At 45.0% G+C, this 121,896-nt stretch overlaps 2 protein-coding genes across 3 annotated transcripts; one reads left to right on the top strand and one right to left on the bottom strand.

Moving 5' to 3' along the window:
- Positions 1–16,322: 16,322 nt before the first annotated feature.
- Positions 16,323–35,037, top strand: LOC142208662 (uncharacterized). 2 transcript variants are annotated; one of them, XM_075277293.1, is made up of 7 exons: positions 16,323–16,402; positions 23,151–23,201; positions 24,427–24,629; positions 25,842–25,945; positions 28,344–31,031; positions 31,793–32,001; positions 33,221–35,037. In XM_075277293.1, the coding sequence occupies exons 3-7, from the start codon at positions 24,452–24,454 to the stop codon at positions 33,288–33,290; spliced, it is 3,249 nt and encodes a 1,082-aa protein (XP_075133394.1). In that variant the 5' UTR covers positions 16,323–16,402; positions 23,151–23,201; positions 24,427–24,451; the 3' UTR covers positions 33,291–35,037. The 2 variants fall into 2 exon arrangements, with proteins under 2 accessions (XP_075133394.1, XP_075133395.1); XM_075277294.1 differs by lacking the exon at positions 16,323–16,402 and adding an exon at positions 19,975–20,109.
- A 902-nt stretch (positions 35,038–35,939) lies between these two features.
- VAT1 (vesicle amine transport 1) lies at positions 35,940–72,869 on the bottom strand. Its single transcript, XM_075277279.1, has 6 exons — positions 72,349–72,869; positions 51,013–51,220; positions 49,094–49,264; positions 48,172–48,261; positions 46,792–47,033; positions 35,940–42,331 (listed from the first exon to the last, which is right to left on the bottom strand). The coding sequence occupies exons 1-6, from the start codon at positions 72,781–72,783 to the stop codon at positions 42,230–42,232; spliced, it is 1,248 nt and encodes a 415-aa protein (XP_075133380.1). The 5' UTR covers positions 72,784–72,869; the 3' UTR covers positions 35,940–42,229.
- Between the last annotated feature and the right edge of the window lie 49,027 nt (positions 72,870–121,896).

Genomic DNA, 121,896 nt, shown 5'->3' with positions numbered 1-121,896 from the left:
TATAGGTTAGAAGGTCAATGTGCATTGCTCACTTACATTAGAAGCAATGTTTATAAGTTGTCTTAAGTCTGACTTTGGTGAGCTAAAAATGTACCGTTATATTAAAGTTACCCGATCGAATGTATTATTAGTGGATGAATTAATGTCTGACGAATGTTAACATCAGATGTCAGTGTGTTTGCAACAAATCGGATCTCTGTAGCCACATAATTTAATTGTTACAGGAAGTGGAACATTAGGTGAAAATCTCTAGGATGCCACCTGGTGGGGCAAGAGGGAACAGGGAAAGGAGAGATGACTTGTTAGGGTATGGGTAAAAAATATGCAAATCTATTCTCCAGGATGTAATTAGGAGAACAGTGCCTCTGTATGCTGCCCTCTAGGGACAGCCCCCTTAACATCATGCATGAGCCTACTGACATGATGCGGAGTTTATTGCCAAATTAGTATTTCTGTTCCAAAAGGAACAGGGTATGTTCACACTGGTTACAATATCATCTGCAGTCATTTAGTGTCTGAAGTCTGCAATCTACCCTAAGGGGGAAATAAGGTTCTGCATGTGTAATACTAGGTGAACCATGTACATGTAGGTAGTGCAGAAGTGTTCAGCTTTAAGAGGTTTTTGTTGTTGTTTTTTCAAAAAAATCAATGGCCTATTCTCATGGTAAGTCTTGAAGAAGTGTTCTGTGACTCCAGAGGCCTCCACAGTGTGCCCCATGAAGACACCATGCTGCAGTTCATCCGGTGAGTGTTGAGGTCTTTTTATTTTGCCATGGTAATAAAGCCATCGATGACACATTAAGGCCTGACGCACACGAACGTATCGTGTTTGTATTTCAGTATCTATATTACTGCTCTGCATCCTCGCCTGACCACGGGTCTGCTGAACGTAGAGCCTTATAGATCAGTATGATGCTCGAAGCTCAGGTCAGTAGTCCAGCAGTTGAGTTGGGATGCAGGGCCATAACATAGACTAAAATATAACACTAATCTTCATGTACCCTGTAGGGGTAGAGGGTGCATCCCATAAATATGGCAGGGCCAGTGGCTCTACCCATGCTACTACCACTCACTGGTAACTTTCCTCTACTATGTGTATCTGAGTCAGCCTTTAATAGTGGATGGTAATAACAGAGGTGGCCATTGAGGGATTTGCCTGACTACAGTCTCCTAATATGTGGTCTACTGGTGTTGTCCTCATACATACACTGTATTGAAGGCTGTCAATGACAAGGTGCAAATGTAATGAGGAATTTAGGAATGTGTTGTCCACTAAAAACTTTACCTTAATGACCATGAACATGTACGGGACGTGGCTTTGGGCTCTAAATGAACGCTACTGCAAATGTACAATTCGGCTTCAAGATATCCGCTCCATATAAGAGTTGATTGGGTGTGTGACTGTCAGAGACAGCCCCGATGTTGTAGAGAACACACCTAAGGGTCACGTGTCAGGTGAATCCACCAGTCCTGAGAATAATGACACTCTTTTTAAATAAGGACCCTTTGTTAAATACATGACGTATTTTTAGCTGACATATTTATAGATACAGGGAGGAATTTATTAAGAATGGCAATTCTTACACCAGTCTTAATTGATTCCTTGACAGTCACAAGACTGGCCAGAATAACAGTAATTGAGGTGTCTTTGCAGGTCATGAACTCACACCAGCTTTCTGTCACCCTGCCCTGGTTTGCCTAAATTCCCCTCCTGCTCTGCTCACTGTCTGCATATCGAGCAGGGCACAGGAGCTGAGCTACACCAAATTGCACCAAAAATGCACCAAGTAGAGGAAAATCTTTGCCCATTTTCCAGGTGCATTTTAATAAATATCGACCTATTTATGTCAAGAATGAGAGGCACTTTGCAGGGATGACTTTACTCTGAGCGAAATGTGAGAAGGCAACGAGCAGAGTGCTGGAATCTCACTATATCTCCCCAATTTATTAACTTATGTGTGGTTCAGTGCGGGTCTTGAGTAGGCCTCAGCTCCAGGTGTGGGTCCTAGGCTCATTACTGAGCCAGAAAAGGGAGTGAGAGGAGACATCTGGGTCTGTCCTGTTACTCTGAGTCCGATGAGACTGTGTCATGCTTGTTGGTTTGTTCGTGTGGCTGTTAGTAAGCCAAACGTATAGTTAGTTTATTATTACTGTTTACTTAGTTGCTCAGACGAGCAGGATTTTGTTTCTTGTTGTTTTGCCTGAAGTTAAGGCTGTATCTTATTTTGCTCATTTTTTTTTTGTCTGAAGTCAAGGTTTATTTATTTTCCTGTTTTTTTTTCTAAATAAACCTGTTTCCTGCATATTTTGTGTTCCTGCCTCTGACTGGTTGAGTCTGCACCACTGCTTCTACCGAGCTAACTTCCCCACAGAGAACGCAGGTCATGCAGATCTTTAATAAATATATTGTCTCCAATATTCTTTTGTAAAAATTGACTTTTTCCACAGTATATGTATTGATAATCGCAATGTGTTATGTTATGAAACAGTCACAAATTTTACAAAGATTTTGGGATGTCACTTTACAGCAGAGGCAGTAAGTATTAGGGTCGCCTCAAGATCTTTTCCTTGTGACTTATATTTTATGCTTCATCTTTGGACCTCTGTCAAGTGCTTTACTGGGAAATTCCTTATAGGGGTCACCATGTCTTGATATGGATAAACTTAGGATAGCTTGTCAATATCAGATCAGAGGGTCCAACATCTGGCACCTCCACTGATCAGCTGTTTTCAATATACAGAGCCCAAAGCAGATAGCTCCATACACTGTGACATGACTGTGCTGCACTATTCCATTATGCCCAGGGTATCACTATCCAGCCTAGAACAACCCTTTACAGCCAATCACTTTTTATGCAATATTAATAACTTCTCAGATTCTGTACGGAGCAATGACTGGTCTACCAGTACCTGCTGCAGTCTGCAGCTGGTATTCACTATTCAGTACGCTATATGGAACACTGTCAATAAAAAGAGGTCATCGATGTGACTTCCCAGAAAATCCCTTAACTTTTTTTTTTTTTCATTGACTGGAGCTTTGACTACAGTCTCTTAGTACCTGCTGTAGTCTACTGGTCGTGTCCTGATACATACACTGCATTGAACAGAGTCAATGACAATACACAGAAGAAATTAGAGATATCTGATATAGGAATGTTTTGTACACCAAAAAGTTTTCTTCTATTTACATCAACAAAACCAATCCAGTTCCATTATGTTGCCGGATTTAAAGAGGACCTTTCATCAGATTGGGCACAGGCAGTTCTATATACTGCTGGAAAGCTGACAGTGCGCTGAATTCAGCAATCTGTGCCCCGGGTAAAGCACTATCGTTCCCGGTACCGTAGCGCTTTACAGTCAGAAGGGCGTTTCTGACACTAAGCCAGGAACGTCCTTCTGCCCAGCAGCGCCTATCGCACTGTACTGTGGAGCAGGGAGGAACGCCCCCTCCCTCTGCTCACACAGCTTGTCCATAGACGAGTATTATCAGGAGCGAGAGGGGGGAGTTCCTCCCCGCTCACACAGTACAGCGCTATAAGCGCTGCTGGGCAGAAGGGCGTCCCTGGCTAAGTGTCAGAAACGCCCTTCTGACTGTAAAGCGCTACGGTACCGGGACCGATAGCGCTTTACCCGGGGCACAGATCGGGAAAGCCGTCAGTGCGCTGAATTCAGCGCACTGACAGCTTTCCAGCAGTATATGGAACTGCTTGTGCCCAATCTGATGAAAGGTCCTCTTTAAGAGTTTGTATAATACATTGATGGCTTATCCTTATGCTCGGCTCACATCTACGTTGGGTGTATGTCTGTGTATTTACTGAAGTGAACCTAGCAATGGTGGTGCTGTGGTGGTGTCCCAAGGGTCATACACCCACCAATAATGCACTGATGGCCCCTTCTTTGGATAGATCATCGCTGTGTTTACCCAAAAAGTCTTCCAATAACTGGTGCAGTCTACTGGTGGTGTCCTGATACACTGTACACTGTATTGAAGGCTGCAAATGGCAATGTACAGAAATAATGAGATATAACTGATATATAACATTATGTCATAAGGATACAGCAGGTGCCAGATTACATAATACACATATAGAAGGTATTTTTTTTATTTCAATTTTATTAACCTCTTATATATTCTTATGACTGGAGATCTCTTAGTACTTGTTGCAGTATACTGGTGGTGTCCTGATACATACACTGTACTGAACACTGTCAAGGAAAATGTACAGAAGTAATGAGAGATAACTGATATAGGAATGTTTTATTTACAAAAAAATTACATATTTTATGATAATATTGACCTAGGAATACAGCAGGTGCTGGGGGTTTCCGTTTGGAGGGGGTCCCTATTTTCATTAAAAAGCAGTTACCTAAGAAAACCACACGGACCCCATAGACTATAATGGGGTCCATGTGGTTTCCGCACAAATCATGTAGAGAGAAAAGTGCTGCTTGCAGGGTCCCCAATCGGACACCCCGAATGCAGATGTGACTAGGGCCTAACATAATACAAATATAGCAGGTGCCAGCTTACATACTACATATAGCAGGCACCTGACATCAGGTTATCAGCTTGTGTAACCTCCATTTTGGATTCCAGGGCTATGTGGGATCATGCCTGCAGCCATTTAGATTCCTTTTTGCTGAGAAACCTCACATCCTCCCTTAATGAGATGCGACTCCTCTCTAGTTTCTTATCCAATAGCCATGTGCCAGAACTATTTTACATCTCTGCCACCATTCATGTTATGCTAATTGTACTAGTCCATCCTGTTCTTTGTCTATACACTGCATTTACACTACCTTTATCATACCTCCCAACTTCTGAACAACAGAAAGAGGTACAAGATGTGCAGTGCGCATAGCGTGCCGCAGCAAATTTAGCCCTGCCCACTTTATGTTGACTCCGCCCATTCTCTTTCATTTTTCATGTCCCCCTACACCAGCGGTCCTCAAACTATGGCCCGCCGAGGACATTTATCCGGCTCGCCGCATGTGGCCCGCGCTGTCGCCTGGATCGCTCACTAACAGGGAATCCGATTCCCCGTTAGTGAGCGGATCGCCGCTTTCAGTTGTATGTGCAATTGCACATACAACTGAAAGCTGTCAGGGGCCACCCGACCGCGGCCTACACTAACTACAGAGAGTGACCTCTGCCCCCGACGCAGGCGCAATGACGTCATCGCTCCTGCAGTCTGAAGGAGGAGGACGCACCACGGCGGCTCTTCATGGGTAAGTATGACAGTGTGGGTGTGATTGTACAGATGAGCATATAATACAGGGGGGGAGAGTACTGATGAGGGGGGAGGGTACTCCCTCCACTGTATTATATGCTCATCAGTACCCCCCCCCCACACTGTATTATATGCTCATCAGCATATAATATAGTAGGGGGAGGGTACTAATGAGCATATAATACAGTGGGGGGAGGGTACTGATGAGCATATAATATAGTGGGGGGAGGGTACTGATGAGCATATAATATAGTGGGGGGAGGGTACTGATGAGCATATAATACAGTGGGGGTTACTGATGAGCATATAATACAGTGGGGGGAGGGTACTAATGAGCATATAATACAGTGGGGGGAAGGTACTGATGAGCATATAATATAGGGGGGGGGGTACTGATGAGCATATACTACAGGGGGGGAGGGTACTGATGAGCATATAATACAGTCCTATGAAAAAGTTTGGGCACCCCTATTAATCTTAATCATTTTTAGTTCTAAATATTTTGGTATTTGCAACAGCCATTTCAGTTTGATATATCTAATAACTGATGGACACAGTAATATTTCAGGATTGAAATGAGGTTTATTGTACTAACAGAAAATGTGCAATATGCATTAAACCAAAATTTGACCGGTGCAAAAGTATGGGCATCTCAACAGAAAAGTGACATTAATATTTAGTAGCTCCTCCTTTTGCCTCTAGTCGCTTCCTGTAGCTTTTAATCAGTTCCTGGATCCTGGATAAAGGTATTTTGGACAAACAATTCAAGTTCAGTTAAGTTAGATGGTCGCCGAGCATGGACAGCCCGCTTCAAATCATCCCACAGATGTTCAATGATATTCAGGTCTGGGGACTGGGATGGCCATTCCAGAACATTGTAATTGTTCCTCTGCATGAATGCCTGAGGATTTGGAGCGGTGTTTTGGATCATTGTCTTGCTGAAATATCCATCCCCGGCGTAACTTCAACTTCGTCACTGATTCTTGAACATTATTCTCAAGAATCTGCTGATACTGAGTGGAATCCATGCGACCCTCAACTTTAACAAGATTCCCGGTGCCGGCATTGGCCACACAGCCCCAAAGCATGATGGAACCTCCACCAAATTTTACAGTGGGTAGCATGTGTTTTTCTTGGAATGCTGTTTCTTTTTGGACGCCATGCATAACGCCTTTTTTTTTATAACCAAACAACTCAATCTTTGTTTCCAAAATGAAGTTGGCTTCTCCAAATGTGCTTTTTCATACCTCAGGCAACTCTATTTGTGGCGTACGTGCAGAAACGGCTTCTTTCTCATCACTCTACCATACAGCTTCTCCTTGTGCAAAGTGTGCTGTATTGCTGACCGATGCACAGTGACACCATCTGCAGCAAGATGATGCTGCAGCTCTTTGGAGGTGGTCTGTGGATTGTCCTTGACTGTTCTCACCATTCTTCTTCTCTGCCTTTCTGATATTTTTCTTGGCCTGCCACTTCTGGGCTTAACAAGAACTGTCCCTGTGGTCTTCCATTTCCTTACTATGTTCCTCACAGTGGAAACTGACAGGTTAAATCTCTGAGACAACGTTTTATATCCTTCCCCTGAACAACTATGTTGAACAATCTTTGTTTTCAGATCATTTGAGAGCGGGCTGTCCATGTTCGGCGACCATCAAACTTAACTGAACTTGAATTGTTTTGTAGAAAGAAATGGTCCAAAATACCTTCATCCAGGATCCAGGAACTGATTAAAAGCTACAGGAAGCGACTAGAGGCTGTTATCTTTGCAAAAGGAGGATGTACTAAATATTAATGTCACTTTTCTGTTGAGGTGCCCATATTTTTGCACCGGTCAAATTTTGGTTTAATGCATATTGCGCATTTTCTGTTAGTACAATAAACCTCATTTCAATCCTGAAATATTACTGTGTACATCAGTTATTAGATATATCAAACTGAAATGGCTGTTGCAAACACCAAAATATTTAGAACTAAAAATGATTAAGATTAATAGGGGTGCCCAAACTTTTTCATAGGACTGTATAGTGGGGGGGTACTGATGAGCATATAATACAGGGGGGGTACTGATGAACATATAATACAGTGGGGGGAGGGTACTGATGAGCATATAATACAGTGGGGGGAGGGTACTGATGAGCATATAATATAGTAGGGGTTACTGAGGAGTATATAATACAGTGTGGGGGGGGGTACTGAGGAGTATATAATACTGTGGGGTGGGGGGGTGTACTGAGGAGCATATAATACAGTGGGGGGAGGGTACTGATGAGCATATAATATAGTGGGGGGTACTGAGGAGTATATACTACAGTGGGGTGGGGGGGTTACTGAGGAGTATATAATACAGTGGGGGGTACTGAGGAGTATATAATACAGTGTGTGTGGGGGTACTGAGGAGTATTCAATACAGTGTGTGGGGGGGTACTGAGGAGCATATAATACTGTGGGGTGGGGGCATACTGAGGAGCAGGGGTGAACCTAGCCTTTTTGCCGCCTGAGGCGAAATATTTCGACCCTCCAGTGTTTTGAGGGACAGTGAACTGGCCCCGTGTTTGAAAAGTTTGAGGACCCCTGCCCTACACAGTATAATCCTCCTACAGTCACCCGTACATTATACAGTCCCCCTTCCAACTGCCCCACAGTATTAAAGGGGTTGGCCACTTTCAGACCGATATTGAGACACAAATGTTATTGTTTGTACAATAAAAAGATATACAATTTTCCAATATACCGTATTTTTCGGACTATAAGACGCACCTAGGTTTTAGAGGAGGAAAATAGGGAAAAAAAATTTTGAAGCAAAAACTGGTAAAATATTTAATATATGGGAGTTGTAGTTTTGCAACAGCTGCAAGGCCACATTGACAGGTGACCCTGCAGCTGTACGGGGATGTATAGGGCGTTTTTTTTGCGGGGCCAGCTGTACTTTTTAGTTATACCATTTTGGGGGATATCTATTGCTTAGATCACCTTGTATTGAAAAAAAAAAACAGGAGGTGATTTAGAACTTTTATTTATTTCATATTTTTAAAGCTTTTTTTTTTTTTTAACTATTTTATTCCCCCCCGGGGGCTTAAACCTGCGGTCACTTGATCGCAAGTCCCATAGACGGCAATACAACTGTATTGCCGTCTATGGGACATTCTGTCTATTAGTATTACGGCTGGTCATAGAGACCAGCCGCAATACTAATACAGCAGTGACAGGCCGGGGAGCCTCATTAGGCTCCCGGCTGTCACCCGAACAGGTCGGCTCCTGCGATATCGCCGCGCAGGAGCCGGCCTGCAACGTCACAGGTACGGGGCCGGTGGGGACCGGCCCCGGGGGAGAAGAGGCCACCGATACTGACCCGGCATCCGCTGTACTAGAGAGGCGGATGCCGGGGAGGGATAGACGCCGGGGCCTGAGACATCGCTACGATCCTCTGCCCTGCATGAAGCCAGCAGGGCAGAGGAGCGCAGCGATGTCGCAGGCCCCGGCACCTGTAATGGCGTCTATCACTTGCCGGCTTCCGCCTCTCTATTACAGCGGATGCCAGGCGCCACCTTCAGACTATAAGACGCACCCTTCTTTTCCCCAAAAATTTTGGGGAAAAAAAGTGCGTCTTATAGTCCGAAAAATACGGTACTTTCTGTATCAATTCCTCAGGGTTTTCTAGATCTCTGCTTGCTGTCATTCATTCTGTTACTTCTAGTGGATAAAACTCTGACCATGGTCATGTGATGTACGGTCCATGGTCATGTGATGTACAGTCCATGGTCATGTGATTTACGATCCATGGTCATGTGATGAGCACACAGGCGCACAGCTGATTACCAGGCAGATATCTGATTATTTTGCTATGATTATAATGAGCTGTGCACCTGTGTGCTCATCACATGACCATGGACCGTACATCACATGACCATGGTCAGAGTTTTATCCACTAGAAGTAACAGAATGAATGACAGCAAGCTGAAATCTAGAAAACCGCGAGGAATTGATACAGAAAGTATATTGGAAAATTGTACAACTTTATATTATATAAACCATAACATTGGTCTCTCAATATTGGTCTGAAAGTGGCCAACCCCTTTAGGTCCCTCTCCTGGTGCCCCAGTTTAAACATGAATCTGGATCAGCTGGAGGGGGACATTAGCAATGGGGGTAGTTGGAGGGGGCAATTAAAAAATGGCAGATGAAGTGGGACATTAAATGGTGGGCAACTAGAAGCAGACATTAAACCGTAGGGTGACATTAAACAGGGGGCAACTAGAGGCAGATAGGTCCCCCTCCAGCTCCTCCCACGTTTAATGCCCTTTCCAGTTGCCCCCCAGTTTAAGTGCCCCCTTTATCTGCTCCATTTCATGTCCCCCCTCCATCTCTGCCCCCAGTATAATGACAGACACACACAGACACTCTCTCTCGCTCCATCCTGCTTTATACAGATCTTCACAACACTCCACAATGTCTCCACACAGTGGTGTAATGTTCCGGCAGTCACAGGGCAGCCTCCATTCCACATGTCAGGACTGCAGACACCACTGGTAGTATGGCGCCACCGTGTGGTAGTAATGGCGCACTGCACGGCTTTCACTTTCGTTTCTGCAGAAAGTACTTTGTGCCGTACCCGTAACGTCTGCGTCTTTTCTCAGTCTTGGCTGCGTCTTCTAAGCGAGCAGAAGGCCGGGGACTCTGCACTGACCGGCCCGGAGGGTAAGCGGCTCTGCAGCCATATCGTAGCTATATCGGGACTCTGTCTCTCATTTCCTGCCAAACAAACTGCTTTGTAGCCACCATAATACGGAAATGAAACGCAAATACAAGGCCACTGCTCTGCCGGCTGCTGTGGGACTACAACTCCCAGCTGCTGGCCAGGGAACGCCGAGTGTTGTACAGGAGCTGCAGGGCCCCGTGCACATTCCATGTGGCAGCACGTGAGAAGACTTGTGTGTCCCGCCCTGCTGGGACTTGTAGTGCGGCTAGTACTGTACTACACTCAGTGTCACTCCCTCTTAAAGGGGTGTTTTATAATGGTCCCAATTGATTCTAGTCAGCAGGTTTTGTGGACCAGCACAGGTGGCTACTAGCCCTGCTCTTACCATCTAGCAAACCGAGCCCATATCATTCACACACCCGTATACTCTAGACCGGTCCCGGTTCTGTCTCTTTTGCGGCCTGGGTGGGCACCAATATCATCCTTGTGCTGTCACATGTAGCCCCCCCCCCCCCATGGTGATCTGATCAAGGGCTACCAGCGATTCCTTATTCCCATCTGTTATATTACAATGCAAAAGTAAAAGGCATCGCCAAGTTATCACCTATCTAGCGGCAAGATTGCTGGTCAACTCTGGGTACACCCACCAGTCATTAGAATTGGGGTCCCTCCTTCTCTAAGACCATGGCTATGAGTAGATTGCTGAGCGCCATACTCTCCTGTTTCTGTCAGCCCTAGAAAGATTGAATGGAGTGAACGGAAACATTTATAGGGGACTATCCCCAGGATTGTGGCCCCTAAACAGCAGCAGCACTTCCTTATGCTGTTGGGGTTCAGGGTCCCAAACTTGCTGACCCCAGTCCCGTTCACTACCACTTTGTTCACCAATTTACATAAATTTTAGATTGCTGGAGAAGAGTCAGTAGTCTGCTCCGGCCGCTCGTGGTTAAAGGAGGTGAATTTACATCCTGCCATACTGCTTAGGCTCAGTGAAGGAAACCAGTGCCTCAGGCATGCACACCAATAGAGGGCGCTCACTGAGAATGTGCAATCATGGAAGTCAGATTTGCATATTCTTCCCATGTTCCTTTGCACAGTGGAGCGCTCATGGCTTAATAAGACTCCACACACCTAATTGGTGGTCTCTCCCTATGGAGTGACAATATCCCCTCAACCCTGAAGTAAGGTAGACACTCAGTGTCTTCAACTGCACATTGTATGTGTATTGTGGGCTCGCCCCTGATACTTCCATGGCAATCTAAAACTTATGAGAACAGGCGAATGAGGTGACAGATGGAAGTGGGGTCACCAGGTTTGGGATCTTGAATCCCAGCAGCTTAAGGGTGAGCTGTTGGTTTTGGGGTCCCAAACCTGGTGACAGATTATCTTTAGCCACCAAGCTATTCATCTCCTGGTTGTGATCTTGTGGCTGAGGAAAGTAGGGAACCTGGAGCCCCACTGAAATAGCAGTTAGTGCTAGTTCACACAGAGTTTTTTGGCAGCGGATTTTGACACGGAATCTGCCTCAAATTCCGCCTGCCAAAATGTCTCCCGTTGACTTCAATAGGAGCTGCTCACTTCTTTTTTCCGCTAGCTAGTAGTAGAAAAATGAAGCGAGATGACCTATCTTTCTGCAGATTTCCGCGGCTGACTCAGCCATGTCGTCCGTGACACAAGACTCCCTCCCTCGGGCCTAATCCGGAGAGGAATGCCACAACGGGATGCCGGTGCACTGCATCGGCTTTCCTTCGTGGCTAGCTGCGTGGTATGTTCACACGCAGAATCCATTTTCCACCATGTGAACATACCCTTATTATGGACTAGGTATACCCGCGACTTCGTCCGCGGCCCCATCACCCCCTGCGTGCCCCACCTGCAGTGCCGCCCCGGCCTCCCCGCCTTTGCCTTGTGGGCGCAGTGGGCCCGTCCAACACCAGTGCACTCATGGACCCCCAGCTTGCGCCTCTTCGGCCCACTTCCCCTCCTCTCGCCCCTGGTCCCCCAACTTTGCTCCCTACCCGCTCCTCCATTCCCTCGCTCGCTCCCTCCGACCACGGGGCCCCTCCCCCCCCCTTCCCACACCACCCTGGGCCCCCTGCCTCCCCACTCTGTGCCCTGTTTGTACCCTCCCTAAACAACCCTCCCACCTGAACCTGCGACCCCGGGCTCACCGTGTGCCGAGGTTACCGGGGTGCAGAGGGTTGGCAGACCGTATTGCGCAGCTGCTGCAGCCATGCACAGAGCGTGGCACAGGTAGTTGCGGGAGTTCGTCACAGTTACGTCTACCCCTTCCGCATCCCCGGGGCCCTGGTGGACTCACCAGTCCACGAATTGCACCGGGCTCCAGCGATGCCGGCATGTGCAGTTCTCGGCTCCCGGCATGCAGGACACCAGGTTCTTCATGTCAGTGTGCGGCCGGATTGTAGTTCTACAGCTCCACCCCCGCAGTTGTCTGGTCCAATCGGAGCCCCGCGCCTGACATGGTGACGTCAGCTCAGGTCCTGCAGCCTACATGGCCGTGAATTCCGCGCTCGCGGTCGGCAAACCCAGAAATATATGGGGATTGTGAGGTGCCTATGTTCTTTTCTGGGTGGCATTCTAGGTATGTGCAAAACTTGATTTAAATCCGTTCGGGTGTTGCAACGTGATAGCGGAACAAACAGACAAACACACAAACATCCAAACACACAAACTTTCTCATTTATAATATTAGTAAAGATTCTGTGAGCAGGAAAACAAATATCAAACTAATGACTTTGTAGGGCGGCTTTTACACTTTTCAGAAAATACCTTTCTTACTCTAGGTTCACATCTGCGCCCCATCTCCTTTCTTCGTGTCCGCTTTGGGACCTGAAAAACGGAAATCCAATCCACTTAAAAAGTTGTTACTCATTGAAACCCGTGGATCCCATAGACTATAATCCGCCTGTAAAATGTGGAGGGGAAAATCCTGCTTGCTTCCACATTTTTTCAAGCAGAATGGGATAATGGAATCCCCAAACGGAATCTGGGTGCAGGTGTGAACCTAGCCCAATTCTGCATTGCAGCTCCACTTTTCTGAAAATCAGGATTTTATTCTTATGCAAATGAGCTGAAAAGGGCTTTAGGGGCTTTTCTTCCCCTGCTGGGGCTTCACTCTCTGCTCTAAATAATTGTCCCTACCTGCCACCCAGCTTTGCCCCCCCTCCCCCATTGCTTGAGTGACACCTACCACTTTGTGACACTTTATTTGAAGTTATGGTCAGCTAGCTAGAGGGGAAAGTGAAGCCCCAGCAGGAGAGGACACGTCCCTAAAGCCCTTTTCAGTTAAGTTGAATAAGAGTAAAATCCCAATTTTTCTGAAAATGGAGCCACAATGCAGAATAAGAGACATCTTTGGAAAGTGTAGAAACTGTTATTAGTCTGATATCAATATTCCTGCTGACAGACATTAGTGGTTACCTGGAGTTACCCGACTCTTGATACTATATACCTAAATGGATTGTTATCAATGGAGAACTTTGTTACACTGGACTGAGCATGGACCTATTCATTTGATATGGCGAATGGCCACTTGTAAAATTATTCAAACATTTGCAGGAGGAATAACAGAGGAACAACAAAGAGCCGTCACTAGATGTTCTCTAGAACTATTATTTCCTGGGGGAAATGTACCATCCATGCCAGGAATGATGGCGGCTCCTTACTACATATACAGTCCTATGAAAAAGTTTAGGCACCCCTATTAATCTTAATCATTTTTAGTTCTAAATATTTTGGTGTTTGCAGCAGCCATTTCAGTTTGATATATCTAATAACTGATCGACACAGTAATATTTCAGGAGTGAAATGAGGTTTATTGTACTAACAGAAAATGTGCAACATGCATTAAACCAAAATTTGACCGGTGCAAAAGTATGGGCACCCTTATCATTTTATTGATTTGAATACTCCTAACTACTTTTTACTGACTTACTGAAGCACAAAATTGTTTTTGTAACCTCACTGAGCTTTGAACTTCATAGCCAGATCTATCCAATCATGAGAAAAGGTATTTAAGGTGGCCAATTGCAAGTTGTTCTCCTATTTGAATCTCCTCTGAAGAGTGGCATCATGGGCTACTTAAAACAACTCTCAAATGATCTGAAAACAAAGATTGTTCAACATAGTTGTTCAGGGGAAGGATACAAAACGTTGTCTCAGAGATTTAACCTGTCAGTTTCCACTGTGAGGAACATAGTAAGGAAATGGAAGACCACAGGGACAGTTCCTGTTAAGCCCAGAAGTGGCAGGCCAAGAAAAATATCAGAAAGGCAGAGAAGGAGAATGGTGAGAACAGTCAAGGACAATCCACAGACCACCTCCAAAGAGCTGCAGCATCATCTTGCTGCAGATGGTGTCACTGTGCATCGGTCAACAATACAGCGCACTTTGCACAAGGAGAAGCTGTATTAGAGAGTGATGAGAAAGAAGCCGTTTCTGCAAGCACGCCACAAACAGAGTCGCCTGAGGTATGCAAAAGCACATTTGGACAAGCCAGCTTCATTTTGGAAGAAGGTTCTGTGGACTGATGAAAGATTGAGTTGTTTGGTCATACAAAAAGGCGTTATGCATGGCGTCCAAAAAAAACAGCATTCCAAGAAAAACACTTGCTACCCACTGTAAAATTTGGTGGAGGTTCCATCATGCTTTGGGGCTGTCTGGCCAATGCCGGCACCGGGAATCTTGTTAAAGTTGAGGGTCGCATGGATTCCACTCAGTATCAGCAGATTCTTGAGAATAATGTTCAAGAATCAGTGACGAAGTTGAAGTTACGCCGGGGATGGATATTTCAGCAAGACAATGATCCAAAACACCGCTCCAAATCAACTCAGGCATTCATGCAGAGGAACAATTACAATGTTCTGGAATGGCCATCCCAGTCCCCAGACCTGAATATCATTGAACATCTGTGGGATGATTTGAAGCGGGCTGTCCATGCTCGGCGACCATCAAACTTAACTGAACTTGAATTGTTTTGTAAAGAGGAATGGTCCAAAATCCCTTCATCCAGGATCCAGGAACTGATTAAGAGCTACAGGAAGCGACTAGAGGCTGTTATCTTTGCAAAAGGAGGATCTACTAAATATTAATGTCACTTTTCTGTTGAGGTGCCCATACTTTTGCACTGATCAAATTTTGGTTAAATGCATATTGCACATTTTCTGTTAGTACAATAAACCTCATTTCAATCCTGAAATATTACTGTGTCCATCAGTTATTAGATATATCAAACTGAAGTGGCTGCTGCAAATACCAAAATATTTAGAACTAAAAATGATTAAGATTAATAGGGGTGCCCAAACTTTTTCATAGGACTGTATGTATTAGGGCTTTATGGGGGCTCTGGCTATCACTAGGGGGGTGTAGTCAGGATATCTGAGGGCAGGACTTATATACACAATCCCAGTATATTTGTCACAGTACATGTACCTGATGGAGACAGATGGCAGGGCTTAGTGCTTCTATATACTGTATATTAGTAGTCCATTGTTCTTACTATGTATAGATGTCACCACAACATTGAGCGCTGCCCGTGCAGCTAATATAGTAGGCGGAAGAACCGTAACAGGAAACATCTGTTGTTTGTAGGCGCCGGGATTGTTTATATGCTCTGAACTTTGTGGCATAGGTCTCTAGCACTATGGTGCCACGGGTGCCAGTCACTAGTATACTATGAAAGATCGTGAAGATAAAATTCCAGCAATCCAACTCTTGATAAAATTTAACTTTTAATGTGAGACAAATGAAAACATAAAAAATGAGGTGGACAACATGTCCAAAACCTCACATGAGTGCATGTAATGTCCAGAGAAACTGACGCGTTTCGAACACGATGTGTTCTTAGTCGTAGCCCCGATTTTCATTTGCGGTGCTGCCCCATCGTTGCTCATGGCCGTGGATATATGAATGGCCCCACATAACATGTGATGGCTGTCACAAAATGAACGTCACACAACCAGTTTTCACGCTTGTGCAAATGGAGCCTTCATGTACAAGTTTATACCCAGTCCAGGGACTAGAAGAGATGGAGGATTGGGCAATGAATCCTCACTGCACCCAATGATCCAGACAGTAAAGAGTCATACTACTTCATTAGGATGAACCGAACAGACTCGTACACTGAGCCCTAGTGCGAACTGAGCTCGAATGACTTCTAAAATAATTCCAGGCAACTTCGCTTGGTACTTTCTGTCCCAAAACTGTATTCCTGTAGCCCGATATTTGAGGCAGGGCTTTGGAGTCGGAGTTGGGCCCAGTGGAGTTGTGGTCAGAAAAAAGTGACAGACCCCATTTTCAGAACAGAATGATTCCTTATTCTTAGTTATTAATATTGTATAACCAGATATATAGTTTGTTACATATTTACTTTCCTAGGAATTCAGTCACTCGATGCTTCATGAATTGGAGGATCTTTTCCGCTTCTGCCTGACAATGGACGTCAGCCATTTATAAGGTGGGTCATCAGTATGAAAAACATTCATATCCTGGACAACCCCTTTAAACAGTGGGACACAAGAATCCCATTTTGATTATGGGAAATCCCTTTAAATCCAGCTGATAGCATGAAGCGGAGGTCAGTGTCAGGATCCTAGAATTTATTGAACCAACTTGCCATGATGATTATTGGACAATTACCAAATATACATGTGACATAAAGGGGGGACGGAGGGTTTGTAGGGGTGAAGCAGTGAGAACTGAAGTCTTATTATTAGTGATGGGGAAGTGTTGGCAGTGATAAGTTACCATTTGGTGGAGTGGATACGTTACGGGGCCGGAGCCATGCTCTTTGTCTTCTCACATGCCTGTACTTGCCTCTTGTGTTTGCTCAGCAGTAAATGAATTGCTAGTTTTCCTTGATAATGAAAAGTAAACACCCCTAAGCTGGTAAACTATGGCAGTGGGCGCCAAGTGCTACCAGAAACCTTGTAAAGGCTTTTCCGGGTTCAGGGCATTGCTGACTTCTCTTCAGTATAGCTCACCAATATGTGTATCTGTCAGGACCCCTGCTGATCAGCTGATAAGGGTCCTCAGGCTAATGCAGCCCTGTGTCCTCTTCATTGTTTACATGTATGGGGTCCACATAGTAGCAAATTACAGCTTTGTCCCTTTCAGGGGTGCAGAGGTAGTAAATACTATTGGGCCCTGGAGCCTCAGGGGGGCTAAGTACTGCTCTACAGCATAGAAGACACCGGTATTGTAGATAGCACCGTTGTGTTGGGGCCCAGGAGCTTCAGGTTACACTCTAGGTCCATTTCAAGAATATGGGGGGGTCTCACTATGCCCCTGAAGTGTTTTGCTGTTAATGAACTTTGTTAGGGTAGGGTAAAGGTAGGTGCTAAATCCGAGTGGGTCAAAGGAGCTTTGATGACGTCATGACCATGTGATCAGACTCTTTTGTGGGCGGAGCTATTCTGGATACTACAAGACAGTGGTGTTACATAGACCATGTGCTGGGAACTGATGGAAGGTAAGGAGGGGAGAAGAGACTGCAAGAGGGGGGAACTAGGGGCGGATGTAGGGGGCAATAAAACTGAAGGCAGATAAAGGGGGACATTAAACTAGTGGTAGATAGAGGGGGGGGATTAAACTGTGGACAGATGAAGGGGACATTAAACTAGTTTTAGATGGAGGGAGGGGGGATTAAACTGGGGACAGATGGAGGAGACATTAAAATGGGAACAGATCTTGGTTTGAATATTACCAGCTTTCTGACTTCTGGTGCCACTACTCAGTACATGCCTCCTTTCTTCCCCGCCCTCGCCTCTGGAAAGTCTGCTGAGTGGGTTGGGGGTTTGAGTGTCCTTAGTCTCATCGTTCTTGTTTGGGGCGTGTGGGTATTGGTGAGTATGGGGTAAGCGAGTGATGGGAGGAGCTTAGTGGTCTTTTGGGTGGTGGGTGGGAGGTTTGATAGTCCATGCATCTCATCTTCCTCTTATTTGGTGACAGTATTGGGCAGCGATCTCCACAGTGGCCTCTTCTTCTCCCAGTAGGATGTAGAGTTTCATCTTCTCGTCTGCAGATGCGAAGTCTGGGATGTGGGCAGAGAGTCTTTGGTAGTAGACGGCCCTCACAGCTGAGTATTTGGTGCAGTGTAGCAGGAAGTGGGTCTCGTCTTCTAGGGCCCCTTGGTCGCAGTGTTGGCACAGTCTGTTCTCCTGTAGCTTGTACCTCTACCCCCACATTAAACCGTGGGGGGTAGCTGGAGGGGGACATGTCTGCTTCTAGTTGCCCCCAGTTTAATGCTCCCCTCCAACTACTCCCACCGTTTAATGTCCCCCTCCAGCTGCCCCATAGTTTAATGCCCACCTCTAGTTTACACCAGTTTAAAACTGGGGCATGAGGAGGCAGATTTAAGACTGGTGCAATTGGAGGCGTACATTATAATGTGCGGGCATCTGTTAGGATGACTGTAGGAGCATTATTCTGTGTGGAGGAACATGGTAAAATGGATGAGAATGGGCGGGTTCAACATAGAAGTGGGTGGAGCTAAATCTGCCACCGCACGCATTTTGTCCCTCTTTCTGACCTTTGTAAGTTGGGAGGTATGTATGTTTCCGCTGTGGCAGTGGCCCACCTGGCTGTTGTCCTGGTCTTCTGATGGACCAGAGCAACAGACAGCCTGATGCTAGTGTGAACCTAGTGAACCCGTCAGTCTCAGGCTGCTAGCTCACTGCATGTACGACTGCCCATAGGAATCTGGTCTCAGGGTGTGTTTCCAAGGGGCTGAAATGTTGCAGACTCTGCTACTGTTTCATGTATGCTGCTGCTGTGCAGATCTACAGTCGTATGAAAAAGTTTGGGCACCCCTATTAATCTTAATCATTTTTAGTTCTAAATATTTTGGTGTTTGCAGCAGCCATTTCAGTTTGATATATCTAATAACTGATGGACACAGTAATATTTCAGGAATGAAATGAGGTTTATTGTACTAACAGAAAATGCGCAATATGCATTAAACCAAAATTTGACCGGTGCAAAAGTATGGGCACCTCAACAGAAAAGTGACATTAATATTTAGTAGATCCTCCTTTTGCAAAGATAACAGCCTCTAGTCGCTTCCTGTAGCTTTTAATCAGTTCCTGGATCCTGGATGAAGGTATTTTGGACCAACAATTCAAGTTCAGTTAAGTTTGATGTCGCCGAGCATGGACAGCCCGCTTCAAATCATCCCACAGATGTTCAATGATATTCAGGTCTGGGGACTGGGATGGCCATTCCAGAACATTGTCATTGTTCCTCTGCATGAATGCCTGAGTCGATTTGGAGCAGTGTTTTGGATAATTGTCTTGCTGAAATATACATCCCCGGCGTAACTTCAACTTCGTCACTGATTCTTGAACATTATTCTCAGGAATCTGCGGATACTGAGTGGAATTCATGCAACCCTCAACTTTAACAAGATTCCCGGAGCCGGCATTGGCCACACAGCCCCAAAGCATGATGGAACCTCCACCAAATTTTACAGTGGGTAGCAAGTGTTTTTCTTGGAATGCTGTTTTTTTGGACTCCATGCATAAATCCTTTTTGTATGACCAAACAACTCAATCTTTGTTTCCTCAGTCCACAGGACCATCTTCCAAAATGAAGCTGGCTTGTCCAAATGTGCTTTTGCATACCTCAGGCAACTCTGTTTGTGGCGTGCTTGCAGAAACGGCTTCTTTCTCATCACTCTCCCATACAGCTTCTCCTTGTGCAAAGTGTGCTGTATTGTTGACCGATGCACAGTGACACCATTAGCAGCAAGATGATGCTGCAGCTCTTTGGAGGTGGTCTGTGGATTGTCCTTGGCTGTTCTCACCATTCTTCTTCTCTGCCTTTCTGATATTTTTCTTGGCCTGCCACTTCTGGGCTTAACAAGAACTGTCCCCGTGGTCTTCCATTTCCTTACTATGTTCCTCAGTGGAAACTGACAGGTTAAATCTCTGAGACAACTTTTTGTATCCTTCCCCTGAACAACTATGTTGAACAATCTTTGTTTTCAGATCATTTGAGAGCGGGCTGTCCATGCTCGGTGACCATCAAACTTAACTGAACTTGAATTGTTTTGTAAAGAGGAATGGTCCAAAATACTTTCATCCAGGATCCAGGAACTGATTAAAAGCTACAGGAAGCGACTAGAGGCTGTTATCTTTGCAAAAGGAGGATCTACTAAATATTAAGGTTACTTTTCTGTTGAGGTGCCCATACTTTTGCACCAGTCAAATTTTGGTTTAATGCATATTGCACATTTTCTGTTAGTACAATAAACCTCATTTCAATCCTGAAATATTACTGTGTCCATCAGTTATTAGATATATCAAACTGAAATGGCTGCTGCAAACACCAAAATATTTAGAACTAAAAATGATTAAGATTAATAGGGGTGCCCAAACTTTTTCATAGGACTGTATGTGTCTCTGTGCAGTCTGATCCTACATCTTCTTTTGGAGGACATAGACATCCACCATCTGTTGGGTTGCTTACCTTTCACAACATATTTGCTGCAATTTTACCACCACGTCTTTCCCCTTCTTGAATGAGGCATAAAAAGTGTCTAGTACACATAATAAATGTGTGAAGCATGTACACCACCTTTTTTTTGGCCTGAATTGGGCCATAATTCTGGCTCATATCACGTATTAAATCTACCCAGCAGAACTCTATGACCGTTGTGTGTAAGACTAGCCATAAACAGGAACATTTCTGTGATAGAAATGATTTTACTCATTAACACAAGATTGCTGGGCTTTCTGACCGAAATCAATATCTCCAGACACTGTAGTAACATCTGTGCTCCACGAGGTGGAGCTGTAGTCTTTGCTTTATCATTAGGCTTGGCAGTAGACAGGGCTCTGATATTTGGAATCATTGTGTGCAAAATCTTTGTCAGAGTCACATGAAGAGTAGTGCAGGCCGAGTGCAAAACTCCAGCCATCCTTCTACTCAGCAGGGCGGGTGCTCCACTAGTAAGAGGCTTGGCAACACTTGGCATGTTAGCAGCACCACACAACACACTCAATTCCATATTCATTATGGCCAAACTAATATTACACATTTATAGACCGGTGCTATGTGCTGGGATTTAGGAAGGAGTGCAATATGAATTTTTTTCTACTAAAATGTATATAACCTGGAGACATATACAAGGGACCACCACTGAGCAATGGAGGGCCCATCATCCACAATCCGACCCAGTTGCATTATATAGCTGTCACTGTATATGTATATTAGGAGGATTACATTGTTCTGTGTGGGACCATTAGATTAAAGTAAGTCAGTATAATGAGCGGTGTGGATATGGTCTGTAGTCTGCATGATGGGGGTCTACTGAAATCTTGCACTAATCTTGAAATGTGGGGTTGGCCTATGGATGACTACTGTTTCCTACCGTTGCCATAGGTGGACCCCTCTGCAGAATAAGACAACTTCTGCTCTAGTAGTGAGTAGTGTCAAAGCCTTGTACTCACATCAGTACATGTCAGGGCTTCTCTATATATGTCCTACATGTTCCTGCGGCTGTTTCTGAGTGAGAGGGAGCTGGTTATAGAGCAGATCTCTCCTCTAGTCACTGTGTGCAGTATATGGTTGCTAGTCTCCATACATACCAACACTCCCAAATTTGTCAGGACTGTCCTGAAGTTCCCGTTGTTTATTAGGTGGTATTGCCTGGATTACCACAGGGCACAGTATATCTCCAGTATACACATAGAATACACCAGGACAGTGTGGTCACAGTAATGGAGCATTATATTGTGTGGGAGGCACTAAACTGGGGGCAATAAGATGGGCATTATACTGTTTGGAGCAGTCCTGTGTAACCTTATGGAGGGCTGTAGGGGGTCTGACATATTACCAGACAACTTAGTGCCGCATGCCACACTATTTTGTAGAGAAATTTTTGACTCGTAATAGGGGTCTTGTTCTGTGATTTCCTTTTTGGCCCACTGTCACTTTTCTCATGGGTCCTATAATGCCTATAGAGCAGAATAGGAGCTATGGAAACAGCGTAGCACAGCTGATCCATTCTTCTGTATGGGAGTTATGGGAACAATATAAAGAAACACTGCTCAGCATTCTCGTAAATCCTGGGTATAGGGGTTGGGACAAACTCAATATTGATAGGATTTAGATTTCTCCTTTCCTCTAATTTTGTTAAAGAGGACCTTTCAGTTCTTCAGGGCACATGCGATGAAATACACCGCTGGAAAGCCGACAGTGCGCTACTGTGAAAGAGAGCGTTCCCTACATCCCCGCCATGACGCTGAGGAACGTGCTCTCCCCCCCCAGTACTCGTCTATGGATGAGTACTGTCTGAAGTAGGAGGGGGGTGTTCCTCACTGCTCAGCGTCATGGCTGGGTGGTAAGGAATGCCCCCTTTCACAGTACAGCGCAATAGACACCACTGCGAGGAGCGGCGTTCCTGACGGACTGTCTGAAACGCCCTTTTGACACCAAACAGCTACGGTAACAGCACGGATAGCTCTTCCACGGGGTCTCAGAACAGTAACTGAATTTAGCACACTGTCGGCATTCTAGCGGTGTATTTCACAGCATGTGCCCTGTGGATATGAAAGGTCCTCTTTAATTGACAAAAATAAACTATTAACCCTTCTATTTCTGAAAGCATTCTTACTGTGCAGCATTTTTTTTCCACCTGCCTTCAACTTTTGCAGGGTCCTGTATGACAGAATACAGACTACCGTGAACATCTCCAGTTTACTTTTCTGTTAGGGAATTGCTTTTTGGTAGAACTTTGGTAAGAGATATTGCTCTGATCCACATGGCGGATAAATAATCTGGCAGGTGACCAATTGTTAAGCGCCCCACTGGTCATGTGAGACGGGGGGAATCATGCATGAACACATATAGTACCGTGTAGCCGCAGTCATCCTTCCAACCTTGATATAGCCCATGAACTTGTTCCCTGCCATTCGCTTTTATCAGATCGTAAGCACTACACTGCCATGGAGATTCTGTGTTGTGTTTACCATCTCGCACATTTCTGGCACTTCATAAAGCGAGCACAGGAACTTAATATTGCTGATTCGTTTCTTTTCCAGCTCCCCAAATATTCTCCACCCACCCTTGTCCTCAGCCTGGCCTTTCTTGTTGCAACACTCGGGGAGACTATACACCCCCCTCCCCAATTCAGTGTGTTGTTGAAGTTTACATTTCTTTATGACATTAATACATTTGGTTATTTAACCCTTTTGTCTTTACAGGGGAAGGGGGCTGTTTTCATGCTGAGCTGGGCAGCAATAGATCTGTTGCAGGTAAGTGCACCCATTACATATGAACTAGATTTATGTAATTGATATCACTATGATTGGATTTAAAGGGAAATGTCACCTTGTGTGGCCCTTACCTTATAGATTCTTATTATCTTATCATTGCTGGATAAACATATCAGTATGACTCCCACCGTTCCCAAGCTATCATTGCTGTTATACTCTCTGCTGTCAGGTGGGAGGTGTCAGGGTCGGAGCGGACAGACAGGGACCACCTTCCTTACACCAGACAGTATAACTGGGCTAAAATGAACAGTAATAATTGCTCAGGAATGGTGGGGGCTAGAGAAAAAATTTACAACTGCGCCGGCAACCAGAGGTGTGACACCTATTGACGGATGCAAAGAGGTAAAGTTGGTGGAGGTGGTGAAAAGCTGCTCTTTAAAGGGGTTCTCCAGGGAGTCTTTTTCTTCAAAGGTTTTTAGATGCTGTATCTAGGGATTCCAGGCTGGTTCTGACCCCATGTCATGTGATTAGAGCCAGCACCTGGGTCCCTCCGCCTCCTATACGAAAGCCAGCCTCCATAGTGCAGGTGAAAAAAGGAGAGGAGGGAGAAGGTGGAGCAACCCAGGGATCAGGTGCTGCTTCCAATCTTGTGACCCGAGGTTGAAACCATCCTGGAACCCCTAGGCCGCATCTAAAAATTCCCAGAGGAAGTAAGTCATAAAAAGACTCCCTAGAGAACCCCTTTACCATACAATGTGTAACCAAACTGCAGCTCAGCTTCCTTAGTGTACAGAGCCATCTGTTTACGGCTCCATATATTGTAAAGTTTTGGACCCAAATAGCTGATGGGATAGGTCTAGAGATGAGCGAGTACTGGTCGGATCAACCGATCCGAACATCACGCTCGCATAGAAATGAATGGACATAGCCGGCACGCGGGGGGTTAAGCGGCCGGCCGCCATCAAAGCGGAAGTACCAGGTGCATCCATTAATTTCTATGGAGTGTCCGCCATAACTGCAGAGCGGTTCTCTTGGAAAGGAATAACAGAGGATCTCCTGGAATGACATAGAGTCTTGGATTGATATTTCTTGGGGAATCTATGGGGAAGGGGGGTCTGATGGAACAACTCTTTATGCTGTTGACTAGGCATTGGGAGTGATATACAATCCTGTCTTTCTACTCTGCAGCCCTTTCGTCCTGTACCAGAATTAGCGCCATTGTGTTTGTCTTTGTAGTCACTCCACTCTTCTGTATTTTTGTTAGCAACTTCCTGAAGATCCTGGGAGCGATGGAGAGGAAAAGGCTCAGAGTTGATGGAATTCCGACTGACATCCCAGCTGGACGTGCAAAGGATAAACTCACCATCCATTTCCTGAGGAGCCGAAATGGGGGAGGAGAGGTGGAAGACATTGACATTATCCAGGGAAATCCAACGTATGCCATTGTTACGTTTGAAGACGATGAAGGTAAAAGACAAAGCCAGGATGGACATCTATAGCAGGACCCTAAAGAGTGAAGTAGAAGGGTTAGAAGCACATGAAATGGTATAGGGGTCGCCTTATTTGTGTGGTTCTATAGAAGAGCTATACTGGGTCCGGCCAAGCTCATAATTGTAGTTGTGACAGACGTTTGGTGTGTGCCGCTACACATACTTATTAATATTTTATTCATGTATGATAGAAGTATGAGTGTTTATAGGGTCACATCCCCCACTGACAATGTCTTCATAACATTCTAGGATGAATAACAGAGAAATGGAATAGTGCAAAATGATATTAAAATATGCTTCAGGATTATGATATTATGGGGAGTCAGGAATGGAGACAGGTCCCCTTTAAAGGAACACTAAACCTAGAAATGAACGCTCAATGCAAACAAATAATATACTGCATATGTCCTCACTGTTATCAGTCTGCAGCACGTTCTGCACAATTCGTGTACATAACAGTTATGTAGAAATCCTTTGGCGAACACGGGTAAATACCCTGCTGATCAGCACCACTGTCCTACTGCAATAACAGCCCAGCAGGGAGGCTCCTGATCCAGAGTTTGCGTGCTCAAAAAGATCCCATTGATTTCAATGGGAGTTACAAGTGTATACAGCGCGTAATTTTGCACCCGTAATTTTGCAGCCAGGACAGTGATAAGGAGAGTGGTGTGGGGGTACAGAGATTTCTATATACAGAGTGTCTCCTAAGAAGAGATCCAGGATAAAAGCTTAGAAAGAACTGTCGGATTCAGGTAAAAGATGGCTTTATACATGATATTGCTGTACAGCTTGGAACTATAATCCTATCTGCCATAGTAGCTGAGATCATTTTAAGCCCCCTGTTTTTTTAGGGGTTAGGGAATTTCACTGATACACCAATGAATAGCCCATGTTCCATAATGTATACAGTCATTGTCTGCCTGAATCCAGCAGTTCCTTCTGAGCCTGGATATACTATTTCTTACTGAACCTGTCACCATAGACATACAATGTAATTTGCAGGGGCATGTTATAGCGCAGGAGGAGCGGAGCACATTGATGTATAATTTTTTGGGAAGACATTCAGCCTATCTGAGTAAAGTGCGCTTGGCTTAGAAAGACCTGAGAGTTTGTATATGTAGGGATTGTTATGTACGTGCAGATTCTAGTTAATACCTCCATTTGCATCGATCTCTTTCTGTTTCCGCAGTGGTGGAGAGTGTCCTGAGAATTAAGGATCATAGGTTGCAAGTCGGTGACACGATATATAAGCTGGTGGTTAGTGAGGTCACTGGCAAAGTGGAACTAGAAGAGGTACGGAAAATAATACAAATACCTGTATTTTATTACGTTTTTACTTGAATAAGCTGTAATACCAGTCATGACCATAGATAGGAGTGGTGTTATTAGGGGAGAAAAACAAACAAGCCTTCTTTCTGATCCTGGACAACACCTTTTATCAATCGGCTTTTCCCACTATGGTATGCAATGGCGTAATGTTAGGATATGTCATTATTTACTGATCAGTGTGGTCCAGATGTCAGAGGTCAGGAGACCCACTGGTCTGTAGGATATGCCATGGCCTCCATTACATCTCCTATAGCGTTTAACATCCCCCATTCTTTACATCTGTTTAGCAGATCCATTTAACGGATATAAAAAACAGATGCAAATGTAAATTGAAATCCGTTTCTGTCCATTTTTCTGCCACAAAAGTTTGGTAAACTAGGTTTTTTTAATCCTTAAAAAAATGGACAGAAACTGATCCGTTTTTTCACATTGATCTCTATGTAAACGGACGGCCATCGGTTTGCATCCATTAAATGGATGTAAAAAACGTGAACTGAATGAAGCCAACGTCAGCCATACTCATTCATCACCTACCTGTCCAAGACCGAAATGTTCAGCGCTGGCACAGTTACTAATCTGGATTGGCTATAGGTGACACCTGCATACAGTGTAAAGGGTTTTCCCAGAATCATCACTGGGGTCTCATTGCTTAGACCCCCACAAATCAGGAGAATGAGAGTCCCATGTCCCTTATGGGAATGGAGCAATGGCTGTGCTCCCTCTGGCTCCCATGGAGTATACTGCTAAGCTGTATTAGTCAATTAGATTATTAATGTAGCGGCATCATGAATCTAAGACTGCCGCTCCATTAGATGGGTGACATCAGACCCCTATTCTCATGGTCAGTGGGGTCACAGCAGTCACACACTTCTTACCTATCGTATAGATGGGAGATAAGTTATGATTCTGGGAAATCTCCTTTAATGTACGGACATTACTCATTACACCCTAGTATCTATATAGTGAGTGCTGTGCAGATTTTCTCACTAAACAGTTTATATCTAATCTCCTAAATAAACAGGATTTCCTAGAAAAATAGCATTGTGTCCTTTATGATATGGAAGATGTACACTTGTAGGAAACAGGATGCCCTCCTCATGTCATATTTGTTATTAAGGGACTGCAATTTGTACCACTTATCGGGTTTATACAGCTGCGCTGTCACCTCTGAGCCATGACGGTCAAGACAAATATGAAAGTGCTGGGAATCAGATTTACATGTTTAGCTTTCAGTAGTGTGCACAAGTATCCACTTGTTAGAGTAGCAGTTCGTGCTCCAGAGCTGCTGTTCCTACTGCACAAGACGTTAGTAACAGTGGAGTCATTTTGTGCTTGCGGGTATACAAAGACTCTTAAGGCTAAGGCCCGGTTCACATCTGTGTTCAGGTTTCCATTGGGGACCCCCCGAATGGAAACCTATATGCATAAAAAAGTGGTTATCTAAGGAAACCCCATAGACTTATAATGGGGTTCGTGTGGTTTCCCCACAAAACATGCGGAGAGAAAAGTGCTGCTTGCAGGACTTTACTCTCCACATTTATCGTGTGGAAACCATACGGACCCCATTATAAGATTATATAGATAACTGCTTTTTTATGCATATAGGTATTCAGGGGATTCCCAAGCATAGAGAATAGAGAAGAGCCTTTGTATACCTGCAAGTAAGTTCATAAAGACTGTGGACACTTGTATCAGTCCATAGGTGAATTAGTACACAGAGACTCTTGCATCCTGGTAAGCTATTGGCAGAAAACCTCTATAACATATATCTAAACAACAATAAACAGCTTAAAGGGGTATTCACATAACTCTTGTTCTGCAGCTTGCAGGCTCTGTGCTCTCTTCACTTCCTGGATTTCTCAGCACATTGGTGGGCAGGGTTTCATTTGCTCTGCTATCTGCTATGTTTGCAGTCAGTAATGAGGGATTGGTTGTAAATGCATTACCACAGTATAAAGCTGATGTGGAAACTGATGTAGCAGAGCTGGATTTGAGTCAGCTTGCATTACATACAGAGGTAACGGACTCCTTATCTCAGCCCTTATCAGCCAAATTCAATTAAACTGGCTGATAAGTGGAAAAGTTGAAGATAGACAGCACAGTAATCCCGGCGCTCTCACCTCCCCCCTCCCCTATCTGAGGAGCTCTGTTGCTTGTCAACCTCTCCCTCCCCCCCTGAGAGCAGGCAGCTACTTCACTTGGGACAGTGTCAACAATGAAGTGAATAAATTAAGATAGCGGCCAAACAAAGCAGTTTTGATAAAGCAATGCATTTAGGAAAAGTCTTAAATCCACATAAACTAGCATTATAGATAGGATGCTTTTCATGGGACAACCCCTTTAAGTTATTTTTCATTTTAAGGTATTTCAGAAGCTGGCGTTGACTGTGAACTACAAAAAACTCCCAGAAAGCTGTAGAAGTCTTCTAAAAAACTTAAGGCAGACTCATAAAGATGTGAAGTTTGACTATGATGAAAAGTCCATGACGTGTACTATAAGTGGACCGTATGAAAAGGTCCAAACCTTGGCACAGGAAATCTTAAGCAAATTAGAAATCGGAAAGACAAATGTAAAGCAAATCTCATCCGATACACGAAGGAAAACGAAGAGTGACCGCCTTAAAAATGTTTCAGACCCTCAGGACATCTCACAAGTCTCAGATCAAAGGGCCGTGCCTCTTTATGGAAGTGCCGTGGAAGCAAGATATAGTCAGCAGACTGAATCCTTAGAGCAGCTACAAGAACCTTTTGTATGGGATTCTGATATCTTCAAATACATACAAAAATTCCACACTTTGGAGTATCAGGAGATCCTGAGCAAATATCGTGTTCAAACAGTGGATGAAAGCGCAGATGGAATCACCACAATCTATCTTCAGATGGTCAACGGGGGTAAAAACCATGTGGCAGACTTGAGATGTGCACGATACAGGCTCATGAATCTTTATCAAGGTTTAGAGCTACTTCTTCGGAAAGAGCAGATAGATAAAAGATATGTATATGGAGATCAGAACCTTCATAGAGTATTGTTGAGAGACCTCCAAAAACTGCATCCTAAGCTTTTATGTCATGACGATGAGAGATACCTGTACCTTATTGGTAATGGGGTTGATGTGGCTCAGGGGAAACAATACATCAGTGATGTACAACTGAAGTATGACCGTCCATCAAGTTACCTAGACACACAATTTACTGCAAGCGGAGCAAGTACCATGTCTGAAGGAGCGTCACATTCCTTGTCCCCCACTTACAAGCATGAAAGCAAAGTTGGAAGCAGGATAGCTGCCTCATTCAACACTCCTACAACACATAGCTCATACTTGACAAAGACCCATATAGATGAAAAATACCTGGTCTCCGCAAATAGTCCTAGCAGACAGCTGCTAGATCTGGAACGAGATCCACCCAATGATAGGACATCTCTCAGGGCCTCCATCACAAGTGACCTTCACAAGAATGAAGATTTTGGTGATGAAAAATCGGAAAGCAAGATCATGCCGTCGTTGAAAAGACGAGATGTCCTCCCATCCCTAAAAACTGGCAGAGAGGATATAAGGCAAAGCAGAAGTAACTCCAAACCTACAGGCCCACTCAAGCCCGTCCGAATTACCAAAGCGTCAAGTGAGCTTCCCTACTCGAGCCTGGTAGATGTGGACTCTCCATCCATGGACTTTAAAGTACCAGAAGGTAAACTGAGAAGATCCAATAGTCTGTCCCGTGTATATTCTAAAGACAATGCCTCTTCTGAGCAGCAGAGCGATTCTCTAATATTGAAAGATGAAATTCTTGTGGCAGATTGGCTGTGGCATTATATTAAACAAAACCATAAATCGGACATTGATAATTGGTGTTCGGAGGTTGTGTTAATGGAGGAGAAGCAAAAGGGGAAAGTTGCCTTAAAGATGAAGGCAGCTAACAAGACAGCTTTAACTTTAACTAAGGAGAAGATTCAGCTGTTGTGTTGGAAAGAGGACATAAGTGTCGCCTGCTCTTGTCTTGACTACGCCACCCTTGGTGTTCAAGGGCCAGATGACAGTGCATTGGTTGGGTGGCGCGATCTGTTCCGTAAATACTCTGATAAACTTTCTGTTAAACTGGAGGCAGATAAACTGGTCCTTATATATCCCAAAGAAATTCAGACTCATGTTCTAGAAGAGTGCAGTCAACACATGGAACGTAAAACAAAGCCACTTAGGGATGTCCCGATGCCAGACAGTAGTCAGTCTTCTTTACACCTCAAGGACAAATTCGAGTTCTTAAGCAATGATAAGACTGAAGATTATACTTCGGAGTCAAAGCATAAGCAAAACTTAGAAGACAAAGTTTTCAGCAACCCACATCTTGAACCTTTATCGTTTCATTCAGGAGGAGAGGATAAGACCCAACAGAACAACTATGAAGCTGGAAAAGGTCTGATAGATGAGAAGTATCCGCTGGTTAGTGCAACAGATCCATTCCAAGGAATCACCCATGGGAATGAAGCTTTTTTTGACAATCCAGTGCCAGCATCCCCAGAAGAAAACTTTTCATATGCCAAAAAATATCAAGATTCCTTTGAAGACCCAAAGAATAACTTGACATCAGAGAAGCTTCAGACCGATTCCTACACCAGAAGGAAATTTTTAGAAAGTGTGAAAGCTTCTGATCATGGTTCTTATTCCAGTGAGTTATTAACACAAGGGATTGACTTTTCTCCACCAAGTGTCCAAGATCAGACTGGGTATGAAGACCAGGGCATCTCAAGAGAGGGCCCCGTATCTCAGAATCCGAGCACTTCATCTCAATTGCGGATCCCTGCAGTTGGCCAAGAGTCAGAGACAATGGATACTGTTTGTGCCCAGTGTAACAAAATGGGCAAAACAACTCAAACATCTTCTGGGCCGATTCTGTGTGTGAAATGTTATGTGGCATCTATCACCTCTGATATAGCAAAAGGCAAAGGTACTTTGAGGGCCTCCATGACCCATACAAACATGAGCCTCAGACTATCCGGGTATGAACGAGATACTACTTTGAAGATAATATATGAAGTTCCAGATGGAGTGCAAGGGGTAAGTGATAAAGTCCGATCCAGGTACACAAGTGCGGTATATCTCTCTATTATATGGCCATTTTAATAACTAAAGTGTAATGGTGCTCACCACCCTCCATATTGGTTTGGGATCAGCATGGATCGTTTGGTCATATCCATGTATAGCAAGGCAGGAGTGTTACTAATATGCAGGGATTAAATATTTATGGCCTATCCTAATGTGTAGGCCTTTGCTGTGGATCCTACGTCTTGGACCCTAAGCCGTCATATTGTTCATAAAGGGCTCTTAGTGAGCTGCAGTACCAGGCACCACCACACTTGTATGAATGGTGTTGTACATATATAAACAAAGTATCCCTTACTTATTGGAGGGGGACATGGGGATATACAGTTGATGAATCGGGCAAAAGTTTAAATGAGTTGGAGCAAATGTTTAAATAGAGAATTTAGGTTTTTTGGCAAAATTTCAACAATAAATCTGCTCCATTGAGTTTAGTTGTAGTCTATAACCATGGAGAACCGGGGCAGGCTAAGACTACCATGGTTCCTTGGCTGTATGAAGATTGTACATGGACAATCCTATTTACTTGTTATTGCTAATGAGATCTTTGGGTGGACATACCCTCCAGAAAGTCTGAATAGACGTCCAAAAAGGTTGTATTATAATTCCACGTTGGTGGAGAAATAGTCAAAGTGGACAGTACTTGGGGGGTAAGCAGTGAAGGGTACGAGCTAAACCATAGAATATTCTGACCACATTGTTTTGTTCTTGTCACCAAGGCCGGAGATCCTCAACCAGGATGCTTGTACAAAGGGGGCAAATTTGAAGCATACCTGCCGGATAACCGGGAGGGGAGGAAGCTGCTGGTCTTATTACAGAAAGCCCTAGATGAAGGCCTCATTTTTCACATCAAGACCTTTGATACAGGAGAAAAAGTCACATGGTACAAAATTCCTCATAAAACCTCACCAGATGGTGGGAAGCAAAAGTAAGTATCTTTCACGATATTGGTAGAACTTTTTCAGCCGCTATGTAGTCTATCAGCTAGCTATTGGCTGCCATAAATGGTGGACTGTGCTTTGTCAGCACCAAGATAAGCTTCGGCTACAATGTGACTTTGCCTGTGACCAATGACCAGAAGGTAACACTGTGACTTCTTAAGGCCAAGCCCCCACGTTAGGGAAACACAGCTTATTTTTGTTGCAGATTTTGTTGCGGTTTTTTGAGCCAAAGCCAGGAGTGGATTAAGCAGAAGGTAGAAGTATAAGGCCCCGTTCACACAGGGCAAGAGGGGGCGGATTTTGTAGTGGAATCCACGACATAATCCACCCCCTCACAATGGTGATCTATGTAGACCGCTAGCGGCATGTTGCCACTAGCGGAAAAAAGAAACGAGCTACCCTTTCTTCAGGCAGATTCCGCGGCTGAATCAGCCGTGGTGTCCACCTTGCGACAGCACCCTCCAGACTAGGCCCATTCATTTGGGCCTAATCTGGAGCAGAAAGCCGTGATGGGATGCCGTGCACTGCACTGGCATTCCGTCGCGGCAGCCACAACGCAATATGCACACGCGTAATTGCGTGTGAACTAGCCCTAAGAAGCTTGCTATATATTTCCCATTCCTTTGTAGCCATTCTTGGCTTTGGCTCAAAAAACCGCAACAAAATCTGCAACAAAAAAATGCTGCGTTTCCGCAACGTAGGGCCACAAAGAGTTTTCCTATCTCCCTCTCTCAGCAGTTTGCCTGCTGTCTGTTCTTTTCACTTCCTGTCCTGTAAAGGAGCAGTGAGTGATGTCATCTGCCCTGGTATCAGATACAGGCCTGATGCCTTGACAACAACATGTAATCTATAGAGATGAGCGAGTACTGTTGGGATCAGCCGATCCAAACAGCACGCTCCATATAAATGAATGGATGCACCTGGTACTTCTGCTTTGACGGCGGTCGGCCGCTTAACCCCTGCGTGCCGGCTACGTCCATTTATTTCTATGCGAGCGTGCTGTTCGGATCGGCTGATCCGAACAGTACTCGCTCATCTCTAGTAATCTATGGTAGGAATATCATCATATAGGCAAATGAAGTAGGATTGGTAGAGCAGTGAATTTAGGAAAACTATCACCTATATTGAGGACACTATTAGAGGGCTCTGGGAATCGGAGTTTCTACTTGCGTTTCTTGAATTGAAGCAGCTCATTTCTCTTCATAGGAATGGATACCCAGATCTGACCTATATGAAATCTGTGATTGCTATCCTTAAAGAAAACGGCATTGAATAAAAGACAGCCTTGACTTGTGGAGCGTGTAGAAGATTGCAGAGTGTTGCTTCACATGTACACCATTCTTTGGATATGATATAATTGGAGTAACTTAGAAGCCATCAGAAGATCTGGCTGCTGTTTTACTATGCAATATTTTACAAGTCAGAAGAAAACCAACCCTGCAGCAGCTTCACTAAGGGTTAATTGAGTGTATATATTGCATTAAATTATCACATTCCATAATCATGTTTTAAAGGGGTTTCCTATAATAAATGCAGAATAAGTGGGGGCACAAGTTTCTCTCCAGTGAAGTCAACATATTTCCTATGTACATTCATTCCAGCTGAACCTGGGACTTCCGAACTGGGTCCAAGCCCAAGTCACATGATCAGAACCAGCCCAACACCCAACTCACTCCACCTCCTACCTCTCCAGTTTTCACTATTATATACCTGTGCTATGGGGGCCAACAGTCTAAAATGAAGTCAGCCCCGGTAGCACGGGTAACTATCGGTGAAGACGGGAGAGGGCGTGGTTACAATCATGTGACCAGGGTCAGGACATGCCTGGAACCTTGAGCTTCAACAAATGCTCAGAGAAAGTCAGTTGAAGTCCCTAGACAGCCCCTTTAAGGGTTCTCTCACAGGCAGGTGGAATGTAATGCAGCACCTGTTCTTGCATAGATTACAGAAAAAGGTCAGACTTTTTTTTTTTTTTTTTTTTTAAATCAGAATCAATGGGTGTCAAATTTACATAATATTAATTTGCAACTCGCCAACTGACAGGTATGAGGTGAAGTAGGGGAAACCCTTGTACCTCTTTAATCATAATACAGATTGATACAGCATTGATGGTCACTTAGCATGGGCTATTAAAGGGGTCTAGCCATGGCCGGTGTGACCTGTCCCTCTCGAGAATGGGATCAGGTGACATTCCTATCAGCGCTTAGTTAGGCCTGGACCCCACATAGCATAAACTCCCCCGCGGTAAAAATGTAAACATTGTACAGTACCTGCAAAGTGGATGGGATTCTGGTTAATCCAATCCATATGTTGCAGAAAAATATCCACAGAAGAAATCCTGCAATTTCAAAGCCGCTCACTTTTTTTTGAAAATTGCATCCTGTCAGATCTACTCTATGTACAGATGTTTTCTGTATGGGTATAAAAAGCAGAAAGACCAGAGGAAAAACTCTGTGGACTTTGTGAAAATCACTGCGATGCATTTCGGCCGTGGTTTGTACTGCAGAACTTTTAGGCTGCGACTCGTTGCGTGGGGCCTTAAGCCGGTTACATACCAATCTTGTCACTATCCCTTTAATTTCAGTGGGGTGCTGTGCGTTAAACTAGTCTCATCTGGGAGAACGTGGCCAGAGCTTCCCCACAGGACCTGCTTCTGAGTTGCTGGTGGTTACCATCTTGTTCAATGAACTCAGACTCTTAATGGATTCCTATGGAACTCAGAACAAGGCTGTCATAGGAATGTATGGAGTCCGAGTTCCTGTTCACAGACAGAAATGCAGAAGCAGGCCATGTGGGCCAGGCCAGGACTATCTGCCAGATAAGGCAACAAGTTTAACCCTTACAGCACCCCAGTACCTATGTATAAACAGTAACAGGGGCAGTAACTTTTCTGTACATTTATTCCATCCTGCAATCTGTATTCACTGCATTGGTCACAGAGTTATACAGTAGTCAATGAACCTTACATCTGTATAACTAGGAAAATGGCTGTAAGTAATATTTTCCCGTGTTTCAATCATTAAATGTTAATCAGTGTGAACGAGTGCTAAAGAGATCGATTAAAAGATTTTATTTATTTTTAGATATTTGTAATGCCTGTGCTAACCAGCCATGGAGTTGGCTGCATTCTCCATTGACTTCTGACAAAGGTGTAAGGCTAGGATCACAAGGCTGCTTGTACCTGCACGATACTAAGATCACAAATGTCATGGTGGTTACACAGGTCTAGTTGGAGTAAATTTCTGCCAGATGACAAGTTTCTGTGCAGCCGTAGCCTAAATGTTATACTAGCAGTTTCTTACTGCCACAATGTAATAAATGAATTACAATGCCAGCAGCAGGTCAGGCCACTGTCTATTGGGCGCTGCAGTACTGGCATGTGCTCACTACACAAGTGAATTGCTTCCGGCCCCATGTGTACCCTACAAGTGTCAGAAGCAGCGACTGCCTATAAATGATGCATTACTAGACAATCCCTTTAAGTTACTGGGGTTTAGGGTTTCAAACCTGCCCGTCTGAGTCTTATCTGTCCCCTCGTTTTTTCAGTTTCCAGACTCTTGTGAAGTCTTGTCCAACACATTCTTACCATAAAAGGGGTGTGATCTAAATTGCAATTTTAAGTCATAACCAATTGGCCACCCCCGTCAGAGTGGGTCTATGAAGGAAGAGCATTGTAGCATCACATACACACAGGAATAATCAGGCCCAGGGACGTCTGGAGGATTTTTGTTATGCTTTTAATTAACATTGGAAACATGTAAGGCATACGGCAAAATTAGGCAGAAAAGCATTACACTTCATGTAAACAGCATTGGCACAAAACTCTCAGATTTTTGTTCAACTTGTACACTTATGAAGCAAAGGATCTGTAAAAAGACACCAGAAAACATGACAACTTGTCAGGGAAGGGAAGTAAAAGGGAGGCTTTTTGGATTCCCATTTATCCACTTAAAAAAAAAATAAAAAACCCATCAGAATATTAGACAGCATTATTTTGGAGAAGAGAAACTTTTGGCACCCAACTGTCCAGCTTACAGGAAGTGCAGCCTGGCTGTGACATCACTTCCTGCCTGAGACAAGCACTCAACCAATCACAGCCTGAGCCATCTGGTGTACACAGTAAATCAATAGATCAATTTCTGAATTAGCATTTTCCACTAAATTTCCCTGTTGAGTGGGCTGCAGAGTAAAGCATAAGAAGCCGTCTTACTTCAAGACGCGGTTGTAAGACTTTGCTATAACACCTCAGCTTGCAACCCTTTAGGCTGGGGCTGCAAGGTGACAGGACATGTATGAAAGTCAGTGCAACAAGGTTGGTGATGGATTGTTTCCCGACGTCACATTATGTCTAGGACTAAGTTGGCGCATAGTCCTAGCTGTATACAGTGGAGCAGATTTATCACGGCTGACCATAAGTGCTCAAGGCTCACGCTAGTGACATTTTACAGGTTGGGGACAGAAAATTGTAATGCAATTGACGGCTACACAGTGATCCAGTTAGAACGGGGCTGACCTGCAATATACCACCACGTTAGGGCAAGTGTGGCACTTTAGGACTACCATGCTTTCTAATCTTGACAACCACTTTAATAATCTCACCCAAGAGCAATGCCACACTATGTGGATTGCGTTATAGTTTATTTTAATTTTCCTTCCATACGCTGGGGAAATCGTACGTGGTACGTTCAATAAAGATGCCCTTGTTGCAAACAAGTGGCCAGAATAGGTTTCTGATAAATCTGCTCCAAAGAGACCAGAGGATTTACCTTATGGCATGGTTGCCCATGTGCTCAGCTACTATAGTCATAGCAGATCGTGTAGTTCATGGGTATTTGAAGTAGTTAAAAACCTAGGCCCATGGTTCAAGCAAGGCACCAGGACCACAAATAAGTGTGATCTACTTTAGAGAGGATTAAACCATATTCTGATATTGTCCTAGACCATGTGAAATATTGGCCAATACCAAAACTACACATTCACAGTACAAGCTCCCTCCTCGCACCCTTAAAAAGCATCAGTTTTAAGTTCTAAAACTGGTTGAGAAATACATATCTAGGATGATAGTAATACAGATTGCACAAGCAAGAAATCCATCTACCCTAGAGCTGAAATCGCAGCTCTGCTCGTTCTCCAGCTCCATCATTCAAGTAGAGCTTCTATAGTCAAAAGGGAGGGTTGGTGGGCATTCAGGGCAGTGCACATAAGTGCCAACTTTAGGGCAGCGAAACAGATGTCTTGCACATGTAACCTGCAAGACCATCACCCCAGGTACAGACATTTCCAACAGTTTGGACCCTAGGATCCTAGACCAGGCAGCAATAAGAGTCCAAGAAACTTGTAGGTCACAGTATAGACAGGTTATCACAACTACAAAGCAACAGCAATGAGGCCCAACACTGTAAGCTGGCCGATAACCCTGTATATGGGATGACTGACTATACAATCTATGCCAATATAGCTGATAGAATCATTTACAGAGCTAGAAATAAGCAGCCCGTTCCATGTTTTACCCAAAACCAGAATGGATCCTTAAAGCTAGGAGGAAAGCAAATTTTTGGCCAAGATTTGAAAGGTAACTCGGACCTTAGACACAGCCATGTAAAGAATGACTAGTCTACTGGAACAACAGGATCATGAAATCTCAAGAGATCAGCCACCGCCTAGCCTGGTTAGGTAAAGGGGCTGAAGGCTATACCTTTTTCATGGGTGATAAGTAACCACCTGTCTCCTATAGGTAACACCGCCACATATACCTTTAGTGTATGGAGACCTGTGCCTTCAGATAACACAAGGGTATTTACCACGAGAATGGATGATGCCACATTGTCCCTACAGCTTAGCACAACGCCATGTATGATAACTGTGTACCCACTATAGTGACAACCTGGGACAGAGCAAGACCTCCGCAGCACAGGACAAGTTACAGGGAGCATCCAAATCCAGTGGCCCCTTTACCATGCAGCACTCCAGCTCTGTATGAGCCCCTCTCGAGCTGAAGTTTTGCATGTGGGACTAGAGGATCATACACAGAGTTGGAAGAGCAGTTGAATGGGTTGTCCAGGGTGGTATAACAAAGCCTGGTCCCTGTCTCTCCATTGTCCAGTCCTGCGAGCTCCAGTACGTGGATGCTTGACAGACCAGTGACCCTTGTCCCCGGTTCTTTACCAGCAAACACTAAGGCCACGGATTTACAGGACTACTGAAAACCTTACAGCTTCTGGTGCTGCAGGCCATGGCACATGTGCAGGACCAGACAAAAGCACCAAGTATAGGAGTGTCCTTTACATCTGAAGTTGTGCCAAATTCTGGACAACCCTATAAAAAAAAAGTCAACTCCTGATGATTCAGAGATCTTAAATTAACCGTCGGCTCAAAAAGCTTTGTATGGATGATTAGCCAGCAGATTATCCCCAGTTTGGGATGATTTGAGTTTGGGATGTTTACTAGACTTTTATATTCTTAGATGAAGTCACCTGCTCAGTGTGACTGGATGTCTTAGTCTCCTACATGACCAGACAGGGGTGACATCTGCACTGCTAAAATACAAGATGTGCAATCTGAAAGTTAAGGGTCACATATTCTGGTTTATGCTGTGCGCTATGTGGAAGTCAGTCATGTAAAGGACCTTTATCTATACACTAGTTTGTATCTTGCCACCAAGGATTGTTCCAAGTGGTTTTCTACATGATCGAATGGCTGACAATTGATGGACTGAGTGCAGTGTTAGTGGTTTTCAAGGACTTCAGTTTAGGGCAGTGAACCATGTAAGCAGTAGTGTTTAAGGTGAGGTGCTGTTCTATAGGACTCCATCTATTCTTACTATATTCCATAGCAGTGGAGTAATCAGCAGGGCACATGCACTGCTTTACTAAAAACACGGGATTGTAGGATCTCTATTCTCATGATCAATGGGGGAATCTCCAACCCTTCCTTTCCCACAGGATAGTCAGAAATGTCTCTGCAATACATAGGTTGAGCTGCAGGTCATGTTGCTTTCCCTCCTATTCTGCGAGCATACTGTACATTCTCCTGATCTTTGTCCCTATGGTCTGCAGACTTCATGTACTTTGGGAGACTTGATTGCCACCCCTCAGAGCCCATGCACAGTGAAGTCAGAGCGTGGGTGGAAGCCAAGCCACCCCAAACTTCCTGCAATCTGAGAAGTGTTGACACCCCCAGTTAGAGAAATTGTATCAGCACGTGAACCCCAGGTACTGTAGGGGGAAGGGGGAGGGAGGAAAAAAAATAAAATAAAATTTGCTACCTTTTGCTTAAAATATTGACAGTGATTCTAGGAGCTTCTAGATAACACCTAAGCGTCATGTCATTGTTAGGGGGGCTAGAAAGGTTTGGATTTGACCTCTTTGGCAAGGTCAGTGCATGAAAGCACCAAGCTTATTTTAGCGTTTCACAATCTCACAAGTCTCCATTACACTCATCTAATGTACAAAACCCTCCATGTCTAGCCTAGAGACTAAGGCTCATACCTACAGAACATTCCCATCTATCAGGCTACACACCCAACTTTAGACATTTCCCACCTTCCTGCCAATGACTGCGGCAAAGCTACGTGTCCTAGCTACGTGGCTAGATGTAATAATCCAGCCATTGCTCTGGTGAAGATCACCGCATCTTTATACATATTTACACTATTAAGTCTACAGCAAATATCCACTTTACCCCTTGTGCTTTAGACTGTATTCCCCTAACCTTACAATACATTAATGGGACCATGTAGAGCTATAGTCGTGAGGTTTTGGGGTAATCTGGCAGTTTCTTGTGCCACCTACAATGTTTAGCTGTGGAATCTCATTCTACAAAGTCTTACCCCTTGCGGTCCCTGTAGTAACTGGTTCTTTGTCATTGACATACACCTAGTATTTTGGAAGGACTGCATTTAAGAGGAGACAACCGGGTAACAGTGCTTTAATCACGCTGAAAGTCAAAGACACAGGAACGGGTGCACTTTTGGTTATTGAACCACATCTATTCAAACGTTACAAACAAAACGTGAATATTTTTACGAATTCACTAGTGCTAGAGTTACCTTTATTGGCACCATACAGTGGTAGGTTGGCACATTGGTATGTTGGTAAAAACCTGGCAGTGGTCGAGCTAGAGACCTATTCTAGTAAAACCTTGGTGGTGGTGAATGTGCTCAAAAAAAACATAAGGCAACCAGTGAGTATCTGGGAAGATTTCCTTTTGTACAAGCAGTAGAAAGTACAAATCGCTTGCAAAGGCTTTGTGGGTTTGGCACGGAAGTGATAGATTTGAGGTCCAAGGTAACATGGCATAGGCCAGGTTTCAGGCTCACAAGGCATCCAATACAGTTATGCTTCTCCAGTATCTACCACTGACCTACTTAGAAGCCGCTCAGATTCTAGAGCCTTGTTATTTTTGGGTACTCCTCCTTTCCTTGCAGAATAGCTGTATATTAAGTGCTTTAGTATTTTTGCAGGAGCCCTTATGAACTGGTTTCCCAGTGCACAATGGCTGGGCACATGCATGCTAAAGTTATTTCAGGAGTGTTGGAAGTCTGAGGTAGCAGTTTCCTGCAAACTTTGAAAAAGCTGGTTTGAGGTCAGGCTCAAAGATTAAAAAAGGTTTTAGTCTTTGCAGCACTAATACGTCCCCCCCCCCCACAATAGACTATCAGATGAACCAAGCCACTGCTTGGTGGCCATAAATCTACTCAGCGTCCAGGTCCTCGCCAGCAAGCTGAAATTTTACTAGACATTCATGGTCTAGTCAATATTTCCCTTCATATAGTCTTCCTACATGGCAGGTTGACAGTGAAGGAAATGCCATCGGACCAGACTCCAGAACCTTAAGGTTTTACCATTGTACACCTTCCCCATTCTACACTTGTGTCTATGGGATCTTTACTTACATTAGAGCAGACCTCAGTACAGGAGTTAAAGCTAGCCATCATTAGATGGTCATGACTGAACATTGTGTTGACCAAGAGGACACGCTACCAAAGCCTAGTACAAGGAAGTTGCTACAGTTTGTGCTCATCTAGGAGATAAGGCTGGACCCAGCTTGTGCTCGACTGGACATATGTGAACTTTAGTCAACTAAAAGGGAGTCTAAGTTACTTTGTGCTCATTGAGTTAGTTACTGCTGGGTAATGGCTTGAAACGCAAGTGCAAACATCCTCGTATCTGTAGAGGTTGGCGAGCCAACAGTTATCAGGTGGTCCCAAGCACACCAATGGCTTAGACTTCTTTAGTACAACTTGCCTCAAGTCATCCCCATTGGAAATGTTGGACTGTGCTGGAGCAAACCGTATTGCACATGCGCCATCCTGGGTTACATGGTGCAGGAGCAACATAAGACAGCACTGGAGCCATCAGTCAAGAGCAAAGGTGTAGGTCATCCACCAGGCACAGTGACAACTGTTTCACAGCATTTCATCCCCTCTCCATGGTCACCATAGACCCGTTTGCAAGTTTTAACCCATGACCCAGCACGATAGCAGAAAGGAACCATCTCCCATTGAATGAGTTTTAGATACAGCTGTAACCAAGATCTAAAAACTGAAAGTCAAGTGGCTGCCTACAAGCCTTCACGAGACTGATTTACTTGTTGACCTATAGCAACTAGCTCAGAATTGGTTCCGTGAACACCGATATTCTTTCTTGTTGCAAAGAAACAAATAAAATAGTGGTAATGGCAGAACAAGAGGATTACATTTATTTATCAAATGAAACATAGCGACCACAGTCTGAACGAAGAGAAGCAAGTTACAATATGGAGTGACCTAAAGAAAAAAAGTGGACGGTGGAAACAAAATAGAAAAGTGAACCGCCCCCTCAGCAAGATCACTACCCAATACCTGGAATGTTATCTTGTAAAGACCTGAAGGGAACACACAAGACGTCTCCTTCAGAAAATCAGAACTGCAGCAGATTCAATCAGAACAGCAAGTCCCCGCAGCAAGGCTCAGGATTCCTGTTGCTAAATCTTTTGCAGTTGAAGATTTTGTCAAGAGATTTTTCAGGACGCATACTGCGGCATATTCTATGGGCATGAAGGTGTAACCCGTTCACTGCCAAATGCTGGAAAAGCATCTCATGGCAAGCGAGTGGTTATACGTCATCTTACAATAGGGCTCAGTCAGACACTCACCCCCCCCAAACACACATACATTAGTAGGACACAGTTTTCACAATCTGCAGGGTTCGGTGCTCCTTTCTGCAGCTCATCCCTTTAATTCTCTTCCTTCTTTGCCTCTTCCTTTGGCGCTTCAGGGACCAAGATTACTTTACCAACGTTTTTCTTTTCCTGCATCTGTCTCATGGCATCACCCACCTGTAAAAAAGAAAAAATATAAATCTTAATCCGTATAAACTATACAACTGATGCATTTAGCTGATACATTGAAGAATCAGAGCAAGCTGGAGATGTTCTTCCATTGTTTAAGACAGTTTTACGGCTTCATCGTGCTTGGTAGAAGTCACATTCTTTCACAACCACCAACCCGCAATAAATCACACTCCGGCTCTGCTGCCAAACTGTAGCAAGTACTAGAAGCCAAGATACAAATCCAATCCACTTGTAGGGATGACAGCAGAATGGAAACTTTATAGTGGGGATCTTGACGTGTTATTCCTCTGCAGGAGTTAGTCGGCTGTATTTACATACAAAGCTTGGAGAAGTTTTTGGATGTTTGGCTTGGTAGAACTACAGGAGGTCTCTGTACTGGGGCCTTGGTCTAACAGAAGCCACCTGTAGCTTCTAGCAGTTCTCCCTGAGCTAGTGGGTGGAGGTGACACTACAGGAAAGCTGGATGTCCAGCAGAATAGTGGAAACTATATAGAAGACTGCAGTGCTGAGTACTCTCTCCACATCAGACAATAGGTTTGCCACCTCCTGTATGTCTGCTTTTCAAGCATTTGGTCTGTTCTCCCCATGTCAGACTGAGCTCATGAAATATCAGATTGCATGCGAACATAGTCTGTCTTTAGAGACCAAGACGGATTAAGCAAAAGATTTCAGTGAATGTCAATTCAGGAGGGATAAGGTGGAGGAAGAAGAGAGACATTCTGCTTATCAACTTATTAGGCTAAGCATACTTATTGCAAAGTTTAATATTGCAGGCAAATATTTGTTTGTACTACAGATTTGTTAAAAAGCTAGTGAGCATTAAGAGTTGGGAACGTTGTGGACAATATTTTATTTTGTCTATGGAATGTTTCAGAGACTTCCCTTAGGTAGTCAAGCTGCCCATACTGATTACCAAATGGACAACTAAAAGGCCCATTGCTGGCCAATTGTTCAGCCATCAACTCACTTCTATGTAGGGTGTATGGCAATTTTTAGACATCGAATGTGGAGAATTTCTAGAACATCCCCTCCTGTCTTCTAGAACCTCTCACCTCATGCTTATGTATCCCACGTTAGGTAGAAAGGACCTATCAGGAATCCTAAAATAATCTGCATTTTACAAATTTAGGGGCAAGGCCCAGCAGGGTATGCCAATGTCTAACAAATTATTCAGCAGCAATATCTTAGACTCCCATTGTGATACATTGAAGGGACCCCCTGTTTGAGGAGATCATATCCAAGCTCCATTTAGGAGAGACAGGGCTAACTCAGTCAGGTTGGTGGGGGGCTGCTGTTTTTAATTTTCAAATTCTGACCCCTCCCCCCAGATATTTCTATTCAGACAACCCTTTATAGTCAGTCAATCTTGAAATCCTCTGCAGCAGAGATTTTAGGACCCGGCAATGTCTGGCTCGATAACGTACATTCAATAAGCCAGGTCCCAGTTTTATTAGCTTACGACTAATAAATCTGAGTCATTTGTAGAAGAAACCGGAATTGAACAAGTGACCTTTTAGGTTGCTAGGAAACCTATCACAAGACTAGATCAGTGCATGACATAAAGCAATAATGTCTACAAACAGCGGAGGATGCCCAAGTGTGACTGTCAGCAGCATCGGATGTGGAACTTGCTTCTCGTGCACACAGGAACTCCTTTGTAAGCAGATTTTTGGCTTTATTGCAGACTGCCATACCCCATCTGCTTTTTGTCATATCATTTGTCCACTTCTGGTTGAGAAGTTTCCAATATAAGACCTACTAATCTGGACATCCCAGTGTAGACCAAGAATGGACATGTGTGCGTCATGTTCTTACACACCATTAAGCATCCTTCGTGTAGGCGCGGCAGTCTATTCTCTGGTGTGAAGTGTTATAACTAGAGCTGAGCGAACACTGTTCGATCGAATATCAGGCCGTTCAAGGGATTTGATTACAATCTAATACCACGAGGCATACGCACTAAAAATTAGATTCCCCTCCCACCTTCCCTAGCGCTTTTGCACCAATAACTGCGCAGGGGAGGTGGGACAGGAACTACGACAGAGGCATGGGGCAAAAAAAAAAAAAAAAAAAAAAAAAAAAAGGTAATTGGCTGGCTAAATCAGGTGACCTCCTGACTATGAGCTATGACTGAGACATGTACTGGCAGGGTTAGCTAGTGATTACCTTTATTTAGGGGGGAATGTTACTCACCCAGCTCTTTGGGGCTCTATCTGGTCAGGATCCCTGTCAGCTTGTGATATGCCGGAGCTGACTTTTTCCCCATAGGAATGCATTGATTGGCTGAATGTTGTACTCTGTATGGTATTTGGCCAATCGACACTGGTTCTGCTGGAGGAGACGAGTCTAAGATCAGTCCACAGCAGTCTCCATTCTGGTCTGATCTTAGACGCCGCCTACTCAGACAAGCCTCCGGCAGAACCAGCGTAGATTGGCTGAATGCTGTACTTCTGTATGGCATTTGGCCAATCAACGCTGGTCAATTCATTCCTATGGGAAAAGTTAGCTCGTGCATATCACAAGCTGACAGGGATCCTGATGTAATACAGTGACTTGGGCATGTTAGATACCCCCAGGCATGCTTCCCCTGCTGTCCCAGTTGCATTCCAGGGTGTTGGCATCATTTCCTGGGGTGTCATGTGGACTTTGTGACTCTGAGTCAAAGAGTGGGATCCCCTGAAACAAACATTTTTTCCCCATAGACTATAATGGGGTTTGATATTCGTTCAAATAGTCGAATATTGAGGGGCTAATCGAAATGAATATTGAATATTTTATTGTTTGCTCATCTCTAGTGATAACCACAAGACATGGCAGACTGCAAGTCCCAGGTAAGGGATTAGTATATAGAAGTGTATATTTTTTGGCAGAGACCAGAGCCACAAGGCAACTACACCAGAAAACGTTAGCCATGACCCAGCAAAGCCAGTAATCTTACACCGCTTTATAGCCTTGTCTAGTGTCTTGATATCAGCGCTTTTCTAGAAGTGTCCAAGTAAAATTCCAATTCCAGCCGGGATTAAGTGAATTTGTAGAGACTTCAGTCATTCCATAAGTCTACTCTGAAAACCATCCAAGAGGTTAAAAATGTTTTCATACAAACTAATGGTTTGCTTGTGGGAGACTCTGAGTGGGACCAGCTACAAGTTCTCATAACATGAGGGAAGTGTCCCCATAGTAAAGACATCTGGATATTGGCTTTAGCATCTTAGAGCTGTTGCCAGATGTCAGGACAGAGGGAAGCAATAGAGATAACAGTCTCACAAATGGAAGTGCAGAAGCGCATGTGCTGAATTTTTTTTTCCTTTGAAGATTTCCAAAGGAAATGCAACACAATGAAGAGGGCACATTGACATGACACTGTATGCCCATGCGTGGTAACTAAAGTGCCAGGCTTGAGACCAAATAAATTCATCCTGTAGATCTGTCACTCATTATCCAGTCACCATTAAGGGGCACCAGATTGGCAGACACTGCCATCATATAGTGCCTCTGTCCAGTACCATAGTGAAGATCAGGATATCCAGGTACTACCTGCATAATACAGCGACTGACCATGCTACAATATCCTGCAGAAGTCCCCTCCATGGCAGATATTACAGCCCCCACAAGCCCAGGACCACTGGCAAGTCTTGGCTATAATACAAACCATTGTGGGTCAAGTAACGTTACATTCAGAAATGCAGGGTTTTTTTTTTTTTTTGTTTTTTTTTTAAAAGCCTATTAATCCATGTACAACTAAATGGCATAAGTGTAAAGTAGAAATTGGCACAAATTTAGGACTTAGAAACTGAAAATCCATCTTTCCTTATTTTGGTCACGGAATTCCCCTGAATATTTAGGGAAAGCAAGCCTAGGACCAAAATGCGCCTGCCGCGGCTTCCCACTTCAGAGTAGGCCCAAATGAATAGGCCTAGTCCTGAGGGTGCTGTCATGAGGCAGATGCCACGGCTGAGAATTCGCCTGAAGGGCAACTTTTCCGTGAGCGGGAACAAACCGCCCAGAATTATGCTAGTGGTCTACTATAGACCTATTGTGAGGGGGCGGATTTTGAGGTGGATTTGGCGTCAACATCCGCCCCCTCTTGCCCCATGTGAACGAGCCCTAAGGGGTACACATTTCACAGTGAATCCTATGACTAAACATGGAACTTCTAAGCATTGTTTATAAGCCCCCATTGTAGTATAGATGGAAATGGACACTTTAAGAAGCCAAGGAGTTTCAATAGCGGGAAGTGTGGCAGGGTGTTAAGGTAAACTTTTACTTTGTTCCCAGTTGCCAAAAAGTGAAATATGGCAGCACATACCACACCAGTTACACGGAAGCAGACTTGTGTTAGGGTCATTGGGGGTTCCTGAGGGAAACTTTTTAGCTGGATGTTTAGAGTATTGCCATGGCCGACATCCAGTCACTTTATAGAATATAATAGATTGAGTCAGACTTACCTGCTCAAAAGGATATACACTGTCGATTTTAGGCTTAATCTGTCCCTGCTTATAAAGCTCGAGCAGTGTAGCTACAACATCTGCCAGCAGCTCAGTTTCTTCATCCAGGCGGCCCAGCAGGTAGCCACAGACAGCCTTGTTTGCTCCAATGAGTTGCATGGCATTTATGCTGAACTGGTTCCACCAGGACTTGGCAAGAGCCATTATGTTCTTCTTCTGTCCAGTCAACAGGTTGGCAGCCCCTGAGAGAGACATTAGTTAGTACAGTTTATGGCTATGGCACCTCATTACACTATATACTGCCAACATGTGTTTAAGGTAGAAGTACTGTACTAGGATTGACTGAAGGTGAAGGTACTACCAGTCTGCTACCTAAACCGGCACAGAGTAGCCATTGTTTAGTACTACAGCACAGTGCTTAGAGAAACTGCATAGAAGTAGAAGCTTATAAGTAACAGCAGATCTACACCAGCTCTTATCTGTTAGGCTGCCTAATTCAGATTTATTTCAGAGGCACGCACCTCAATCTAAAGTGCAATGTTCCAAGTTTATTACAGCTGGCACAATCTTAAAAACTTCCTTTTCCCCTTGTGTTCTCTTGAGAGCTCTAATGGCAATTTTTGCAGTAGACCAAGTGTGCACCCCCCCCCCCCATTGGTCTCAAATAGTTCTATTCATGCAAGTGGGTAAGAAATAGACTGAGGTGGAAACAAGACCATCCTGTCCTGGTGGAAGAGCCTGGAACCATAATGATGCACCCCAATTCTACCTACATCACTGCCAGAGGAGGACATGTGGTTTATGGACTCAAAGGGCACATCTAGCTTGCTGAGAGACTAGCCTTGAATACCTAGTAGGTCTGCAGGACCACCCATCCATAGATGTTAATCTGTCTTAAAAGGAGTTAACATGCCACCGAGGTCTCCTCCAACACAACTCATGCGGAAATAGAATAAGTGAGAAGCCTGTATCCCATCCCCTCCAGCTCCTGAGCATCCAACCAAGTGTGTGAACAAAACCTCCCATTCTTCAAGGAGAAATGCCTGTGCAGAATTCCACAATAGATATTGTGTCGCATGTTCAACTATGTGGTGAGCGGGGAAGGGGAGGGAGAGGCTTACCATGGCCATAGCACTGCCTCAAGTTTTAACTTGTGACCCCCTTTATTACAATGAAGTTTAGCCTTGAGCAAGCGTACCACTGTCAGTGCGAGTCACGTACCACTTGTGTGAAAGATGAATAGAGCTGAACACATCATGTATAAGCGGAGAACACTTTACAGAATGAGTTTATAAATTGGCCTAGATTTACAGGATTGAGTACAAAACAAGTCAGCCATAGTTAGAGAGCTTTTGTACATTCAGTGGGGTAAAAACTCACCAAAAATAACCAGTTTACCCATGGGCTTCAATAAGTTGTATCCTTTACAGGTGTCCGATCCTCCCAGGGGGTCCAAGACAATATCTACACCTAGAATAAAAGGGAAAGTGTCTAAGCTGGCAGGGCAAGAGATGCAAGTTACTTTACACGGTGACATTGGCTTTCCAACCTTAAGCGCAAAGTCTGCTATTCTCAACCCCACTGTAAGGCTCAGTACACAAGAGTGGGTATTGTCAGAGAGCTAGGCAAGTTTATCACAGCCATTATATTTTAAAGGCCCCACTCAAGACCACAAGTGGGTAGAGGACCTGTCCCAAGTCTTGTGGCCCAGGCTGCAGATTAATATTCATGTACTAAGCACATTTACACTGTTGTGTTCATGTAGCCCAAGACCACCAGAGGTTGCTATCTGAATGTACACCCAGCATTTCAGTTTACCCTTGACAATAGTAACCCATTGACCACCATACATATTTTGGTTGTCTTAATCTGCATTGGGAGCCTCCAATTATAATTCTGGACAGCAGTGAGGCCTGCTGTAGTATTATATCCAATACAATATCAGTCCTCATAACAAACCTGACAGATCCAACTAGCTATAGAGATGTTAAGTGCTGAATCTCCTCACTGACCCAATGGCGCTTGAGATTTTAGCAGATCTGCTCCCAAGACCATCGAATATACCGCCAGCACTGGAGTGATCAGAGCATTAAGGACATTCCTGCTTTTTGGTCACACTGCTGCAAAGATACAGTTCCCAGTATTTGTATGTCCATCACTGTGGCAAATCAGATTCCAAATAGGCACTTTGGCCCCATCCAGCAAGAAAACTCATCAGGATCAAAACACCTGCTCCCATACTCCAGAAACCTCCGGCACCTCCTTATACCCAAACAATCCTGACATACTCCAAACCATTTACCTTTAGGGGAGATTTTCCGAACTTCGTCAACGTAGTCGCTTGTCCTATAGTCAATTGGGTGAGTAACTCCGCTTTCTTTAAGTGCCTCGTGCTTGGAAGCAGATGCAGTTCCAAAAATGGTGACGTCTTTCACGGTTTTACAGAGCTGAATGGCTGCAGTACCAACTCCACCTGTTGAGACAAGTGAACAACACCACATCCTCCATTGTTAAAGAGTTTTAGGACCAATTATATATCCACAGGGTATACAGAATGAAGGGGGCCAACTCCTTGCACCTCCACTGACCAGCTCATTAAAGGTGTTGCGGTGCTGAAGAACAGGAACAGCTCGGTACACTATATAGTGACTGAAGGATAGTCAATGGAGGAGAGATACAACTGTGTAGGGACCATAACTGGTGCTGTGTGTTCAGCAGTGCCACATCATCTAATCCAAGGTCTGAGGGGGTTCATGGACCCACACCCACTTGCTGTTTTGACCCATCCTTCGGATAGGCCATCAACATTGAAGAGGGGCTTCCACAACATTAAGGATTAAGGGTTGTCCGCGATATCAAGCCGTTATACATAACTGACATTTTACACTACAATCTGGTTAAATGTGTTATTAGCATTGAAAGTCCTTACAATACTTAGTATGCGCTAGTGCGATTTTCAACTTTATACCCACTAAATATAACAGCTATGAAATAGCACACGTCACCACAGAGCTCATCTTGTAAATCACATTGGTTATTGTTCCACATGAAGCCATTTTCTGTAACTTTGCAGTCAAAGAGGAGGTCAGTTCTCTAATAAAAGCTCTTGTTGTATTTCAGCACAAGAATTGGATTCATGTCATCTGTTCTATAAATTCCTGGAATTCACATATTCCCTGTCAGCGTTGGTGGAAAATACATACATTGTATGCGGGCAAACCCTCAACTGATACTTATCACATCGGGTCCTTCAGAAAACGAGCAGATCAAGGTCTGAACTGAAGAGGTTGAGAATTTTGGCTTTGTTTGTACAGGATGCCCAATGTGAATAGACATATGTACTAAAGGTGGAAGTCTGGGGAAATTTTGCGCTTTCAACTCCCTTTACGATCATCTGACGCAAGGGTGTCAGGCAATGCAGGAGGAATACCTCTCTGAACTAGGTCCAAGTTCCCATTGAGTATCTTCAGTCAATGTTGTGCGTCACTTTGTAAGGTGTGCAAACACTGCCCATGTTGTAGGAGACTGATCCATTACTCATGTCTATTAAAAGCCCATGTTCGGGGAGGATTTACCATAGACAGAATGCTGCAGTGTGAATGGTGCCATGGGATTTTTACCAGTTCCGAGTAGAAGACTGCCCTTTTAAGGTCTCGGACAAGTTTGTCTACTGGTAACATGAGCCAAATACCAAAAGGTTAACTTTGCAGCATTGCCCTGATTAAAACAAGGCGGTCGTTCCTTCACTTTTGTTTAGATGTCTTTGTAGTCAGATTTATTCTCTTTTCCTGTTCAATACTTGAACTTAAACAGGAAGCCCAATAACTGGACAGGAAGAGCGATCATTACAGACAGGAAAGGGAAAGGAAGCAAGTTAACTGCTTGCCATTAGAAAAAGCGGGAAGTGATGTCACTCTTAGGAATTCGGACTAGAAGCTACTATTATAGGATGTCAGGTCCATTTTGCCGCACGCTTTTGACAGTGTGAAACAAAGAGGCCAATGACAACCACACATGTCCCTGGTTGGCAATAGCCTCTGCAGGAAATGGTAGTAGTCTATATTTAAAAACCACTTTCCGCCCTTCTAGAAGTAAAAAAAAAAAAAAAAAAAAAAAAAAGTGTGAATGTCTTAAAGTATTAAGTTGGTAACCCAAGCACTCCGGACTAGTCCAGCATAGGACGAGTTTTAGGACAATCCTAATCCACATATGGAGACTTACCTGCTGCCATGTGAATGAGAATGCTTTGTTTTGGTCTAAGGTTCCCAAAATGGAATATAATCATATAGGCAGTGATGTAGTTTACCAGGAAGGCTGCCCCCTCTTCAAAGCTCATTCCTTCAGGCATGATAAAGGTGTGATTGGCTGGCACAGTCACCAGTTCTTGCCATAAGCCATATTTGCAGAAGACCATCACCTTATCTCCAACCTGCCAATAAAAAAAACAAAAAAAAACGAGCGTTATGAGATGCCTTCAAGGATGAAGAGGCACTGTACAAATATTGTAATAAGACATTCCTAAACCCTGAAAAATCAGTCCCAAGACAAAGTCATCAAATTAGTGGTCCATAGAGTGTATGGAGAGGAAGAAAGCCAAGTCTTGCTGCAGAAAGCTTTTCACCCTCCTGCTCCTTAAGAGTGAATAGGGCTATGTGGTACCTTCACATGACGAAGACTGCAATGCTACTATGCAATGTTGTATCCAATGATTGCCTATGGGTTCACATAGCAAACCACAGCCATGTGGCACAAGCAGCACATTACTGCCATACACTTCAATAAAAGTTATTGAAGTGTATGAAAAATTCAGCCTCAGGAATTTAAAAGCCAAATTTCGAGTGGCATTTTCTGCCTCAGTCACTAAGATACCACCTGATAACTCCCATTGAAGATTAGTGATGGAAACATCCACATCCGACTCCCACTGAAGTGAATGGAGGCAGATTTCAAGTGGAATTTGGAGCCGATTTTGATGTAGAAGCCTTAAATTCAGTACCAAATTCTCTGAACTGGACCTTAGGGAGGAGAAACTAGTTTTACTGTAGAGTTGAGTGAGACAGTAGCCCATCTTCACCCAATAGCTCAGTATTCGAGATGGAGCCGGCACCTCCAAAAATGCCAAATTCATAATGAACAGATCTCATGTAGAGGCACAACTAATCCTGACAGGTCATTGGAAAGGTTTGGTACACTAAAGGAGTGGGATACTCCCATAATATCTGATCACGTGCAGATAAGACTACAGTATTAAATTGGATATACTTATGGCAGAAGAATTCTTCCCACAGTCTAGATGGAACTTCAGACTACAGGCAAAAGTCTTGGAGTCTTAAGCAGTTTAGGATCAAACATGTGAACGGATTTTCACTTAACCTTTACACGTCAGTCTTCAGGGTCAGTAAGGGGATGCATGGATGCATAATGAAGTACCTTGGAAAGCGATAGAGCACAAAGTGAAATCACTTCTAGGCCGTAACAAAGATTTGGTCCTTTAGTGTCCTGAACGCAGGGACTGGCAGGTTTTTCCTTCATCGCTATCCGCTGCCTGTTGGATATTTCCAATAGGAAACAGCTGATATAATCCCAATCCAGTGTCCTCCACATTACATGGACACTGAATGTCAGGATGTGGTGCCATGACCTCCAGTGTCCAGACATAATATGCAGCGGCATTCTGAGAACAGGACACGGGTGAAAAGTATCAGTCATTACCTATGGAATAACCCAATAGGCATCAGCAGATGGGGCATTATACTGTTAGACCAGTCCTATCTAGAATATGGGAGGCTGTAGCTTAGGCCATCACAGAGAACAGAAGCCATCTGGACAAACTAGTGTAACTATGGAAAGTTGCTTGTGAGGTGCAGCCTGTAAACGGGGGAGTTAAAGTGTCAAAATTTCAGCATGTGCTGGTCCTCTGCACAAGTGTATTAAGCCACCAGTTAGCTGCAGATAGGTTGTTTTTTGGTGCATGTACACCACTTGAAGTTTGGTAACCCAAAAAGCGACAGGTGAAGTGTGGTTTAACGTTGTTTCGTTTTTACTACAGCTACTAACAGATGTGGTTTAACCACCACGATAGGTCCATGAACTTTAGACTTAGTATGATTGTTCTCAAACATAAGAGTTCCCATGTTCTAGCTTTGTATCATACACAGTAAGTACTGGCCTGAGACTGCAAGTACTATTATATGACAGATCTCAGATTATATGATGGTCTCAGACTGACAGATGAAGGCAGTACAGTGCTTGATGTTAGACTATAGTCTTTATACAGAGCTGTATTTAGGCTGTCACCTGGGGCAAAGGATCACTTCACTGCCCTTGCTCCATACCTAAATACACAAGTGGTTGTTGGTGCCCCCTGACAACCAGCAAGTGCCCTGGATGCCCCTATAGCTATACCTCCGTTACTGAAAGGCATCCAATAAAGCAAGCTCTACTTCTAGCACCACCTGTTGTAAGTTAACTCAGTACAAGTCAATGCGCCATTTAACTGATCATGCAATATAATAGAATACAAGCCATACAATGGTCTGTGACTGCAGTGTTTGCCCCCATGTGTAGAAGAGAGTCCTGTATGTGACAGTGCTATCCAGTTTCATCTTCCCTTTAAGCACACTGTACAGCAGACATGTGGCAATCCTTTACCATACCACATTCCATTTTTATTCATCACGGCAAGGATTAAACCTAAAATGCAGAAGTAGTGGCTCAGTATTTCACTGCACTGCAAAATTCACTTTGCATTGTTGCCAGTTTTTTTTTTTTTTTTTTTTTTATATCAAACCCACAAAATGCTGATGTAATAGCCTGTAAGATCCAGAGATCACATGAGGAGCAGTCATTGGTGGTGAGGAACGGGAGGGTGCAGTATATGTGGTAGACGTCCAGCAGTGATCTATACACTGGAAGCGTCACAAGGCTTAACGTTGTGGCATAGGAAGTCAGCGCAATGTCAGGAGTTCTAGCCCGGAAACTAAGATCGTGTGCAGGCACACTAAACGTAACCCAGCACCACATCTACATGAAATAAGAACAGCTGTAGTAGTGTTGTTCCCTCAGTACTCATGTAGTACTTTAATGGGTCTGTCCTTATGGTGTGTCAGAATCTCTGGTGAACCTTCATGTTATACAATACGTCACAATCCCTGTAGCCAAGATGCAAATACAGTTCACAGCTCTGCCCAAAAGCAGCTAAGGTACGAACCTGGAAGTAAATATGAAGACACCCTCTATAGGTAGACTGTCACTGATCTTAAGACTGATCTGTGGGACACCCCCTATCAAGTCATTTTATGACAAAACATCCTAAGGATGTAGATTATGTAACAAGGAGGCATGCAGCCATCTTACTAAACAGTGCTGCAGCCCCCAGCAAGCTTCCAAGGCCCCCCTGTTGTACAACTGCACTTGTCATTCCACCTTACACAGCAGCCTGCATAAACAGTCTACATATTAGACATTTTAGACCCATATGTACTTACCTAGAGGTCCAAACTGGTCTTAATACTAAATTCTTGGCTCCACAGTGGCCAAGGTTTAAGTAAGAGTATTCAGCATGTCATTGACATGACATTGTCAAAAGATAATTTACCCCATTGCCTCAAGGCTGCAGTATTTGGGGTTCTGCATATATTCCATGTTAAAGGGGTTGTCTCATAAAGATCCTATCTATACTGCTAGTTTATGTGGATATAAGACTTTCTAAATACATTGCTTTATCAAACTGCTTTGTTTGGCTGCTATCTTAATTTATTCACTTTATTGTTTACATGTGTTTCTATGACCAGGGGCCCCAGACCACAGGCTTCTCTGCTCAGTCCCTCAGTGGGAGGGGCTGAGTGCTGGGAGCAGCTCTGAGCTGTGCATGTCTGCCACAGACAAGCAATGGAGCTCCTCAGATAGGAGAGGGGGGAGGTGAGAGGTCTTATCTCCTGCTCTTTCACTTATCAGTTGTTTAATTGAATTTGGCTGATAGGGTACCTCTGTATGCATTACAAACTGACTCAAATCCAGCTCTGCTACATCAGATTTACTGTGATAATTCATTTACACTCTCTCATTACTGACTGCAAACATAGCAGATTGGTGGGTGGGGTTCCACTTGCTCTGAGTGAAGAGAGCACAGTCTGCAGGTTGGTGAACAAGCGTGATGGGAATACCCCTTTAAGGATAGTATGTTCCTCTAGATGCTCTCAATGCAAAATATGGCTATGGAGGATCATGACAAGCCCTGGCTAGGAGGCAGTGGTTCAGATGAAGCAGGCCAGAAAGCCTTGTCATAGTGATGGTCTGTGCAGGATTAGATAGAGCTGTGATGTTGACTAACCTACCTGTAATGTCACATTACGTACATAACCTCCCACTATACAATATGGACAGTATCTAAGCACTGGCAGGGACGGTATATCCATGTCATACTAAAGTGCTTAATGCAGGACACTTCTGAGACACTCAACTTTTGGAGCTAGATAGTTAGAGGGGAGGACATATGGCCAAAATACTCAACAGAAATAAATTGAGAGTGTGAGGTTTCCATTTGCAAGATTGTTATGAAGCCAAATCCTGATGTAACCTTCCACCTCCCATGTAAACAGAGCAAGGAAACTGTTTTACTCTAACCTCAGCCATAAATTCCAGTTTGGGTTACTAGCGGTCATGCTTGGGAAATAACAGAAACAAGTACCAGGCTTAGAGATAGACCTGCAGCTATTTACCAGCTCTCCGCTCTGTCCTATCTTTAGAAGAAACACTTTCCCTCGATCCTCATGCATCTTTTCCCAGAAATCGTGCCATTCCTTTGTGGCGTAACTACCGCCATAGCAGCAGAGGCAGCTGCCATAGGGCCCGGGACATTAGGGGCCCAGCGACAGCTACCTCTGCTCTCATCTCAGACAAACTGTTGTAACTGCGATAAGAGCGGAGAAAAGCTTGTAGGACCTGTAGCTAAAGGACCTTGTGTGATGTCAGCTGTCACATGACTAGGTGGGTGTGTCTTTATAGCCCATGCAGTCCTGCAAGAGACTGAGAAGGAGAGATGTGCTGCTAGGTACTGAGGGGGGGGATGTGAGATGCAGAATGGAGAGTGTGTGTCTGTATGTATGTGTGGTCTGGAGGAGACATGGCTTAAGCACCAAAATCCACCCCCCTCTTGCCCCATGTGAACAAGCCCTAAGATCTCTAGTGCCAGGAATACAAGCAGTTGTCCACATTTTTAGGACCTTGTAGAGGACCACACTATCACCTAGGTGGCTACAAAAGCATTAGACAAATGCACAGCCAGTCACAAGACTAACACGGGCTCCCGACGCCAAGAATGACTTTTAATTAATATTTGGCAATAAGACTAAAATCTCAGCCCAATCTGTAAACGAACAAGACTTCAGACAGCGAAGGGTTTGGATTTATTCCAGAGGATTGGTACAAGACAGAGCGGCAACCTTGAAACAAGTGAAACCTGTAAATCTGTCCCCAGCTTGAGCCAACAATTTAGGACGATTTCCAGGGCACATCTCCATGGAAAGTGTCAGAAGTGTGAAACTGAAGCTCCATGTGACTGGATAACAAGGCTAGAGAACCATTTTTTAACCAAGTGCCATATGCTGCAGGGGTGGCTTTTTAATTTAGGTATGTAAATTAGCTCAGAGACCCCTCTATAGACAAGACCATTTTGGGGGGGGGGGTGCCTCGCAGTCAGTACAGGGTTACCAAGTGGCTGGATAAGATGCCTTCTACGTGGCATACAAGGTACCATTTCTTTGAGGAGAGTTTATTAATACTGGAGATTCAGGCTCACATCCATGCATCTGGTTGCCAACCAGTAACTGGCATATATTTGTGGTAGAACTCACGCCAGTTTTCTGGTTAAAGTAAATCCAGCAGACCATGGCATCCTTCCCCAATTCCACCCAGATTCCTGCCCTGCTCCTCCTACTGTCTGAAACTGAGTCACTACAGGGTGCCAAGGTCAGGTGCAGTTTTGGCTACTTTTGAGAAGCTTCCACCTTTGTAAGTGTGGGCCTATATGCAGAAGTTTCAGGGGGGTACCCCAGAATACCAAGTAAAGATGGCCATTTCTTATTTGGCTGGTCTGGGCTCACAATACAACACTGTCTTCATACGCTCCCTCTACAACAACAGAACCCAGGCACGGAGCAGTTTAGACTCCGATTTGATCTTTTACATGACAAGTTGTCCGTCAGGTCAGGGTTTGGGTACAAGTCATGAGGTGGTGTAGACGTGTCCTGAAGCTGGATCTGGCAGAGACTTATCCTATCAAAGGTTCACACAGTTATATGGATACAAGAGACCAGAAAGTGTTAAGTCTTGTGCTGCAGACGCATCATTGTATCTCAGTTTCAGAAACAGAACGCGGCCAGCTTACACATTTCCTGTATGAATTTGGCAGTTCAATAGATCATTTTTCTAGGCTGAAGTCAGACAAAGCCACTGGTTACTTTCCAGAGATTTTTATTCCACTGGCAAGAGTTCATTGTGAAGAAGAGTTCAGTGTGTAGCAGAAAATCAAATTAACTCGGGATGTCGACTTCTACAGTCATTGAAGTTCACTTATAAAACTTAATCCATGTACCACCCAACAACTACTGCGAGAGGGTTATCCAGGGGCTAACACTTAGTAGCCAGTCACACTAGGACTAAAGCTGCTGACCATTATTCTTTGGGTGAAATTTAACAATGCACTACTTGAACAACTATTGGTAGTCGTCCTCTGGAAAGAAGCTGCCAGGGTTTGAGAGGTGTCCAGGTTTCCAGAGGTCACTTGTTCATGTTTGAGGACATCACAGCAAAGGACAAGTTAGCAAGGGCCAATATAGACCAAGTTGTATGAGGTCATCCCAAGACTGCCAGTGGCGTAAGCCACCTTACCCTACTTTATATGAACACCTTAGGGCAGGGAACGTACGGCTCTCCAGCTGTTGCAAAACTACAACTCCCAGCATGCATACTTGCTCTGCTTCTATTCTTGGAACTCCCATGGAAGTGAATGGAGCATGTTGGGAGTTGTAGTTTCACAGCAGCTAGAGAGCCAAAGGTTACCTACCCCTGCCTTAGGGTGTATCTACAGGACTGTTGGCTGGATTTCATGGGATGTTCTCTATGCTGCTAGGAGCCCCTGCCTACTCCCAGTCACTGTCCCATACTGAAACTGTTGGGTGAATGCACCCTTAATCTACATTATAAACTCTTCTGAGTCACAAACTAGTGTGTATAGACTAAACCAAGTCCTTCTGCTGCTTCAGGAGAGTCTCATGTTTTATACACCAGGTGGGGCCAATGGTGCAGCCATTGTTTTGATGTGCACATATGCAGTCCAAGCGCTAGTTATTGGAAATTTGGACTTTCAAGCCCACAATCTAGACCTGTAAATTCTAAGACAACCATGCATGATTTGACCACCTTCAGTAAAGGGTACACATTGTTACCCTTTAGACCTAATGGATTAAGTTGGACTATATTACACACTTCTACAAAGTGTATGGATAAGATTTAGAAACTTTGTGCTCCCACTTAGTGACCAAGCCAGTAACCTTCCAACACCTTTAAACTGCAAAAAAAAGGGAGATTTCAGCTCTGAAGCCAGCAGACCTGTGAATGCAGCTTTTATCCATTAAGGAATTAAAGAGTTGAAGTTTGTCCAACTATTCTACCATATTGTGTATCCTGCAAATAAATCCTATACTCTTCAATAGGTTGCCATTGTTATGATCCATTTGTTATAATCTGACACATTTGTACCAAGATTATTGATTCAATATCCCATATTGATCTCCAGCTTTGAATCCACTATTGCAGGAGCGAGGTGTATCCGCCATAAGTGAACAGCCCGGCTGACGTGCACAGTGCGGCTCAGCAGATGGAATCTGCCTTAATGAAGCAAATAGGAGGTGGGCGAGTCTGGAAATGTCATTACAGACTAGGAAGCAATGCGAGACAGACGCTGCTTAATTAACGCAAGGCGATATGGCCAGGATAGACCGCCAAGCCTGGATTCTGCTTACAGATCTGGAGGATAATCTAGTGATCAAAAAAATCTCTTCATAACCAACATAAAAATGGGAGGCAAAAACACCTGATGTTCTACCATGTAAGCACTGACTAAACATGCGCCTGTTGAGTCTTTAGAATTGCATTATATTAAAGCTGGGCATACCAGGCGTAGTCACTCCAAGAGTCATCTGGGTGGTGCCAATATGGTGATTGCAGTATCCTGACAGGTAACAGACTTATTCTGTCTGGATTGGCATCTAGAACTGACATTCCTAGAGGGAGATAAAGAAAGGCCAAATGGCAGCGGGGGTGTCAGACTGATCAGTGTGGTGCCTGGTTATCCAATAACTCAGCATTGAGCATCCCCCTCTTAAGTCTAACAAACCACCAGAAATCCTTAGTTATAAGGCTTGTTGTCTTCTGCTAGGACACTGCAATGGACGCTCCAGAGATGGGAATGTTGCTAAACCCACATTCACACGTCTGAGTTTCAACTGCGAAACTTTCTGTAATGGGCAGATTCACAGTGCAGGGACGGACACAGAGTAGTATAGTCACCTATGCTGCTAGCAGTCCCTGTCTCCCAGTGACACTGTCCGGTACAGATAATACTGATAGTATGGACAGTGTCACTGGGAAGCAGCGACTACTAACAGCATAGATCTGTATTACCAAGAGTCCCTCTCCTGACAGTAATACAGATTGCGTACAAAGTAGTTTTTGTAACTTAGCCGAGCATGTATGTAGAATGGAGAAAGTGGAGACAACTGATACCAGCAACAGGTATTAAAATGCAGCATTTACCCTTCTTATAGGAAGGGTCCCATACATAGAGTCCAAGTTGCTGCTTTTCATCTGTTTATACCAAGATCAGCCAAATTGTATTTAGAAGACCCAGAGAACTATGGCATATCTAGTTAACGTATATACATTCATTTGATACAATAGATCAGTGAACACATTGAACCATTTCTTCATATACTTTGTACATACTACAGACTGAGCAGGATATTGGGGACCCTAGTGTATAGAAATGCTGTAGGGCCGCAGTATCCCTCCTCACCACCCCCTCACCTCTTCCCTCTGATACTTAATTCTTCACATTCTTTCAGCCAACCAGAGACCACAGGAACCAGACACAGGCCCCTATTGTAGAGCAGTACATCACGGCCGCCTCTCACCATACAAGAATAGGATGTCTTGTGAGTTATTAACAGCAAGAGGAACCAGTGTCCACATTATAGTAACTAGTCCGGGTCATGCAATGTGCCATGGTTTCTAATTATTGCCAGGAACTCATGCAAAGAAGAAATCCTGTTCCTCTACAAGTGGGCGCTATAGCAGTCTGAAAATAGATATTGGCCCATGAGGATCCTGGACTGGATCCTACATGATAATGGGAACATCGAGCCCATGTTAGATCACATCCTCTACACCCCTAGAGTTCTCGCAAACACTACATTAGACAATGTGGCCGCTACTACGTATGAACGTGTGACTAGCTCAGCTTGTAGCCGGCTTTAATATTTAATTAGCCAACACTTAGCCAGCTATATATATAGGGCCCACAGGGCCAGACGCCTCATTCTGTATTCACACTCTGCTTAAGAGATTAGGAAACCCACTGAGGTGTAGAGAACATAACTTGTACGACAGCTCATGACATTGTACATTTATGAAGAGCTTTAGAAGGAATAGATATAAGAGAGTTGTGTTCTGGCACACAAGTAGTTAATGACTATAGCTCAGGGATGTTCCGCAGCAGCCATGGACAGTTCTGAAGAGTACCCATGGATAGAGAAGTGGATTTAGCAGCAAGAGCCAAAACATTTTTTGCAGGTGTGTTAAGATTCCCTTTGTGGGTGCCAATAAGCTTTAATAGTAGAGCGGCTTGAGAGGAGAACCCGCCATGACCGAGATGTTCACCTTGAAAAAAAGTGAACAATGCTACTTAGAATTCAGCCACAATAGGGGTGAGTGACAAGTACAGCTTTCAGTAAGGTAAAGACCTGATCTGCTTCCAGGGGCGTAACTACCGTGGTAGCAGCAGTAGCAGCTGCCACAGGGCCCAGGCCATTAGGGGGCCCGGTGACAGCTGCTACCGCTGCGTTTTTGTTTGTTTTTTTAAGTCCGTTACGGGCCCTATTCACTTGCCGATCCTGGCTGGGTCGAGATCGGCAAGTGACGCCGCGGGGCCCACAGAGGCTATCATTATACTCGGGGGTCTTTGCAGACCCCCGAGTATAATGACCGGCGGACCGGAGAGGTAAGGTAACAAACACTGTTACTTCTCCACGATCCTGCCAGGCCTCCGTCATTCGTGTCTGACGTTACATGACCCAGGCCAGCTTCCCGGGTCATGTGACGTCTGACGTCATTAAAGCTGGACAAGAGCGGCGGCCGACAGGAACAGGTAAGCAACTGTCTTCTTTTAATGGTTTTAATCCCCCAGGTCTCCGATTATTATACTCTGGGGTCTTTTCAGACCCCAGAGTATAATAAATGTTTATAGGTGTCCACAGTGGGACATATGGGGACACTATAGGGGTTAATACTGTGTGCAGGGGACACTATAGGGGTTAATACTGTGTGCAGGGGACACTATAGGGGTTAATACTGTGTGTAGGGGACACTATGGGGGATAATACTGTGTGTGCATTGGACACTATAGGGGTTAATACTGTGTGTGCATTGGACACTATAGGGGTTAATACTGTGTGTGCAGGGGACACTATAGGGGATAATACTGTGTGCATTGGACACTAGGGGTTAATACTGTGTGCAGGGGCCACTATAGGGGTTAATACTGTGTGCAGGGGACACTATGGGGAATAATACTGTGTGCAGGGTCCACTATGGGACGTAATACTGTGTACAGGGGCCACTATGGGGGATAATACTGTGTGCAGGGGCCACTATGGGGGATAATACTGTGTGCAGGGGCCACTATGGGGGTTAATACTGTGTGCAGGGTCCACTATGGGACGTAATACTGTGTACAGGGGCCACTATGGGGGATAATACTGTGTGCAGGGGCCACTATGGGGGATAATACTGTGTGCAGGAGACACTATTGGGGATAATACTGTGTGCAGGAGCCACTATTGGGGATAATACTGTGTGCAGGGCTTACTAAAGGACATAATAGAGTGCGGAGGAGGGGGTCAGTCGAGGTCTCCGGCATCGATTTGGGGAGGGCACCCCCCCCCCCCATGTCAAAAGTTCGCCACGGGGCCCCGCCATTCCTAGTTACGCCACTGTCTGCTTCTATACATTAGATCTAGTGGTTGTATCCCAACTCCTCCTACACACTCCGCAGAGAATGCATGTGTTGTAGGCACTGCCAGGCACCCCATCTCTAAGGGGAGACAGCCTTGGTGGGCATGTGCCAGCCATGTACATTATAATGGCCAACCATCTAAACTTTTACTATGTTGAGATATTTGGTTGCAGTCAAAATACTAAGTGCAGATTTCTAGGCTCCTTTTGCTAGGAAGTGGATACTGCTGATGTAAAGGAGCAATGCACAAAACAAAAAAAAAAAAAAAAACGATGGGTTTAGTTATGTCATCCCAGATCCATTATTCCCCTGGCAGATAAGCTGTTAGGTGTTTGGCATTGGGACATTCCCCCTCATTCCAATTAAAAGCCCAACTTTTACATCTATATGGGACCCCGATCCCATATGTTTAGCAGGCAGACATTTATCACCTACTACCGTCACTGGTGGCAACTTCACAAAGCCTCAGCAAAATCTGTATTCTAGCATGCAGACTGCCCCTGACAAAGTGGGATCTGCTAAAATGCATCAGCTGACCGCCATGTGGAGCGCACTTTAGTGTACACTGCACTGGTGCAGAATATGCAGTGTGTGCATGTAGCCTAAACAGATACCGCAGTGCCAGAAAGGCTGATGTCAGTAGATTTCCAGATAAACCAGTTTCATCCATTACTAAGAGACAAACAAGACCTGGGAGCAGCTGCATTTCCTGCAGGAAGTCCTGGATACATAACCATTTACTCCATAGCTTCCCTGCTCACTACACATTTATTCCTTTAATAAGACTTAAGGGGCCACCCCATTGATCTTCTAAGTTCTAACAGTATAACCTTGGAGTACCCCTTTAAGGTACATAAGGCAAGTCTTCAGGCAGTGATCAGACTGGCGGGATGAGCCGATAAGCATTTCTGTAAGACACCATGCCATTTCACATCCAAACTTTTACACCAAGCCGTTTCCTTTATAGCGCCACATACTCCTATTATATACTTCATTTCATTGAGGTTTTTTTTATTGTAAAACCATCCACGAGCGCCAACAAATCACTGATCTGATCCTCACGCTGCCGACTTCTCGCTGAATAAATCTCATTTCATCATCCCATCTAAAATTACCTTTATGTTTGCTGCCAAGATGACAGCTTGCCAAGGTAATTGGTTCTAGTCACCGTGGAAACAAGGTTATTTTCCCAGAATGCCCTGCACTACTTTGGATAAAAGGCAAAGTGACAGTTTTGGGCAGAGCAAAGGAAAGAGGTGTATACTGAAGTGTAGAAGGAATTGTCTAATGGGAGGTAAAGCTCCTTCCAAGCCCAGTCTCTATATATAAAGTATTCATGTATTTATAGCAAAACCTCCCAACTTCTAAGAGCCTGCAGAACACGTGTTCCCCAGACCATACCACACAGTATAACACCATTCTAGCGCCCCTTGTGGCCTTTAGTAGCCCCTACAATATCATTTCCACCTCAGTGTGGCTCCCTAGTATAATGCTCACCTTAGTATGGCTACATGTGATGACTGAATCTGTCCCCCATGGGCATGCTGAGTTTGCTCCCACTGCCACCACTTAGTTAGCGTAGGCTATATTCACACTAGTGTTGGGGCACTCAGTCCAGGATTCCACTTGGTCAGCAGAGAAAGGTCCTGCAAGCACAGCTTCCATAGATTTCAATATAAAAATTGAGAGTAACCCAGCAGACCCCATTATAGTCTATTGTGTCTGTGGGTTTCCATGCGTAACCTGCTTTTAAGTGTTTAGATTTTTTTGAGTCCCCAAGTGGACCCGAAGGGCAAACCGGAATGCTAGTGTGAACCTAGCGTAAGGCAGTGTTCTCACGTGGCATATGGCTAAGCCGCTCTGCAGTGTATTACACTGGCTGATATATAGCAAAGAGGCCACAGTGCTCACGGCTAAAGAGAGGCCATTAATACAAGTGAATGCCAAGACTGACAAATGTATAGCATTCAGCTGGTCACAGTCCTCACCCACAAGTATCTAAACCATCAGCTAAAAACCTGACTTCAAGCCTACAGACTGCACAAACTTCACCTAAACATGATCTTACACTAACACTTTAGTATTGCAAGGAAACAGTTAAGACGAGTGCCCTTGTGTACAGCAAACACTGGCACACTCAAGGGTGTGTGCTATACGTCTCTGCCAGTACAGGAGCCCCACGTGCAGATGTAATGTCCTCTCCTGCTTCCTCTAAACTGCAGGAGGGCAGCCTGGAAATAAAGGGAGGAAGTGAAAGTACAGACCATACTAGAAATCCTTCACAAATAGCACGCGCCTCCTTCAGTCTATACACAGATGGCTTGCCCATGGCACCCCTATAGTGCCACTTCTGTAAAATAGGCCATTTCCCCTTTCCCTGTGGACTTGGCACCAAAAAGCTGTAGCACCCATACTGTAGTCATGTATTATAACAGAGGTCAAGTTTACCAACCCGATAGCTGTGATGTGTGTAATAGCCACACACTTAAGACATCCAGATAACCAGCTCAAGGTCTAGTTACATGATGTAGATTGCTAGAAAGACCAGTCAGCTACAAGTGACTGAGGAACATCCTGCAGAGCTGCCAACAAGTTACAAGAACCCAAACTTTGTGAAAAGGCAAGCTATACCTGCTAAGACTATGCCAAATGTGAATTGTATTCTGATATTTGGTAAGCACAAAGTTCTTAGGTGGGTGTGGAAAAAAAAACAAAAAAAAACTGCAATGTGAGAAGGCTTCCAGGAATAGAAGGGTTAATGGTTATTTTGTCAGTTAAAATGAAAGTGAAAAAAATAAATTTAAATCCCATCAATATTTGGAGTGACCTTTGCAGTTTGGAGGAAGAGTCCCAGAAGTGGGCCCTGATCATCATGGAGTGTGCCCAGCATCTCCTGGAGACAGAAGGATTGGAGTAAGCCTACAGACACAGATCTGTGCTTAGTTCTCCAAGATGGCAGCAGCAGAAACCTCCCTGCCAAGTTCCTTCAAAGCAGTCTGCAAGTGTACCAAGAAGATCAGATGGACTGCACAGGGCAAAGGTCACCATATATTTTCAGCTTATGACTTGATAAAACTATTAACACTTTATGGTTACAGGTCTTACTTTACAGCATTTCCTACACCTGCCTTACATATATCTGGATGTATCTGCAATAAGGTAAGTTACAGGCAGCCAAGCCTTCCCATGTGGGGAATATTGAGTAATATACAGGATTTACAGCATAAGGCTGTGCTCACGCTGGATGGTTATTGTGGTGGTGGGGGGGATGATTCAAGAGTAGGTTTATTGTTAGAGACCCTTCTATAAAGTTAAGGGGGTGATTACCCAAAGAGGACAACACCCTTAGGCTTTCTGGAATACCCGTGTGGCCACTGACTACTGTTAATAAAGCCATGTGAGCCTACAGCAGTATTATACAATGTATGCCTAGAATAAGACGCAGCAGGTTATTGCTGACCTGCAGGTGCAGAGCTGGCCCCCAGCTGGAACAGATGACAGGCGTTTGCTACCAAACCCCAGGGGTTCTTCATCCTGACAATACCCTTTGTGCGATGTGCCTGGCATGTGGCAAGATCATCTAAATCACAAGATGGGGGCTTAGCCAAAAGAATCATAGAAAACAAGTCATTTACTAATTTCAGGGTAAAGCACTTCTGTTCTACCCCGTACAGCATGCATCTATTCATTCTCTGGCAGCTTGTGAGATCTAGGCTGTTTCGTGATAGTCTTCTGTAGATGTAGGTTCTTGTAAGTCTTAAAATAAGTAAATGGTTCCCTGAAGTCTTCATTAGTTTACAATAACTTGGAGGATGCTTGTCTGGGTAAATCCAGTAGGGTCTCATTGCCCTGCAGTGTAACTAATAGAAATCTGAGCAGCACACAGTAGCATTCAGAAGTCCTTTGTGAACAGCCAAGAATTGTATACTACTTAAGGGGGTGTTAAGTAATGTACATTGCCCTGACATGGCAGTGAATGCCAACTAGAAGGCGGGGGAGAGCTGTGAATGAAGACTCGCTCAAGGCTCTCCTACATGTAACTAGCTTTATATCAGCTGGGACCAGGACGTTCAGTAACCCTGCTGTGTCAAGGATGACTGATCCTATATAGCCATTAGCCACAATGTATTCAGTTAGGTCTATGACTATACAGTGGCAGAGATCATATGCACTTCTTGTCAGTGGGGCTCATGACACAGCGTAGTCACAAGTTATGTATATTGTACATGACCCTGCAGTCAGACCACTATGTAAGTCATATGTAATGTCAGATTTGGCTTTTACAGTAATGTTACAACTCTTATGTCTTGTCTCAAATGACACATTTTACACATGTTCCTGCATAGCCCTAACCTAGGAAGGGATGTGTGGGCATTTAGAGCTCAGATGTATACATTAAAGTGACAACCCTAGTGGTGCCTCAAAACACAAGTCCACTTGAACTGTCAGACATCTCTATAGAGAACCCCCTACTCGCCAGTGGTACCACTAACAGAATTAGGCAGCAGCACTACTATTACTATGGGGCCATTCTCCATGTAGAGGCCACACTACATGACATTTTGGAGGAGTACAAAGTTTGCAGTAATGCAAATGACAATTCTAAGGATGTTATTTTTGCAAGAAACCATTATGGGGGGGGGGGGGCTCACTAATACAAGTGCATCAGTCTAAAGCATTTTTAATGTGGCTGACTTATGGATATTGCCATGTGCTAGTGTCGCTTGAAGCCATTTAACCCGAACATGGAGAAGTGTCCTCTTCTCACAACATGCCAGGGCTCTGTCCCCAGCCCAAAGACTGCCTGAGCATGGGACAGAACTACTGCAAGCTGGCAGTAAAGGGACTTCAAGTAGTTATAGAATCTGTCATTGGCAAAGAACAGGTTAATAGATACTACAAGCCATTAAAGGCGAGGTCTCCTCACATCAGACCTGGAATATCAGCCTGGATCTGCAGTGTAGCTTTGGCTGTGCACATATAGAAGACTGTCAGACACTGGGAAACTGAAGGTTCAGGCTCTTTTGGGCTGAGGAACCAATACTGCACAATAGCTCAAGCTTCTAAATCCATGCTGCCAGCAGAAGAGATACCTGCTCTAGATCATATACCTTATAGGGGGTCCAGAGCCAGTAACCTCCCACCCCCTTAACTCAAATGCCTTTAAGGTGGGCCATTTAAAGAGGACCCACTGGCTCTCCTGACAAGTTATTTAGTAATAGCTCCAGAGTATCTTTAATATTTCAGCATTATGATATTTAGGGTTTCTGCCTCCTGGCCATCACTATTCACATGTACACAAGATGTTCCCAGTGCCCCATAAGTGCCAGGCTATGGGGGACACCCAGTTTAGACAATATGAGGAACAACTGAGCACCATCACAACCTTATGGGAAAGATGTCATTTTTCATTATTCAATTCTCCATGAACTAGTTTTGGAGAATGTCAGGAATGTGGGCCAGTCCTCCATAAACCCCTTAAGAGGCTTTATGTATGAAGTGTACTTGGATATCTGAGCATTTCAGAAGGATGGCTAAAGAAGCCATTAGGACAGAGGGTCCCAAGCAGGACAGTATTAGTCAGAGCTGCCACGAGGGCCTTCTGAGATGTTGGTTGTGCTCACCATGGCTCATCTGGTGCTTCACTACAGGATCCAATCATGTCTTCCTAGTGTAGAGACTAGCCTGAATAATCTAATGGAAGTGTGATGCTGTGGTGGATCCCAGGAGAGTAATGCAAAGACAAGAAAAAAAAAAAAAATCCAAACTGGATTTTCTCTGTAACTAGAAGTTTGCTAACATGGTCAGGCAGGACTCTTCAGTCACACAGTGGTCAGTACAAGCATCACTTTACATCTGAACAAAGTCTGAATATCTGGAAAATGCACCATTACAGATTTGTTCGATATCAGAGCGATGACACTCGGGGGATATAGTGAGTAGAGGACAGAGCTGCACAACCACCTGATCATATGGTGGGAAGAAGGGAATAGCAGGCGAGTTATAAGCATCTTCCCACACACATTATCTCAACTGGAGCCCATTATACTGTATTGTGAGTGGGAGGTAGGTTTGGATATTGACAGGACAAGGTGCTTCTTAGTGGAGGGGCTTTGGAGCTATGTGAGGAATGTATGAAGGCTTTTATTTGTTACACTTCAAGCTGCAAAAATGAAGCAAAAAACAGAAAGAGCAGTGCGCAGGCAGCAGATGTAATGAGCGGCGGCAGAATCTGGGTTAGCACACCTACCAGGAGATGACAGCCTGTACAGCAAGGCCTCTCCATGTATAATGGCCCCTTCTGCTAGAACAAACATGACAGCAGCCAAAGGTTTACAGGGAATTGCTTTGTAGTATATGGGAGAGGAACATTAAAGATGCATTCTGAAGAGCAGGGCTGTCAAGATAGAACAGTGCCATAGAACTCACTATATATCAGCATACAAGATATCCATGGCAGTATTACTGTATAGATGGCTGCAGCAAAACCATTATCAGATGGGTATTAAGTCTCCAACTAGTCACAGGATATGCCAAAATACATGACTGGTGAAGGTCTCCCCATCTAAGGAGAATAGGGGTCCCCAGCACTAGTGGGTGTTCAGGAAGAGCCAAGTGCTGCTTTATAAGCCTTCCATAGAGGTAGAGCAGCTGAATGGCATAGCACATTAAGAATTTGGTGCCCTCCCTACTTAACATGCATTAACATACACCCATGCACATGGACTTGAGTGGCATACAGACCTGAGATAGAACCTTGGCAAGTAAGGGAGGAAGTATTGAGTATTCTGAGACAGCAAAGGCAAATAGTACTAAGGGCATCACCTGTATGTGGGCACAGGCCCCAAGTTGTGACTTCATTGTCAGCTTAACACTCATTGCAAGACCAGACGTTATAGTGCAAGTGAACAGGGTCAACATTGTGAATCCAATATTGCAGAAAAGCCAATGCAACACCATTAACTTACACTACAAAGTCACTGAGCTCCAAAAGACACTCTAGACTTATGTAAATGGTTATTCCCATTTTACAGAGTGCCAGCTATCACTTTAGTCAGGCCTCACCAATGGAGAATGAAGGGGCTGCAGCTCAACTATTGCTGACAGGTTGCCGATTCTTACAGCAAGGACATATCTAAGAAATAAGTCATCACTAAAGAGCTATTCCCCATCTTAAACCAGAAGCCATACACATCCTTAATAGCTGAACATATGCACTGTTAGACTAGATCAGTGTTCAGACTAAGGACAAGCAGTTGAATCACTTATAAAGATGGCAGCATATGAACAACTACCACTTGCTGGATAAGAGAAACCCTATCACTGCACAGTGTACAGAATGTGGTTCTTAATTCCCACCATAGAGAGGCGCTGCACCAATCATTATTGACTATAGATTACTATTAGTGCCTGACCCATGTCACATCTCATATATAGGCAGTATAATACCAGCAGACTGCACCAGAGGCTTATTACACCGCTGGCCTGGGTGTGGCCAAGTATCTGATCCAGCATTCTCGAGGCCCCCTTACATACATCGCACTCATTGGCATTGTGACAAAAAGGATTATAGACATCTACAGATCTGAGAGCAGATTAAAGAGGGACAATCCCATGACCACAGCGCTTCTGACAGCCACAAAATTAGAGAACATCCAACATTCTTACATGGGGCTGACAGTCCCACACCCACACCTCACACCAGAGTGCTATATACCATTACCAGATGCTAGGTACCTACAGCAATGATCTACAGCTACTGTGGAACTACAACCCCCAGCATTGGAGGGTCAGAACTTCTCTAAGGTAACAGCCTGGTCAGAAGTAAATTCACACACATTAGAGTGTACCTTCTAAAAGAACATACTATATAACTATATATAAAATCCCTGGCATTCCCTGTAGTATATAGTGTCCCACATCACCTTATATCGTGCTACTGCTTTTTAATGCAAGTGCCACTCCCAAAGTAAATAAGGCTAAGCTGCAATACCATACACAGCCTACACGCAGAGGGGCCTGGTTCACAAGATTACTTGGTTTGCCACCATGTCTGGTATAGAAAACCACAACAGTTTTATGAAGCTGATCTGAGGGTTTTGGTCTAATTCCATCCCTGGGTCATGTGATTAGAACCAGCCCTGATGCCACAGGTCACCACCTTGTCCCTCCTCCCTACTGTCACAGATAGTTTAACTGTTCTGGGGGTGCTAAATGCTTATATTACCAGCCCCCATAACAGGTACCCAGGACCAGCTTCATAAGCGTCACTGGGGAAAACTAAGAGGTAAGGTAAGTGTGACACCCCCCCCCCCCCCCCTCACCTATTTAAGGGGATGCCTGGACAGTTTAGAGCCCTCTATTAGTTGTAGCCATATGGGGCTACAAATGGAAACCAGCCTGTCCATAGTTTCATCGGGACTTCACCAATACCCAGTTTCTCCATGTGGTGGCACAGTTTAAGGGCATGCTATGATATGCTTGTAGTTAATGGGGGTTCCCTATTAAAAAAAAAAAAGCAATTTACATGATAAGTAAACCCTTCTAAATCCTACAAGGACAGAGCACTTAAGTACTCCATATCCCACCAGTGAACACAGCTGAGGTAGCACATAAGTGGTTATTCACACCAGGCAGTGAAAATCCACTGTCACCACCAATAGCTAGACAACTGGATGAGTGAAGTTAATTGCAGCGCCGCCCTGGTGGCCCCTGCCAACATTGCATACATAAAGCTACTGCAGTCAGTCATTGGCCTCAGTAATCTTGTGCCGAAATCATCCCTGCAGGACAGGTGAAATATTAGAGTCCCACTCGAGCTATGGAAGGGTTAACAGGCAAATCTCAGAATATGCCCTGCTTTTACTTTAACCCTTGTCAACTAGGAAGGTACAAGGACAGTAATACCAACCCAAGTGCTCAACCACAGTCCTTACCTCAACATTATGGACAAGCCAATAACTTTAGAAGATTATGACCCCCATAAGTTATTGGTATCACTAAGTGATCAGTCCTACCATCATACCCATTCACACTGTAAGTGCCTACTGAAGTCATGTGCCCCCATTCATACCAGACATACCCACTGAGATAACAAAAGCAACAAATCTGGCATGAATGGTGACTCGAGAGTCTAGAGAAAGACGTGTCAGCACAAGATCTAAGGACTAGTTCTAGAGAGGTGAAGTCCGCTAATACATCTGCAATAAGGCACTCATCCTACATAGCCAAGACAATGCGAGATACTGGGTGTGGTCCTCAGACAAAGCACTCTAAGACTGCTGATGGAGTAGGAGAGAGCAGTAATAAAAATGAGACTCCCCCTGCCCCATATACTTCATAATCGCCTCCATCCCCAGTCATTCAGCAGGAAGGAGCATTGAACCGCTTCACCACATTTACCAACATGCACTGGGACAATGCATTTATCACCAATTAGCCATAGACTGTCTGGAAGAGTGCCCTCCACTGGGAGGTAAAGGTTAATACAAGACTAGAGCTCAGCCCTGGACTATATACACTAGACCAGCTACAGATATACTGTAACCAACATTAAAGGCAGCCAACAGAGCCGAATTAAGAGTGGCCCTTTCCTCACCCATCAATTTTGGCACACCCTGTAACAGCTGTTACTGTCACACCCATAAAGTATGGCCCTGCTGCTACCGGTCAGAAAGTAAAGGGTTACATTTAAAGGGCTTGACCTATAATGTGCATGCTAACTAGTTTACCATAGTTCGGGGTAGTAGGGCTCCACTTCCCACTTACAGGGCCACACCCGTACAGCAAGCTAATAGTTAATAACTCCTATCATAAGCAGACTTAACCACTTGTGCACAATTAAAGATTAAATCACCGCCAGGGCGCTTATAGTAAGTGAATGGCCCAGATGATGTAGACAGGGGCATTGTGAAGACTAGCGCTAACCTGGCATGGGCACCCCTCCCTCCTCCACACAGCTGAGACATGGTCACACCCATCCCTAGGCACCTCGTGAAGGGTTAATGACACTGCCAGGTTTGCAGGGTGTGATTGGCCAAATCTGACAATGGGCAGACACTGGGCACAATGAGGTTTGTAGTATGTGATTGTACTATGGCCAGATACTACAAAGTATGTGCCCAGCTGTGACAGGGGCACACCCAGCTGCCAGCCACCAGCTGTGCCAGCTTGTAGTACACCTCAGTACCTGCCAGGGGGTAATTAGCAGCATCTGCATATGTTAATGAGCGGCATGTTCCATAACCCAGGTGTCGGGCACTCACCTGCCTGTCAGTCACCCCTTCTCCCAGCTCCTCCACAGTGCCAGCACACTCCATGCCCAGGGACACCGGCATAGACGGCAGGCGGTCGCACACTCCTTGTCTGGCCAGCAGGTCGGAAAAGTTCAAGCCGCAGGCGCTGACCCTGATGAGCAGCTCGCCGGCTTTGGGCTTCGGTTGCCCCTTCTTGGTCTGCAGCTTGACTTTATCATAACCCCCGTGCGCGGACAGGACCAGGGACTTGTAGGTGACTTCGGGCTGCTGGGGCTCCGCTGGAGCTGCCTCCGCTGCTGCAGCCTCCTCCTCCGGCTTCTTCTCCTCAGGAGCCTCGGCTGCTGGAGCCTCTTCCTTCTTCTGCTCCGTCACCTGGTTCTCCTCAGGCTTCTGCTCCTCAGTCTTCTGGGGCTGGGCAGGGGCCGCTTCTTCTCCCGCTGACATGGTTGATGGGGACTCGCAGTGTTATCCCGGAGACAGGCACAGCACAATGATCCAGAGGCGGGGAGTGTCCGGCTCTCAGCTGAGAAGACAGGGAGGAGAGGAGGAGTTATCGGCTCACTGAGCTTTATACCGCCCGGTTAAAGGGCCAGGAGGATGCACGTAGGATGAGCTGATCACCTCCTCAGACAAAAGTGCATTGCTCTCCTATGGCAACCAATCACAGTCCGGCTCTTATTTGTGTGAGGCGGGTTGAGAAATGAAAGACGCGATGCGATTGGTTGCTATGGGCAACAGCTGTGGCCGCACTGGTGTATGATGACACATTTGACTTGATTTACTAGAATGACATGAATGAAGTCACTAATACATTGCTGCCAAGCTGCAGGCTGGCATGGTGCCCTCTGACATGATGAAATAAAGCATGATACACATGCCCTTCTAGACACCTATTCACACACACAAGAGAAATAGACCTGCAATGATCTATTCCCATGTACATTTTAAGGACATGTCCTATGTCTGGCCATTTTATATTTGAATAGACTCAAGTCAATGAGGGTTCTGTAAAAATGGGTTCCCTATAGACGCAGAACAGCTGGGACAAAATGCATCTGGTCTTGTCCGACATGTTCATCCACAGTAGTGTGAACAAGGCCTTACTGAATAAGTCACAGTGCCCCAATAATAAGTCTAGAGACAGGACTTGTAATGTGAAGAGGAACCCCCTCCTGTAAGGTCCATTCACTGAGACCCCTGCTGATCAGAAGAATGGGGGTCTTGTGAGGTGGAGAATCTAGCACCAGATTCACACTAGTATCGCCTCTCCATTGGGGTACCTATACAATGGAGAAGCACTAAAAAACAACAGGAGTAGCCATAATTTTTAAACTTAAAGGGGCAAAAGAAAAATTCCTCCATGCAGGCCTTTATCCTCTGCTGATTTTCGGCACACACTGTTAAGGCTAAGGCCCCACGGGCCGGAACCGCCACACTAAAGCCCTGCAGGAACAACCGCGGTGTGAACACATTGCAGTTCTTCCCGCAGCGCTTTGAACAGAAAGTTCATGGAGTTTTCCTCCGCGGACTTTCTGTTACAATTATATCTATGGGAAAGCCGCCGACACTTCCGTAGATATAATTGATATGCTGTGACTTTCAAAACCACAACAGTTTTGGAAATCGCAGTGTGAAATCAATGGGGAGGCTTTTTTACCTATTGCTTTCAATGTGATAGCCTTACCCGTTAGGATTATGTTTGAAGGTTGCTTAAAAACATTGTGCACTAGAGATGAGCGAGTACTGTTCGGATCAGCCGATCTGAACAGCATGCACGCATAGAAATGAATGGACGTAGCCAGCACGCAGGGGGTTAAGCGGCCGGCCGCTGTCAAAGCGGAAGCACCAGGTACATCCATTCATTTCTATGGAGCGTGCTGTTCGGATCGGCTGATCCGAACAGTACTCGCTCATCTCTATTGTGCACCATGCATAACTACTGTCTCAAGAAAGGACACTTTATTATAGGGACTCTTGCAAACTCTGCTCTTGTGGAGAGTCTCCCACAGTCTCAAGAACCCTGTATGGATAGGCAGGTCATGTATATGTCCTTCTAGTCCATTCAGTTCTATGCGACTGTGCTCAGATTCTCTTTATCAATTCCATAAAGATGAATGGAGTGGCAGCATACATGAGACCCCCCATTATTTTGATCAGTGGGGGTCTCAACAGTTGGAACCCCACCTATCAGTTATCCATGTAGTTAGGGATTAATTTGTAATTACAGAGATACACCTTTAATATATTTAGACTGTCGCCACCTGTTTATGTTCCAGGACTGAGGCACATCGTGCCTTGTTTAGTTGTGAACTAGTTAGACATGTTTCCTCCTATGATCACAGCTGCCACGTGGAGAAGCAGCTACCTCTGTTTAGATAAGTGTTTACATAGTCGGTAATGTTTTCGCACTTTTTTGTTGCTTGCCTTTAGAGTTGCTGCTGTTATTGCACTCATCTGTACTGCATATCATTGTTATGCTAGCATGGGTCTCTGGTGCATTGTGTTGTGCTTAAATTGGCTATACACTTTGGGGCAGATTTATGAAGATTGGCGTTAATACACCAGTCTTCTTAGCCCTGGAGCTGGTAGAGAGTGCACCTCATGTAAGACGAAGCGTATGCCTCCTCATTAATGAGACGCACCCTGCGCTGGGCTGTGCTCCTGGAAGAAACGTACATCAGTTGATAGTTTTACTTTGTGGACTTTCTGCACCTATTTTATCTATATGAAAAACGCCAGCGTTTCCGTAGGTATAATTTACATGTTGCATTTTCAAAAATGCAAGCGTTTTTCATATTGCAGCTTTTTGCGCTGCAGATTTTTTTTCTGCAGTGTGTAGATAGGATTAGTCAGAATCCCTTACACTTTGCAGGGACTGTAAAATACAACAGTTTTTGCAATGTAGCCTTAATTTCCATGGCTTTTATCTGTCACAGATGAAAGCAATGTACAATAACAGAGGTATGAACCGTCCCTAATTGTCATTGAAACCATGATGAAGAGAGAAGGAGAGGGGAATGCAGGTGAAACCCTGTGGGTATGTTTACACAGGTTTTTTGGTCGGGAATCTGAGGCGGAGGCTGCCTCAGGTTACGGATCAAAACACGGGTAACCGCGACTGAATGCCGATGCACTGCATCCAGTCGCGCACTCCGCTCCAGAATAGGCCCAATGAATGAGCCTAGTCGGGAGGAGCATCTCGCTTCTTTTTTCCGAAAGCCAGAACAAACAGCTCCCAGAAAAACGAACTGACCGGCTCCCATTAATTTCAATGGGAGCTGTCTTTTTGGTCAGGATTTTGAGGCGAATATGGCCTCAAAATCCTGACCAAAAAACCCCGTGTGAACTTACCCTGGGTCCATTCACATGGAGGAAAATGGCGCTTTATTTGGCGCTGAATTTTCAGCGCTGATAAAAAAAAAAAGCCTCCCATTGACTTCAATGGGTGCCGCTAGCTTTTTTTTTCACTAGCCTAGCGGAAAATTCCTCTAGTGGAAAAAAAAGCTAGCAGAACCCATTGAAATCAATGGGAGGCTTTTTTTCAGCGCTGAAAATTCAGCACCAAATAAAGTGCCATTTTCCTCCATGTAGATGGACCCATAAGAAACCCCTTTAAGAGCTTCATCTCTTTGCACACCAGCCTATTGGTCAAACCCCTTAGTGAAGTCACTGTGATATACTCCTATGTCCAACAGTAAGGGTCCATTCACACGGAGTAACGTGCCGCGTGATCTGGCACATATACGGCGTGTGAGACTTTGCGCGCCATAAAAGCTCCCATTGATTTCAATGGGAGCCTGGATCGTATACGCCGCAAAATAGCTCACACGCCGTATACGTGCCAGATCACATGGCACGTTACTTTGTGTGAATGGACCCTCAAACTGCTTGCTCTAAAGGAATCATGTTTGCGCCATACGTACTTGTGACTCTACTGTGCCACACTGGACTGTGGGGATCTGCTCTTTGGCCCAAACTTACTAGCACACAGACCCAAACTGGCATTGTGCCAGCCAAAGTGTTTCAGTGATAGTCCTCACAAATGCCAAATATATATATATATATATATATATATATATATATATATATATATATATATATGTGCCCCCATAAATGCCAATCAAAGAGTTACCATAAGTACCAATGAAAGAGTGTTCCTATGGGGGGGAGTCATAATACTTACTTCCCTTGCTTGCATATTGCAGTATTCATACACCCTATACAATTCTGAGTCAAAACAAATACTGTATAGTATACACTGATAGTTCTTGGTTATCTAGTAGATACTGTAACTGGAGTATTATATATAAGGTCACAAGCACGCCAATCCAAAATACTGCTTCACGTAAATCAATTCCACTCACCCACAACACCCACAATGCAACTATAAACTTGTTCATTGGCCTTAGAACAAAACTACCTGGATGAATGACAACCTTTATGAAATTTTCTATAATGGGGTCAAAGTCTTCCATTTATTTCTAGCTTATACCAAATGTGAAGCAGATAAAATGAATAATTTGTATTGACCAAATATCGTCAAATATCATCAAATATCGTCGAGAAAATAAATGAAGTTTCGTATATTAGCATCAGTACAAGGCTGCGCTAGATCTATGCCATAAAGTGAGCTGGGATGGCCTGATGTCTGGTTGGGGTATAAAGTAAGTAAGTAAGGGTGCAGCGTTTCCGTAGAGATAATTGACATATTTTCAAAAACATGCGGACAGGAAAATAGTTCACAATCTACTTTCCTGCACGCATGATTCGTGCGGGCAGCGTGCGGCAAACACACGGACCCCATTATAGTCTAAGGGATCCGTGTGCTTTTACTGCACAGGGCTTGCAGTTGCATTCGGTATTCTGTTCAGGGGGTCCCCGTGAGTGCTCCCCGGATGGAATACCAATGCAGATGCGAAAGAAGGGTAAAGAAATCTGCTACGGTAGGTGTAGACTCAGAGTAATAAGATCTGCTTGATGGAGTAATGGAGGCTCATTGTGTATCTGTGAGAGGTTACCACCCTGTTCATAACAAGAACCATCCTTCCACACATTTGGTTTTACTATCCCACCAAGTAATGACTTCTCCATGTGTTTTCCATTTATTGAAGTCTGTTTTTACCTTGGGCTTGACCCTGGATTTTGCAAATTGACACCTGCCCTGACCTTGGCTTGGATGCTTGACTACTGTTGTATTTCTGCAGTCTGTACTGTGTCCAATTAAATGGGATGAGAATGGAGAGATAAAGCGTAATTCCCTATTAACATTTCACAGTTTGTATCCACGTGAAAATATGAATAACTTAACAAATACTTCTTTTCTTGTGGCAGCTTTCAAGGTTTTTTCAGGACTCCATCTCTGTACGCTTCACATAGCTGTTTTCCAGATCCTGCTGATTGCCATTGCAAATAGATACCAGTTTATCTCCCTTCTGGCATCGCATCAGACATGTGATGTGACTGCTCAGCCTTAAAGGGTTCATCCAACTTAAAAACTAAAACTCAGAAATCACTTCCCAGTCCTAAATCAAGTACCAACCATTTCCAGAATGACTGTGGCTACAAAGGCCACCACATGGCCAAAGAACGCTGTGTCGCCCTAAAATATCACAACTAATGTAAATTAATGGGGTTGCATTGCATCCCCCAAGAGTTGCTGCAACTGCTAAAACTCAGTTGCAAAATAAGTCACTACATAGTCCTAGCCGAATGCTGGCCATACACATAACATAAGTGTGGGCTAAAAACTATCTTCTCCTACTACACCATCAACCTCCATGCACAAGATTGGCCAATATGTTTATTTCAATAGCATGGAGATGGAAAAACCTAAAGCTACTTAAAGATCAGGCATGTTGAAATTGCATACGTCATTGGCAGTGGCATAACTAAAGTCTTGTGGGCCCGGTGCAATCTTTTGTCCAGGGTTCCCTATCTCATTCCTATAGCGAATTCTTGATGGTTACGGGTGCTAAGGAGTTTAATCCATCTTAGTGTGGTTAGGGTAATCTGTGGGACTCCTTGGTTTATGGGCCAGATGGAAGCTGCAATCTCAATACTGATACCAGTGCTTATGGGCCTCCTAAGGCTCCTGGCCCCGATGCAACTGCACCCTTGGCACCCCCTCAAGTTACACCTCTCCTCATTGGGTACAGTTAGGAGGTCCACATGGATTTTTTTTCCTTGTCACCATAAGGGATTCAGCATTTTGTAGTTTTTTTGGTCTGCTCTTGTAATGGTGGAGCAGAACAGTGGAAGCAACATACCTATATATATACAGGGCCATACCTTTCATGTCTGAAATAACATTATGATATAGCGCATTCAGACTAACTCATGTATACCAATTTGGGTAGGTTCACGCTACCGGTACATGTGCTCTCATCCCTCATAAGATGGGAGCAACAGACATTAAGGGACTGATGTAGACGGAACACGTCTGGTGTCCGTCTGTATTCGCAGACAAGAAAGTGTTGATTACATTAGAGTCAATGGGAACGGACGAAGACGGAGAAGGCTACATCTACATCCATCACTCTACTACCCTTAATGTACATTGCTCTTCTTATTCTATGATGGATGAGAGCAACAAACCTTCACAATAGTTGTGTGAACGTCCTCTAATCCATTCCAATAAGCCGTAGTAGAATATTAGTCTTTTGCTTCATTTCTTCCTCCTCTCAACTTTCGTTTGACACAGCTCAGTATAATCCTGATCCACCCAAAGCTCATGTAATGGTCCCTCGACACCAGTCCCTCCTTTATTCTTGGCGTTAGTTCTCTGGAAGATGTTTTCATCCCAGGCAATTATTTTCTAGAGATGTGTTAAAGGAGTGCTAACAGTATATAGATGTATCTGCTCACATTCACAAATGATAAGAAAATATTTCCATCAAGCCATGTATAACGTGCATATAAATATATGAATATATTTATTATCTATGAATTAAAAATGATTAAATTATGAGTTTAATTTCTTTTGCTCTTTTACTTCCAGCCCCTTTCTGCATACCCTTGTCCCTGATATATACCAAGGTATGCCACATTGTAACCGGTCCTGACTCCTGACAGAAAGCAGCGTATACAGTAGTAGATATTTATGGAAAGAAAATTAGTTTGTAGGATATTATGTAGAAAATGTAATTAGGAAATGATAAGTAACAATGACCGCAAAAAGCAATGAGAGGAACACCTTCGATAATCTAATATGTCCATTATATAGATCTCGACTTGATTTATGTGTAGTATAATGACTTCACGATGATGATGTTTCTTACTGCTCAGGACATTACATATTAATGTTGCACTAATATCTATATAGAAATGAATACTGATAGTTTGCAGCATGCAAAAATATAAAAGGATATCCTATAAATGCAGGTCTCTGCAATCTCTAAGGTATTCTGATGCTTACATGACCCTACTTTTGATCCACAATTGTGGATTCTCAACTGAGGATCAAAGAACAGACACATGCATTTCGATAGGTCAAATCAGGAGGTCAAGAAGAGGTAATCTGGAAGGCAAGCCGAGGTCATACACAGGAACAACAGGAGGGCACACAGGAGATACAGGGATCAGGATAGGAGCAAAATAAAAAAATAAAAAATAAAAAAACGCAGGAGGAGAATATCTGTCACCAGAATATACTGAATAACCAGCAACAGGCCGGAGCCAGAACGAGGCCTAAATAGCCTCCGGCCCCAGAAATAGGCCTTCCGGTCCCAGGAGGAGACTGGAATCCCTGCAGACTAATGCAGAGGTTCTGGCCCTCCTTCACAGGACCGGAAGCACCGACGGACATTAAGAACAGAGCGGGCCAGCAGCCTCCGCGCGATGTAGCGAAGGCTCTGGCCCTGGACCACAACAGCTACATTGTTTCTATAGCACCCATTCATTTCTATGTGAATTACAGAAACAGCATAGCTAAGCAAGCTCACCCACTTCTACAAGACTGGATGGAAGCCAGAGTAGGTTCAGAGGTGTTGAAAATGTCAGAGATGGTAAAATGGGATGCCCTGAACCGTATAGGGAAAGGGCTCTGGACTTGCTGGCTGGGTTTAGAAGATGTTTGTAAATATTTTGAAAAGGTGACGAATGAATGAAAGGTAGAGGAGGAGTTGTTTTAAGGGTCTATTTAAGAAGGGGGCACGTAGGTGGGTGCTAACCTTCTGCTTAGCCTAGGCTGATGAGAGGAACAGGACCTGCTAATGGCGGACACTCTGGAGAAGCTGATTCTGGACCGTGTGGCTAGTCGGGGCAATGGCTGGCTCCTGGATATGCTCCATAGAAGCGGTGCCCCGGTGGATATGGCTGCTCCCTCTCGGGTGGACGGCAGGCCTCAGCGGGTGTCTCGCCCGCCATCTCGCCTGAGCCCCAGCCCGCCGGCGCGCGGGGGGGTCCGTGGTCCTAGCCTGGGTGGTGCGGCGGTTCGCGGTAGGCCCCCTGTTAGAGATAGTCCCAGCGTGTCAGGTGAGCGACGGGGTCGCGGCGGGCGGCGGGGTGCGGGCTCCGGCGCCACGGGGGGAGGGGCGGCTGCCTTACCTGTCCTTCATCCTGTTCCCAAAATGGCGTCCGCTTCGGGCCCGCGCGCAGCCCCTGGTTCTGCGATTCCCGGGTCTGAGGCGGGGGGCGGGGCTTCTCCCCTTCTCTTTGATGACGCGCCCGGCGTGTCTCCTCTGCCGCCGGCTCTCTCTGCTGTGGGAGCCGGCTTAGAGGTCTCGGCGTCTGCTCCGGCCCCTCCCCTAGTTACGGGGGCGGGGCTTCCCGTTACCATGGCCGGCAGCGCGGACGGAGCTGCGCTTGCCGGCTTTCCCCCTGCTGCTGTCGGGTCTGCGTCGGACCCCCCAGGTAGGCGGCAGGTTCGAGTCCCGGGTGGGGATGTTGTTCTTGGGGCTGTGTTGGGTCGGCCCACCTCTGAGAGGGGCGTTCCCTTGGTCGGCGCTGGCTCCGCCCCGGCCCCGCCCCTCTCTTTGCTAGATCGTGAGGGGGGGCTCCTGGGGTCTGCCATTAATTTCCCTCCTGTTTTTCCGGCGGATTTGGTCAGCACAGCCATAGCTGTGGGGGGCCCTGGGGTTTCTTCGGGTGGCCGCGTCGGGTCTCGTAGGCGGAGGTGGGGGCGGGGCCGGGCTGACAGGGGTCCTTCCGTTACGTCATCTGGGAGGCGCTCTTCCGCTTTTGTGACTTCTCCTTCTTCTTCCTCAGAGGATGGTCGTTACCGCCGCCATAGTGCGCGTCACCAGGAGGTGTCCAGAGGTTCTCGTGATCGCAGAAGCCGTGATAGTAGAAGAAGCCGCAGACGTACCCCGCGCAGCCGTTCGTCTTCGCGATCAAGGCATTGTCGGATTCAGAGGGACCGGAGACTGTCTGGCGGGTCGCGTGCCCCTTCGTCCAGTGGCCGTAGTCGTCGCGGAACCTCGCCACCTGCTTCGGAGCGGAGGGCCCCTTCGACATCGATGGCTCCTCGCCCGGAGGCGCTGCCTCCGCCTGCAGCCGCTGCGGCGGCCGAACCTCTTCAGGTCCCCGCTGGGACGAAGGACGGTGAGTACGCCTGCCTTCCGGCGTGGGCACCTCTTCATACTCCAACACACGCTAGTTCAGGGGAGTTTACTTCTATGCTTAGAAAACTGCTTGAGGTAGCGGAAGGAAGAATCCAAGATTCTACAGCCTCACCCGGGGGGGCGACCCCCTCGCCGGCCAGGGACCTCGCAGCTAGTTGTTTAGTGAGGGATTCCATGTACTGTGGGGTAGCTCCGCTGGGAACTCATGTTCCCACGGAGATCAGGGATAAGATTGTGCGCGGGGACTATATAGACATTTGGTCCCTGCTTTCAGCTGAGCAACTGACTGTGGATAAGGAGCGTTCCTTTGAGAGGGGCGCTGAGCGTAAATCAAAGGTGGCCAAGTCCTTCGGCAATTGGCTGCAGGCCTTTGCCATCTTTGCCCATATTGTCTGTCAATCGTGTCCGGCTAAGGGCCCCGAGCTCTTTGTCTATATGGACACTATTTTCAATGCTTACAAATTGCATGGGGGCTCGGCCTGGTGGAGGTACGATGAAGAATTTCGTCGCCGCCTGGCTCTTGACCCCTCTGTCGGTTGGGCCACTAAGGCCGCCGACGTATGGATTCAGTTGATTTTAGCTCAGCGCCCTTCTCTTCCTCGCCCCTTTCAAGCCAGCGCCGCCGGGTCGGGTGGCCAACCCGGCTCTGCGGCCCAGAAGCCTAGCGGTGCCTGCTGGCTTTATAATGAGGGGCATTGCCGATTCCATGCCACGTGTCGATTTCGACACGAGTGTTCCATATGTGGGGGAACGCACTCGGCCTTGCGGTGCTTCCGCCGTAACCGGTCTGGAGGCAAGCTGGGTGCGTCCGGCGCAGCGGAGAACGCCGGTGAACGGGCAGGTGCTGGGACAGTGGCTCGCACTGTACCCCAGGAGGCAGGAGGCAAGCCTTCTGCTTGATGGTTTCCTTCACGGATTCTACATCCCTCACGACCCCTCCTCTGTTTTGGTCCTCTCTCAGAATCTGAAGTCGGTTAGGGAGGATGAGGATTTGGCTTGGGAGAAGGTACTTAGGGAGGTTGCGTTGGGTCGTATGGCTGGGCCGTTTCCTGAGCCCCCTTTGTCTAACTTGCGGGTTTCCCCCTTGGGTCTTGTGCCCAAGAAGGAGGCCGGCAAATTCCGGCTCATCCACCACCTTTCTTACCCTCCCGGGTCATCCGTCAATGATGGTATTTCAAAGGAGGATGCGGCTGTGTCGTACACCTCCTTTGATCGTGCCGTCCTCCTAGTCCGTAGCGCGGGTCCAGGTGCACTGTTAGCTAAGTCTGATATAGAGTCTGCCTTTCGCTTGTTGCCTGTGCACCCGGATTGTTTTCATCTTCTGGGTTGTATGGTAAAGGAGCAGTATTTTGTAGACATGTGCCTGCCCATGGGATGTTCCATCTCTTGTTATTATTTCGAGCTCTTCAGCTCCTTTCTGGAGTGGCGTTTGCGTTTTGAGACGGGCATCCCATCGGCGCTGCACTATTTGGATGACTTTCTGTTTGTCGGTCCTAGTGGTACCCATGTTTGTGCATACCTGCTCTTTACCTTCCAATCGCTGATGAAACAGCTGGGGGTTCCCCTCTCCCAAGAGAAGACAGAGGGCCCGACAACTCGTCTTTCTTTCTTGGGTATTGAAATTGACTCTGTTGATATGGTTTTTAGGCTCCCTCCTGAAAAGCTTAGTCATTTGGTTTCCCTGGTTGATGAGTTTGTCGCGGCAAGAAAGGTTACACTTCATCAGATGCAGAGCCTCTTGGGTTTGTTGAATTTCGCTTGCAGGGTGTTGCCGATGGGCCGCGCCTTTTGTCGCTGGTTATCGCTGGCGACAAAGGGCGTTCAGAAGGCTCATCATTTCATACGCGTTACTCGCTCCCTTAAGGAGGATTTGCGTGTATGGAAGATTTTCCTGTCTAGTTTTAATGGCAGGGCCGTCTGTCAACGGGAAGAGGTCTGCAATGCTGAATTGTCGCTGTTCACTGGCGCGGCGGGGGGTGATGGGTTCGCAGCCATTTTTGCCAATGACTGGGTCAGGGGATCTTGGCCGAGGCATTGGTTTGATTCAGGTTTAGTCAGAAATATGGCTCTCTTGGAGCTATTCCCGATCGTGGCTGCGATCGAGCTATGGGGTAATAGGATGGCTAACAGTAGGATCTGTTTCTGGTGTGACAACATCGCGGTAGTGCAGGTGATCAACAGTCAATCTTCTTCCTCTCCTCCGGTCCTGGCGTTGCTGAGACGTTTAGTTCTGATGTGTTTAGTCCATAACATTTGGTTTCGGGCGCGCCATGTCCCTGGGGTGGAGAACAAGATTGCTGATGCCCTTTCTCGCTCGCATTTTCAGGTGTTCCACTCCCTCCATCCGTCCGCGCACCCGGTGGGCTGGAGCTGCCCGGATATATTGTGGCGCCTGGCAGAGAGCAATTGTTAGAGTTGATTCGGGCATCGGTGTCTGCTGCTACGTGGAAGAGTCATTCTGCTGCATGGGTCCTCTGGTTGTCTTCGTCGGGCGGTTTGGTACCCGCAGACAGAGACGAATTATTAGCTGTTTCCTTAGATTTTTTGGCGGCTATGCGCCGTCAGGGTTTTTCTCATAGCATGGTAGTCAAAAGGTTAGCCGGGGTAGCTTTCATGCTGAAGTTATTCGGGAGGGTGGACATAACAAAACATTTTGCCGTCAGTCAGGTTCTGAAAGGTTGGAAGAAGGAGAAGGGTGGGGGTGATCGTAGACGTCCAGTTTCGGTTAGTTTGTTGGGACGCTTATTGGGGGTTTTGGCTATCGTTTGTGGGGATGATTATGAGGTGTTGCTTTTCAGGGCCGCTTTTTCCTTAGCTTTCTTTGCGGCCCTGCGTATCGGGGAACTTGTTAGTCCTAGCAAAGCTAAGCCGGGGGGTTTGTCGGCGGGCGACGTAGTTGTCTCCGATTCTGACGTTAAACTGTGTGTGCGTCGGTCCAAGACCGATTGTTATGGTAGGGGTTTTTGGATTACGGTTGGGAGATCCGGTACTTCGCCTTGCCCTGTTGTACTTTTGCAGGAGTATGTGGCTAGGCGCCCGCAGGCGCCGGCCTTTTTGGTGCATGAGACAGGTTCCCCCCTTACCCGTTTCCAGTTTTCTGCTGTTTTCAAAGCCTGTTTAGTGGAGTTGGGTCTGGAGCCTCGGGATTTCGGGACCCATTCTTTTCGGATTGGTGCAGCTACCACCGCAGATGCTTGCGGTCTGGGTGAGGAAGCTGTGAAACGTCTGGGTCGTTGGAAGTCCGACTGCTACAGATCCTACATAAGGCCAGACCTGATGACTCCCTGATGTCCGGCGTCCGTTGGGCATTTTGGGTATGCTGATTCGGCCTTGATTAACTGTTTTATTGCTCTTCACCGTTTGTATCTCACGTTTGGTTTTTCTGTCTTTCCAGATATCCGTCCTACGGTCTGGTTGATTGGTCACTCTTACCTGTACTGGGCCGAACAGAGAGCTGGGGCTCGTCCTGGTGGCGTTACCTTTGGTTTCCCTGATGTTGATTTTTTCTGGCGTGGTTTCCGAGGACTTCGCTGGCGTCAGGTACTTCCGGAGATTGTTTCGGCTAGCAGATCTACTAGTGGTCCAGCGGTGGTGTTGATTCATGCCGGAGGTAATGACATCGGTCAGGTTAAGCTGGCGGAACTCATTACAATGATCAAACAGGACTTGAGACGAGTCTATGACTTTTTTGATTCCGTAGTCTTAGTATGGTCCGAGGTTGTTCCCCGTAAAGCGTGGAGGGGTGCTAGGGACCTTGCCGCCCTGGAACGGGCCAGGAAGGTTCTTAATATACGAGTGTCTAAATTTGTGCGCTCCATTGGAGGGCTGTCAATACGGCATTTGGATCTTGAGGGTGATAATGGTGGTCTTTTGCAGCGTGATGGGGTACACTTGAACCCCATTGGTAACGACATATTCTTGTGGGGCCTGCGTGATGGTGTTGAGAGGGCATTAGTGCTTTTGCGTGGGGGGGCCAGCAGCCAGGTGTAGGGGGTACACTGCCTGCTGGGTGGCGGGTTACCATGCCCAGGAAGCTGACAGAAAGTACTACATGCCTGCTGTTAGAGCAGGGCATTCAGGTTAAAGTGATCCGGATTTGAAGATTGGGCATGGTTGGTCTAATTTTGGTTTATTTTGATTTACAATGTTTACTAAATAAATAAAGCTGTGGCCTTCCCACATATACCACGTACTTTATGGTTTAGTGTGTTTTCTTTGAAAGGGTTAATATTCTAGTCACCTAATTTCTACGGGGTATATATATATACATGCGTCCAGCAAGTCTGGGATGCCCTGAACCGTATAGGGAAAGGGCTCTGGACTTGCTGGCTGGGTTTAGAAGATGTTTGTAAATATTTTGAAAAGGTGACGAATGAATGAAAGGTAGAGGAGGAGTTGTTTTAAGGGTCTATTTAAGAAGGGGGCACGTAGGTGGGTGCTAACCTTCTGCTTAGCCTAGGCTGATGAGAGGAACACCCACCCACCCTGCCCTTCTGGTTTAGTGTTTGACCCGTTTTTGTTTGTCTTGGTTATTTTTCTTTTCTAGGATTTTGTTGTCACAGCATGGCGGGTTACCATGCCCAGGAAGCTGACAGAAAGTACTACATGCCTGCTGTTAGAGCAGGGCATTCAGGTTAAAGTGATCCGGATTTGAAGATTGGGCATGGTTGGTCTAATTTTGGTTTATTTTGATTTACAATGTTTACTAAATAAATAAAGCTGTGGCCTTCCCACATATACCACGTACTTTATGGTTTAGTGTGTTTTCTTTGAAAGGGTTAATATTCTAGTCACCTAATTTCTACGGGGTATATATATATACATGCGTCCAGCAAGTCTCCCTTTAGGCTAAAGCCCCACATGGCCTTTTATAGTCCGTGTAAAGTGGATGAGGTACTAGCAAATCCCATCCTCACATTGCAGAAAAATATGCGCAGCGGAAACACTGCGATTTCCAAAACTGTTGCGCTTTTGAAAATCGCATCATGTCAATGACACATATGGAAACATTGGCAGTTTCCGTATAGGTATAATTGAAGCAGAAAGTGCACAGAAGAAATCTCTGCGGACTTTCTATGAAAAGTGATGCATTTCCGCTGCGGTTTTTCCCACCACGCTTTTTGGCTGCAGCCCGCTACTTGGGGCTTTAGCCTTAACCAGATTTCTAAAGACGCCTTTGGATATAATTCTTAAAAGCCTTTAGACATCTCTGAAGCTTCTCTTTTGTGTAATAGGGCGTGTTCTACTCCAATGATATCAGTTGGGCCCTATTTGTTTCATAAGCTCCGAGAGAGTGCCCTTTTGAGATCTGTCAGGCTGGTATATGTCGGTATACTTTTTCTCATTTGTATGGAATCGCATAGGCACTGGCACTAAAATTTTTACTTTGTCATCATGTTTACCTGGTATTACATGTCACATACATATATTTTAGGAGTTTGCATCCATGTGTTGGTATATCAATCTACCTATCTCTCTGTCTGCAAAGTCTGTTAACCTGTACTGAAATGGTTAAGTGGGCCAGCTGCTGGCGATGCAGAGGCCTGGGCTGGGTCCTTTTTATATGCACCCGTTTTTTATGTATTCTTGTACATTGTCCTTGTGTCAGCAGCATGAGGGAGATGACAGCTTCCCTGCTGTTTAGCCCTGACAAATGTCTCCTGCCGGCTTCAAGCAGAGAGACGGTGCCCCTTTGGATGCCTCCTCGATCAAGGCCGCAGGCGTTGTCCCTGCTTGCGATGCTACGTTTCCATGGAGACAGCTGGCGCATCCCAATATTACTGTCATGGCAAATAATGAGTGGCCAGCTAATTTAACCCCTCTATTGCCCTGCACTTTGCGCGCTGTCACTGGTGTTGATATTATTTTCATAAAAAGTCATACATCATGTCATTTACCACCTAAAAATCTGATATATGATTGAATCTGTATGTTAACACGCAGCTGTGCTGTCTGTGCCATGTGCATGCCGTCTAGCTGCAGAGTACTAGAGAGCGCATGGCTGACGTGTAAGGTGCAAGTAGCAGAGGAGTAATGTCATGTTTGCTGGGATTGTTTGCGGTTGTGTATAAATGACTCCTATGGGGTCACATGTAATTGTATGTGTATATGGGATTTTATGCAAACAGTATTATCAGACCTGATATTTAGGAAAGAACTATATGGACCTTACATGGTTCAGCCTGGTATAACAAAGTAGCATTAGGCCTTATGCACATGAACGCACATTTTATCCGCAATTGTCCGTACTTGCGGCTCTATCAATTCATTCAGTGTATGGGTCGGTGAAAACCACGGATACCAATCCACGTCTCATCAGTGCTATTTTTACTGACCCACAGACTGCTCACGGTCGTGGATTATGTAGTCTTCCATGATGTCATTTTTTTTGGTGGTCAGTAACTATAGTCTGCAAACATTACAATCATTTACTACTATGCATTGTACACCAGTTTTCTGGACTACAAGGCATAAAAGTTCCAATTCCAACATTTGCAACTTTATCTAGTTTGAGCTACCCTTGCCACTATCCCAAACTGGCGTAGATTTTTCTCCGGGTGTACCCTCTGCTTTTGATAACGCCAGTCTTAATAAATCTCTCCCATGATATTTGGAGGAAAAATACAGGGCTGGTTATATATAGAGTATGTGAAGGTTGGGGGAGGCCTGTGAGCATTCTGGACACATCTGTATTGGTAATAGTAATAGTAGTCCAGATGTGGAAGTGGAACATACTCTTATCTTTGTAACCCTGCATTGTGCTGTTCCTCTGTTATTCTTCCTATAACTGTGTGAGTAAATTGACAACTGGGTGTTACCTGTACAGTCTGATGCCGTCCATCCATTCGGACAGTGTAAAGACAACCCTCTATAACAAGGGGAATGGTAAAACACAGTTGTCATTCGTATTCATACATTTTTAGTAGGAATAACAGAAGGTCAGCACAATAAGAAAAGATTTTTCAGAATTGCTACTTCATGGGGAATGAAAGGATTACTTAACTAGATAGACTTGTCAAGAGTGGTGATACAATATTGTACAAAAGTCTGCAAAGTAAGAATGCTTTCAGAAATAGAATTGTTAGACTATGTTCACATCTGTAGTGGAATCTCTGTTTGAAGAGTCCATCAGAGTGTATGTCAAAATGAAAAAGTGCTGCAAGTCTGACTTTTTCATCTGGCGGGTTCATACTAAAAGAACAGACACCTGACAGATCCCTTTGTAGTTAATGGGGTCTGTTGACTCCATATGTGAGCGCTGTTGTAGTGGTCCGCTCATCAGTTGTTCTGCTCCTCCAATAGAACAGAGCAACGGATTGGCTGACACTAGCGCCAACAGTTTATTTTGCCAATTAATATGTGAATGAAGTGAATGAAGAAAAGAGAAATCTAAATCCAATCAGTATTTGATGCGACCTTTTCCCTTTGTTTCCATCAGTTCTTCTCGGTACACTTACAGACAGTTTTTGAAGGAACTCAGGAGGAAGATTGTTCCAAACATCATGGAGAATTAAGCTCAGATCTTCTGAGGATATAGGCTTCTTCCAATCCTTCTGTCTCTCCATGCAATGCCAGACAGACTGGATGATGTTGAGATCAGGGCTCTGTGGGGGCCATATCATCACTTCCAGGACCTGGGCATAGGTATAGAGGGTGCAGAGCTACTGAGCCTAAGGTGCTAAGGGGACCCTAAGAGACAAACCGATATTATACATAGTACATGGTAAGTGGGGCACTGTTACACCTTTTGCATTTGCCCAATATCTTCAAGTCACTCCTCTATCCAGAATTCCTCCACCAAAGTGCGGTCACAACAAATATTGATGGGATTTACATTTCTCTTTTCTTCATTATCTTCATTTTGTTATTTAACAAAAGTAAACTACTAACACTTCTGTTTCTGATAGCATTCTTAGGCCCAAGTCACATCTGCGTTCAGTATTTCATTCAGGGAGTCCGCTTGGGGACCCTCCGAACGGAAACCTATACGCATTAAAAAGCAGTTAGCTAAGAAACCACATGGACCCCATTATAGTCTATGGGGTCTGTGTGGTTTCTTAGGTAACTGCTTTTTAATGCGTATAGGTTTCCGTTCGGGGAGTCCACTTGGGGACTCCTTGAATGGAATACTGAACGCAGATGTAATTCAAGCCTTACTTTGCAGCATTTTTCCACACCTTCCTAAAAATTTTACATAGTACTGTAGGTCCTCTGCAGCTCAAGATATCCTACCATACCGCACTATTAAATATGTACGCTGTTGTGATGAATAATAAATTTATATATTCATCTGAAACGTGCTGCATAAGTAAATCTGGTTTTTTTTTTTTACATATAGATTCTCTTATGATGATCATTGTGTTATTTTGTTACAGTGTGTCATAAAATCATGAAATAGGTCCAAGGACACCAAGTGTTTTTACATGAAATGACTAGACCCCTATCTATGTTACCTTGGAGACTTGAAAGGGCTGAACATTGTGGCCATAATACAGACCCTAAAGTGCAGTTGCATTATACATTTCTGAGACGTGTGAATATACATGGTTAATGAGAAACCTATATCCTGTTGAATGTCACCGTAGACAGGGTTGAGCAGATCTGAGCATCCTGACATATTGTATAGTAATTGTATAGTAATCACACTACTTTGCTATGCCTTCTATTCATCATCATTAGGTAAGAGCTCCAGCGACTTGCTGCCTTCTGTATCCATATCAGCAGTGCTCCTAGAGAGATTTCTCTTTTTCTCCTCTTTTGGGAACCATCTCCCTTTATTTGTCTTCCTCCTCTCTTTTCCGCTTTTTGGAACTTCTATGTAGACTATACCCTATTTAGTGTTGGTCTCCCTTACCTGTTTTACACCAAATTGACCAATTTTAGGGTAAGTCCAAATGGAGGAATTTGTCACCCCGGATTCTGCTGCCCATTGTTTTCGATGGGAGGCAGAGATTGCAGTAGGACACAGAAAAAATTAGGCCTGGTTCACATCTGCGCATGGGTTTCCATCGGGGGAAGGGGGGGAATTGGGGCACTTGGGGATGCCCAAACAGAAACCTAATCCACTTAAAAAAGCGGTTACCTAAGGAAACCTGTGTACCCCTTAGACCAAGGGTTGGGAACCTATGGCTCGCGAGCCAGATGTGGCTCTTTTGATGGCTGCATTTAGCTCGTAGACAGGGGCGTAACTACCAGCATCTTTTCAAACCCCCGAGTATGATTATCGGAGGCCCAGGAGAGGTAAGGGAACATTAAAAACAGTGTTACTTACCTCTCTGGGCTCTGGGCAGGGTTTGGGCCTACATGCGTGACGTCCCAGATGTCACATGACCGGGGCCTGCGTCCATATGCATTGCAACGCAAGCCCCCCGATCACATGACGTCCTGGACGTCATTGAAGATGGCTGACAGCGGCAGAGAGTGCAGCGGAGCCAGGGAGAGGTAAGTAACAGTGTTTTTTATGTTTTTTATCCCCCTGGGCTCCGGGCAGGGTTTGGGCCTACATGCGTGACGTCCAAGATGTCACATGACCAGGGCCTGCGTCCATATGCATTGCAACGCAAGCTCCCCGATCACATGACGTCCTGGACGTCATTCAAGATGGCTGACAGCGGCAGAGAGTGCAGCGGAGCCAGAGAAAGGTAAGTAACAGTGTTTTTGTATATTTTTATCCCCCTGGGTCTGTGCAGTGGCCACTAAAGGGCATAATAGTGCATGCAGGAATTAAGGGGGGGGTATTATGGCTTAAAATATGTGGCGTTTGTGGCTCTCTCCGCCAAAAAGGTTCCCGACCCCTGCCTTAGACTATAATGGGATCCATGTAGTTTCCGCACAAAAAATGCAGAGAGAAAAGTTCCTTTGTTTAGCAATGACGCTGGGAATATTACCAGGTATAGTCTCTCAATCGAGGACAGCTGTTTCGATCTGGTTGGATCTCTTCAGCCCGATGTAGAGACCACCATAATATTCCCAGCGTCATTGCTAAACAAAGGCCTCTTGGAAGGTCGGGCATGAGGCTAAAGGGAGCAGCCATTATTGGGTTTTTTCACTGGAATCCTGTCTTAAGACAGGCTTGCACATTCCAGTGAGCGCCCTCTATTGGTTTGCAACACTGAGGCAGCAACTGTCTCCCTGATTACATAACATCATGGAAGGCAGATTTGCATATTCTTCCCATAGTTCCTTGCAAAGTGGAGTGCTAAAGGCTTAACAAGTCTCCACACACCTATATGGTGGTCTCTCCCTAAGGAGTGACAATATCCCCCGAACCATGTGGAGAGGGGAATAGAATGGCCTGAACACAAATGTGAACTGGGCCTGAAGCTGTTAAATTGTTTCCCACGTTCACCATATGACTGTTACGTTTGTAATATCTGTATTTCAAAATAACAATAAAAATATAGAGTTTTGTAAAAGGTAACATGCTGAGTGTGAATCGAGCCTTAAAAGGAGTAGTAATAGCGTTCATTGGCTTTTGATCTCTATGTGCTTACGGTTGCACAATTCCCAGGGATCAATTCTTTCTACCTGTTCAGCATGAAGTTTGCTCAGGTCATAAAATCATCCAGTCTGATCTCCTGTGTTTCCAATTACGGTAAACCAGTCTATAGGCATAGTGTAACGGTGAGTCATATTACATTGTGCGTATCCAGTAGGTGGTTCATTTTTGCAATCATAATTTTTCATAAAAAATTTCACGTGGGAAAAACAACCTGTCCTGGAATGACTTGGAGATAAAGGGCCATACCATCTGATGTCTATGTAAGGCAGTGTTGACAGACTGGATACAAAGGTTTCTTGGCTCTGCTGTAAGCTCTCCATTGAACAAATCTGCCACATGAGAGTCCTCTGTGTTTTTTATCAAGTGCCATTGCTCAGTGTATGGCTGAATGATTTCATTATAGATCTTTTGTGCACTCTAATTGCAGAAACGCAGGGTTGGCAATGATTACATTAATGGAATGGGCACGCAGTAGGGGGCACTGCATACTCCTCTGCTTGACCAGCTAGTACAGGATACACAAAGGAATCCATATAACTGTTCGCTGAATTAAGAATTGATGTTCACATGATGGATTTTTCATGGGGAGAAATCAAATGCACAATCCTTGGCAGAAATGCCAGGAAGATCTTAGAAGTTTTGCCATGGACTTGCAGTTTACTATTCTCATGATATCTGTTTCAATAAGTGACTTGTCAATTACAGGCATGGATTTCAGATAAACTCCATCTAAACTACAATATAATGTGGATTCCCATTGAAATCAAGGAGAGGGGGATTTTATACAGATTTTCTTGCAGAATAAATGCAAATGCTCAATATTTGAGATGGTGAAAGGTCCTCTTTAAGAACTGGTGTTGGTGGAGGTGGTGCAAGGTCTTCTTTAAAGGGGTTGTCCCACAAAGAAACGTGAAAAGGAACTTTCTTACACTCCACATTCAACCTGATCACAGCCAGGATGAATGAGGACTTGACTGGGTGGGACTGGTAACAGTTAGCCTTTCTCTTCACTGCAATGGGAGCGCAAATGATAGCCGAATTACAGCACTTTGTTATTCCCAGCCCTCCCATTGACGTGAATGGGAACACCGGAGCTAAAAGAGTGCTGTACTTTCTCTATCTCTGGTATTCCCATTCATTTCAGCTTGGCTGCTGTCCAATCCACATTGAGCCTGGCTGCGGTCAGGTTGAATATAGAGTGTGATAAAGGTCCTTTTCACTTTACCTCGAGGGACAACCCCTTTAAAGAGGACCTTTCACCACCTCTACCAACACCAGTTCTTAAAGAGGACCTTTCACCATTATTACAACAAAATATTTGTCTAATGTACTCAATTCATGCCATGGGCCATTATGAGACAAATGGGTCTCAGTTTTAGGAGCTCCTGTGGTCACCTCCTTCATTTATCTGCCAGTAAACGACCATGTGTTTGCTGCTGGACATCAAAACTATTCGGTTTTTCTATTGAGTTCAAGTCAAATTTCATAGTTTTTAATGGGTGACCTGTTGCCCCTTCAGAGAGGGGAGCCTTGTTTTATGCATAGTCATTGTGAGAAATAGACTGGAACCAACTCATTGAGCTCCATTGGAGTTTTCCAGAAGTGTTCTGTGGAGAGAAGGGGTGTAGATAAGCTGTGACATCTTTAGAGGGCCACTTTGTGAGGGCCACTAAGGGGGCTTTTATGAAACCAATGTATTAAACTGGCCCTGATGAGGAAATCAGAACAAGGGTTCAACCAATAACTATCAAAGGCTAATTCAGATGGTTGTGTGTGGCCTGGGTATTATGATCGGTGCGATGGTGGAATTTACTGGATTATAGTCATCTCAAGCTGGAATTGGGGATTGAATAACTCCAATGAGTGGCTCACAAGGTGGGCACTGAGGCAACCTGATGCTTTGTGGACCAGGATATGGCTGGAGCAGGAAGACAGGACAGTGCTAGGCGCTGGATCCGGGACAAGCCGGTAACAATTGAATGCTCCTCGTGTATTGTCATTTATGTTCTTCTGCCAGTGGGAATGCTTCACTATCATGACCTTGCGCTGGAAAGAAAAAAAAAATCTTGTCAGAGCTATAATTTATTGTGCCAGACAAGTAAATCCATGTTGTATCCTGGATTACTTCCAAGCACAAACTCTATTTCATTGGAGCGCAAAGTGCCATCAACTGGAATCCTTTCAGGTTTTGAAAGAGCAAGGTAACATGTATTAAAAAACAAACCCAATGTTAGTAAAACTATTAAACATTCTCTATTGTGCACAAAAGAGCAAAAACACCAAGAGTTGCAGATTAAAAACAGGAACAATACAAATGATAATAAAAGATAAGATTCATAGTCCACCCACATGAATATGTAGCCTGATGGAAATCAGTATTCTAAGTGAAATGCGTTGTAGTAAATACCTAATCTAAATGTGATAAGGCAAATAAAGAAAATCACTAAAAATCAATAAAAAAGATGCCCAATAATCCAAGCATCAATGCATAAATAGCAAGAGTGTGACTAGATAGAGAGCGCAAAGACACATACCAGTGGTGCACTGTACTGCGCATGCGTGTGCGCAAGAACCTGAACTATGCTTGCTCACTAAGAAAGGCAGTGTTGCAATAGATCCCTTGTAGTCTTCTCAAGCACATTCACCAAATTTTGGTCACACACATACTGTCAGGCATACCATAAGCTCATATATATAGAGAGAGTACATCACTGTTACAAGTGTATGACTCAATATTGGTGATTTAGGATACAAGATGACTGGTGCAGCGCTTATCGAAAGTACAAGCGTCATGGCCAAGAAATACACTCTAGTCACAGCCACTTCACATTACTAAGATAGATGATGTTTGGTGCAATCAGGTTAATGTAATTTGCTCTGCAGTAAGAACCAGCCAAGACCAACATAAGGAGCCCAAAAAGACAGGAACGACTTACTGAAGTGCTCCGATCTCAGGCCTGGTTCACATCTGCATTTCTGCCATTTCGGTCCCGTTCATGTGGAAACCGAGCGGAAGCCACATAGACCCCATTATAGTCTATGGGGTCCACGGGTTTCCTTAGGTAACTGCTTTTTTATGTGGATAGGTTTCCGTTCAGGAGTCTCCACGCGGACTCAATGCACAGAAACCCAAACACAGATGTGAACCCGGCCTCAGAGGTCTTTACGCTCAACACTATTGTTAACCAGTTTTTAGGCAAACAGATTCACCAGTCTTAGCCTTCAGAAACTACAGTACTTTCTTGGCAGAATGTGAGACCAGAGGCAAAATAGTTATGAACAGAAGGCCCAAAGGCACAGGAATACCTTGCTTTTATAAGACTGTGCCAAAGAGATACTGTCCACTACACAACCTGATTTCACCCATTTTCGAGAATCTTTGAGCTGCTCTCTTTTCGCACCAGATCGAGGTAGACATGATGACACAATGGTAAGTACACAATTAAGGTAACAGCACAATAAATAAACAGCAAAAAATGCACCCTGACGCTAGGTTCACACCTGTGTTCAGCATTCCGTTCTGTGCTTTCCGTCTTCTACTTGAAAGAAGACGTAAAGCACAGACCGGGTCCGGCCGTGAGCGGCGGTGAGCGTTTTATGCTCTCCGCTGCGAAACCGTTTTTTAAAATCCGGACACAGAGTACTGCATGTCCGACTCTGTGTCCGGATTAAAAAAACCGGTTTCGCGGCGGAGAGCATAAAACGTTCACCGCTGCTCACGGCCGGACATCTTTCTCACCCATTCAAATGAATAGGTATGAAAGAGTCCTGCAGGTTTCCGTCTCCTGCTCTGTTTTATGCAGGAAACGGAAACCTGCAGAACGGAGACCGGGCGCAGATGTGAACGAGCCCTGAGATGTACAAAGCATAAGTAAAGATACACAACAGTTACACACACCCATCCCCGAAAAGAACCTAATAAAGTCACACATCTTCCATAAAGTGACCTAAGGCGACAGCCTCAGTCAGCACCTCATAAAATAAACTGAGGGGCTGCATTTTTTAAATCTCTACTTATTGTGGTATTGCGGTAGGTAGCAGCCGATAATTTTTATTTGCCTGTCCACTTTCAAGTACAGGACGGCCTTCACTGCCGCCTTTACACGGTTCTGCACATATGTTATGACACTGAAGAACGTCAGGACACTACATACGGCATCCTGCTGTTCTTCAGCTTCAAAGACAGCACACCTTAGAAGCGGCAGAAGTGTGGATGGGTTAGTAAAAATTATTGCAATAAGTAGCGGTGAAACATACTGTGGGGAAGTGCTATACTGTGTGTGTGTGTAGTCATAAACGTAGTGGTGGATGGTGTAAAAAAGGGGGTCATAAACTGCATGTGGGCTATAAATAAAAAGGGGTCCTAAACTGGGGTTGGGGGTAAAAAGGGGTTCATATACTGTGTGTGGCTATAAATAAAAAGGGGGTCCTAAACTGGGGTCGGGGGGTAAAAAGGGGTTCATATACTACGTGTGGGCTATAAATAAAAAGGGGGTCCTAAAATACTGTGTTAGGGGCCATAAAAAGAGGGTCATAAAAAGCAGATCATTTATTGTATAACACAATAAAAAGGGTGTCATATACTGTGTGGGAGACAAAAAAGGGGGACATATATTCTGGGGGCTATAAGAAAGGGCTCATATCCTGTAGAGGTCATATACCGTGTGGTGGGCCCAACTATGGTCATTTTGTGTAAAATAGTGCCACCTTCCACCTTGCTATTGTAGAAAGAGCAATCCCAAATGGCATATCGGCTACAATCCTGTGCGAGATCTTGGCTTCTGTCTCTATTCCAAAAATTCCTAACAATATGTTATTGTTCTAAAGCTATCAATATAATATTAGCAAATGTTTAAACAAAGATTAAGCCTAGATTTATACGATGAAATCTCAGCCATGAAACTCGGTCCATTATAGTTATGTATGATGTTAGGAGTCTCTGTATCCCAGCGACATACTGTCCCATACTGTAATCACTACCAGACTGTATATTAGAGGCAGGGGGTACTAGCAAAAAACCTAGGGAGTCCACCAGGTAGGTAGTGACACAGTGAACGGAACATGTTAAGGTGCAATCTGCTGCTAAGAAAATCCACTTTTAAAGGGATTATCCACCTTTAGAATATTGATGGCCTAACTCAGTATTAGTCCGACAACTAGGACCCTTGTTCCCTAAGATTCCCAATAATGTTTACATGCTGCTCACTTGACATATTATGTGTAATAGTTGGATTATCTACTGCAATGATGTCTCATTGAAGTGTACCCAAATTCGCTGCTATACATACGAAGACTGAGAGCAGCGCAGCTCTGCTAATGTAAACATTACCAAGAGCCATGCTGCCTGGGAGCCGCTGATCTGCAAGGGTCCTGGTTTCTGAACTCCACAGATCTAATATTGTTGGCCGTCAAAAGATGGATAACCCCTTTAATATGTATGCAAGTGAGCTGTTTGGTACAACTGGTGCTCTGATATGCACTGCCATGCCCCAAGTGCACCAAATAGATCATTTGCATATGGATTAAAAGTTGATTTTTTTGGCAGCAAGGTGTATTTTGCACCTAATAAAGATATGTTCTCTAACCATCACTTAAACAACAAATAACTGATTTTGGTGGCTCCCTTTAAGTGTTTTACGCTGGGTTAAAGGAGCTATCCAGGGAACCAAAACTGTCAGTATATCCACTGCACCAAAGGTGGAACTTATATATAAATGCTACTCCCCCATTATGGCTGCTAGGTGCTTTGTATATCGCTGCTTGGGGGCTGGAAGTCTTCTATCTCAGCCCACTCATAATGCTCTGATCCTGATCACATGATTGACCTTGCTCTACTCCGACAAGTAGGAGGAGCACAGTGGGGTCAGCCATGTGATCTATAAACTGACTTTTGTAATAGACACAACCTGGGACTTTCTTTTAAGAAAAGCCTTTGAATGAAGTTCTTGTTTTTGCTTTAGGGAAACCACTGGGTAAACAATAGTCACAGCTTGTGATAGAACGTTTGTGTGAAATGAAAAGACTTTCCATTCTTTATGTATTATTTTTGTTAGGATTTTTTATGTGTACAATGTTTTACTTATTTTTTAGGTTAGATTTACATATACTCCATGTTGTGATCTTTGGTTGTTCTGTCCAAATGTTACAGACACTGCTTGGGTAGTTAGATTGTTTGTGCAAATGTAAGCTGAGTGTAAGGCAATTCAGGTATGATTGAATTAACCCATTAGTGATCGACGTAGACTTTCTATGTTAGTTGCATAGGAACCTCGTGGGGCTTCCTGCACTACGTGAATTTGGTGCTCAGCAGTGTACTCACACTTACTTCTGGGGTAGCCGCAGTAGCCAAAGGGCCCAGGACATTTGGGGGCCCAGCGGGCCACTTTTGTTTTTTTGTTTTTGTTTTTTTTAATAGACCGTTACCTGCTGGAGTAACCCCAGCAGGTAACGGGCCCTCATTACTTGCCGATTCTCACTCCTGCTCATGGTTGCCTATGCTTCTCCTTCTGCGAATACGGCTGTGAACAGGATTGGGGACCAGTAAGTGAGGCCGAGGCCAGCAAACCCCACACACATTGTTATCATTATACTCTGGGGTCTTTTCAGACCCTGTAGTATAATGATCGGAAGGCCAAGGGAGGTGACAGAACATAAAAAATCACTCTGACTTACCTTTCCTGCGCTCTGGAAGGCCTCGGGCCTATTTGGTGACGTCACAGACGTCTTGAGACCAAGGCCAGTGTCATTATGCGTCATGATGCCCGCCTGGGTCAGGTAACGTCTGGTTTAAAGTTGAAGAGATCTGTGGAGTGTGCACCAGAGCCAGGGAGAGGTAAGTAACATTGTTTTTTATGTTTCTATCCTCCCCTGGGCCTCCAAACATTATAGTTATAATATACTTAGAATTGTTCATGGGTGGTTCACAATCGGGCATAATATTGTGTGCAGGGGCCACTATGAGGCATAATACTGTGTGTGCAGGGCCACTATGGGGCATAATACTATGTGCACTGGCCACTATGGTGTATCATACTGTGTGCAGGGGCCACTATGGGGCATAATACTGTGTGCAGGGGCCACTATGGGGCATAATACTGTGTGCAGGGGCCACTATGGGGCATTATAGTGTGTGCAGGGGCCACTATGGGGCATTATAGTGTGTGCAGGGGCCACTATGGGGCATAATACTGTGTGCAGGGTCCACTATGGGGTATAATACTGTGTGCAGGGGCCACTATGGGGCATAATACTGTGTGCAGGGGCCACTATGGGGCATTATAGTGTGTGCAGAAATGTGATTTGTGTGTGGGGGGACGGGTCAGTGGGCTAATACCAAAGAGTTTGTGCTTGCAATCATTATCTGGAAGAAAATGAGTATTATCGGACAAAATTGTAGGGGTGCCAATACTTTTGGCCAACACTGTACATATAGTCAATATCCTGTTTTTTGGTCGTTCTGTACACAAGCTACTGACACTGCCAAGGAAGTTATATTGTTTGTGCAGAATAGCTCTGAGGATTACCGTAATTTCACTTAATTATATGGGTAGAGATATTTCTACCCTGCGAATGATGGAAATAAGTTACTTGGCTTCAGGCAATGTAAATACATAATAGTCAAGAACACCTACAAATATTGTGAGCCAAAAAACGTCATAAAGTATAATACAAAATCACAAATCTTATTGACCTGGACAATATGAGATTAGAAATGAATCACATGTAACTATGTAACTACATGGTAGAGAAATGCAGCACCATGAAAGTATATACAAAAAGTAAAGTCTGTGTATAATATATATACAAAAGCAATGAAGAACACCAGGCACAGGGACCAAGGGCCATTTAACCTCATTGGTGGTCCCTGTGCAAAGATTTCATACATGGGCCCCTCCAGATTCATGTTCCCCTCCAGGCTGCCCCCACACATTAATGTCCCACCACCCCCCAGTTGTCCCCACCATGTCACCCCCCCAAGTTGTCCCCAACTGTGTTATGCCCCCCTCAGGTTGCCCCCACAGAATGATGTCACCCACCCACACTGACATGCCCCGCTCAGGTTGCCCCCTCAGTATCATGTCCTCACCCTCCGGGTTGCCCGCACAGTATCATGTCCCTCCGCACTGACATGCCCAGTATCATGTCCTCAGAGGACGCCGATGAATTGGGGTAGCTTGGACCCACTGCCCTGGACAGCAAATGTAGGACTGTCCCACTGTCCAAAGGGGCCCCCGATACCATAGGGCCCAGTGCAAGTGCACCGTTGGCCCTATGATTAAAGCAGCCCTGGATGGACCAAATATTGAAAAGATAAGGGCTTAAAAAAGAGCTGGTATTACATAAAGTACCCCGTGTATTGATATAATCCTTGATCATCACAAACCGCCAAAAACAATATACAATGTAGAAAGAGATAAGGAAGAGCTTAGAAATATAGACCAATCCATTGTCCAACACGTAGTAAAAATATGCGAATATTCGTATAATAAGATGTGATCACAGATGAACACCATATGGCTGAAATAGGGTTTTTTTCATTAGAAAAAATGCTGTAAAGTAAGAAACTCTCAAAAATAGAAGTGTTAATAGTTTATTTATATCAATTAAAAATGAAGTGAATGATGAAAAGAGAAATCTAAGTCACTATTTTCAGTATTTGGAGGAGAAGTCCTGGAAATGATGATATGACCCCAAAACCCCTGTCCTCAACATCATCCAGTCTGTCTTGGGCTGCATGATGAGACAGAAGGATTGGGGCAAACCTACATCTACAGAAGATCTGTGCTTAGTTCTCCAAGATGTTTGGAACAACTTCTCTGCCGAGTTCCTTCAAAAACTTTATGCACGTATGGAGAAGAACTGATGGAAGGCAAATATGATATGTAGTATTTTATTTTTAATGCCACTGGTGCTATGGGAAGATAACTTATACTGGTGACATCTTAACCTATAGTGTAACATATATTGTACTCATATACTATATACAGTACACTCCCTCTAAAACTTAGTTGCAATACCGTTATTGTGAAAACATTTATTCAACCAGATCTTGTCTACAATAATTGATAGACTCAGAGCACAATACGGGTTATTATTTAGAATACAGTAGACTTGGAACAGTGCGGATTCTTCCTAGGGGTGGCCGTATTGCCAAGATTACTTCATGGACAACTTATTGGAGCAATGAAAATTTATCCAGGAAGTCAAAAAACATCCTGGAAGAATGTCCAAACAGCTCAATACCCGGCTTCTATAGCACGACTCAATAAAATAAAAGAGACAAACTGAAATATGAGTTCAGTGGAAGGGCAGCACACTCCTGTTCTGTAGTAGCGGGTGCAATTTCCCAAAGGGTCTGGTCAGACTCCCAGCAGGCACAAAATCGCATTGGAAGAATAGGACATCACTCCGACAGTCTTTCTAGGGTCACACTAGCATTGCCTCCCACTTGTCCAGGTCCAATTGGGGAATGGAAACGTTAGTGTGATTATGAACATAGCCTGAGTTTCAGAAATTGGTATGTATGGCAATAATCAATATAATGCAAGCAGTACTTTTCCTTCCGCATGATTCGTGTGGACACCACACGGAAAACACAATGACCCCATTATAGTCTTTGGGGTCCATGTGGTTTCTCTGCTAACTCCTGTCTATATTCTGTTCGGAAGGGGGGGGGGGCTCCTTGATCGGAATACTGAACGCAGAGAGGGCCTTACTTGTGCTGGTTGTCATTGGAAACAGTCAACGGCTTGTTGTCAGACACGCCCCTAGCAGCTTCATGGATCTCCTATAATGCAGCGTGAGAGTTTTTCTCTATGGCTGACTACTGTCCTGTACCGAGTCTGTTTTACATTACACTTCTCATAATACATATCACCAGATACAAGCTCTGTATACACATTGAGCCACTAAGGAATTCATGGAGATTACAGCAGTGAAGGCTGCAAATTGTAAATTCAGCTCTGGACTAGAGATGAGCGAACAGTGTTCTATCGAACACATGTTCGATCGGATATCAGGGTGTTCGCCATGTTCGAATCGAACACCGCGTGGTAAAGTGCGCCAAAATTCGATTCCCCTCCCACCTTCCCTGGCGCCTTTTTTGCACCAATAACAGCGCAGGGGAGGTGGGACAGGAACTACGACACCGGGGGCATTGAAAAAAATTGGAAAAAGTCATTGGCTGCCGAAATTAGGTGACCTCCATTTTAGACGAATAGTGGATTTCAAATCCGGGTCATATGAGAATGTGAACTTTGTGACTATGAGACAGGGATAGCTGTACAGGCAGGGATAGCTAGGGATAACCTTTATTTAGGGGGGAATGTTATTAAAAATAACTTTTTGGGGCTCTATCGGGTGTGTAATTGTGATTTTTGTGAGATAAACTTTTTCCCATAGGGATGCATTGGCCAGCGCTGATTGGCCGAATTCCGTAATTTGGCCAATCAGCGCTGGCTCTGCTGGAGGAGGCGGAGTCTAAGATCGCTCCACACCAGTCTCCATTCTGGTCCGACCTTAGACTCCGCCTCCTCCAGCAGAGCCAGCACTGATTGGCCGAATTCCGTACTCTGGCCAATCAGCGCTGGCCAGTGCATTCTATTGGCGTGATGAAGCAGTGCTGAATGTGTGTGTTTAGCTCAACTACTCCACCGGCGTAGTTGAGCTAAACACACACATTCAGCACTGCTTCATCACGCCAATAGAATGCATTGGCCAGTGCTGATTGAAGCAGAGCTGAATGTGTGTGCTTAGCTCAACTACTCCACCGGCGTAGTTGAGCTAAACACACACATTCAGCACTGCTTCATCACGCCAATAGAATGCATTGGCCAGTGCTGATTGAAGCAGAGCTGAATCTGTGTGCTTAGCTCAACTACTCCACCGGCGTAGTTGAGCTAAACACACACATTCAGCTCTACTTCATCACGCCAATAGAATGCATTGGCCAGCACTGATTGGCCAGAGTACGGAATTCGGCCAATCAGCGCTGGCTCTGCTGGAGGAGGCGGAGTCTAAGGTCGGACCAGAATGGAGACTGGTGTGGAGCGATCTTAGACTCCGCCTCCTCCAGCAGAGCCAGCGCTGATTGGTCGAGTTCCATACTCTGGCCAATCAGCGCTGGCCAATGCATTCTATTAGCCCGATGAAGTAGAGCTGAATGTGTGTGCTTAGCACACACATTCAGCTCTACTTCATCGGGCTAATAGAATGCATTGGCCAATCAGCGCTGGCCAATGCATTCTATTAGCGTGAACTGAGTTTGCACAGGGGTTCTAGTGCACCCTCGGCTCTGCTACATCAGATTGCTACATCTGATGTAGCAGTGCCGAGTGTGCATCAGATGTGTAGTTGAGCAGAACTGGCTCAGCACTGCTAAGTCTCTGCATTCGCATAGGAATGCATTGGCCAGCCTTCGGCCAATCAGCGCTGGCTCTGCCGGAGGAGGCGGAGTCTAAGGTCGGACCTGAATGGAGACTGGTGTGGAGCGATCTCTGACTCCGCCTCCTCCAGCAGAGCCAGCGCTGATTGGTCGAGTTCCGTACTCTGTCCAATCAGCACTGGCCAATGCATTTCTATGGGGAAAAGTTAGCTTGCGAAAATCGCAAACTGACAGGGATTTCCATGAAATAAAGTGACTTTTATGCCCCCAGACATGCTTCCCCTGCTGTCCCAGTGTCATTCCAGGGTGTTGGTATCATTTCCTGGGGTGTCATAGTGGACTTGGTGACCCTCCAGACACGGATTTGGGTTTCCCCCTTAACGAGTATATGTTCCCCATAGACTATAATGGGGTTCGAAACCCATTCGAACACTCGAACAGTGAGCGGCTGTTCGAATCGAATTTCGAACCTCGAACATTTTAGTGTTCGCTCATCTCTACTCTGGACTGTAATACAAGCTGTAACTCAGGATGAGCAGAAGAACAAAAAATGTATGTACACTGTATTCTAACCTAGATACTTTTTCACAGCACTGGCGTTCCCTTACGTCAGCACAAAAGCCATAGAGCAAACTGGCTCCAGCTCCAACTCATTAAAAGAGAATGTGGATATTAAGTTTTTCACATTTGTTCCTTATTTATAGATGTGGTCATATATCTTAGAGGATGAAGGGCTTCAGAATTTTACTCCCTGTAGACTCCCCGCAGCAGTTTATGATTTCAGAGGAGATCTCCTGATTCCTAAGCCAGGTCACACTGCCAAAAATGATTTCAACCGTTTCAACTCCAGGCATCCGTTTGTATAAAGACGGGGGTGAAAAAGTTATTTGGGGAACACCCATCTCTGGAATGATCCGAACTGGTTTGAATATGGCCACCGTGATCATTCATTTTTCATAAACTGAGGAAATGTAGAAGCTCGGTAAAGATTTCTAATACAGCTCAAGAATGATAACAAGCTAGAGGAGCAAAAATGTGTTTTGGAAAGACACTTCCTGGTGGGTGGGAGGGAGTGAGGCCGGGGTCGCTCCGAAACGAGATGTGTCTAGTAAACCCAAGTCTTTCAGTTATCATCTTCTTATATGTGCAGTTATGGCTGTGTATGGACCACAATGTGACAGTCACAGTGCCCCCATGACAGTGACAGCCACAGTGCCCCATGACAGTGAAAGTTGTAATGTTTATACAACAGTCGTGCTTACAGTGCCCCATACTAGTGATAGCCACAGTGCCCCCATGACAGTGACAGGTACCGTGCCCCCATGACAGTGACAGCCACAGTGCCCCATGACAGTGAAAGTTGTAATGTTTATACAACAGTCGTGCTTACAGTGTCCCATGCTAGTGATAGCCACAGTGCCCCCATGACAGTGACAGGTACTGTGCCCCCATGACAGTGACAGGAACCGTGCTCCCATGACAGTGACAGGTACAGTGCCCCCATGAAAGTGGCAGGTACCGTGCCCCCATGACAGTGAAAGTTACAGTGCTTATACAACAGTAGTGCTTACAGGACCCCATACTAGTGACAGCCACAGTGCCCCCATGACAGTGACAGGTATCGTGCCCCCATGACAGTGACAGGTATGAAAGTGACAGTGCCCCCATGAAAGTGACAGGTACCGTGCCCCCATGACAGTGAAAGTTACAGTGCTTATACAACAGTAGTGCTTACAGGGCCCCATGCTAGTGATAGCCATAGTGCCCCCATGACAGTGACAGGTACAGTGCCCCCATGACAGTGACAGGTACAGTGCCCCCATGACAGTGAAAGTTACAGTGCTTATACAACAGTAGTGCTTACAGCGCCTCCCACTAGTGACAGCCACAGTGCCCCTATGACAGTAACAGGTCCAGTGTCCTCACAACAGTGACTGTTCCCATTATTGGGTTCCTTAAAGGAAACAGCAACCATAGCCACAAAAAGTATCTCCATAGCCACTTCTTCTGGCTTGTCAGCCATATAGCCACCATAACTGCCCTATAAATGCAAGCCATTATATCTCTATAACGGAAGCTGCACAGTACAGCAACTTCTCGTGTCCCCAAACATGTAATGTAATATAGTCTTAAGTTTCGGTCAACTGTCTCTCAAATAGGCAAACATTTTGATAGGAATTTTTTGTGTGTAAGGAATACTGTAATGGTCTACCTATAATAGTGCAAGCAGCTTTCACAATTTCCTTGTCCAAAATGCAGACACAGATGGCACCTTCATTACACATCCCTTTCTCTGCCTGGATCAATTCTAGGTACTTAGCAGTAGAAAATGTGCTGTCATGTTGCCCATTTCATGTCCTGCCATAGACAGACAGCCACTATAACCCTCATTTGCAATGGTGCTGTGAATGAGAAACCTGGACTGCTATGGACTGGAGCTGTGTTGTTTTTAGCAACAAAACCAGGTTCTGTTTAGGATCTGATGGTGGCCAGGTTCAAGTATGGAAGCTCCTGGTTAGCACTTCAGTCCTTACTGTGGAGTCACACACTGTTCCAACTGCAGGTGTGAAAATATGGAGAGTTATTGCATGTGACACCTGGTCACTCCTAATAGTGATATGAGGGACAATAATGTGCAGGAGATCCTGCAGCCATATGTATGGCCCCCCATGGCAGGCTTCCAACTAACATTTTTTCATCAGGATAATGCTCACCCACACAAAGCAAGGATAGCATTGGCCTGTGGGATAAGGCTCCCCCACACCCAGCAAGGGTAGGATTGGTCTGCAGGATAATGCTCACCCACACACAGCAAGGGTAGGATTAGCCTGCAGGATAATGCTCACCCACGACCAGCAAGGATAGGGTATAGGGTTGGCCTGCAGGATAATACTCACCCCCACACAGCAAGGGTAGGGTTGGCCTGCAAGATAATACTCAGCCATACACAGAAAGGGTAGGGTTGGTCTGCAGTATAATGCTCACCCACACACAGCAAAGGTAGGGTTGGCCTGCAGGATAATGCTCAGCCATACACAGCAAGGGTAGGGTTGGCCTGCAGGATAATGCTGACCCACACGCAGGAAGAGTAGGGTTGGCCTGCAGCAGTGGCATAACTACCGCCATAGCAGCGGAGGCAGCTGCCACAGGGCCCGGGACATTAGGGGCCTGGTGACAGCTGCTTCCACTGCTATCATTATACTCGGGGGTCTTTTTGGACCCCCGAGTATAATGATTGGCGGACCGGGAGAAGTAAGAAACATAAAAAACATGTTACTTACTTCTCCACGATCCTGCCAGGCCTCCTTTCTGACGTCCTTTCTGACGTCTCGTGAACCCGGCCTACGTCCCGGGTCATGTGACGTCCGATGTCATTGAACAAGGACAGCAGCGGAGAAGACCGCGTAGGAGCCGGGGGACAGGTAAGTAACAGTAGTTTTTTATGTTTTTATTCCCCCGGGTCTCAGATTATTATACTCTGAGGTCTGAAAAGAATAATTGTTTATGGGTGTCCAAAGTGGGACATAATACTGTGTGCGGGAGCAACTATGGGGGATAATAGTGTGTGCAGGGGCAACTATGGGGGATAATACTGTGTGCAGGGGCCACTAAGGGACATAATACTGTGTGCAGGGGCCACTAAGAGACATAATACTATGTGCAGGGGCCACTATGGGGGATAATACTGTGTTAAGGGGCCACTATGGGGCATAATAGAACGCGCAGAAATGCGTAGGAGGGGGTCAGTCGAGGTCTTTGGCGTCGGTGTCGGTCGGCACGGGGCCCTGCCATTCCTAGTCACTGGCCTGCAGGATAATGCTGACCCACACGCAGCAAGAGTAGGGTTGGCCTGCAGGATAATGCTCTCCCACACACAGCAAGGGTAGGGCTGGCCTGTCTGTTTGCCAGATTTATCACCCATTGAGCATTTATGACAACAGCTGGGACACCAGCTTTGGCAACGTACGAGTGTGTAGTATCTACCTGCCCTGCTGCAAACATCTGTTGAATCTGTATGCCTCCATGCCCAACCATATCTCATCTTGTACCCAGGCTAGAGCTGGCCCAAAAGAGTACTAGGACCTCCGCTCAGTTATACAGTTTTCCCCAATAATCTCTCTTCGCTCTAATATTGTAATCCCTTACACGTATCATCATTACCTTAACACATAGAAAGTCTTATTCCATTCCGTCAACTCCTGCTTGGTACACTATGAGTGTATATGCTAGGACATGTTTGTCATTTACGATACAAGTCAATGGCAGATGCATGCACTGGTACGCCATACTGTTGCATGTATTTTCGCCGTACTATTGAGTATATGTTTTTTCTAGTTTTATGGCCATAAATATGGTATGCATTAGGTCTTAGTTATGGGGCTGATTATTCATGCAGAATCTTCTATTTCAGCAGTAGTTACTATTTCTCTCTTTCATCCTTTCCTTTTATCTTCAGATTTTCCTCATCTACATAATACACTGCAGAAAATGCATAAAGCAAAAGAGCAAAAGACCTGTTCCTGGCTCCTTCCAACCCTCCCCCACCTGCCAGCAACCTGTCACTTGAATATTCAGGTATTCTTCAGATGTGCGTCAGACTTGAAGCCTCCATACTCTATGGGAGACACGAAATCTATAAAACTGCACATCATAGGGTGTCATCCGAATGTCACTTTAATCCTATAACCCTTGTGTTTCTAACCTTAGCCCTAAGGGTTAACCATATAGATCTTTTTGCTGTGTTACCTAGGTTACTAAGGATGCAGTGACGTGCATAGTGGTACCCAGACTGGTTGCTGAGGGTGACTGGAGAACCAATGAGTGTTCGCTGGTCATTCAGGAAATTACTGCAAGGAACATGACACTACTGATTCTATCAGATGCACAAACTGCAAGGAGGCGGCGGAATAACAAGAGGGCTCATATTTTAATAAGTCGGAGCAATGTGATGACAGATGCGCTTGTTAACTGTGAGATGCTGGAAAGGGGCCGTGTATTTATAGGCTGACTTCTAATTAGATCATGAGCCATATGGTATCATCTAGAGGCACTTGCGGCACACCAGCAATATTGGTTTAGTTATTAGGCAGAACCCTCTATGATATTTCAGCATCTATATTTGTTGCTAGGTAGTTGATGTCAGTGATCTTATGATGTAAAGCCATACCATCCCCCACAGGTTCTGACTACACATGAGCCCTAATTATTATATTCTGAAGTTTGAAGGGACCCCAGAGTAAAAATAAGGTCAGTTTCATTTTGACATAACTTTGGCTGTCTTTCCCTTAGGCTAACTTCACATCTGTGCATGGGTTTTCATTGTTCGGGTCCACCGGGGGGGGAACGACAGAGAGCCAGATCTCTGAACCGCATAGACTATAATGGGGTCTGCTGGGTGTTCGTTGGGTTTCTGCCATTTTTATACTGAATCTGGTGGAGAGAAAAGTCCTACGTGCAGGACTTTTCTCTCTGCCACTTTTTGGTGCAGATGTGAACTAGGTTCCTAGGAGCCCTAAGAGTGTTCTACACTATCATTTATAGATAGGCTCATAGGAGCCCTGACAGTGTTCTACACTGGTTTATAGATAGGTTCCTAGGAGCCCTGGCAGTGTTCTACACTGGTTTATAGATAGACTCATAAGAGCCCTAAGAGTGTTCTACACTATGTTTTATAGATAGACTAGCAGTACCCGCGACTTCGTCCGCAGAACCCTGACCCCCTGCGCGACCCACCTGTAGCGCCGTGCAGGCTTCTTCCTTTGCCTTGTGTCCACAGCGGCTCCTTTTTCCTCATCTCCCCCCCTGGCGCCCGCCAACCCCCTTTCTTCCTACCCACTCCCTCATGTGCTCGCTTCTGTCTCCTACCCCGTGCCCCTTTTCCCCCCTAGCCCCATGTCCCCTTCCCCGCCAACCCCATGACCCCTTCCCCCGTACCCCCTTTTTCCCACCACCCCATGCCCCGTCCCTGTCTTACCTACCCAGTGACCCCTTCCCCCCCCCCCAGACCCTGTGTCACCTTTCCCCCCACCAAACTGTGCCCACGGCCTCACCAAACCCCGGGCTCCCCGTGCACCGATGTTACAGGGGTGCCTATGAGGGCCCCCCTCCCGCAGCAAGCCATGTGTCCCCATTCCATCTGTGGGCGCTGTGGCGGTCCTGTCCTCGTCCCCCTTCCAGGGGCCCCCGGGTTTACCTGCCCAGGCCCCCCCACTGGAGAGGCAACCTCCTCACTCCCCAACACCCCACCCCTCTCCCTTCTCAAAGTCCCCTAACTCGCCTGTCGTCACAACCCTTCTCCCGCGGCCGAATGACACTGTAGATAGCCCTGAGCAGACATCGGCAACATCCCCGACGGACATGCAGAGGCCGCAGCCGCCACGGGACATCAGGCCGAATCGGCGTTCCAGACCGCGGCGCAGGCGACCCCCTGTCTGGCCGCAGCAGAGCACTGCGGTCCTGTGGTAAGCCCACACAGGCGGAGCAGCGTATGCACTCCTCGCTGCCCCAGAGTACGGGCGCTGGTTCAGGATGCTCTGGACCTCTGAGAGCCGCCATGTTCTTGTGGACGCCGGCCGATAGCTCCGCCCACATAGAGAAGCGGCACCCATCCAGGTGAGCTGCTGATGGGGCTGGGATGACGTCATACCAGATCCTACAGCGTCCCAGGTCCTGTAGCGAATTCAAAAGTGAAAAGCACCGGTAATGGGAGGGAATTGCGGTGGTGTACGGGAATTCCATGTAGCCTATCGTTCAATCCAGGACCCAAGGTATGTATGTGCACAATTTCAGCCAAATCCGTTCGCCCGTCTAGGTGTCATTGCGTCCCCTTTACAACTCCCCGACCCCTTTGCACCCACCCCTGCAACCGCAGCCTCAGTCTCCTCCCCTGCCTGGGGTTCGGAGCTAGGCCCGAGATGGCAATAGGGAGTTTGTGGCTTGCTATGCTAAAAAGTGTGTGGGATTGCAGAGCTGGTGGTATGAGTTGTGGATTTGTGGGGGTCCTGGCAAAGACGTATGTCTGCGATTGTGACAAAAAGTAGCCTATCGTTCAATCCTGCCTAGGAACTATGTTTGTTGAAAATTTGAGCCAAATCGTTTGAGCGGTTTTTGCGTGTGTCACGGGATGGTTAGAGTCTATACTATAGGCAATGTGTAATATATTTCATGTGGAATGTATTCTCTAACCTGTTATATACATCAATGTGTAGTTGGCTGATTAGGGTCTAGTGTGTTAGCACATTGTATGCAAATACCTCTAACTAGTGAGGACAATGGGTGGAGATAATCTGATCAGTGTCTCCAAGAAGATGTTGGATGGTGCATTGTCCATAGTAGACAGGGAGTCTGCTCTCCTTGGTATAGGTGAGGGGGGAAGGATCTGTGACTCAGCCCTTCCCACCCACAGATATAGGAAGTAACAGTCTTAGTATATAGTTGTAGCTAGCAGTTAGTATGTGTTAGCCGGCCTGTGCACAGCTCTGCAGAGAGCCAGGATTTAGTTACAGGACCAAGGAGCCAAAGCTATCATTGGATTGTGACTTCTGTGGACTTATTGTTATTATGGTTGATGTGACCGCCGCCGGCTACTAACTTTGTGGATTACAATAAATTGCTGTTGTCTCCCGACCTCTTGCGTCCGTGTTGATTCAAAAGACCATCCGGAGGAAGACGTATACCTTTGCTCAGTGACAGCGTGATTGAGGAACAAACAACCAAACATCTAAACATCCAAACACACAAACATCCAAACACACATACTTTTCTTTAGTAGGATTGTTAGGAGCCCTAAGAGAATTCTACACTATGTTTTATAGATAGGTTCCTAGGAGCCCTAAGGGTGCATTCACACAGTGTCTTTTGGCACGTAATGTGGCACGTAGACGCCGTGGGACCTTTTGCGGGCCGTGATTTTGTGGTGGACACAAAATAGCACCGTGTATACGGTACCAGCTCCCATTGAAAACAATGGGAGCGTATACGGCCCGCAAAAGCTCTCGCGTCATCTACGTGCCACATTACGTGCCAAAATACATTGTGTGAACCCGGCCTAAGAGTATTCTACACAATGTTTTAAGCCATTTTAAGTTGTAGTTCATACCAAACTTGTTCAATCTGAAAACAAATATTGGACCAGAACCACCTGAAACCGAAACTAAGTGAATCCTGAGGGCAGAGCCTGCAGCAGTTGCCTGCCTAACCTTACGAGGCCCAATGGGTCCCTGCTGTGTTTTTTTTTTTTTTTAAATAGTCTGTAACTCCAGCAGGTAATGGACGCTATTTACTTACCGATGCTCGCTCCTGCTCTTTAGAGGTTTGACACTGAGGACTCCTGTGGGACAGTTGTTTAAAGCAGCAGTTTCACTCCCTGAGCACAGCTTCTGCTTTACAGGCCCCTTAACCTTATGTTTATCAGTCCCATAGTCTGTTTGCAGCTCAGACCCATTCAAGTAAAAGGGCTGAGCTGTAACAAATGTATGGCTCTGTGCCTGGTAAGTACTGTAGAGACTGCAGCTCTCTCGCTCTCAAACAATAACTACCAATAAACAAATGATGCAGATAAACCTACAATATAAAAATAAATCTTTATTACAAATAATTACAAAACAAGAATGCAACAGCTAAAAACATAAAAACACAGGACGGCATCTCATGAGAATAATACTCAGAGCAATACAGCTATAAAGTATAACTAGCAGCAGGCAAAAGGTAATAATTAATATGCCATATTATATAAATCCTTTATTTCAATTTTTCAATAAACAGACAAACAAAACATTCAAATAAAAGAATAAATATGGAACGCTGTTTGGCGCCAATAGGTGGGATGGAGTCAACAGATTTGTAGACAAGAAACATTAGTATAAAGCTGTTGTACATGGCAAAATAGCAATTGGGTACGTTCAGTAACTTCAGCAGGGTAGGTGCACGTCGGTTCTCACATACAGGGAGAGAGGGAAAGTTGTCAAGGGGCAAGAAGAAGGGAAGAAATCATGAACGTAGGTAGAGAGACTACCCTAGTGCACAGGGGCGTAACTAGCAAAGACTGGGCCCCATAGCAAACTTTTGATTTGGCCCCCCCCCCATGACATAGCAACCCGTTTCCTGGCCCCTGCATGGTATAACTCCCCATTTACACACCCTATAATGTCCCATAGCATCCCCTCGACACAGTATAATGTCCCATAACTGCCCTTTCAGACTGTATAATGTCCCATAGCGGCTCCTCCAGATAGTATAATTTCCCGTTTTCGCTTGGGGACCCCCGAACGGAAACCTATTTCCCAAGCGGTTACTTGGGAAAACACGTGGACTTCATAGACTATCATAGGGTCCATGTGGTTTCCGCTCGGTGTCCGCACAAAACATGTGGAGAGAAATGTGCTGCTTGCACTACTTTTCTTTCCGCATGTTTTGTGCGGAAATCACACAGACCCCATTATAGTCTATAGTCTTTTTTCTTAGGTAACGCTTTTTAATGCATATAGGTTTCCGATAGGGGGGGCCTTAAACGGACTCCCCGAACGGAAACCCGAAAGCCTATGGCTGAAAATGATCCCTGTTCTTATGCTGCAAGGAGGACGATCTAGGATATTATCTTATCAATGTAATGTGCTCTCATGTTTCATCTTCATCCTGTCTTACAATCCTCATCCTGTTATCACAATACAAGGGAGGACAAAGACAAATTCCAGACTAACAATCTGCTTATCTTGACTACTTGCAGCAACCAGTGACATCAACAGCAAGAACGTAAAGGCTTCAGCAGACAACACAACTCCGGAATGATGATGAGGATGATAATGGTAGGTCTAAACAAAGTAAAATTGTACGGCTGTACTGTATATGGTTTATAACTGTAAAGCATGGTATACTAAAAATATTAAACAAAAAGAAGAGCAAAACTGTCATAAACACAATACATAGAAACATGCAAAAAATTAAAATAAAGTCAAAGCAAAACGTATGGGAAATAGGCAGATTTTGCATCGTAGTGAACATATAAAATGGCCCAGATTTACTAATAATACACCAGATTTATCACAGTGACTGACGTTGGATGATAAATCTGGCGTATCTTTAGATTGTCTAGTCTTAAGTTTATACCATCTTTTAGTTGGCTTGCGTTGAGCCAGAATTTTATTCAGAGTTTTAGCACATTTACATGCTTCTTTTTTTTTTTTATAAGAAGACACATAGTCCATAGGATCATTGGTAAGAACAACCCCACCAACAACATGGCAACTAAACTAGCTGTTTACAAGAAAACAGTGTGTGGTAGATAAATTACTGAAGATGCCCAGTCAAAAATAATGGTGGACGCGCTTTACACCTCATTTTCACACCACAGTTTCTGTGCTTTGCCTGACAAGCGCAGCTATAGGGAGGGCAGAGGAAGTCATTGCCCTGGTGTCTGAGGGTACTCAAGGATGCTATGGTAGATGGGGTCCCTATTAGATATTTTACATTTGGGTACTAGACTTTCACCATACGCCTCTGAATTATTGCATGTCATCTACAGTATCTAGCATGTTGCTACTGCAGAGCCTTCTAAATCTAAACATCCTCCAGGCCATGTATCAGTGCTGTACCTACCATGTAGGCAGACCATGCAGCTGCTGGGGGGCCTGTTGGGGCAGGGGGCCTGGCACTGATTTTCTGCTGCTGCTGACACTAATTTACTGCATTTTCCTTCAGCTGGCATTAGGGGGAGCACGGTACATTAATTCCTATGCACTGAGCTCCCCCTAAGGGTTGCTGGAAGTAGAAAGTTTTATCAGAGCTGTATATACAGTTGACTGACATAAATACACTGAATAATATGGGGGTTGATGCATACCAGCCATGTGATAAGTAACACAAATCACTATAACAATCTATTAGATCCCATATATATTCCAATTCTAACATTTGCGGATGCTGCAGATGTCTGGGATGTCTCCCTGCTTGAAGCTTTGCCACTCCTGTTGTGTGTGCCTGGTAAGCACATACTTGACCTCGCCATAAATGAAAAGCGGAGAATAATACGTGAGTCAGGACATTGTATTCTCTAGGAAGATGAGTAAAACAGGCCGTTTGGATGTTTGTATTAGGTGAAGTCTCAGATTTTTAGATTGATTTGCTCCAGGGCTGGAAATTCTGTGCGGGGTCCGTCGACTGATCTTACATTGTAAACAGTTCTGAGCCCACTGGGAGGCTGTAATCATAAAGTTATCCAGAGTTCTGGGAGGGGTCCCCAGTACTTCTTCAGGCACCTGCACTCTTCATATGAAAACCACAGTCCAGTCTATCCTTCCAGTCATTCCAAGCTCAAGATCTAGCCAAGGAAGGTCAACTGTAGTTTGCAGAGATTCGAGGGTTGGATTTGTTCCTTTCATTTATAATGTACTAGCTTCTGCCCGTGACTTTGTCTGCTGATTGTTGATGATCCGACTATATTCAGCAAATTGCTGCCGTCGATAGTTTGCCTGCTCCAGCATTTTGGCAGCGTGCAAGCTGTCCTGCTGCTGACCATGTTCCTCACACTGTGCCTGTGATTGTTCCGGCATCTCAGCAGCTCACTGAGACGGCATATAATGAGCATGTTGTCGGTGTTGATGATCTGCCTGCTCTGGTGTTTTGAAAGCTGCTGAATTCGTTCCTCGCGCTGTGCCCGTTATTGTTCTGGTATGTGAGCAGCTTGCTGGGACGCCATATAATGAGCGTGTTGTTGGCGTTGATGATCCGCCTGCTGCGGCGTTTCAGCAGCTGTCAAGCTGGCCTGCCGCTGAACTCATTCGTCGAGCTGTGCCCATGAGTGTCCGGTATCTCAGCAGCTCTGGGATTACTGTGCTGTCTATCTTCACCTTTTCCACTTATCAGCCGGTTTTATTGAATTTGGCTGATAAGGGCTGAGTTAAGGAGTCCGTTACCTTTGTATGTAATGCAAACTGACTCAAATCCAGCTCTGCTACATCAGTTTCCACAGCAGCTTCATACTGTGGTAATGCATAGCAGATAGCAGAGCAAGTGAAACCCCGCCCACTAATGTGCCGAGAAATCCAGGAAGTGAAGAGAGCACAGAGCCTTCATGCTGCAGAACAAGAGTTATGGGAATACCCCTTTAATGCGAGTGCATTTTAGCATCATACACGTGTATAGAATACACGTGTAAAACTAACACTCCCATTGACTTCAATGAGATTTTTTACACGTGTAAAAAAAGTGTCATAACACGCGCCAAAAAACGCGATGTGTATTTTGACGTGTTTTTTTGCACGTGTAAAAAATTTAATTGAAGTCAATGGGAGTTTTATTGTTACACGTGTATTCTATACACGTGTATGATGCTAAAATGCGCTCGCGTTAACTCCGTGTACACGGCCCTTACTAGTATTCAAGGGCTGATACTGACCATACACAACATATAACTGGAGACCAAACACTTGTTCTGATGACAGTATTCTCTCAAGAGACAGTCATACACCTGCACGCTTGTCTTCTCTTATATCCATGCAGATCTGAAATCGGGCATTGTACGCAGCTCCCACTGTCAAACATTCCACTCCATGCAATGGCACAAACAAATTGCATCCCATTGGCTGTGGTGGAACATTTGATGGTGGTCCCTTCAGGTGCTCTGACAGTGACCTGGGCTGCATGGATAAAAGACACAGTTTTACCAAGCTTTCTGCTTTTGAGATTTCAGGTGCTGTTTTACTGTCTATGTCATCACTGAATACATTGTATATGAGGGCATTAATGGATAGCCGGAGGGCACACATATGGCTATTGTTCCTTGGCACGGGGCAATCAAGCTACCCATTATACACTGCAGCTCTGTGCAAATGAGGTGGCATATGTAGGATTATCCCATGGGGCATCGGTGAGGGATGTGCACTAAATGCTGTGCATGTCTATTGAAGGCAAATAGTCAGATTTAGGCCCCTTGCACACGACCGGGTGCTAGTTCATTGTGCTTTCTGCATTTTTCCTGGACAGCACACTGACCCATTCATTTCTGTTGAGCCATGCACATAACCGTATCCGTGTGCAGATAGTCCAGGCTGCAAAACTCAGGGTAGGTCCTATGTCCAGTTTTGCGGCTGTGCTTTCTGGCCAATGAATAGGGCCGCAGAAGCACGGCCAGTGTATGGATGGTACATGTATGACAATCATGGCCAGCAAGTCGTGTGCATAAGCCCTTACCATAAGAGAAATCTCTGAGGTCAACATAGTGTAAGACTCTCATATCACTCATACCACTTTATCTCATATAATATATATATATATATATATATATATATATATATATATATATATATATATATTATATATATAATATATATATGTATACAACACCAAAAAATCATTTAACACTGATGGATTCCAAGGCCTATAATGAGGCATCATCCTGTGTAAAAGTATTGGTGCTACTTCCATACATTATAATTCTCTACCGCGTCTTATCTATGTAAATAAGTACATCCTTATTAATGTATGGTGTCAGTGAATGTAAGATGCCTTTGAATAACTCTGCGTCCTGTCAATGTCTAAGAGCAAATATTTCCTCACCTATATACAATGATGATGTCTGCGGCACATGAATCCCATTGTCTAATAAGTTCTGTTTGTCTGAGAGCAGTTTAGGGTGGAGTGAGGCGGATTTACAGTAGCAGATGTCGCCATCTAGTGGGATAAAAGGGAAATACTGAGCCAGAACAATAGTGTCTCAACTGTAAGCTATAAGTAGAATTTACAGTATATCACTGTATATACTGATAGGGTATTATCCAGCAAGGTTAGGGCAGTGTGGTCTAGTGCCCTGGTGGATAATGCAAATGTATTCTTGTATCTCAACTGATATCCATAATTGATAATATTGGCACATTTAGGGTTCTAGGGCATACCTCCCAATTTATGAAAAGCAGAAAGAGGGACAAAATGTGCAGCGTGCACAGCGCGCCGCTGCAAATTTTGCTCCACCCACTTTTATGTTGACTCCGCCCATTCTCAGTCATTTTCCATGTGCTCCCAGACAGTATAATCATATATAATAATGTTTGTATGAATATATGTATACATATATAGTGTCTATATGAATATATGTATACATGGTGTCTGTATGAATATATGTATACATACATAGTGTCTATATGAATATATGTATACATAGTGTCTATATGAATATATGTATACATAGTGTCTATATGAATATATGTATACATGGTGTCTGTATGAATATATGTATACATGGTGTCTGTATGAATATATTGTGGAAAAGTTAGCTTGGTAGCAGCAGTGGTGCGGACCCAAACAGTCAATGCAGGGGCACAAAATATGCAGAAAACTGGTTTATTTAGAAAAAAACTGGAAAATAAATAAACCTTGACTTCAGGCACAAAATAAGCAACAAAAAATTCAGCCTTAACTTCAGGCAAAAACAAAATAAAAACCTGCTCGTCTGAGAAACTAACTAAACAGAAGGGATAACCTAACTATACGTGTGGCTTACTTACTATACTTTCCAGCCACACAAACAAAACAGGAGCAATATTGTCTCCCTGGACTCAGGGTTACAGGACAGACCCACACACCTCCTTTCACCCCATGGAACTGCCCTGTAATGCAGGATCTGCAGCCTTTTCTGGCCCAGTAATGAGCCCGGGATCTACACCTGTGCTGAGGCCTACTCCAGACCAGCCCTGGACCACATGTGTGTCAGAAACCTGGGGCTGATATATCTGGACTCCAGCACTCTGCCTGTCACCTTCTCACAATGTGTGTGCACAAATATATATATATATATATATATATATATATATATATATATATATATACGACTACATACACTCAGTCCGCCCATGTACCAGGGTAGAAGATGTAACAAGAGTCACAGATCTATTCAGCTGGTTGTTAATTTTCCTATGCATTCCTACTGGCTGACAATGTTTGCTCAAGTTGTAAAGGTAAACTGGGCACCAGCATAAAATCGATAACAGGGATCCCTCCTGCCAGATGTTGTTATAATACTGAAGCCTTCCTGTGGCCCCCCCGGGGTCCACCTGTGACTGTCACTGTCTCCATCCCCACCTCATACAGTCTGCCTTGAAGTTCCTTAGGAAGGCATGTAGAATTTTAGGCAGGGCCGTAGCTATAGGAGATGCAAAGGGACAATTGCTACCAAGCCCTGGACCCTGAGGTGTCTCAAAGGTTGCTCTGCCCATAAAATATACCACAATTCAAATGTCACAAGATAGGTAGGGGTCCCATTACACTCTTTGCATTGGGGCCCAAGAGCTACAAGTTACACCTCTGATTTCAGGCTGCTGGTTGTGATATGATTTGCGCAGTGCTCTGTGGGTGCTGTATGGCAATATTGTGCAGGTATAATATGCCCATATAATGCCATGTTGGCATCTGCTCTAGGGTCTCCATTGGAAACTCTGTTGCAGTGTCTGCTGAATATCAGTGGAGGAAAAAGATTCACATGGAAGATTTCTTCTGACGGTTTCAGTTTAAAAATGACGGACATCCGATGGGCCCCATTATAGTCAATGGAATCTGCTGGACTCCATGTGTAACCGCTGTCTTAGTGCTCTAGTTCTCCATCGTTTGTATCTCCCTGATGAACCTGTACATTGGCGAGGTGACCCTAGTGTGAACCTAGCTTTAGATGGGAACTCATTTAGTGGTGGAGCGAGCTTCACCAATCTTGACCTAGTCCTGTCCCATCACTTATGGACTTTTTGCCCCTTCCCTATTTTTGTACATGGAGCAGATGCTACAGCCGTTTACACAAAACAGAATAATTTTTTGTGTTGTGTGAAAAACATCTACCGTACTATTGTCTCAAGACAGCAACGTGAAATAGATTGTTTTAATTTTTGGCATACATTTGATATATGTAAAATAAATAACTGAAAGGGATTGTCCTAAAATGTCATTTCGGATAGTTCCATCAGACATTTTATAAATAAGACCCATGCACATCTGGAAACTGAGATTTCTTGGCCCTCAGCCTAAATCTAGAGGAAATACACTATGGCCACGTCTCTATATTATCAAAATATACTGCAACTGCACCATCTAGTGGTTTATGAACAAACTGCAAGATAACAGCAAATAACAGTAACAAACAGCAACTCCCACTATTACCACATTTTGTGGTTGTGCAATATCCATGGTAATCAGGGACTACACTACACCCTGTTTATTTGAGGGTTGTGTATTGGCCATGGTTGATAAGCCTTTCATGTCTGTGAAAAATAGATCTATTTCTTTTAACATTTCCTAGGCTTCCTGGCAGAGAGAGTTTTAGACAAAAAGGGGCCCTGGGCAAAATTAAAAGTGGGGCCCCAAATAATGAAATATTGTACATACAACATAGTCACATTCTGTTAATTTAATGTGCTGCAGTGCCTATCACTGGTACTTACAGGGGTGTTCTTAATGTCTTTTAAAAAGGATCTTTTTTCACTTGGGGCACATTCGAGTTAATACACCACTAGAAAGCCGACAGTACGCTGAATTCAGCGCACTGTCGGCTTTCACCATCTTTGCCCCTGGTGAAGAGCTATAGGTGCCGGTACCGTAGTGCAACACTCAGGAAGGCCAGGGCTGGTATCATGGGTAATATATCCGATGTGGCCGGCTTTCAGGGGGGAGTCCCTGGGTCCCAAATGTGCACCAAATCTCCCTTTTTGATGTCCCCGACTACCCTCCCCCGCGTGATATCTGACAATGACAACAGACAACCAGGCTTCGGGGGTAATCGTTGCTCTTTTTACTAGCAGGACGAGTCGATACAAATATACAGATGACGGAGTGATTCTTCACATACAATACAGCGATCTTTATAGACAATGTCCACTTAATCAGGTGATGGAGCTTTGAGCAAGAATACCTTGGACTTGGTTAACTCATAGTAGCTTGGGAAGTTAAACTTGTATATACTTGTAGGGATGGCCTGTATCCAGGGGGTTAGTCCTCAACAAAGCTGGGTACACGTATATAGAGGCGGCGATACAAGTTATCGACGGCGGGGGACCCTCAATTTCCGTCAGATTAGCTATGGGCTCCTTAAATATATATTTGTCCCAAAGACTTACTTGAATAAAGAAATACGTGTGGAGTTCCCAGATGTATGGATACCGGACGGCCTACTCGTAGAGACGTGGAGCTTCAGGGGAAAACACTCCCTGAGGAACATCTTGGAGGCAGAGGAAAAGGCATCTCTGCTTGGAGATTCAGAAGAAAGTATTCTCTGAGAAGAAGCTTGGGTACAGAGGAAAAGACGTCTCTGTTACAATTTCCCGGAGACTTAGCTGCCATTTTTACAGCTTCCCATGTGCTCAGCTCCAGACCAAAGACAAAAGACCAAAAAGTTCCCAACCCCCTCTCTAGAGTGGGCGGTCACTCAGCTCCGCCTCCAGGCCAGCCAAGCTCCCTTGAGTGGTCCTGGAGGGCACCTAATTATAATGGACACTCCCTTTACAGTGTCAGCTCAAATTACAATGACAAAGTATAGGCAGGTGTAGTTCACAAAAACATCCACAAGATGGCGCATGCTCTGGTGAAATATAGAAGGAATGACGGGGGAGGAATCTTTTTACCTTATGTGCAAATGTCCATATCATCTCGGTCTGCAAGGACGATTAGAGGGAATTGGACTAGCAGTACCGGGACATTACAGTAGCTCTTCAGCATCAGAAGGGCATCTCTGACAGTCAGTCAGGTACGCTCTTCCTCACAGCAGCGCCGATAGTGTTGTAATGTGAGAGCAGAGGAATATAAAATCAGTGGGGATCCAACACCCGGGACCCATGCTGATCATCTGCTTGAAAGGACTGTGGCACTCACAATGCTGAGGATAGGCCACAAATAGAAATCTACTGGAATACCCCTTTAAAGCAGTGACCCACTTTTTAAAACTTGATGGCCTAACATTAATATTTTAGATCAGTGGAGACCAATCTATTAGGACCCCCACAAATAACAATGTTTACATGCTGGGCACTGGCTACTCACTCCCTGTATTCTTGATAATACTGGTTGTGGGTACTATACCTGTATCCCTTTCAAGTCTATTGGATGCCGCTGCAGCCCCCATAACTGCTGCTATCAAGAATATGTCT

The sequence above is a fragment of the Leptodactylus fuscus genome, chromosome 6, assembly GCF_031893055.1.
Source record: "Leptodactylus fuscus isolate aLepFus1 chromosome 6, aLepFus1.hap2, whole genome shotgun sequence".
Lineage (NCBI taxonomy): Eukaryota > Metazoa > Chordata > Amphibia > Anura > Leptodactylidae > Leptodactylus > Leptodactylus fuscus.
This window is presented reverse-complemented; position numbering and strand designations above follow the sequence as displayed.

Bases quoted from the DNA above. Each gene is read 5' to 3' on its own strand.
- LOC142208662 (XM_075277293.1), top strand. From the start codon at position 24,452: ATGGAGAGGAAAAGGCTCAGAGTTGATGGAATTCCGACTGACATCCCA. The intron at 25,946-28,343 runs GTACGGAAAATA...TTTCATTTTAAG, and splicing joins GCAAAGTGGAACTAGAAGAG to GTATTTCAGAAGCTGGCGTT. The intron at 31,032-31,792 runs GTAAGTGATAAA...CTTGTCACCAAG, and splicing joins TTCCAGATGGAGTGCAAGGG to GCCGGAGATCCTCAACCAGG.
- VAT1 (XM_075277279.1), bottom strand. From the start codon at position 72,783: ATGTCAGCGGGAGAAGAAGCGGCCCCTGCCCAGCCCCAGAAGACTGAG. The intron at 48,262-49,093 runs GTAAATGGTTTG...CTTTTATTCTAG, and splicing joins TCGGAAAATCTCCCCTAAAG to GTGTAGATATTGTCTTGGAC. The intron at 42,332-46,791 runs GTAAGTCTGACT...TCTTTTTTACAG, and splicing joins GTGTATATCCTTTTGAGCAG to GTGGGTGATGCCATGAGACA.